The sequence below is a fragment of the Manihot esculenta genome, chromosome 1 (assembly GCF_001659605.2).
Source record: "Manihot esculenta cultivar AM560-2 chromosome 1, M.esculenta_v8, whole genome shotgun sequence".
Classification (NCBI taxonomy): Eukaryota; Viridiplantae; Streptophyta; class Magnoliopsida; order Malpighiales; family Euphorbiaceae; genus Manihot; species Manihot esculenta.
Window position 1 is genome coordinate 12,710,070 of NC_035161.2, and position 144,179 is coordinate 12,854,248.

A 144,179-nucleotide genomic window follows, 5' to 3' on the forward strand; every position below is an offset into this window, starting at 1 on the left:
GCACTCCCGAAGTGCATGCATGTTCGGCGGCCGAACTAGGGGTTCGGCGGCCGAACCTGAGTTTTCCTCCAATGCTATTTTCATGCAAAAACTCATTTTCTTTCATGCTTAAAACATAAAATACATTAAAATATTTTATAAAAATATGGTTCTTACCCTTCTAGAGGCCTCCGACATCTAAGATTCCACCGGACGGTAGGAATCCCGATACCGGAGTCTAGCTGGGTATTACAATAATCAACACAATGATTTATACAGGTTCAGCTATTTCAAGCCTACGTCCTCACCTCAAGGCCCTCCTTGAGAGTTCAACTCCACTATCAAATCTTCTTTGTGTGAAGATTAAAACCCCTTACAATCTTAGAGCAAACCTTTGCTCTTAACAATTCTCTTTTTCACTCAATACCACACCCACTACAATAGAAACAATCAACAACCTTCACTCACTCTTAAAAAAACCAACCAATTACAACTCAAGACAGACTTTCAAGAAATTAATGCTTTGGCTCAAGGTTTTGAGAGAGAGAGTGAAAAATACTTTAATCTTAATAAGTATTTGCTTAGATAGTTGTTGTAACCTTTTAATATAAAAAACACATTATATTTATAGTTCAATCATAAATATGGCCATTGGGGATGCATTAAATGCAAATAGAACCATTTGTATACAAAAATAATTGTTATATCGTGCTTAGAAAAACTCAGGTTTGGCGGCCTAAAGCTTAAAGTTTGGCAGCCGAACCATTTGAGGTGAAGAACGTCCTCCTTATAAAAACACTTTCGGCAGCCGAAAGTTAATGTTCAGCGGCCGAACATATGAGACTTTCGTCTCTGTCCCTCACTTTTGGAAGCCAAAGTTTTGACTTGGAGAAATATTGAAAACTTACTTTCGAGGGCCAAAAGTCAATGTTCGGCGGCTGAACATATGGGACTTCCGTCTCTGTCCCTCACTTTCGGAAGCCAAACATTTAGCTTAGGGGGCATCTCACCTTCGGAGGCCGAACACGTGGGACTTTGGCCTCTGCCCTTCACTTTCGGAAGCTGAAAGTTTGACTTTAGGGGGCACAAAAATAATTCTTAAAATTTTGAAAAATCATAACTTAGGTTATAAAACTCCAATTTTCAATCTGTTTGAATTTTTGCAACCTATATTTTTGGATCTTTTGTTTTGATAAAAAATAATTTTGAAATCACTCCTTTTGGAAAATTTCATTTTGGTCCCTCAAAGACAATTACTTAAGACTTGGCCATATTTTTGAAACTTTTAGAAGTGAAAGAAACCTTGAGCCATCACAATTAATTAATTGAAATTCACAATGCATAAAATGACAATGCATAAACAAAAAATATTTTCTGATCCCTTTCTTGTGGTATGCTTCCAAAATTGGCGTTTTCACTTTTGAGACTGAAGCAATTTCATTCATTTTAGTAAAGGACCTACAAGCTCAACACAAATAATTTTGAAGATAATTAGTAGCACACCATTTATTTATTAATCATCAAAATAAGGATTAGAATATTTAGGTCCAACAGAACTAAATAAATCAAAACTTAAAATTTTAGTATCTGTGAAAATCAAAACGAACTATTTTTGGGCAAAAATTAATTTGAATTGAACTGGTCTAATTCAGTTCGATTCAATTCAATTCGGTTCAATTTGATCGGTTGGACTTTTTAATAGATTTTTTATTTTTACACCTTATTTTTAGCGTTCTAAAATTTAATTAAACTATTTCAATTTTGATTATGGTTTAATCTCTTTATATTATAAAAAATAATATATTTTTGTCACTAATTAGTTCAGTTCAATTTTATTGCTTTTTTTTATCAAAATCGAATCAAAATAACTAAAATTTTTAAAAATAAAAATCAAACCGAAAAGAATTAAAAACTGATCCAAAATTTTGAATTAATTTGATTTAATCAGTTTTTTTAGTTTAAACCGAATACTACTCACTTCTATATAATTCTATGGATATCTTTTATCATTAATTTTCATGTTTTTAAAAATTTTTTATGTATCGAAACTCATTTTCAAATTGATTTTTTAATATTTGATGGATACCTATCAATTTCAATAGATTAAAAAAATATTTAAAGAATAATAGTAAAAATAAAAAACACTACAAGATTTTTCCAGATTAGTAACGGATTTTTTCGTTACTAATCAATGAAAAATCCGTTACTAATCTCTTTAGTAACGGATTAGTAACGGATTTATATCCGTTACTATGAACCTCGTTGCTAATGCAATAGTAATGGATTAGCAATCCGTTACTAATTTTGTAACGGATTTAATAACGGATTTGTAATGAAATTTAATAACGGATTCAAAATCCGTTACTAATTTAATAAAAATTTTAAAAAAAATATATATATATATATATACATATAAATTAAATCCGTTACTAAATTTAGTAACGGACAGAAATCTGTTACTAATCCGTTACTAATCCGTTACTAATTTGATAAAATAAAAAATAAAAAAATATATTAAATTTATATTCCATTATTAAATTTGTGGTTAATTTTTAAAAAATTATATTAAATTATTAATTTATTCCATTATATTTTACATTAAATAATAATTTAATTATGGTAAACTATTAATTTTTCATTGTATTTTACATTAAATATTAACTTTAATATTTTAAATTTTATTAATTTTATAAGAAAATTCTTATAAAATTACATGAGAAAAATCTAAAAAATGAAAAAATAGAGAGAATGAAAAAAAAAAGAGATATAAAAGAAAAAATAAGAAAAAAGAGAAAATAGAAGAAAATAATGATAAAAATGAAGAGAAAATAAGGAAAAAGGGGAAATTAAAGAAAATGAGAAAAAAGGAAGAAAAAGGAGAAAAAAGAAAAGAAAATGAGAGAAAGATGAAGAAAAAATAAGAAAAATAAATAGAAAATGAAGATATAGAAAAGAATGAAAGAAAAAAAGGAATGGAAAATGATAGAATGTGGAAGAGAAAATTAAAAAAAAAATAGAAGAAAGAAAATAGAAGAAAATGAAAGAAAAAATATGAGAAAAAATAAAGAAAATGAAACAAAAATTAAGAGATAAAAGGAAGATTAAAAATGAAAGAAAATTGAAGAGAAAATGGAAGAAAATAATTGAGAGAAGAAAATAAAATAAGGGAAAAATGAAGGAATGAGGAGAGAAGAAATGAATAAAATGAAGGGAGATGAGAGAAGAAAATAAGATAAGGGGAAAATGAAAGAATGAGGAGAGAAAAGGAGAAAGAAAGTGAATGAAATAAAAGGAGATAACGGATTTTAAAAAGAAAACGCTGTATTATTCTCCAAATTTTAGTAACGGATTTCTTAATCCGTTACTAATTTTTAGATTAATAACGGATTCAGTAACAAATGTTTTCCGTTACTAAATTAGAAATAAAAAAGGCGGGATTTTAAAATAAAAGCGCTGTATTTTATTCTCTAAAATTTAGTAACAGATTATAAAATCCGTTACTAACTTAAAAAGAAAATATGAAATTTCAAAGAGTAAAAAATCGATTTTTTGTTAAAAAAATAGTAATGGATTTAATCTGTTATTAAATCTGTTACTAAATCTGTTACTAATTATATTATAGATTGCATTCCGTTATTAAATCCGTTACTATTTTATTCATTTAATTTATTTATTTAGTAACTGATTTAGTAACAAATTTAGTAACGGATTAAGATCCGTTATTAATTTTTATCAAATTTAGTAACGAATTTCAAAATCAGTTATTAAATTTATAAATAATTTTATTAAGTAACAGATTTTAGTAACAGATTTGTTAATCCGTTACTAAATAATAAAAATTAGTAACGGAATACAAAAGCCGTTACTAATCCGTTACAAATTTATAACGGATTTAAATCTGTTACTAATATCCGTTACTATTCCGACAGATTTTTGTAGTGAATTCACTTTATTCATTGTCCAACACCAGCTTCTGAGAGCAACAAATTTCTAAATTTCTTACTCTAGAATATACCTTTAATTACTTTTCAATAGTTCACCGCTTTATTTCTTTGGCTTCAATTTTTCATTCTTAGCTATTGTGTTCAATTCCAACAATAAAAAATAAATTAAATTAAATAATAAAATTTAAGTAACATTGGACACTGTTCTTAAGAATTTATTTTATACTCTTTTAGGATAAAGTAGGTCCTTCTGGAATTTTAAATTTCAGAATCAGAACAGGAAAAATTTATTTTTAATTTATAACCCAACAAAGAATATAAAAAATAAAAGGAATAAAGTATAAAAAAGAGTATCGTAGCAATTAGATTTAAAATTAGATTTAAATATCAAACATACAATAGCAAAAAAATTTCACAAATAAAATTTTCGGCAGTCATAAAATCTTACAAATTTGAAATAATTATATTTGAAATTTAAAATAATAAAAATATCAAAAATGAGTATTTACGTATAAGGAAAAACTTTTAAAATATACACTAGTTTTTTACAACAGTTAGTCATTTTATTAATTTTAACCGTTAAATATTTTATTAATTTTAAAGTGAATGAAATCCGTTACTAAATTAAAAAAAAAATGCAGGCAAATTAAAAGAAAACGTTGTATTATTCTCTAAATTTTAGTAACGGATTTCTTAATCCGTTACTAATTTTTAGATTAGTAACGGATTCAATAACAAATGTTTTCCGTTACTAAATTAGAAATAAAAAAGGCGGGATTTTAAAATAAAAGCGCTGTATTTTATTCTCTAAAATTTAGTAACAGATTATAAAATCCGTTACTAACTTAAAAAGAAAATATGAAATTTCAAAAAGTAAAAAGTCGATTTTTTGTTAAAAAAATAGTAACGGATTTAATCCGTTATTAAATCTGTTACTAAATCCGTTACTAATTATATTATAGATTGCATTCCGTTATTAAATCCGTTACTATTTTATTCATTTAATTTATTTATTTAGTAACTGATTTAGTAACAAATTTAGTAACGGATTAAGATCCGTTACTAATTTTTATCAAATTTAGTAACGAATTTCAAAATCAGTTATTAAATTTATAAATAATTTTATTAAGTAACAGATTTAGTAACAGATTTGTTAATCCGTTACAAATTTATAACGGATTTATATCCGTTACTAATATCCGTTACTATTCCGACAGATTTTTGTAGTGAAATTCACTTTATTCATTGTCCAACACCAGCTTCTGAGAGCAACAAATTTCTAAATTTTTTACTCTAGAATATACCTTTAATTACTTTTCAATAGTTCACCGCTTTATTTCTTTGGCTTCAATTTTTCATTCTTAGCTATTGTGTCCAATTCCAACAATAAAAAATAAATTAAATTAAATAATAAAATTTAAGTAACATTGGACACTGTTCTTAAGAATTTATTTTATACTCTTTTAGGATAAAGTAGGTCCTTCTGGAATTTTAAATTTCATAATCAAAACAGCAAAAATTTATTTTTAATTTATAACCCAACAAAGAATATAAAAAATAAAAGGAATAAAGTAGAAAAATGAGAGTTATTTTCTACTTGAAAGTGCATGCTATTATAAAAATTTTGATAATCTAATTAATTCTTCACAGTATCGTAGCAATTAGATTTAAATATCAAACATACAATAGCAAAAAAATTTTAAAATAATAAAAATGTCAAAAATGAGTATTTACGTATAAGGAAAAACTTTTAAAATATACACTAGTTTTTTACAACAGTTAGTCATTTTATTAATTTTAACCGTTAAATATTTTATTATTTAGTCTTTATATTTTGAAAAAACTAATTAGTTGATTCTCGAATTTTGTAAAATTCTTACTAATTAGCCTTTCTATATTGAGAGTATTTTAAACTCATTTATAATACTTAACAGTTAAAATTTATGAAGGGACTAATTAGTAGATTTTTTAAAATGTTAGAAAAATTTTAATATATTTTTTAAAATTGAGAGACCAATTAAATAATAAATTTTTTTAATTTAAATTTTAAAAAAAATAATTAATATTGGATATATGATGAAAAAAAATAGAGAAATTAGACATTTCAATAGAAACTGCAGCACTTAAATATTTAGATGAAGTAATGAAAATTGGAGATAGATAATGATAATTAATTTTATGTTTGAGGTAGAAAAACATGAGTCAGCTATATTTTAAAAATTAGAAGAAAGTGTTCCGATGTCAAGAGCTATACTGTAAGAGAGAATAATAAAAGAAAAGTAAGATTATAAATTTTTATCTTATTAAAATTTTTATAAATTATTTTATCTGATTAATGTTGATATCTTATAAAATGCAAATTTTACACTACAAAAATTTATCGGAATAGTAACGAAAAATAGTAATGGAAAATTTCTGTTACTGATTAGTAACGGATTAATAACGGATATCATGTAAAGAACAACAATAGTAACGGATTAGATAATCCGTTATTAATCCGTTACTAAATTCTGTAACGGATATGGATCCGTTACAAAATTGATTCAATTGGCCCAAAATTAGTAACAGATGAACACATCCGTTACTAAATTGTTTTCTATTCAGTTATTTAGTAACGGATATACTATCCATTACAAAAGTTAAATTTAGTAACAGATGTGTCCGTTACTAAATTTAAAATCCCTAATATATAAAATCCTAAATTTCCTTTTCTCAATTACACGAATTGAATTCTCCTTTTCCGGCATTTGGACAAAATTTTTCAAAACCTCTCCCGCTGTCAATGCCGTTGCTGCGTCCACTGGTGGTGGCTGCTTCTTCTCTTTCTGCCACCGCTCCCTCTGGTCTTCATCGCTGCATCCGCCGATTCAGTCCTTCTGCCGTTCGGTGCTGCTCCTCATCCTCAGTCACGCCGCTGCTGCGTCCGCTGGTCGTGGTTGCTTCTTCTCTTTCCTCCGCCGCTCCCTTTGGTCATCGTTGCTGCATCATCTAATTCTCATCCCTGCATCTACTGGTCCGTCCTTCTGCTGTTCGGTGCTGCTCCTCGTCCTCAATCACGCCTCTACTGCTTTTCGCCTCTATAGTCAACGTCCTCAGTCACTGCAGGTTTGAATTAATTTTAAGATTGTGATTTCAAACGCTGTCTTTTTTGTGTAAATCATTGAAATGGGTTGTTGAATTTTATTGATATGTTAATGTAAGATTATTGAAATGGGTTTTTGAATTTTTTTTTGTGATTATAATGTGTTGTTTTCTTGTTGTTTTCATTGTTCCTCGTTGTGCATTCTTGCTAAGAGAGGAGCTAATTATAATATATATTAGAAATTTTAACCATTAGGAGATCTCATGATGATATTGAATAATTTTGCTCAGCAGCTATTCAACAACATCATTCTTAGAATCTTCCTAGCTCTACTACCTCCTTTATCTGGTTTTCTTAAAATAAATGTGAAATTCAAGAGGAGAGCTGATTAAAGGATGTACAGCTCATTTCTTTTGTTCTTCTGCTATAGTTGCTAAAGGAGTGGGTCTTAGAGTAGCAATTCAATTTGCTGAAAATAGGAACATGAGTTTTTGTTCTGTTGAAGCAGATTCATTGCTTTTAAAGCATAAGATGACGATTCTCAATCTATTATCCCTTAGGATTTGACAAACAGTAGTTCAAGACATTAAAGAATTGTTATCAGCTCTTCCTATGATGTCCAACTAAAGTGACCTCTCAGAATGCACCAAGGAAAAATACTTTTGCCTGTGAACTAGTTTTCGTATCCCCTAAGAGATTTTGTATTTTGTTAGAAAAAGACATAATGACATTGGTTGAAAATTCTATTTAGATTAAAAGAAAATATTATACCATGAAATATTAAAGGTAATTAAAATATGTAAACCTCAATGAAAAAGAAATAAAAAATTTTCATCAAGTGAAATATATCTAGAAAGAAAAATAAAAAGGCGCATATTTTCATATAGCAAAAGAAACCCAAAATTATAATTAAAAATAGAAAAAGAAACTAATGTCTAGGCTTCTAAATAACCCAATTAAATCAATCCTACAAGCTTCTTGCTATATGTGTGAACTTTGCTCAAAGTTCAAAATGTTCAAGCTGGATATTGTAATACCCGGCTAGAGTTCGGCACCGGAATTCTTGTCGTCCGGTGGACTCCGGGATGTCGGAATCCTCTAGAGGGTAGGAGATATGAGTTTCTCATGAATATTGTGTGGTTTATTGTGTTATAGGTAAATGGAACCAAGTTTTGAGTTGAAATGAACCAAGGCAGAGGAGCCAAGTTCGGCCGCCGAAGATAAGTTCGGCCGCCGAAAGTGCCCAATATTCGGCTTCCGAATTCAAGTTCGGCCCCCGAAGGTTGTATGAGTTTGCATGCGATTGGGCAGCCGAAATTGAGTTGGCCAGCCAGCTTTTGGGCATCCTTAGGCAGCATTTTGGACAGGTGTTATGTCCAACTTGTTGCCAGAAGCTTGGCCATGTCTCCCACGAGTTATTTGCTGAGTTTGAGCAGATCATGTAGGAGTTTGCTAGTGTTCAAGAGATTGTGAGAGTGTGGAAGCAAAAGTTAAGCTTTTGAGAGTTAGTACGGTTGAAGACGAGTTGATCTGTTTTCCTTGGATTCAGAACGTTCATCTTCCTGTTTATAGAGGTAAGGGAAGATCTGGACCTTGTTATATGTTTTCTGACGGTTTTATGGGGATAAAGGAAGGAGATGCATGCTTAGGTTATTAATGAAAGTTTTGATGTTTTATGCATGTATACATGTTTCTGTGTTCTGTTTGATTTGTTGTTTGGGGTTATTAGATAGTTTTGGACCCCTGTGATCATATACGTGAGTATATGTGTGTTGAGGAGTTGGAGTATATATGGTTTGAGTGGTTGAAGGGAAGGAGAAGATGGTTTGCCGTTGAAGCTGAGTTCTGGATGAACTCAGGTTCGGCAGCCGAAGGTTCATTCGGCCGCCGAACCTCTTGCATGGTGGCTTGGCTGCCACAGCCTGTTTTGCATGTTCGGCTCTGTTTGGGGGATTCGGCCGCCGAAGGTGCCGCCGAAGGTGCTTGAGTTTCGTCTCTGGAGAGGACTTTCGGCCGCCGAACCTGCCGCCGAAAGTGTCCTGTCCAGCTTTCTTTTGCATGCTTTGCATGACTAATTGAGTGAGTTTAAGGGGATTCTTGGGGAAGTTTACGAGAGTTATTTCTACGCTTGTTTGGTCCCTCATTTGAGTCCATCTGTATAGGTACAGACCAGAGGAACCAAAGAGAGCAGCAGTGAGTACTGCTCCAGAGGTTCAGAGCCTGCAGAGTCAGTCAGTCCAGATAGCCAGAGGTGAGTGGAACTAAACTTATGACTTTTAATTGAACCACAAACTGCTTTTAGCATATCGCATGCATCATGTTTATGCCATAGGTTGATTGCATTAGTATTCACGAATATGTTGCATTGCATCGTTATTTGGTGATGTGAGTAAATGCTGAATGATCCAATAGTCTCAGACAGGAAGTCCAGGAGCCTTTGACTACGCCCTGGCAGGTATAGCGAAGTCCAGGAGCCTTTGACTACGCCCTGGCAGGTATAGCAAAGTCCAGGAGCCTTTGACTACGCCCTAGCAATGGTAAGTACAGAGGTGTTATATACACATATATATATATGACAGGAAGACCAGGTGCTCGATTCTACGCCCTGGCACAGAGTTACTGGGACTATGTGGTGACAGGTGTACTCTTGATGTGCCTTGTCTGTGATATGGTGCATTCCATGAGATCATATTTTACTGAGATGTTTTACTGTTCTACTCACTGGGCTATAGAGCTCATCCCACTCCCTTAACCCCAGTTTTGCAGGTTCAGTGTACATTGTACAGGGACAGTCCAGCAGAGTACAGGAAAAGTAAAGAGATCTGTAATAGCTTAGAATGGACATGTAATATTAAAGAGATGTAATAGTTGTTGCTTGACCTAGTGATGTATGTTTTGTACATGATCTGTATATGTATATATGTTTTCCTGTATGTGAAAACCAGGCTTAACAGGTATGAGTTCACCCATCTAGAGCAAGCTCTAGTCAGGGAGACAGGAGTACAGAGTACATGAGTACAGAGTACAGAGATAGTGCATGCACAGGTTAAGCCTTGGTTCAGAAAAGAGTTTTATTTTCACAGAAAATGTATGATCATGTATGAGGTTTACAGGTACACAGAGAGTATAGCAGGCTTGCTACGGGTTCTGGCGGCCTTAAGCCGACCTGAATCCTAGCGCCGGTGACGGTCCATTTTGGGGTCGTTACAGATTGGTATCAGAGCCCTAGGTTCACATGATCGGACCTATAGAGACAGTGTTGGGCTCAGACAGGTTAGAAGTGGTCAAGCACAATAGGAAATCATGTCCACTAGGATAGGGTTTTGAGTCCTATCTGCTATGATATGCCATGAGTGTTGTATGTGTATGATTGATATGTGATGTTTATGTGCTAAAATGGTCTGTGATATGTTGTGTTTCCAGAGTAAAGATGCGAGGAACTCGTCGATCAGCTCGATTGACTGGAGTCCCACCAGAGAATGAGAGACCAGCTACTCGTCCTCCTGCATTGCCAAGGGCAAGGTCTCAGAGATCTAGCAGGGAAGGTACGTCAATAGACCCTAGAAGGTCTGTCGACGAGAGCAGAAGAGGAACAGCTAGGGGAGGAAGATCAGAGGAAAGGAGGGAAGCTATGGAGATTGATCAGTCTAGAGATGACAGCATGGGTATAGGCAGTTTTGAGGAAGGTATGGGAGAGTCACAGGGAGGTGCTCAGACCTCAGGTTTTGGCTATCCAGAGTATCCGATGGGAGGTATGTCGGAGTACTCGAGTTTTGTGCCATATCCACCTTATATGCCTTATATGCCTTATTCTTACTATCCACCATATCCTATGTATCCCTCTTCCCCTACCCATCCAAGTGCAGCACACCTAGAGCCAAATGAACCAGTACTACCACCAGAACCAGTAGCCCCTGTTGTTGACAGACATGAACCTAGCTCATCTGGAGGTAAAGTCCAAATGACGGAGTACTTGAAATTGGATGCTCCTAAATACAACACGGGAGATGATCCATTTGATTACCTCAGAGCAGTTAGGATGATAACCAGTGAATTGGGAGCAGATGATAGGAGAGCCATTGAGATGGCGGGTTTTACATTAAAATGCAAGAAAGCCAGAGAATGGTTTAAGAATTATGTGGAGCCTAGAATGGACAGTATGTCATGGGGAGAGTTCGCCAATGAGTTTGCAGGGTGGGCTTTTCCTGACAGTTCGAGGGAGATGAAAGTAATTGAATTTGAACAGTTGAGACAGACAGATGAGATGAGTGTTGATGAATTCACAGATAAGTTCCTGGATCTGCTTCAGTACGTGGGTCAAGCCTATGATACTGATCAGAAGAAAGCAAGGAGATATACTATGAGACTGCATCCCAGGTATGCTTCCTTGATTCTTCCAGCAGAAAAGGAGAGTTTCCATACCATAGTAGACGCAGCCAGGAAAATGGAAGCTAGTGCCAAGATTCAGAACCAGTCAAAGGCACAGGCTTCGGGTTCTAAAGCCCCCACACCAAGCAGTAAAAGATGGGATAGAGTAAAAGGAACAAAGAGTAAATTCTGGAGTAAAGTCAAGTCAGGTCTGGGAATAGGTAGTGGCTCAAGCTCTGGCACAGCTCCAGTCTGCAGACGATGCGGAAAACCACATGGAGGAGTTTGTCGGTTGGGATCTACAGCTTGTTTTCGATGTGGACAGGAAGGGCATATTGCTCGGGATTGTCTGCAGATGACTTTTGCACCATCCCAGCAGATGAGTTCAGGCAGTGTGGTACAGCCAGTTGTACGGCCAGCAGCTCCAGTCATGCCTCAGACTAGTGGCAGAGGTAGAGGGAGAGGGGTAGCCTCTACTTCAGCAGCAGGTTCCCGAGGTGGAAATCCGGTAGCCCCAGCACGGATTTTCACAGTGACACAGGAGGAGGCTAACACGTCGAACACAGTGGTGTCAGGTAATCTCATCATTGGGTGTTCAGATGTGTATGCTTTGATGGACCCCGGTGCTTCTCATTCCTTTATTGCTTCGAGAGCCATAGAGTGATTGGGTTTGATCAGTTCTGAGTTAGAGTATCCTCTCTGGGTCAGTGGACCTAGATGTGACCCATCAGTGGCAGTGTCAGTCTGTCGTTTCAGTCCAGTGTTTATCGAGGGTAGATACCTTCCAGCTGACCTTGTGGTTCTAGATTTGACGGATTTTGATGTCATTCTAGGGATGGATTGGTTATCTACATATAGTGCTACGTTGGACTGTCGAGAGAAGCTAGTGAGTCTCAGAGACCAGGATGGGTCAGAGTGTGTCTTCAGAGGAGACAGGAGAGGTACACCCAGAGGTATGATATCAGCCCTTCAGGCTCGTCGTTTGCTTAGGAGGGGTTGTCAGGGGTTTCTAGCTCATGTGAGAGAGCTAGACAGTCAGGTGAGGGAACCAGCCATAGTACCAGTAGTCCGAGAGTTTCTCGATGTGTTCCCAGACGATTTGCCAGGACTACCACCTGATAGGGAGATAGGGTTTGAAATTGAATTACTGCCAGGTACCAGACCTATCTCTATTCCTCCCTACAGGATGGCGCCAGCTGAGTTAATAGAGTTGAAAGAACAGTTGCAGGACTTGGTAGATAAGGGTTTCATCCGCCCTAGTACCTCACCTTGGGGTGCTCCAGTGCTCTTTGTCAGAAAGAAGGATGGATCCCTCAGACTTTGTATCGACTACAGACAGTTGAACAAGGTCACTATCAAGAATAGGTATCCCTTACCTCGGATTGATGATCTATTTGACCAGCTAGCTGGAGCAGGTTGTTTCTCGAAAATAGATCTGAGATCTGGGTATCATCAGTTGAGAGTCAGAGAGGCAGATGTGCCTAAGACAGCTTTCCGGACCAGATATGGGCATTATGAGTTCTTAGTGATGCCGTTCGGGTTGACTAACGCCCCTGCAGCATTTATGGATCTCATGAACAGGGTATTCAGTGAGTTTCTGGATCACTTTGTCATTGTGTTTATAGATGATATCTTAGTGTATTCCAGAGATGCAGAGGAGCATGCCCAGCATCTGAGGATAGTTCTGCAGACACTGAGAGAGCATGGTTTATATGCCAAGTTCTCGAAGTGTGAGTTTTGGTTACGGAGCATTGCCTTTTTGGGACATGTGGTATCAGCAGAGGGTATTGAGGTAGACCCCAAAAAGATAGAGGCTGTAGCTAACTGGCCCAGACCCATGACAGTGACTGAGATTAAAAGCTTTCTGGGACTGGCAGGTTACTGCAGGAGGTTCGTTCAGAACTTCTCAAAGATAGCAGCTCCTATGACCAAATTGACTCAGAAGAACCAGAAGTTTATCTGGTCAGACCAGTGTGAAGAGAGCTTTGAGGAGCTCAAGAGGAGATTGACAACAGCACCAGTGTTAACTCTGCCTGTCAGTAATGAAGAGTTCACAGTGTTCTGTGATGCATCTCGAGTGGGATTGGGTTGTGTATTGATGCAGAGTGATAGAGTAATAGCTTATGCTTCTAGACAGTTGAAGAAGCACGAGTTGAATTACCCTACCCATGACCTAGAGATGGCAGCAGTTATCTTTGCACTTAAGATGTGGCGGCATTACCTCTACGGGGTTAAATGCGAAATCTTCACCGATCACAAGAGTTTACAGTACATCTTAAGTCAGAGAGAGCTGAATTTGCGGCAGAGAAGGTGGGTCGAATTGCTCAGTGATTATGATTGTAAAATCCAGTATCATCCGGGTAAGGCGAATGTTGTCGCAGACGCCCTAAGCCGGAAGTCACTAGGCAGTTTATCCCATATAGCAGCAGAGCGGAGACCAGTTGTGATGGAGCTTTATAAGCTCTTTGACGAGGGCTTACAGCTCGAGTTGTCTGGTACAGGTGCGTTGATAGCACAGATGAGAGTGACACCTGTGTTTCTGGAGCAGCTAGCTCAGAGACAGCATGAGGACCCTGAGTTGATGAAAATTGCCAGGACTGTTCAGTCAGGCAATAGTGTAGAGTTCAGATTTGACAGCAAAGGGATCCTTCGCTATGGGAGTCGACTTTGTGTACCAGATAGGGGCAGTGTGAAGGAAGACATTATGAGGGAAGCTCATAATGCGAGGTATAGTGTTCACCCAGGAGCCACCAAGATGTATCAGGATCTGAAAAGGGTCTATTGGTGGCCAGCCATGAAGAAAGAAGTGGCGCAGTTCGTGACAGCCTGTGAGGTTTGTCAGAGGGTGAAATTAGAGCATCAGAAACCAGCCGGAATGCTTAACCCATTACCGATTCCAGAGTGGAAATGGGAGAACATAGCCATGGATTTTGTAGTGGGTTTACCAGTAGCGTCCAACAGAATAGACTCGATATGGGTGATTGTGGACAGACTCACGAAATCTGCTCATTTTCTTCCAGTACGGAGTAACTATTCTGTGGATAAGTTGGCACAGGTCTATCTGGATGAGATAGTGAGATTACATGGAGTTCCAGTGTCTATAGTTTCAGACAGAGGACCTCAGTTTACCTCCCGCTTTTGGCGGAGTCTGCAAAGTGCGATGGGCACGAGATTGGATTTTAGTACTGCTTTCCACCCACAGACTGATGGACAGTCAGAAAGGACCATCCAGACTATAGAGGATATGCTTCGACTATGTGTGTTAGACTTTGGCGGTTCTTGGAGGCAGCATCTACCTTTGGTGGAGTTTGCCTACAATAACAGCCATCATGCGAGCATCGGGATGGCTCCTTATGAAGCTTTGTATGGGAGGAAGTGCAGATCCCCTGTTTGCTGGGAAGAGGTAGGAGAGAAGGCTCTTGCAGGGCCAGAGTTAGTAGACATTACCAGTAAAATGGTGCCCATGATCAGAAAGAGAAGCAGAACAGCTCAGAGTAGACAGAAAAGTTATGCAGACGTTCGCAGAAAGCAGTTAGAGTTTCAAGAGGGTAATTGGGTATTGCTGAAAGTGTCTCCAATGAAAGGAGTGGTTCGTTTTGGAAAGAAAGGTAAATTGGCTCCACGGTACATTGGACCCTTTGAGGTGTTGCAGAGGATCGGAAATGTGTCGTATAAGCTGGATTTACCTGCTTCTATGGAGAGAATTCACCCGGTATTTCATGTTTCTATGCTACGACAGTTTGTGTCAGATCCGAATCAGGTTCTGAGTGCGCCTGAAGTGGAGATTCATACGGATCTCACCTATATAGAGCAACCAGTGCGGATTCTGGACACGCAGATCAGACAGCTAAGGAACAAGGAGATTCCGATGGTGAAAGTTCTATGGAACCACCATAATCTAGAAGAGTGCACCTGGGAGACGCGGGAGTCTATGCTCCAGCAGTATCCATATTTGTTTTGAGGTTAGTTTTCTCCGTTTCATGTGTTAATTGTGTGTTTTAGGAACCTTCGAGGACGAATGTTCTTAAGGGGGGGAGAATGTAATACCCGGCTAGAGTTCGGCATCGGAATTCTTGTCGTTCGGTGGACTCCGGGATGTCGGAATCCTCTAGAGGGTAGGAGATATGAGTTTCTCATGAATATTGTGTGGTTTATTGTGTTATAGGTAAATGGAACCAAGTTTTGAGTTGAAATGAACCAAGGCAGAGGAGCCAAGTTCGGCCGCCGAAGATAAGTTCGGCTGCCGAAAGTGCCCAATATTCGGCTTCCGAATTCAAGTTCGGCCCCCGAAGGTTGCATGAGTTTGCATGCGATTGGGCAGCCGAAATTGAGTTGGCCAGCCAGCTTTTGGGCATCCTTAGGCAGCATTTTGGACAGGTGTTATGTCCAACTTGTTGCCAGAAGCTTGGCCACGTCTCCCACGAGTTATTTGCTGAGTTTGAGCAGATCATGTAGGAGTTTGCTAGTGTTCAAGAGATTGTGAGAGTGTGGAAGCAAAAGTTAAGCTTTTGAGAGTTAGTACGGTTGAAGACGAGTTGATCTGTTTTCCTTGGATTCAGAACGTTCATCTTCCTGTTTATAGAGGTAAGGGAAGATCTAGACCTTGTTATATGTTTTCTGACGGTTTTATGGGGATAAAGGAAGGAGATGCATGCTTAGGTTATTAATGAAAGTTTTGATGTTTTATGCATGTATACATGTTTCTGTGTTCTGTTTGATTTGTTGTTTGGGGTTATTAGATAGTTTTGGACCCCTGTGATCATATACGTGAGTATATGTGTGTTGAGGAGTTGGAGTATATATGGTTTGAGTGGTTGAAGGGAAGGAGAAGATGGTTTGCCGTTGAAGCTGAGTTCTGGATGAACTCAGGTTCGGCAGCCGAAGGTTCATTCGGCCGCCGAACCTCTTGCATGGTGGCTTGGCTGCCACAGCCTGTTTTGCATGTTCGGCTCTGTTTGGGGGATTCGGCCGCCGAAGGTGCCGCCGAAGGTGCTTGAGTTTCGTCTCTGGAGAGGACTTTCGGCCGCCGAACCTGCCGCCGAAAGTGTCCTGTCCAGCTTTCTTTTGCATGCTTTGCATGACTAATTGAGTGAGTTTAAGGGGATTCTTGGGGAAGTTTACGAGAGTTATTTCTACGCTTGTTTGGTCCCTCATTTGAGTCCATCTGTATAGGTACAGACCAGAGGAACCAAAGAGAGCAGCAGTGAGTACTGCTCCAGAGGTTCAGAGCCTGCAGAGTCAGTCAGTCCAGATAGCCAGAGGTGAGTGGAACTAAACTTATGACTTTTAATTGAACCACAAACTGCTTTTAGCATATCGCATGCATCATGTTTATGCCATAGGTTGATTGCATTAGTATTCACGAATATGTTGCATTGCATCGTTATTTGGTGATGTGAGTAAATGCTGAATGATCCAATAGTCTCAGACAGGAAGTCCAGGAGCCTTTGACTACGCCCTGGCAGGTATAGCGAAGTCCAGGAGCCTTTGACTACGCCCTGGCAGGTATAGCAAAGTCCAGGAGCCTTTGACTACGCCCTGGCAATGGTAAGTACAGAGGTGTTATATACACATATACATATATGACAGGAAGACCAGGTGCTCGATTCTACGCCCTGGCACAGAGTTACTGGGACTATGTGGTGACAGGTGTACTCTTGATGTGCCTTGTCTGTGATATGGTGCATTCCATGAGATCATATTTTACTGAGATGTTTTACTGTTCTACTCACTGGGCTATAGAGCTCATCCCACTCCCTTAACCCCAGTTTTGCAGGTTCAGTGTACATTGTACAGGGACAGTCCAGCAGAGTACAGGAAAAGTAAAGAGATCTGTAATAGCTTAGAATGGACATGTAATATTAAAGAGATGTAATAGTTGTTGCTTGACCTAGTGATGTATGTTTTGTACATGATCTGTATATGTATATATGTTTTTCTGTATGTGAAAACCAGGCTTAACAGGTATGAGTTCACCCATCTAGAGCAAGCTCTAGTCAGGGAGACAGGAGTACAGAGTACATGAGTACAGAGTACAGAGATAGTGCATGCACAGGTTAAGCCTTGGTTCAGAAAAGAGTTTTATTTTCACAGAAAATGTATGATCATGTATGAGGTTTACAGGTATACAGAGAGTATAGCAGGCTTGCTACGGGTTCTGGCGGCCTTAAGCCGACCTGAATCCTAGCGCCGGTGACGGTCCATTTTGGGGTCGTTACAGATATCCTTAGCCATCAAAGGAACATATTCTCCTAGAAAATATGTGATTAGTTGAATCTAAAATCATAACTAGGAAAATGTTCCGGCATTTGCAGGAACCTAAAATCATAACTAGGAAAATCAATAAATAAAAAAAATATCGTTATGTGATTAGTTGAACATATTAGTATAACATGGTAATTAAATGCCAAAATGACTTTTTGCTAATTGGAATTAGAGGAGACATAAATTATCTGCACATGACACAAAAATAAACCATATACAGTAGAACCAATACAGATCTCCCAACTAGATCAATAACTCTTAGCTTCTGTTTCACTCCTTTAAAAAAGGCTTCTCCTTTCTCATTTTCTTAGCAGATTTCCGGATGAAATTATTTTTTTCCAAATTATATTACTTAAACACAAGTACATATCAATTTAGTTCTTTTTAGATGAGGATGTCGTTCTAACTGTTATGACCAACTCTTTTCTAGGTACAATAGGTATAATATACATATTGATAGAGGTTGGATGTATGCAAGACTAAAAGATGGTCTACTAAATCCTTTATTCCTTGAAGGATTAAATGAATTCATATCAGCTGCCAAACAATTTCCAGACTGTTTGAATGGAGAACTAATTAGGTGTGCATGTAATCGATTTAAGTGCCAAAATCGCAGTTTTGAAGATGAGAATACAGTTAGGTTTCATATGATGAAATATGGGTTTGTCAGATACTATTATGTATGGTATTTGCATGGCGAAATTCAAAACTACAATGCGGTCCATAGAAGAAGTAATAATTCGACTGACAACACTTGCAATGTGGAATATCAACATGGTGAGTTCTCTAATGCTTATGAACAACTAGTTGCAGATGCAGCAGGACCTAGTTTCTCCCCATCAATAAGTAATGAGCATCCTAACGAATATACTCAGAGATTGTACGACATGTTGGCCGCTGCTAATCAGGAATTGTGGCCAGGTTGTGAAAATCATTCGCAATTGTCAGCTGTGGCAAGGATATTGAATATCAAATCTGAACATCATTTGTCTAAACGTTGCTTTGACAATAGTTGCCAATTTATCAAAGAAATTTTACCTACTGATAATTTATTTACTAATAATTTCTACTCTACAAAGAAATTACTTGAAGGCTTGGGATTACCAATTCAGAAGATTCATAGTTGCTTAAATGGTTGTATGATTTATTGGGGTGAGGATAATGAATTGCTCAGGTGCAAGGTGTGTGATCATCCGAGGTACAAATGATTGCGAGATAGCCAAAGCTCTAGTAAAACCCAAGTTGTTTATAGTAAAATGTATTACATGCCAATCACACCTAGACTACAAAGGTTGTACGCATCTAATGCTACAGCTAAGGATATGACTTGGCATGCCACTCATGGGACTGATGATGATTTGATGCATCATCAATCTGATTCGCATGCATGGAAGGCTTTTGATAACAATTGGCCTCATTTCAGTGCTGAGAAACATAATGTCCGTCTAGGACTGTGTACGGATGGTTTTCAACCCTTTGGACAATCTGGTCAGCAATATTCATCATGGCCCATTATATTGACACCGTACAACTTACCTCCATGGTTATGCATGAAAGGTGAGTATATGTTTCCCACTATACTTGTCCCAGGGCCTAGAAATCCAAAAGATAAGTTGGATGTTTATTTGCAATCCCTAGTAACTAAGCTGAAAGATTTATGGGAGAATGGAGTTGAAACATATGATGCATTCAATAAAGAAAATTTCAACTTGCGAGCTGCTTTAATGTGGACTATAAGTGATTTTCCTGCTTATGCAATGTTATCTGGATGGAGCACTGCAGGACGGACCGCTTGTCCTTATTGCATGGAAGATAGTGATGCGTTCACGTTGACAAGAAGAGGTAAGCAATCATGATTTGATAATCATCGCAAATTTTTACCTCCTAGCCATTCTTTTAGAAGAAACAAAACAACTTTTAGGAAGAATGTATATGTTACTAAGAAAGCTAAACCACCAATTTCCGGTGAAGAAGTACTGAAATAGATTTACGAATTGAGGTTTAAGAGGGTTATAGATGAAGATGCATTTGAAATAAATTTTCATCTATCAAAGCAATGCGGTTGGCGAAAAAAAACTATCTTTTGGGATTTACCATACTGGAAAAGTAATTTGATTCGGCACAATCTTGATGTAATGCATATTGAGAAAAATTTCTTTGAAAATATAATCAACACTGTAATGAGTGTTGAGGGAAAGACAAAAGATAATGCTAAGTCAAGGGCAGACCTCAATGTGATCTGCATTTGGCCAGAGTTGGAAATGGATCAAGTCACTGGGAGATATCCCAAAGCTTGTTATACTTAAGATAAGCAAAGTATGCAAGTGTTATGTGATTGGCTGAAAAATCTCAAGTTTTTCGATGGATATGTTTACAATATGGGGCGATGTATTGATATGAAGAAGCTGAAAATGTTTGGGATGAAGAGTCATGATTGTCATGTTTTCATGTAGCGGATTATGCCAATTGCATTTCGTGAGTTGCTTCCTTCGAATGTTTGGCAGCCCTTAACAGAGTTGAGCAATTTTTTTAGGGAATTAACATCTACCGCTATAAGTGAGAGTGATATGTTGCGGTTGCATGGTGAAATTCCTTTGATCATATGTAAGCCTGAGTGTATTTTCCCTCCAAGCTTCTTTGATTGTATGGAACACCTCCCCGTCCATCTAGCATATGAAGCATGGCTGGCAGGTCCAATGTGATATCGGTGGATGTATCCTTTTGAACGGTAAGTTCTTTTAATTTCACTTTAATTTAGTTATTTAATAATGTTTACTAATGCTGGTCATATATTTTATAGATATTTGCGACGACTTAAGAATAATGTCAAAAATAAAGCTAGAGTCGAGGGATCAATATGTAATGCGTACCTAGTAGAAGAAGCAACTTCATTTTGTGCGCATTACTTTGAGCCGTATGTCCAAACTAGACATCGAAAAGTGCCAAGGAATGTTGATATTTCAGAAAGTACTGAAAATTATGAAGGTAATCTATCAATTTTCATGCAGTTCGGTCGACCAATAGGAAAAGGGACAACCATATACCTTATGGAGGATGAGTATAAAGCAGCACAAACGTACATATTATTAAATTGTCTAGAAGTGAAACCCTACATTGAGTAAGTTATCGTAAATAAGTAATTTATATATTATTTTTTAAATTACTTTATCTAATTAAGTTGAGGTTTTTCCAGCATTTACATTGATCAACTGCACTCAAAAGATCCGTTAATCAATGATTCTCATATTGACATCAAATTGCAGAGTGAATTTGCTATATAGTTCAACAACTTTGCTCATGATTCGTGCAGTAATATATCCAACAAGTTTATCATATCACTTGCAAAGGGTCCATTATGAAGTGTGACATCATACAATGGATATATGGTGAATGGATATAAGTTTCAATCAAAGTCATACTGTGCAAGTAGAGCAACTATGAACAGTGGCGTGTGTATTAAGGGGTCAAACTACAGCAGCGAAGAGAGCAATTACTATGGACAATTGATTGAAGTTATACATTTGGAGTATCCAGGTCTTCCATTCAAGCGAGTTGTACTTTTAAATGTAATTGGTTTGACCGCACTCCAAATGTAGACACAAAGATCCATAGTAAATATAAACTTATCGATGTAAATCATAAACGATCATTTAATAGATACGAGCCTTTTGTGCTAGGAGTACAAGCAATACAAGTGATATACACACCATATCCTAGCCTAAAGCGAGATAAAATTGAATGGTGGGCTACTGTAAAAGTCAAATCACGTTCTGTAATTCAACTTCCAACACAAAAAAATACACAATCTGCTGAAGAACCATTTCAATAAGATGAAATGGAACACACTGCCATTATTAGAGAAATTGATGATTCAATACAACAATTAAATGATCCAACTGGGGATGTTATTGAAATTGATGATGTGAAGAAAATGATGAAGATGAAACTATAATAGCAACAGAAACAGATGATGATGATGATGATGATGATGATGATAATGATGACTTAGATGTAGATAGTGAATAGAAGGTATAACATAATTGATATCTATTTTTACTCTCAGTTATTAAATATGTTAACTATATGTGATTTGTTTAATGTAAATTTATGCAGGATGAGAGGACGATGACATGGATCTTCATCACGGGATTGAGGAGACCATGGCAGGGGGTAGTGTCCACACAAGTGAATCAGAAAATGTCAATCAAGATTTGGTACAAGACACTGCTTTGATTCCTAGACTAGCCTAGAGTGAGAGATCCACATAGGGTGCTGCATCATCCACTCCTGCTTTAGTGCACACATCTACTATTGCCTCAGCTCCCATAGGTTTGCCACCTATTGCATCTATTCCTACATTTGCATCTACTTCTGGTAGTTGTGGACCTATAGGACACAGACCATATATTTTACTTGGTAAACTCAATGTGAGTAAAATTTATAAGTATTTTTAACTATGCACATCATTTTTACGCTTATTTCAAAATAATTATTTTGTCAATTATTCCTTTACAGCATGCAGCCTTCTGATCTGATTGCTAGACGGATTACCTTGATCTTCAAGGAAAAGTTAGTAGCAGATGGCTTTTGTTGGAAAAATGTATCAGAAGAGGTTAAAGAATTCTATTGGCAAGAATTTAAGGTAATACAAATTTTACAGTACATGTGATTATTTTTACTGTGTATTATTTCTCACTAAATGTGAGTAATTACAGAAACACTTCTTATGGGAGGAGGCAATAGAGCGGCTTATGAAGATAGCTTGGAGGAAGAAAGCTGCCGACGGTATCGTAGCCTTATGTGTAGCGTAAGGAATGGGAAGGAGAAGAGGCTATCACTGACAGAAGGAGTAATGGATGCATGGCAATCCGCTTGGGGAGCAACTGAGTATAAAGACAAATGCAAAAAATTCTCAAATAACAGAAAGAGTGAAACAGGTGGGCAAGGCGCTGGCCAGTCAAGACATTATGGAGAATCCATATCTCAGTATAGGCATCAACAACAGATGGTATGTACTATTCATTTTCACTTAAATTTTTTCAAATACTTTAAATTTTATCCAATTTGTTGTGAATTTATATTCAAGCATGTTATTACTACTTATATTTTACTTGCAGTGCGAAAGACTAGGCAGAGATCCTTTACCTCATGAGTTATTTGAGGCTACTCATAAGAAGAAGGGTACCTCAGAGTTTGTTGATGCACGCTCAAAGGCCATTCCAGTGAGAAATTAAATAAATTTATAGTAAATTATTTGATTTGTAGTTTATACTGTTATATCATATGGTTTTTTTTTTTTGAATGACTGCTTTCTGACTTTGAAAGAGCAAGTATCACAGACAGATAATGACAGTAGTCAGGCATCTCGCATTGATGAGGCTCAGTTATACTTTGAGGCAGTAGGTGGAGAGAAAAAAAGAAGGGTGTACGGTCTTGGATCACAAGCTTCAGTTTTCTTCCCAAACAAGACTTCTGCTAGTATATCCTTCACATCATCTCAGCAAAATCATGATCTTCAAAATGAAATGGCTGATCTTAGACGCAAGCTACAGGAGCGTGAGAATAATGAATAAGTATTGCGTGAGCAAAACGTGCGGATTACCTCTGAGCTCTCACAGATGAATGATTTACTTATGCAGCTTGTGAGTCAAAGGCAAGTCAGCCAGCCTTCAGCTCCCGGTGAGGGAACTTCTGCACAGCCTCCTGATCAAGCAGATGAAGCTAATGATGAGGACGAGGACGAGAACACTACACATTTATAGTTTCTTTTTTCATTACACATGTACTAGGATAATAAATAATTTGTTAATTTTTTTAGTTTAAAATTGCACAACTTGATGCTTGGATATATGTTTGATTTGATTTACATAATATATGATATTGGATTTGAGTTCATTCATGATATGTATGACATTTGTTTTTTACATTTTGTTATTGAGATGAGTTGTAACAGGTGAATGTATTTACAGGTTAAATTGTTTGATTAGATTATATAATTTGTAATATTTTATTATAATTTTATAAATAGTAACGGATTAAGTTGTTACTGATCCGTTAAAAATAGTAACGGATTAAGTTGTTACTGATCCGTTAAAAATAGTAACGGATTAGTAACGGAATAGTAACGGAAAAATCTGTTATTACCTTTTCACAATTAGTAACGAATTTCTGTAATAGAAAAATTTGTTACTAAAGAAATCCGTTACTAAAACCAACAAAAAGGAAACCAAATTTAGTAACAGATTTTTCGTTACAAATCCGATAATAATTTAGTAACGAATTAGAAAATTCATTACTAATGCATTAGCAACGAGGTTCACTGTAATGGAAAATTTCCGTTACAAATCTGTTACAAAATAGTTTTAGTAACAGAAATTTCCGTTACCAATCCAATAAATTTTTGTAGTGTTAGTTTGCAAAAGTATATTATTAATTCATGGAAATATATATTTTGTAGATATTTATAAAATTTCAAGTAATTATAACAACAAACTAATAAAATTTCTATTTTGTGGCATCTACATAAATATTTTTATTTTTATTTGTAGATTAATAAAAATAATTAAGTTATCTCATCATAAAAATAAACTAATAATTAACTGCACTATAATAATGAAAGCTATATCAACAACCTAAATAAATACTATAACAAACTTGTACAATAAATTATTAATTAATAAATAACTATTACAAATTTTTTTTAAAAATAATCACATATTACAATTGTAAAACACATTATAAAATAAAATTTCATAATAATTACAAATATTAATAAAATTTTTTAATCTAATATATCAAATTAAAAATAACTAATCTCAAAACTTTTGCTAACAATAATTTAGGAGAAAAGTGAATATGAGATAATTGAGAAAGATACCCAGAGATAGAGACGAGAGAAGAGCATGGAGTTATATAGGATTTAATTCTATTGAAATCTATATTTAAATAAAATTAATAGTTTACAATAAATTAGAAATTATATTATTTATTAGAATTTTATTTAGAAAGTCTTTAATAAAATTTTTTATTAGAAAAAAAATTGTGTTCAAAAGAATTTCATTTGAATTTATATTAATGGTTAATTATAAAAGAGGAGAATCTCCGTGTGACATATAGTAATTTCAAATTGAGAGTGGTTGAATAATGTGAGTGTTTGTTGAGGGAGAAAATTTTTTTTTTTTTCTATCATTGTAGGGTAGGCTTGCATTGAAACACGTTAAATATTATATTTTTTTATTATTTCGAGTAATTATAATAACAAATTGATATGAGAGTTTGGTTTTTGATGTCAAAGATGATCAGAATAAAATTTGAAGTGGAGTTATTTGATGGAAAAAATAATTTTAGCCTATGGCAAAACACAATGAAGGATGTCCTTATATATTAAGGATTACTTAAAGTTTAGAATGAGAAACAACCAACTACAATTAAGGATAATTAAAAGAAATTTCAATAAAGTGCAGTAAGTATAATTATATTGATGTTAGCCCTTAATGTGAATATAACATTTTGGAGGAAACTTCACCAATTTTATTATGAAAGAAATTGAAGAGTTTGTCGGTAAAGTCACTCACAAATTATTTATACTTAAAAAAATAATTATAGTCATTCAGGATGGAGAAAGAATGTATGGATATTTAAGATCATTTTAATATTTTTAATAAATTAGTTACTTAATTGATTAGTGTAGGAATGAAGATTGATGATAAAAACAAATTTCTCTTGCTTCTACTTTTTCTCTCACAATCTTATAAAGGTTTGGTGATAGCTCAAATAGTTTGAAATAATACATTAAAAATGTAAAAAGTTACTGCAGTAATTTTAAATAATGAAAAATTCAAAAAAAGTAATGAAAATGGAGATTTTATTGCTAATTTAAATTTGTTGAATCCCACATTGATTGTGGAAAGGGGTAATGTGTCTTATATGGGCCATAGACACTCCTCCCCCTTGAGCTAGTTTTTGGGGTGAGTTAGGACTGATTCAAATTTAATAAAGTTATAATAAGAAAAATTTACTTGAAAATAATTCAAAAAATTGATAATCTTGAGACCACGAGTAAACCTTATAGATAAAAAATATTTTTATTTTCGTGAGATGGGTTAAGTTGAATACATATGTAAGAAATGAAAGAAAATTTTATAAAATTTAAACAATTTAATAAAAGTAGTGGAAAACAAGGAATCGTTGTAATTGTAATTAAGAATAATAAATATAATGTAATGAATGTAGATGACTCTAAGAAATTTAGTATCTTGCGATAAATTACCTTATAATGATATAGACTTTGTTATTAGAAAGTCACATATTTTAATGAAAATGATAAATTGTCATGAGAAATAACTTTTAGCATTACAATATAATTATGTCATCATAACATATTAGGTTGGTCACCTAATATATGTAATTAATAATAAATCATAAATATTGTCAAAAAAATATTTGAGATAAAATTTTTTATTAAAATTTTAACATTGAATGTTTTTATGATGAAATTAATTACTTTATTATGAAAAACATTTTATAATAAAATAAAAATTTATTGTGATATAAACAAATTTGAAATGAGGAGTTATAATAGCCATCATCAAATAATTTAAAGATGAATTTATTATTTATTTTTTATGATAGAAATATTTTAATGATAAATTAATTTTATTGTATAACAACATATAATGTGGTAAAATAAACAATATTAGTAGAATTGCAAATTATATATTCTTCTTTACAACAACCTCCATATATTTTGCTTTTCTATGATCAATGTGACATTGGGTCCACTTACATGGCTTCTTGAGTATAATTCATTCTTTACAAAAAAAATATAATTAATGCTAAGGATAAATTAAATTAATTGATAAAAATAAAGGTGAGGACTTAATTAATACAAGTTTTAACATCACTAATTTTTATTTAATTACTTTATTATAATTTTAATTATATTATTATAGTTATAATCACAGTTTATAAAATTAAAAGTAATTTTTTTTATATATTTTCATAAAATTAAATAGGTATAGATTTCTCCTCTCCCTTATCTTTTCTACTCTCAATAACTCCCCCTCTCTCTCTCTCTCTCAATCTCTGTCAATCTCTCCACTGCTTTTGTACCACCCTACACCCATCTGTCCCATCGTTTTGTCATTCAGCCTCATCCCGTCGATCAACCATCAGTAGGTCCAATTTATTTTAAGATTTCAGTTTCTTCTTGATTATTTTACTATGATTTAAGAATTTGTGAATTTAGGGATTTAGAGATTTAGGTAGAAGGTGCATATTGTTGTTGTATATGAATAAGCTTATGGACAAGTTTAATTTACATCCTTGTTAATGTTATTAGTAACAGAGATTTGCATCCCATTATCAAAATTAGCCTGTCAAATATCAGATTTTAGTGTTTATGATGATAATCATGGATTTGCAGTACCAAATGAGTAAAGAGATTGATAATAATATGGTTGTTGATTTATGTTTCCCTATCTTGATACTAGAAGATTAACATAGTTCCTTGCTAAATATTTGATGGTTGCTCCCAATGCAGCACATGAATATAATAACAAAACAACCACGAATATACTTTGGTAGATTATTAGTTGCTAATGGGATCATCATTCTAGGAACTTGAGGGCTGATGATTCCCCCAATTCTGATGGATAAATGAATGTCACTGGGACTAAATTTATGAAAGGGATTGAATTAAGGACAAAAAGTCCTATTTCCAAAGTTCCATTACTTCAGTATACATTCTTTTCAATATATCAAAAATTGGTGTAAATATATTCCGAACTCTAATATTTTTATGCGTAGAATGAGATGCAAACTTTCACTGCAAGATTGTGGACCTGCGCAAAGGTGCTAATCTCTTTGCAACAACCTATAATATTTGCTCATATTTTCATTGTTGCCTTTTTTCTTGTTCTTTCTATTTTTTCACATACCTTTATCTTTTTATAAAATGTGTTGGAATTTTATGTTCTTGTATAACAGATAGAGAACAAAATATAGAAATCCTATGGGCCATATGCAACGGTAGGGGAATTTTATATTGGCTGAGTCCTTTAACATTGGAATCCCTTGGGTCATGTGTCAGCAGTACAAAACTCCACAGCTCATAGTAATTTGTTTCTATTTCATTTACCATTTTTAGTCTGATTTCTTTACATGCTATTAGTAAGTCAATTTTTTCTTGGTATAGATCTAAACATGCAATGGATACTACTAGGACTAATTCTCCAAACAATCCCAGTAGCCCAAAATGTTGATTAAGAAATGGATTGGACGCTATATCTTATTGTCTTGAAGTTATTTTCATATCAATATCTTCATAGAGCTTATTAGCTAAGCAATCAAATGACTTGCTTCAAATTCAGGTTCAAAACTTGGGGTACTTAAGACCTACATAGAACTGCCAAATGTTAAGAACTTAGCATAGAGTGAAAAACTAAGAGAATTTATGTAAAAAACTGACTGTATTATTGAATGAGAAATAGCCTTTAAATAGGCAAACAAAACAACTAAATCAGAAAAATAAAAAGAGCACTACTAAGCACTACTGCATAATCAGATGTGCAGAAAATAAATGAATAAATCCCTACAAACTAGGACATATTCTAACTGAATTTTGACTCATTATTCAACAAACCCTCCCTTAAACTAATGTTTGCAAACATCCAGTTTAAGTGAAAGTTTGATCAACTGAACACACTCCTAGAAGTCCTCTCAACTTCACAAATGCTGCTTGCTTAAGTGGCTTTGTCATAATGTCAGCTACTTGATCTTCACTCCTGCAAAATAATAAATCAACTGTACCATCATTGCAGAGATTACACAAAAAATGGTAATGAACATCTATATGTTTGCTCCTGCCGTGCAGAACAGGGTTTTTTGAAATCTTGATAACTGAAACATTATCACAGAACACTTTTGTTGGACCTTGCTGCCGGCATTGAAGCATCTCTAGCAACCTTCTCAACCAAATGACTTGACAAGAACATGTTGCTGCTGAAATGAATTCAGCTTCTGTGGTGGACAAAGTAATAATTTGTTGTTTCTTTGAAGACCACGAAATAGCTCCTGAACTCATTATAAAAACAAAATCCGATGTACTTTTCCGATCATCAACATCTCCTGCATAATTGCTATCACAAAAGCCAAACAAATTTTCTTTTACTCCCCTTTTATAAAAAAATTCCAAAATCAACCGTTCCACTCAAATAACAGAGAATTCTTTTTGCCGCTAACAAATGTGATTCAGTCGGGTTCTCCATATAGCGACTTATCAGACTAACACCATGCATGATGTCAGGTCTTGTTGAGGTTAAATACATTAGACTCCCTACCATTTGCTAGTAAAGAGTTGCATTTATTTTTTTCCCTTTATCATTTCTCCTCAACTTCAAGCCACATTCAACAGGGGTAAAAATTGCGTTGCAATCCTTCATTTTGAACCTGTCCAAAATCTCAAGAGCATATTTTTTTTTGTGAAATAAAAATACCAACAGATGACTGCTTAACTTCAATACCAAGGAAAAAATGCATTAACCCCAAATCAGACATTTCAAATTCATTCATCATTTTCCGTTTAAAATCTTCAACCATTCCTTCATCATTCCCGGTATAAATAATGTAATACCCGGCTAGACTTCGGTATCGGAATTCCTACCGTCCGGTGGAATCTCGGATGTCGGAAGCCTCTAGTAGGGTAGAATCATGTTTTCATAAAATGTTTTAAGGTATTTCATGGTTTTAAGTAAAATGGAAATGTGTTTTTGCATGAAAACAACCTTGGAGGAAAACTCAGGTTCGGCCACCGAACCTCAGGTTCGGCCACCGAACCTCAGGTTCGGCCGCCGAACCTCAAGTTCGGCCGCTGAACATGCATGCCTTCGGGAGCGCCTTTAGGCCCCCGAAAGCATAAGTGAGGAAAGTCCAGGTTCGGCCGCCGAACATGGCATGCATGCGGAGGCACGTTCGAACCCCGAACGTGGCCTGGCCAGCCACTGTAAAAGGGTCCCTTAGCCGAAAACGGGCGAGCTTTTTCCCCATTTCTGGCCAAGGTGAGCTCTCCGCCGTTCCTCACCGATCTTGAGTTCTTTCCTTCCAATCCTACTCGATTTTCATGAGTTTTTACTTTGTTTTGAAGATTTTCAAGCTTTGAGCAAAGTTTTGGAGCTTTGAAGTTCAAGGGAACTCAACCCCTCCCATCTCCGAGTTTAGGTCGTCTCTCTCTCGATCTCCACGAGGTAAGAGCCGATCTTAAGCTCATTGCATGTTTTAAGTGAGTTTTAAGTAGATCTATGGGTTAGAATGCATGTTTAGCTCATGGTTAGGTTTATGGGTTTTATATGTGTTTATGAACAATGTGAGTTGCTGGATGTGTTGTAGTTGGGGTTTTGGATGGTTTGATGCCCCTAGGAACTTGTATGCTTGTTTGTGTATGTTTGGGAATGTTGTAGAATAGGTTTATGCATGATTGGGTAGTTTTGGAGGCAATGTGCATTGAAGAGCTGAGTTTCTGCCATTCTGGGAGAAACCAGGTTCGGCAGCCGAAGGAACTTTCGGCCGCCGAACCCTCTTGTGGAGGCAGCATTCGGCTGCCGAAGCTTGCCCCCGAAAGAGGACTTTCGCCTCTGTCTGGGAGTTTCGGCCGCCGACAGTGCCACCGAACATGCATGAGTTTCGCCTCTGTCTGGGAGTTTCGGCCGCCGAAGGTGCCGCCGAACCTGCCTGACTTTCGGCTCTGGAGGGACTTTCGGCCGCCAAACCTGCCGCCGAAAGTGCCCTGTCCAGCCCTCTTTTGCATGTTTTTCTATGATTGTTTCATGATGTTTTAGGGGGTTTTTGGGGAGTAGTTTAGAGTTATGTTCATGTTTGTTTGGTCCCTCATTTGAGTCCACCTGTGTAGGTTCGGACCCGAGGAACCGAGGACCCCAGCAGTGAGTCACCTGCTCCAGTGTCTGGTCAGAGCTACCCAGAGGTGAGTGGAATAACTTATTATGTTTTAAAGCAAATAATGGACTTTCAGCATGTTTCACGCATCATGAATGCCATGAGATGTACTAGGTTGTTGCATTAGAATTCACGAATATGTTGCATTGCATATTTTAATGTTGATGTGGATGAATGTTGGATGATCCATAGCCCTCGATCTACGATGTGACGATGTGATATGTACGGTACGGAATGTAAGACCAGTGGGACCCATTCTACGTTCGCTGGCACTATGTAAGAGAAAGACCAGGACCCATTCTACGTTCTGGCACAGTTGGACACTGTTATGTTATGCTATGTAAGGGAAAGACCAGGACCCATTCTACGTTCTGGCACAGTTGGACTATGTAGAGGGCTATTGGTGACAAGTTCATCCTTGATGTGATTAGCTGTGATGTGATGCATTCCATGATCCATATGATTTAAATGTTTTTATTATTCTGCTCATTGAGCTCTAGTAGCTCACCCCTCTCCCATTTTCCCCAGGATTGCAGGTTCAGGGTAGACCAGGAGGTTTACAAGAGTAAGGAAGTCATGTGAATGTAATAGATAGTGTGGACATGATAAATGTATTAATGTTATGTAAAATTACAGTTTTAGGTATGTAATGACTCTGAGGATTAGAGGTTGTGCTTGACTATATGTATAAGATATCCCTTTTAATACATGATCTTAAATATTTTATGATGCGTATGCAAACCAACTCAACGTATGATGTTTTGCCCATTGGGGCATTGATGAGATCCCACTGAGGGGTCATGATTATGTTTATGTTATGTACAGTGCATGCACAGGTTGAGTTTGGTTGAGGTATATGGAAAGAAAAGTTTTAATTTTTATGCATGTTGTTGATCATGTATGGGATTATACAGGTTTACAGGTTTCATGTCAGGCTTGCTACGGGTCCCGGCGGCCTTAAGCCGATCTGGACCCTAGCGCCGGTAGCGGTCCGATTCTCGGGTCGTTACAGAATGGTATCAGAGCCCTAGGTTCATAGGATCGGACCTAGAGTGTCGGGCTCATAAATATTATAGAAGGTCAAGCACAATAGGAAAGATCATGTCCACTAGGATAGGATGTGGAGTCCTGTCTTGTATGATGAGGTGAAATGCCATGATTATATACATGTGCATTGATGCTATGATATGAATGATGTGTATGTGATGAGGGTTCATGTGTGCCCACATGAACCATATGATGCTAATGTTTGTGTGATGTGTACTGTTTTTCAGAAAACAGGATGAGAGGAACTCGTCGATCTGCACGATTGACTGGAGTGCCACCTGAGGATGAGGGCACGAGCGCCCGTCCTCCTACATTGCCTAGGGCAATGTCTTGTAGAGCAAACAGAGAAAGAGTGTCAAGGGACCCTAGAAGGTCTTTTGATGCTAGCAGAAGGGGGACTGATAGAGGAGGAGTTCTTCATATGTGAGGGAGGTTATGGAAGAGGATCAGAGGAGGGATGGGAACCTGGATGTGAGCATGGAGGAAGAAGGGACAGGGGAGTCTCAGGGAGGCGTTCAAGCCTTGGGGTATGGTTTTCCACCCCATTATCCACCCTTCCCATAGGGTTCAGGGTATCCGATGGGAGGCACATCGGATTATTCCAGCTTTAACCCCTACCCTACCTACATGCCTTATCCACCTTTCTATCCACCTTACACACAGTACCCAGCTTATCCACCCTCACCCTTTTATCCAAACCCGGCAAACCCCACCTCGGGGAATGCTGCACCCCCACCTCCACCACCTACAGAACCAGCAGCCCTAGTTACTCAACCTTCTAGACCTAGCTCAGCCAGTGGGAGCAAAGTAAAGATGACAGATTACCTTAAGCTGGATGCTCCCAAATACAAATCAGGGGATGACCCCTTTGAGTATATGAGAGTAGTGAAGACAATAACTGATGAGCTAGGGGCGGATGATAGCAGGGCCATTCAGATGGCAGGGTTCACTTTAAAGTGCAAGAAGGCACGGGAATGGTTCAAGTGTTATGTGGACCCGAGACTAAACGGCATGACATGGGAAGAATTTGCAAATGAGTTCGCTGGATGGGCTTTTCCAGACAGTTCCAGAGAACTGAAGATGATTGAGTTTGAGCAACTGAGGTAGACAGAGCACATGAGTGTAGAGGAGTTCATAGATAAATTCTTGGAGCTATTGCCTTTTTCAGGGCAAGCTCTAGATACAGATACGAAGAAAGCCAAGAGATATGTTATGAAGCTGCATTCTAGGTACTCCTCGTTGATTCAGTCAGTTGAGAGGGAAAGTTTCCACACTGTGGTGGATATGGCTCGAAGGATGGAGGCGAGTGCTATAGTTGAGGGGTCAGTAAAGCAGTCAGTGACCCAGTCTTCAGGGGTTAAGACCCTAGGCAGAGGAGGGCCAGGTCTCTCTTCTCAGAGCTCAAGTAAGAAGAGGTGGGATAACACCACCAAGAAGCCGAAAAAGAATAAGTTTTGGAATAAGTTGAAATTCGGTCTGGGATTTGGCGGTGGCTCGAGCTTAGGTTCAGACGGTACAGAATGCCAGAGATGTGGAAGGCCGCACAGGGGAGTGTGTCGAGCTGGGACTAATACATGTTTCAGATGTGGACAGGAGGGACACATAGCTCGGGAGTGTCCTAGAGCACCTTTTATGGGCCAGCCCCAGCAGACAGCTTCTGGTAGTGTGGCACAGCCAGCAGCTCCAGCTACAACTCAGGGCAGTGGCAAAGGTAGAGGGAGAGGGGCAGCCTCTTCTTCTGGTTCCCGAGGTGAAGGTCCATCAGCTCCAGCCAGGATCTTCACCATGACTCAGCAGGAGGCTAACACATCCAACATCGTGGTGTCAGGTAATCTCGTCATTGGGTGTTCTGATGTGTATGCATTAATGGACCCGGGTGCATCTCATTCATTTATTGCTCCGAGAGTCGTCGAGAGGTTGGGTCTGATAGTCTCTGGGTTAGAGTGTCCCCTATGGGTCAATGGACCCAAGTGTGACCCGTCAGTGGCAGTGTCAGTCTGCCAGTACAATCCAGTTTTTATTGAGGGAAGATGTCTCTCCGCCGACCTTGTGGTTCTAGATTTGACAGACTTTGACGTCATTCTAGGGATGGATTGGCTACCTACCCATGGTGCTCCTTGGACTGCAGGGACAAGGTAGTCAGGTTCAGAGATCAGGACGGGTCAGAGGTCGTCTTTAGAGGAGACAAGAGTGGTACACCTAGAGGTCTGATATCAGCTCTTCAGGCTCGTAGGTTGCTTAGGAAGGGATGTCAGGGGTACTTAGCTCATGTGAGAGAGCTAGACAGTCAGGTCAGGGAGCCAGCCTCGGTGCCAGTTGTCAGAGAATTTCAGGATGTTTTTCCAGACGAGCTTCCAGGTTTACCACCTGCTAGAGAGATAGAGTTCGAGATAGAGTTGGTGCCTGGAGCTAGACCGATCTCTATCCCTCTCTACAGGATGGCCTCAGCCGAGTTGAAGGAGTTGAAAGAGCAGTTGCAAGAGCTGGTAGAAAAGGGCTTCATCCGACAAAGTACCTCACCTTGGGGGTGCTCCGGTCTTGTTTGTGAGGAAGAAGGATGGATCCCTTAGACTTTGTATCGACTACAGGCAGTTGAACAAAGTCACTACCAAAAATAGGTACCCTCTGCCAAGGATCGATGATCTATTCGACCAGCTAGCAGGAGCGGGTTGTTTCTCCAAAATAGATCTAAGATCGGGGTACCATCAGCTAAGGATAAGGGATGAAGATGTGCCAAAGACAGCTTTCCGGACCAGATATGGGCATTTTGAGTTCCTTGTGATGCCGTTCGGGTTAACCAACGCCCCTGCAGCATTCATGGATCTCATGAACAAAGTATTTAGCCAATACCTGGATCACTTTGTTATTGTCTTCATAGATGATATCTTAGTGTATTTCAGGAACGCAGAGGATCATGCCCATCATCTGAGGTTGGTTCTGCAGACCTTGAGGGAACATGGCTTGTATGCCAAGTTCTCTAAGTGTGAGTTCTGGCTGAGGAGCATTTCATTCTTGGGGCATGTGGTGTCAGAAAATGGTATAGAGGTAGACCCCAAGAAGGTAGAAGCTGTGGCTAACTGGCCTAGACCCACTTCAGTGTCAGAGATTAGAAGTTTCTTGGGTTTGGCAGGTTACTACAGGAGGTTCGTCCAGGACTTCTCGAAAATTGCAGCTCCTCTGACCAGGCTAACCAGGAAGAATCAGAAGTTTGTGTGGACCGACCAGTGCGAAGAAAGTTTTGAAGAGCTTAAGAGGAGGTTGACTTCGGCACCAGTGTTAGCTTTGCCAGCCAGCAGTGAAGACTTCACGGTCTTCTGTGATGCATCCCGAGTGGGTTTGGGTTGTGTGTTAATGCAAAATGAAAGGGTGATTGCTTATGCTTCTAGGCAGCTGAAGAAGCATGAGTTAAATTACCCCACACATGACCTGGAGATGGTAGCAGTAATCTTTGCACTCAAGATGTGGAGGCACTACCTCTATGGGGTTAAATGTGAGATCTTTACGGATCATAAGAGCCTACAGTACATCTTGAGTCAAAGAGATTTGAACTTGAGACAGAGAAGATGGGTGGAGCTGCTGAGTGACTATGATTGCAAGATTCAGTACCATCCGGGTAAGGCGAATGTTGTGGGGGAAGCCTTAAGCCGGAAATCACTCGGCAGTTTATCCCACATATCGGCAGAGAGGAGGCCAGTGGTGAAGGAGTTTTACAGGCTTGTTGAGGAGGGTCTACAAATGGAGTTATCTGGTACAGGTGCCTTGGTGGCCCAGATGAGAGTGGCACCCGTGTTTCTGGAGCAGGTGGCTCAGAAACAGCATGAGGACCCGGAGTTACTGAAGATTGCCAGGACTGTTCAGTCAGGCAATGATAGTGAGTTCAGATTCGACAGCAAGGGGATCCTCCGCTATGGGAGTCGACTATGTGTACCAGATGACATAGGGCTAAAAGGAGACATTATGAGAGAGGCTCATAATGCAAGATACAGCATTCACCCCGGAGCCACCAAGATGTATCAAGATCTAAAGAAGGTTTATTGGTGGCCAGCTATGAAGAAAGAAGTGGAACAGTTTGTGTCAGCCTGCGAAGTGTGTCAGAGGGTGAAGCTGGAACATCAGAAGCCAGCTGGAATGCTTAACCCGCTACCTATTCCAGAATGGAAATGGGAAAATATAGCTATGGACTTCGTAGTGGGGTTACCGGCGACGTCCAACAGATTGGACTCCATATGGGTGATTGTGGACAGACTCACCAAATCTGCTCACTTCATCCCTGTCAGGAGTGGCTATTCTGTGGATAAGTTGGCGCAGGTGTATGTCGATGAGATCGTAAGGCTGCATGGGGTTCCTGTTTCAATAGTGTCCGATAGAGGGCCTTAGTCCACCTCCAGATTTTGGCGGAGTCTGCAGAACGCCATGGGTACTAGGTTGGATTTTAGCACTGCTTTCCATCCACAGACGGACGGGCAATCAGAAAGGACCATCCAGACCATAGAGGATATGCTCAGAATGTGTGTGCTGGACTTTGGCGGTTCTTGGAGGCAGCATCTACCTTTGGTGGAGTTTGCCTACAATAACAGCCATCATACGAGCATCGGGATGGCTCCATATGAAGCTTTATATGGAAGGAAGTGCAGATCACCTGTTTGCTGGGAAGAGGTTGGAGAAAAGGCCTTGGCAGGGCCTGAGCTAGTAGAGATTACCAGTAGGGTAGTACCCATAATCAGAGAAAGAATCAAGACTGCTGCAAGCAGACAGAAGAGTTATGCAGACATCCGCAGAAGACAGGTCGAGTTTCAGGAGGGGGATCTGGTATTGCTCAAGGTGTCTCCTATGAAAGGAGTGGTTCGCTTCGGAAAGAAAGGTAAACTAGCCCCACGATACATCGGACCCTTTGAAATCTTGCAAAAGATTGGGAATGTGTCGTACAAGCTGGATTTACCTGCTTCAATGGAAAGAATCCATCCTGTTTTCCATGTTTCAATGTTGAAGAAGTTTGTGTCAGATCCGAGCAAGGTTCTCTGTGAGCCTGATGTGGAGGTCCAAGAGGATCTCACCTATGTTGAACAGCCAGTACGGATCATAGACACCCAGATCAGGAAGTTAAGGAACAAGGAAATCCCGATGGTGAAAGTCCTATGGAACCACCACAATTTGGAGGAATGCACTTGGGAGACACGGGAGTCTATGTTCCAGCAGTACCCTCATCTCTTTTAAGGTTAGATCTCTATGTGTTTATGTGCTATGTATGTATGTTATGTTTTTGCCATGCTATGTGCTAGTTGAGAAACATTCGGGGACAAATGTTCTTAAGGGGGGGAGAATGTAATACCCGGCTAGACTCCGGTATCAGAATTCCTACCGTCCGGTGGAATCTCGGATGTCGGAAGCCTCTAGTAGGGTAGAATCATGTTTTCATAAAATGTTTTAAGGTATTTCATGGTTTGAAGTAAAATGGAAATGTGTTTTTGCATGAAAACAACCTTGGAGGAAAACTCAGGTTCGGCCGCCGAAAGTGCCCTGTCCAGCCCTCTTTTGCATGTTTTTCTATGATTGTTTCATGATGTTTTAGGGGGTTTTTGGGGAGTAGTTTAGAGTTATGTTCATGTTTGTTTGGTCCCTCATTTGAGTCCACCTGTGTAGGTTCGGACCCGAGGAACCGAGGACCCCAGCAGTGAGTCAGCTGCTCCAGTGTCTGGTCAGAGCTACCCAGAGGTGAGTGGAATAACTTATTATGTTTTAAAGCAAATAATGGACTTTCAGCATGTTTCACGCATCATGAATGCCATGAGATGTACTAGGTTGTTGCATTAGAATTCACGAATATGTTGCATTGCATATTTTAATGTTGATGTGGATGAATGTTGGATGATCCATAGCCCTCGATCTACGATGTGACGATGTGATATGTACGGTACGGAATGTAAGACCAGTGGGACCCATTCTACGTTCGCTGGCACTATGTAAGAGAAAGACCAGGACCCATTCTACGTTCTGGCACAGTTGGACACTGTTATGTTATGCTATGTAAGGGAAAGACCAGGACCCATTCTACGTTCTGGCACAGTTGGACTATGTAGAGGGATATTGGTGACAAGTTCATCCTTGATGTGATTAGCTGTGATGTGATGCATTCCATGATCCATATGATTTAAATGTTTTTATTATTCTGCTCACTGGGCTCTTGTAGCTCACCCCTCTCCCATTTTCCCCAGGATTGCAGGTTCAGGGTAGACCAGGAGGTTTACAAGAGTAAGGAAGTCATGTGAATGTAATAGATAGTGTGGACATGATAAATGTATTAATGTTATGTAAAATTACAGTTTTAGGTATGTAATGACTCTGAGGATTAGAGGTTGTGCTTGACTATATGTATAAGATATCCCTTTTAATACATGATCTTAAATATTTTATGATGCGTATGCAAACCAACGCAACATATGATGTTTTGCCCATTGAGGCATTGATGAGATCCCACTGAGGGGCCATGATTATGTTTATGTTATGTACAGTGCATGCACAGGTTGAGTTTGGTTGAGGTATATGGAAAGAAAAGTTTTAATTTTTATGCATGTTGTTGATCATGTATGGGATTATACAGGTTTACAGGTTTCATGTCAGGCTTGCTACGGGTCCTGGCGGCCTTAAGCCGATCTGGACCCTAGCGCCGGTAGCGGTCCGATTCTCGGGTCGTTACAAATAAGGTCATCAACATAAAGACACAAAATGAGCATTTTTCCATTTTCTAGCTTTAAAAATAGAGTGTGTTCATGAGGACATTTATGAAAACCTTCTTTCGCCAAATAAGAGTCTATACGGCTATACCAGGCTCTAGGTGCCTGCTTTAGACCGTATAAAGCCTTTTTGAGTTTATATATCTTGTCCTCCTCGCCTTTCCGCACATACTCAAGAGGTTGATCGACATATACCTCTTCTTTCAATTCGCCGTATAAGAAAGCAGACTTCACATCTAATTGATAAATGAACCAAAAGTTTTGAGCAGCCATGGCTAAGACTAGCCGAATTGTGTCAAGCCTTGCAACAGGAGCAAACACCTCCTTGTAATCAACTCCAAATTCTTGATTGTATCCCTTCACGACAAGGCGAGCTTTATATTTGTCAACTCCACCATCTTTGTTCAACTTTGTTTTATAAATCCATTTCATCCCAATGGACTTTTGCCCTTTCGGAAGCTCTACCAAATCCTAAGTGTTGTTTTTCTCTATTGATTTTATCTCCTCATCCATAGCATGTTGTCATTTTGAATCTTTAATAGCATCATGAAATGTGAGGGGATCACAATCTGCAAAAAAAACAAAATGAGCAAGTGAATCGTCATCTGATAGTTCACCTCCACTTACATAATCTTCCATCCAGGTTGGTCTCCTTCTAGTACGGGGCTGGTCAACAATTACAGCAGTGGAAGTGTCAACGGAATGCTGTAATTGTTGCTCCATTGAAGAAATTTCTTGCTGCACCGAATTTTCTTCAATTTCATCAAAGCTTATAGGTGTAGGTGTGAGTTGCTGCTTTTTATCACTCCAATTCCAAGCATTCTCCTCATCAAATACTACATCTCTGCTAATCACAATTTTATTAGTGAGAGGATTAAACAATTTATATGCTTTGGAATTTTCACTTACACCCATAAAAATACATTTTTCACTTTTATCATCCAGCTTCTTTCTTTTCTCATCTGGAACATGTGCATATGCAATGCATCCGAAAACTCTAAAGTGATCAACAGATGGCTTTCGCCCATTGAAAGCTTCCTCCGGTGTCATGTTCCGAACAACAAAAGTTGGACTTCTATTCAACACATGAACAGCCCAATTTATAGCTTCTGGCCAAAAAGTTTTTGGAACATTCCCCTTTGTTAGTAAGCTTCTCACCACATTAAGAACTGTTTTGTTCTTGCGTTCGGATACACCATTCTGCTGACGTGTAAATGCTGCTGTGAGTTCCCTTCGAATGCCATTTTCAACACAAAAACTTTCAAATTCTTTGGAGCAATACTCTCCACCACGGTCCGTTCGAAGCGTTTTGATTGACTTCTCTGTTTCATTTTCAACTCGTTCTTTGAAATTTTTGAACACATCAAGAGCTTCGGATTTTTTTTGCAAAAAATAAACCCAGATTTTCCGGGTGAAATCATCAATAAAGGTTATCAAGTACCTTTTACCTCCATTTGAAGTGGGTTTAATTGGACCGCAAATGTCTGAATGCAGCAGCTCTAGCACTTTCTTTGCTCTCCATGACTGGCCTTTTGGAAATTGTGAGCGAGGTTGTTTGCTAACAATACACTCTTCACAAACTTCAACAGGAATATTAATTTGAGGAAGGCCTGTCACCATATTTCTGTTTTGCAGAGTTTTTAAGCCACCGAAATTCAAATGACCATAACGAAAATGCCATAGCCATGAAGGATCTTTTATTCTAGCAATTAAGCATGTTTCAACATCTTGAATCTTAAATGGAAATATTCTATTTGAACTCATCTTAATGCTAGCAATTGCTCCCCTTTTTGGGTCATATATCTCACAAATTTTATTACGAAAGGTTAATTCATAACCCGTTTCCTGTAACTGTCCAACACTCAACAAGTTACACTTCAAGTTAGGAGCATAATAAACATCCGAAATTATCTCAGTAAAGCCATTCAACATTTTGATAGAGATATCACCTTTACCCATCACATTTACAATGGACTTATCACCAAAACTCACAGTAGTAAAAAAAATCTTCATTTAAATTTAAAAAGGAAGACTTACTACCGCTCATGTGATTACTGCAAGCTGAATCCACATACCAAACATCAGATGGTGTTCCTTGGTCCGCTTGATAAGCCATCAACAGCATTTCGGTTTCAGTTTCAGCAACAAAATTTGACTTGTCTTCTGTTCTTTTGTCTTCTAGCAATTTTGTGCGACACTCGGAACGATAATGCCCATATTTATGACACCTGAAGCATTCAATATTAGACTTATCACGGGGCTCACCTCTGCTTTGCGCTTGATCGGATTGGAAATTCTACCGATTTCCTCTCCCTCTGCCTCTCCCTCTTCCTCTCCCTCTGCCTCTCCCCCTTGAATTCAAGAAAGAAGAGGGAAGAGTTGAGGCCTTCAAAGCTAACTCTTCAATATTTGAACTTCTGTTCATCTTTTGCTCATGCACCAATAACGAGCTCTGCAATTCATCAATAGATAAAGAATCTATGTCCTTTGATTCTTCAATTGAGCAAACAACATAGTCGAATTTGGGCGTCAGAGAACGTAATATCTTCTCCACAATAGTTACATCTTCTATTTTATCACCAATAAATCGCATCTTGTTGCATATTTCCATGGTTCTAGCAAAATAGCTGGTAACGGATTCACCGTCTCTCATCTGCAGAGTTTCAAAATCTCTCCTCAAAGTTTGAAGCTATGCTCGCTTAACTCTGGCTGAGCCTGCATATTTTTTCTTCATAGAATCCCATATATCCTTGGAAGTATCTTTGCAAAGAATTGTTTCCAGGATAGAACGCTCAAGATATTGAAAAAGGTAATTTTTTGCCTTCAAATCTTTGAGCTTTGTAGCTTCAAAATCTGTCTTTTGAGCATCTGTTAATGTTTCTCCTGCTGCTGGAGCACCGACTCCATTTTCGACTATCGCCCAGTAATCTTTGGAACGCAAGAAGTTCTCTATTAACATGCTCCAATGGTCATAGTGACCAACAAAACGTGGGATTGCTGCCTGCACAAAATTTGACTCTGTAGCCATGGAAATAATAGCTGCTGCTCTCTCTCTTTTTTTTTCACGTATTTAACTCTCTACAACTATTTTAGCTCTGATACCACTGTTAAGAACTTAGCATAGAGTGAAAAACTAAGAGAATTGATGTAAAAAACTGACTGTATTATTGAATGATAAATAGCCTTTAAATAGGCAAACAAAACAACTAAATCAGAGAAATAAAAGGAGCACTACTAAGCACTACTGCATAATCAGATGTGCAGAAAATAAATGAATAAATCCCTACAAACTAGGACATATTCTAACTGAATTTTTACTCATTATTCAACACCAAAAACATATCATTTGCAAGCACTTTTTCCAATACAATGGGATCTTCCAAAGTTATTATATGGTTAGTCCAAACATTTAATGACTTGTCTTTTTTTTTTTTTTGTGAAAATAGTATTCTTGTTTCCCTTCAATAATAGCATATCATGGAGGAACTAAATTAATTTTGACTCACATGTAGAGTCCTATATTAGGGAGATATCACACTGATATTTCATGTTTTCACTCTTATAAAATAATTGGAAACTACAAAGAACTGCAAACTGCAATTCTTTTTCAATCTCATTTTCTCACAATCTCACTTTAGCGAGAAAGCAACTGTAAAGCTAACATCTAGGGTATAGATGTGCACATGATCAAAGGTAACATTATGATCCTCTACCACTATGTTTCTACTGAATATGTTTTTTTTTTCTTTCAGAACCAATTGTATACCTTCTCAAATAGATTCATGATATCATTATTTACATATTTTTAAGGTTGTTGTAAATATGATGCAAACTACTTCCTGTTTTCAGATATATTTGATGTTGTTTCTTCCTTCATAGCGGCAAGTTGGTGAGTTTCAAGGTCAGTAGTAAATTTTATTGTTTGTATTGGTATTATTAGTCTAAGAAATTAAATATCATTGGTTCCCTCTTTGTAAATATATATTCAGTTAGCTAGATAATTATATATTCAGATTCAGAATATATGTATGGTATATATATTCATCTAATGCCATATATAAGGTATAGTATTATAAAGTCTGAAATTAAGTTTGCAGTCTGGATTATGAAGACATGCATATTCATTATAAGCTTCATCTTGTCGAACTCACCAATGCGTTACACACTTGCTCATGTGTGCTAATGAAAAATTAGGGAGTGCTTGCCTTGAAATATTTTTGGGCAACATATTGAGTATTTCCAAAGACTTTATTTATTAGGTTCAACATATATTCCCTTGCACTATAAAAAAAAAGACTATCAGTGACGGAAAATATTTTTTGTCGATGTTAGTCCAAAATCCGTCGCTGATACATTCAGCAACGGGTTTCCAACAGACTAATTAAGATCCGTCGATTAAGTCATGCTGCTTATTTTTTGATGAATCTGAAATTCGTCAGAAATATTTGTGATGGATTTTCGATGAATCATTCCATAAAAAAAATTAATCAGAAATAATTAGCAACTGAAAATAGCCGTTCAAAATCTATCAAAAATGTTAAGACCATTTTAACAAAAGTCGTTGCAAATCTATTGGAAATATTAAGATTGTTTTATCGAATCTATCACGAATCCATTGTAAAATTATTTATATTTTAATAATATTTATTATAGTTAATAAAATAATTTTTTTATTTTTATTTAGACATTCCCTATATAATTTAAATAATTTACAATTAAGAAACATTCAAAATAAATTAAATGTCATTCATAATCATTATAATTCATGTTCATACACAAATACTTAGCAATATTTATAAAGTTGAAAGTTTAGAATAAATCCATAGTACTTAACGATATTCATAAAGATTAGAATAAATCCATCAATTTGCTGAATAAATTTATTTACAACAAGAAGAGAGAAGCCATCATCAAAAATAGTAAGTGAGATATACGACCAATTTTGGTTGTCAGGCTGGCTGCATTATAAGTCTCAAAGCTTCCTTCAGATGTGCTAGTATGGTGTCGTTGAGATTTCATAGAGTAGAGATTGTGTATGAAGTTCATGAGTACAAGACTGGAACACAACCGGGCATTACAGGTCTTCCTTTGTGTTGGAGAAATTGAAATGACATTTAGCTAAAAGACTTCCATAATTGGGGAACTGAGGTTTAGTGCCTGTCATTGTATTGAAGCCTGTAGAAGATGATAGCAAAATCAATATTTACAAATTACAAGAAAAAAAAAAAGCCACACAAATACTACAAGCTAACACAAATCCCATTTCTTTTGCATTCTAAACATGCAGAAAAGCTATCTTATCCTCTCAGAAGGTAAGGGAGCTCAAAGAATTCTTGATAAGAAAATGAACCTCGATGCCTGAATTCCTGCAAAGAAAATAATTTTCTCAAGTTTCAACATTCTAAATAAATAAATATACCAATAAAATAAACTAATCAGAAATTTGAGAAATAAATATACCTATACAAAGGAGAAGCATTTTGTCCATATATCATAGGATGACCATAGAGTAACCCCAAATCATCCATGATCGAATATCATCTGCAGATGCCACAATTATATTGACTCTAATAAACGTTCTCCAAATATGAATATATAATTCATTTTGCAAGCCATTTACAGATTAAGAACTAATTTGAGCATAGATTTATAATTAAAATTAAGTAAACCAACAACAAAAGCAATGTGTCACCTTTCTAAATATAGACATGGAGCGCACAATTTTCTCCGTGCAACTTGTAAAGCAACCTCAAGTTAGAGGAAATCAAAGCATAAACACTAACCTTAACCTTTGGAGGAAATTAAATCTTGCCGGTAAGAAGAGGGAGAAACAGTAGCGGAATGCGGTGGGGACAAATGATGGGTTGCTGTGGATGTCAGGTCTTTGCTACTAAAGTCCACGTCTTTGCTACTAAAGCCCGAATTACGTCGCAAAACTTGCTGTTGAAGATGTGAAGCATCGGCGACATCCTAGCTACCTTTGGTCGGAGCGGCATTAGTGTCAATAGCGAATAGAGGAGATGCTTCAATTGGCAACTTGCGTGGAGGAAGGGAGAATGGGATTGACGGCTGGAAATGAAAAAGTGGAAAAGAGATATTAGGGTTTCTTAAAGTGACATTTTAAAGTTTTCGATCGATTAGCGACAGAACAATTTGTGTTGCTAATTTTCACTTATTCCGTCGCTAATTTGTCAGAAATTCGTCAAAAATAGCATTAATATATTTTCGTCACAAATCCATCACCACTTTCGTCGCTAACATTTTTCCCAACGGAAAGGAAATCCGTCGCAAATATCGTTGATTCTTGATTTTTTTTTTCATTTGAATATATCAAATAAGTTAAAAAAAATATAGATTATATATATAATGATAAATTTAATTTAAAATGTATTATATTTTTTACCCTCACAAATATAAAACTATATCAATTATTTAAAAAAAATTACTTTAATAATATTGAAAATAAAATTATGATTATTATTAACAATTTTTCCTTTACTTGGATTTTTAAAGAAAATTCTCCATGAAAAATTGCAAATTTTAATATTGAAATATTATTTGTTTTCAAATTTAATAGTTTAAAATATTATATTTTATCGTTAGTAATTTTTAGTATCAGTTCTTTCTTGATATAATTTTATTATTATTTTTTATTTTTAATATTAAAATTAAATATTCTTGAACAGTTCAATTATATTATTTATAATGACAAGTAATTTAAATTTAAATTTTACTATTTTTAATATTTTATATGATAAAATAAAATATTATCAAATGGATATTTTAATACATGTCATTTAAAATACATAGATATTATGATAAATAATATAAACAGTAACAATTTATTATCCGGATCATAATTAAAAAGAACATGACATTTTTATTATTGCTATTAAATGTATAATATTTTATGATACAATAAATAATTTATAATTAAAAATATAAATTTTTAGTGGGTAAAAAAATAATTGATGACAAAAGTTAAACATAAAATATAACGATATGTATGTTATTAAAGAGGTTATATTATATGATAATTATTTTTTTGTCAAAAATGATTAATTATTTGGTGATGAAATTTCTATTTATAATTGATAATATAAATTTTAATAAAAAATAAATAATTAAATGACAAAATTTATGCTGAATTATAAAAAAAAATATACATCACTAAATATGCAATCTTTTATGATAATATTTTATATGAAATAAATAAATCGTAAGTAAAATATTATATTTTTAGTGGCGAATGAGAATAATAAATGACAAAAAATAGATATAATTTCTAACAAACTATATATCACTAAAGAAGTACAATTTCATGACAATTAATTAATTTTGTCATAAAAAGAATTTTTCGTGACGATAATCATATTTATCATAGTATATATTTTATTACGTGGTTATAATGATAGTCACTGTGACAATAATATTTCTCTATAATAAATTTTTGATGATAAAAATAGAATATTTTGTGACTATTTAAATTGTAATAATTTATTTAATTTCTTAGTAAAAGGCAAAGGATCCATTACAAGATGAATGAATAATGGATTCTGCTTATTCTTTCCAAATTTGTGTAAAGAAGAAAAGAAAGAAAATTAAGTAAAGCTAGCTGATTGGAGTAAGGTGAAAGTCGAAGGTATTAGTAGAGTTAAGATAAAATTGCATGATAATTATGTGAAGATATTTGATGAAGTAAGATTTTTACCTTCATAGAAGAGAAATTTAATTTATTTGAGTAAGTTAAATTCTATGAATTATGGATTTTCTATTCAATAAGGAGTCGTAAGAGTTAGTTCAGGTGCTTTAGTGACCATGAAAACTTTAAAACTTGAACCATAGAATCTCTATATATTAAATCAAATTACTTTAATTAGAGAATCTAGAATTCAAATAAGAGATAATATCATCAATCAAGAGTGCAGTGTGGTATTTAAGAAAAAATTGACTTTTACATAAATTGTGAACATTAATTCTATTTGAGTTGAAAGTAGATTTATTGAGGAGTATGTTTATATTAAAACATGTTAAATTTTTTGTTCATTTATTTTTCATGGGTGATTATCTCAATAAATTATATGTAGTATTGTCAAGTGCAAAACTACAAAAGGTGGGGTTATTGCCCACGGCTCAAAGATATGGTAGCCATAAAAAATTATGGATAATTTATAGGGACATCCCTGAGGTTTGACCAAACCCACAAACTAGTCCCTCACTAAATTTTGTATAATAACTTAGTTCCCAACTTTTATTTTTGTCTAACAAAATGGTCCCTCCGTGAAAAAAGGAACATCTTACGTGAGTTGACTATGGACCAACAATTATGTAATTTTTATTGGCGAAAATACCCTCCAACTCAATACCTCTTTACTAGATCAATGGGTTCAGACAGTACAATCGATATACTTTGTCTGCTCAGTCAATGAGCCTCGTGATGAATTTCGTCTGCTCCATCGATGAACCTGGCAATGAACTTCGTTGCTCAATCAGTGAATCTCGTGATAAACTTTCTACTCAATTGATGGAAGGCTCAATAAGGAGGCTGTTTAAAAAATGCTCAATAGAGCATCAGATTTGAGTTTGCTCAATCAATGAAATTTACAATGATTGTGCTCAATCGATGGAGGGCTCAACAGAGAGACTGCTTCGAAAATGCTCAATAGAGGGTCAGGTTCAGGTCTACTCAACAAAGGGTCTGCTCGACGGAGGGTGTGCTCAACGAAGGGTCCACTTAGTCGATAAAACTCGCGATGAATGCTCAATAGAGGGTCAGGTTCAGGTCTACTCAACAGAGGGTCTACTCGACGAAGGGTGTGCTCAACGAAGGGTCCACTTAGTCGATAAAACTCGTGATGAATTTATTTTCTACTCAATCAATGAAAGGCTCAACTGGAGGCTGCTTCAAAAATGCTCAATAAAGTGTCAGATTCGGGTATGCTTAACGGATGGTTTAGTCAATCAATACAATGAACAACGAAAACCGATGGAGGGTCATGACGAGAGAAATTAGAGGTTCACTATATTTAAATTAAGTTTTTTTTAGGTTTTATTTTTTAATCATTTATTAGATTACTCTGATAGTTTTTTTTTTTTATTAAAGAGAAATTCAATCATTTTATTTCATATTAACCGCATTTTAGCTCCGGATGAATCAATTAATTATATTATTTTTAAATATTAAATTAAAATATTACATAAAGTTTAATGAAATATTAATTTGTGGGTTTTTATCAAATTTTAGGAATGTTCCTGTAAATTACGAAAAAATTATTTCAAAAGCTATTGCATCTCAAAAATGCGGTAGCTTTTGATTTGATTATTATTATTATTTTTTAATCTTTTTAACTTGTCGCATCTTTAAGCTGCGGTGATTTGACAGTAAACGAAACAATTTAAAGTTGTCCCGCCTAATTTTTTAAAAAATTATAAAAGTTATTGAAACATATGAACAAATATATTAAAAAAATTTATCAAACCTTAGCGCAGATTACAGATGCAGTTAGGTTTTGTTTTAATTTTCTTCAACATAAAAAATTAACAAACGAGCTTGTTAGGTTACCGAGCGGTTTTCTCCCAAACCAGGAATCAGATAATTTTTATTTTTCTTTTAATTTTCCCTTACATGGCAAAAAGCTTTCTAATTTGGCTCCAATATCTCCATCTTCAAGTTCAACCCTGTTGCTGCAACACCTCTCTTCACAGTCCATCTAGGCATTTACCCTCAAGCCTTGAATGAAATGCAAAATATAGTGAAGAATTTCTTGTTATTTTGGACACCCTAAAAATCAGAAAAATATTTCCGGAGGTGAACATAACGACATTGTTGGCGTCGAGTTGATTTGGAAAATTCAGTGTTGAATTTCTCTCCTCCTTCTCTTCTTTTCCAAATCTTTTCGTTCCTCACCTTTTATCGGCAGTATCCGCTCTATCACTTCATTTTTTTTTGAAAATCGCTCTATCACTTCATAATTGCCCTAAGAATAGCAAAATGTAATTCCTCTCCTCTTACCCTCTCTCTCGTAAATCTACCCAACTCTAATCAAAGTATAGATCTCGCGAATCAAGCAAGACAAAGTCAAAGCAAAAATAGTGTGTTTAAAATGCCAGTATGTTGTTCTTGTGGCATGGGCAAAAGGGTAGACAAAAATGTGTAGTGAAAAACAATCTGACAACTGACTATGCATATGGGACAAAGGAAGTAGTGCAAAATAACTCCAGCTCCTTTGCTTATAGCAATGCAGATAGTATTTGTGCTGGCACTGTTTCACAAACTCACTATTATTAATATTAATGAACCAAGTTGATCTCATTAATTAAGATTACTGTGGGCTAAGGGAATTATGGTGAGGAACATTTTCCTTTTTCCTCTTTCGGTTCTTAGCTCTAACTCTATGGTTTCAGCAACTGCTCCCATCTTTTCTGTGTGGAGAATGGTTCTTCTATCCCTATCTTCAGGTTGGGTTATATATTTTGTATTTTGGGTTTGCAAATCTATGCTTATTTAATGAGGGAGACATTATCTAGATTTCCGAAAAGATCGGATTTGAAGCTACTTTTGGGTGGTGGCTGCTGTTGCATAGGTATAGTGATTCTCTTGTTTCTGCACAGTGGCATGGCACGGAAGAGTTGCTCTAGGTCTAGAGGTGATCAAGTGTTGTTTTCTCTTCTTAGGGCTATGTACTCTCGCTGACATGCAGTAGTTATATATTCATTTTTCTAATTTTATCATATAAAAAATAAAATAATATCTAAATTTATTAGTAATTGCCTTTATGTTTTATTTTTATATGGACTAATTTTCTACGTCAAGTTTTTAATGAAAATATCACAATACTATAAAAATAAAATAATATTATTAATAAAAATAAAATAATATTACAATACAAATACATATTTGAATAATTTAAAAATATCAAAAAACTTATATATGAAACTTCGACAAATTGAAGATGAATTTTTTGAATTAGCAATGTCTTCTAAACCTATTCAACAAAGCAGTCTTCCAAATCAGGTTAGTATTCTGATTGAGAAAAATTTTTAACCATGATCACTCAAATTAAATATTTTTTTCATTCTTTTTATTTAATTTTATTTTTTTTAATAAATTCATTCAACTTTAATTTTATTTCAGAATAAGTCACTCTAACATCCTATAATAAATTTCCAGATCAACTCCTCTATATATTCTCTCTTTTTTATATTTTTATTTAATTAATTGATAATTATTTATTGACAAGATTATTTTATTTTAATAAAACTATTATTAAAATTTATAATTAATTATATTATATATTTACTATTTAATTTATTATTTTTATTTGAATTTAAAATTTCAAAAAAAATTGTCTTTGTATAAAATAAGAGTTATAAAAAAATTGTACATTAGTTGTAATTAAGGAATTAATTATTAACCTGATTATTATGATGTTTAAATAAAAGTGAAAATCGATTGTAAAAATATAAATATAAAACTTAATTAATTAAAAATAAGTAATTAAATATTTAATAAAGATTTATGACTGTCGGGCTTCCTCTACCCTGGGCGAGGCCGAGCCCAAGACGAGAGCAATGACCCAAAGCCCATCGAGCTCTCTTTAGGCTGACCAACTTAGCATCTCAGGCCTCGACCCAGACACGCCGAGCCGGATGGGTTACCCGCGAGCCTAGACCCAGCAGGAAGAAGTCCAGCCCGGTGATGTGATGTGAGGGAGACGAGCTGATCCAGTCACTTCGCAGCCCTGCCCGCATGCGCGCCGGGGGAATTAAATGGCCGCTTGGTGTGGAGAGGGGGTCTGACACGTCCATACGTACGGGCCTGAGTGACATAGACAGATAACACAATAGCAGGGAGGAAAAAAACATAAAGGGCAGGTAAAAAGGGAAGTCTTCTCTTTCCTTCTTCTTCTTCTGACTTCTTCCTCAGCTCCATATATTATTTTTCTCTGCAACTCTTGCCTATCGATACTACACTAGTTCATAAACCTGACTTGAACGTCAGAGGGTCTCCACCGGGGCATCTCCGGTAGACCCATGACCATCTTTCCTTATTTTGCAGATCCTTTCGTCAAATCGAACATTGAGAGATCCATATGATGGAAGAAGAAAAAAACTAGATCTATCATGGAGTAAGAAGAAAATATGATGTATCAATTGCGCCGTCTGTGGGAACGAAAGATATTTTTACTATCTCTAAAGTTCCTAAATTCACCCATTGAGATCCACATGAAGGTATGAAAGTTTATACAAAAAGGAAATGGGAGGTTTACAATAATCCAGCTGAAAAGAAAGATTCATTATGTTCAGGAATATTTTGATAGTCTTTTAGATAGTTTATTTTAATATTTATTGAATTTTATTACTACTAACTTTTTCTTTGAAATCTAGTGAAGTGAAATTTCATATCGAAATACTTATCTATGAGTATAAAATTTTAATATTTTCTATAAATAAATAAATAAAATAAGTAATGTATATATTTGTTGAAATTGTGAGGTCGGCCGTATATATGTTGTAAAGGTTAGATGGGCAGGTCGGCTATAGAGTCCCAAATTAGTAAATTAGAGAGAAAATTAATAAATAAAAAATAGAATAAATTAAAAAAGAAGGATCTGCGAGAAAAAATGAAGCAGGTTGGGTATATTGGACAACTCTTTGATTGGACAACAAATATGCGAGGTCGGACTGCACAACAAAGGATGAAAAATAGATCGGCGAAAGAGCTCAGGTGAAAAGACTCCAACTGTTCAAAATTGCCTCTTGCTGTATATACTTATTATTTTGCTTTAGAATTTCAAGACTGCCTTTAGTTACTGGTAATTGTTTTTTATTAATTATTATTGAATACAAAGGATTTCATAGATTATTAAAAGATATGTTTTGCATATAAATAATAATGCTAAATTTAATTAAAGTATACTTATCTGAGTTTAAATATCTTGATAATTGCTTATATAACATTAAAATTCAAGTCTTGTCATGACAATTTTATTATTAATGTTAGCACAAACATTTTTAAGAAAAAGATCATGTGTTTTATAGATTGAAAAATCTTGGAGAAATTTACACATGCAAAATATTATTTATTGAATCTCTAAATTGCATGAGTTAATATTGTTAGTTAGAGCTAATATTTACATTCATCTGAAATATAAAACTAAGTGACATGTGCAACATATTATTTATTGATGAATGTAACGATCCGGAAATCGGACCGCTACCGGCGCTAGGATCCAGATCGGCTTAAGGCCTCTGGGACCCGTAGCAAGCCTCACATACAACCTGTATACCTGTTTAATCCCATACATGGTCAACATATACATAAAAATTTTGAACTTTAACATTCATTTATCAAACTTAACCTGCGCATGCACAACACATAAGCATAACCATCAACCCCACACTGGAGTCCTCATCAATACTCCAATGGGGTAACATAACATATAATAAGTTTGGTTTACATAAACAATGATAAAACATTTTATATACCATGTACAAAGGGATTAACCAACATACTAGGGTCAAGCACAACTATAAACCTCAATAGACATCATTACATTACATTACTGAACTATGCTTTACATTACATCATGTTCATGTCCACATCTAGCTATTACATAAAACATGACTTCTAACCCTGCTGACTTCCTGGACTAACCTGTACCTGCAAAACTGGGGGATTAAGGGAGTGGGGTGAGCTACAAGAGCCCAGTGAGCAGAATAATAAAACATTACATTTAAAATTCATGCTTTCATGGAATGCATCACATCACAAACAAATCACATCAAGGATGAACTTGTCACCATTTAGCCCTCTACACATTCCAATCACGCCAGGGGCGTAGTGCAGGCCACACCTGGTCTTTCTCTTACTCATAACATATCATACATATCCAATCGTGCCGGGGGCGTAGTGCAGGCCACACCCGAACTTTCTCTTACATTGTGCCAGGGGCGTAGTGCAGGCACGCCTGGACTTTCATATCATATCATCATTATATCGTGTCATAACATATGAGGGCTAATGGTTCATTCAACATTCATCCACATCAACAACGTAATATGCAATGCAACATATTCGTGAATTCTAATGCAAGCACCCTAATATATCTCATGGCATTCATGATGCGTGAATCATGCTAAAACTTTCAATATTTACTTTGAAACATAAAGAATCATTCTACTCACCTCTGGCTAGCTCTGACAAGACTCTGAAACAGCTAACTGCTGGGGTCCTCGGTTCCTCGGGTCCGAACCTACACAGGTGGACTCAAATGAGGGACCAAACATACAAGAACATGACTCTAAACTACTCCCCAAAAATCCCCTAAAACACCTTAAAACAATCATAGAAATCATGCAAAGGAAGGCTGGACAGGGCACTTTTGGTGATAGGTTCGGCGGACAGGGCACTTTCGGCGACAGGTTCGGCGGCCGAAAGTCCCTCCAGAGCCGAAAGTCATGCACCTTCGGCGGCACTTTCGACGGCCGAAGGTTCCTTCCAGAGACGAAACTCATGCATGTTCGGCAGCACCTTCGGCGACCGAAACTCCCTTCCAGAGCCGAAAGTCCACTTTCGGGGGCAGGGTTCGGCAGCCAAAGGCTGGCCTCCATAGGCAGGTTCGGCGGCCGAAAGTCCCTTCGGCTGTCGAACCTGAGTTCTTCCAAAGGGCAGAACTCAGCCTCCACAATGCACATTGCCTCCTAAACCATTCCAACTCAAAACCAACACTTCCAAAACATGCATACACTCAAATATAAGCTCATAGGTGTCTCAAACTAGCCTAAACCCCAATCAAAACACATCAAACATACATATACAACATACATTGTTCATATACTCAACACTAACCTAAACATGCATTTCTACCCCATAAACTTTCATAAAACTCGTTTAAAACATGAAATGAGCTAAGGATCTACTCTTACCTCTTGAAGATCGAGAGGAGAGGCGATCCAACTCGGAGATGGGGGAGATCTAGCTCCTTGGGTCTCCAAGCCCCAAAACTTGCTCAAAGTTCACAAATCTTCAAAAGCCAAGAAAACACTTGTTAAAACTTGAAAGATTGGAGGAAAAATCATCAAAAACAACCATGAGAGAGCATGGACTCACCGTTGGCCGAAAATAGGGAGAAAACTCGCCCGTTTCAGCCATGGAGCCCTTATATAGGGGCAGGCCCGACCACCTTCGGAAGCCTAAAGTGCCTCCAAAACTCATGCAAGTTCGGCGGCCGAACATGAAGTTCGGCGGCCGAACCTGAGCCACTTTCGGAAGCCTAACTTGCCCCCCTAAACTATCCCATATTCGGCGGCCGAACTTGAGATTCGGCGGCCGAACCCGAAAATGCCTCTATGGTCTTTTTCATTCAAAACTCAGCTTCTTTCTTACTTAAAATTATAAAACACATTAAAACATTTTATAAAAATATTATCTTATCCTTCTAGAGGTTTTCGACATCCGAGATTCTACCGGACGGTAGGAATTCCGATACCGGAGTCTAGCCGGATATTACATTCTCCCCCCTTAAGAACATTCGTCCCCGAATGTTCACCAAACAAACATGCATAGCATCAAACATAAACACACAACAAAAACACATAATACTAACCTTAGAAGGGATGAGGATATTGCTGGAGCATGGACTCCCGTGTCTCCCAGGTACACTCCTCTATGTTGTGGTGATTCCAAAGGACTTTCACCATCGGGATTTCCTTGTTCCTTAGCTTTCTGATTTGGGTGTCTAAGATCCGTACTGGCTGCTCAACATAGGTGAGATCTCCAAGGATCTCTACATCTGGCTCACTAAGAACCTTGCTCGGATCTGACACAAATTTCCTCAACATGGAAACATGGAAAACCGGATGGATTCTCTCCATTAAAGCAGGTAAGTCCAACTTATACGATACATTCCCAATCTTTTGCAAGATCTCAAAGGGTCCGATGTACCGCGGAGCTAGCTTACCTTTCTTCCCGAACCGAATCACCCCTTTCATAGGAGACACCTTGAGCAATACCAAATCCCCCTCCTGAAACTCTATTTGCCTTCTGCGGATATCTGCATAACTCTTTTGCCTGCTCGCAATAGTCTTGATCCTTTCTCTGATTATGGGCACCACTTTGCTAGTGATCTCTACTAGCTCAGGCCCTGCCAAGGCCCTTTCTCCAACTTCTTCCCAGCAAACAGGTGACCTGCACTTCCTTCCATACAAAGCTTCATATGGGGCCATCCCTATGCTAGTATGATGGCTGTTATTGTAGGCAAACTCCACCAAAGGTAGATGCTGCCTCCAAGAATCGCCAAAATCCAGCACACACATTCTGAGCATATCTTCTATAGTCTGAATGGTCCTCTCTGACTGTCCGTCAGTCTGTGGATGGAAAGCAGTGCTAAAATCCAACCTGGTACCCATAGCATTCTGCAGACTCCGCCAAAACCTGGAGGTGAACTGGGGTCCTCTATCAGATACTATTGAAACAGGAACCCCATGCAACCTGACAACTTCATCAACATACACCTGCGCCAACTTGTCCACAGAATAGCCACTCCTGACAGGGATGAAGTGAGCAGATTTGGTCAGTCTGTCCACAATCACCCATATGGAGTCCAATCTGTTGGACGTCGCCGATAACCCCAGCACGAAGTCCATAGCTATATTCTCCCATTTCCACTCTAGAATAGGTAGTGGGTTAAGCATTCCAGCCGGCTTCTGATGTTCCAGCTTCACCCTCTGACATATTTCGCAGGCTGACATGAACTGTGCCACTTCTCTCTTCATAGCTGGCCACCAATAAACTCTTTTCAGATCTTGGTACATTTTGGTGGCTCTAGGGTGAACACTGTATCTGGCATTATGAGCCTCTCTCATAATATCTCCCTTCAGACCCACGTCATCTGGTACACACAATCTAGTCCCATAGCGGAGGATCCCTTTATCATCGAATCTGAACTCTTCATTTTTGCCTGACTGAACAGTCCTGGCAATCTTCACTAACTCTGGGTCCTCATGCTGTTTCTGAGCCACCTGCTCCAGAAACACAGGTGTTACTCTCATCTGGGCTATCAAAGCACCTGTACCAGACAACTCCAACTGCAAACCTTCATTGATGAGCTCGAAGAACTGCCTTACCACTGGTCTTCTCTCTGCCGAAATATGAGATAGGCTGCCAAGTGATTTCTGGCTTAGGGCGTCTGCCACAACATTCGCTTTACCTGGATGGTACTGAATCTTGCAATCGTAGTCACTAAGCAGTTCTACACATCTTCTCTGCCTCAAGTTCAACTCTCTCTGACTCAAGATGTACTACAAGCTTTTATGATCTGTAAAGATCTCACATTTTACCCCATAAAGGTAATGTTTCCACATCTTGAGTGCAAAGATCACTACTGCCATCTCTAGGTCATGTGTAGGGTAATTCAACTCGTGCTTCTTTAGCTGCCTAGAAGCATAAGCAATCACCCTTTCATTCTGCATTAGAACACAACCCAGTCCCACACGGGACACATCACAATACACTGTGAAATCTTCATTACTAGTTGGCAGAGCTAACACCGGTGCCGACATCAACCTCTTCTTTAGCTCTTCAAAGCTCTCTTCACACTGGTCGGTCCACACAAACCTCTGGTTCTTCTTAGTCAGCCTGGTCATAGGAGCTGCAATCTTAGAGAAGTCCTGAACGAACCTCCTGTAGTAACCTGCCAAACCCAAGAAGCTCTTGATCTCTGTCACTGTAGTGGGTCTAGGCCAGTTAGCTACAACTTCCACTTTCTTGGGATCCACCTCGATTCCATTTTCTGACACAACATGCCCCAAGAAAGAGATGCTCCTCAACCAGAACTCACACTTGGAGAACTTGGCATACAAGCCGTGTTCCCTCAAGGTCTACAAGATTATCCTCAGATGATGGGCATGCTCCTCTGCATTCCTGGAATACACTAAGATATCATCTATGAAGATAATAACGAAGTGATCCAGATACTGACTGAAAACTCTGTTCATGAGATCCATGAATGCTGTAGGGGTATTGGTTAACCCGAACGACATTACAAGGAACTCATAGTGTAATACCCGGCTCGAGTCCGACATCGGAATTCTACTTTTTGATGGAGTTTCGGATGTCGGAAGTCTCTAGAAGGGTTAGAGTGATGTTTTTTTAACATGTTTTGGTATGTTTCATAGTTTTAAAGCATAAGGAAATGAGTTTTTGAGTGAAATGAACCAAGTCAGAAAAGCCAGGTTCGACCGCCGAAGTTGAGGTTCGGCCGCCGAATATGCATGGCTTTCAGTTTCACGTATGGCCGTCGAAGGTGGTCTGGCCAGCCACCTATAAATGGCCCTCAGTCGGTTGAAGCGGTAAGAGCACCGTTTCTTTTGTCTTCTGAGGTGAGACCCTGTCCTTAGTAGCGTTTTCTTCATGTTTTTATTAAATCATGCTAAGATTTGATTGAGTTTTGTGTTATTTTGAAGGTTTTGAGCTTAAAACACAAAGTTGTGCATTTTGGAGAGTTTGAAGGAGAGTTGCTTCAAAACTCCACGTTAGGATCATTCATCTACTTGTTTTCAAAAGGTAAGTGAAGATCCTGAACTTGTTTTTATGATTTTTGATGGTTTTATGGGGTTTATGGAGAGAGTTGCATGAATAGGTAAAAAAGAGTGTTTTTGATGATTTTGTGAGAAGAGCTTATTTGTGTGTTATATGTTTTGTGTTGTTGGGGTTTTTAGGTAGTTTTTGACCCCTTTGAGCATATACTGAGGTGTATGCAAGTTGAGGAATTGAGGTGTTTGTGTTTGAATGTGTTTTGGTGCTTTGGGTGAGAGGCAGAGCAAGTTTCTGCCTTGCAGATGAATTCAGGTTCGGCCGCCGAACCCATGAGGAGGTAGCTTCGGCTGCCCAAGCTTGCCCCCGAGCTTTTGGACTTTCGGCTCTGGAGGGGAGTTCGGCCGCCGAAGGTGCCTCCGAAGGTTAGAGACTTTCGTCTCTGGAGTGCCTTTCAGCCTCCGAAACTTGCCCCCGAAAGGGTTCGGCTGCCGAAAGTAGAGATTCGGCCGCCGAAGGTGCTTGAGTTTCGTCTCTGGAGAGGACTTTCGGCCGCCGAACCTGCCGTCGAAAGTGTCCTGTCCAGCCTTCTTTTGCATGCTTTGCATGGATGTTTGAGTGAGTTTAAGGGGATTCTTGGGGAGTTTAATAGAGTTGTTCATAAGCTAGTTTGGTCCCTCATTTGAGTCTATCTGTATAGGTATAGACCAGAGGAACCAGAGAGAGCAGCAGTGAGTACTGCTCCAGAGTGTTCAGAGCCTGCAGAGTCAGTCCAGTTAGCCAGAGGTGAGTGGAACTAAACTTAAAGCTTTTAATTGAGAAACTAAATAAACTGCTTTTAGCATCATTCATGCATCATGAGTATACAGTAGGTTGTTTGCATTAGCATTCACGAATATGTTGCATTGCATAGTTATTTGTTAATGTGGGTGAATGCTGAATGATCCAATAGTCTCTGAGAGAAGTCCAGGAGCCTTTGATTACGCCCTGGCAGGTATAGAGAAGTCCAGGAGCCTTTGACTACGCCCTGGCAGGTATAGCAAAGTCCAGGAGCCTTTGACTACGCCCTGGCCATGGTAAGTACAGAGGTGTTATATACACATATATCTATATGACAGGAAGACCAGGTGCTCGATTCTACGCCCTGGCACAGAGTTGTCGGGACTATGTGGTGACAGGTTTACCTTTGATGTGGATTGCCTATGATATGATGCATTCCATTCGAGCATGTGTTAATGACTATTTTACTGTTCTACTCACTGGGCTATAGAGCTCATCCCACTCCCTTAACCCCAGTTTTGCAGGTTCATTGTACAGTATACAGAGGAGATCCACAGAGTACAAGAAGAGTAAAGAGATGTGTAATAGCTTAGAGTGGACATGTAATATTAAAGAGTTGTAATAGTTGTGTATAAAGTTAGAAATGTGCTTGACTTAGTGATGTATGTTATGTACATGATCTGTATATATATATATGTGTTACTATATGTGAAAAACCAGGCTTAACAGGTATGAGTTAACCCATCTAGAGCAAGCTCTAGTCAGGGATACAGAGTACAGAGTACAGAGTACAGAGTATAGAGTACAGAGTACAGAGTACAGAGTACAGAAATAGTGCATGCACAGGTTAAGCCTTGGTTTAGTAAAGAGTTTTTATTTTCACAGAAAATGTATGATCATGTATGAGTTTTACAGGTACACAGAGAGTATAGCAGGCTTGCTATGGGTTCTGGCGGCCTTAAGCCGACCTGAATCCTAGCGCCAGTGACGGTCCATTTTGGGGTCGTTACAAATTGGTATCAGAGCCCTAGGTTCACATGATCGGACCTATAAAGACAGTGTTGGGCTCATAAAAGTTAGAAGTGGTCAAGCACAATAGGAAATCATGTCCACTAGGATAGGGTGTTGAGTCCTATCTGTTTCATGTTATGACATGCCATGAATATGCATGTGCCTTCTTGATGTTTATGTGCTATGTGCTAAAGTGCTATATTATATGCTTTGTTTTCCAGAGTTAAGATGCGAGGAACTCGTCGATCAGCTCGATTGACTGGAGTCCCACCAGAGAGTGAGAGACCAGTTGCTCGTCCGCCTGCATTGCCGAGGGCAAGGTCTCAGAGATCCAGCAGGGAAGGTATGTCAATAGACCCGAGAAGGTCTGTCGACGAGAGCAGAAGGGGAAAAACTAGGGGAGGAAGATCAGAGGAAAGGAGGGAGGCTATGGAGATTGATCAGTCTAGAGATGATAGTATGGCTGTAGGCAGATTTGAGGAAGGTATGGGAGAGTCGCAGGGAGGCGCTCAGGCCTCAGGTTTTGGCTATCCAGCCTTTCCGCAGGACCCAGAGTATCCGATGGGAGGTATGTCGGAGTACTCTAGTTTTGTCCCATATCCTCCTTACATGCCATATATGCCTTATCCTCCTTATTACCCACCATATCCTATGTATCCACCTTTCCCTACTCAGCCAAGTGCAGCACACCCAGAGCCAAATGACCCAGTACCACCCCACCAGAACCAGTAGCCCCTGTTGTTAACAGACATCAACCTAGTTCATCTGGAGGTAAAGTGCAAATGACGGAGTATTTGAAATTGGATGCTCCTAAATATAACACGGGAGATGATCCATTTGAATACCTCAGATCAGTTAGGATGATAACCAGTGAGTTGGGAGCTGATGATAGTAGGGCCATTGAGATGGCGGGGTTCACACTCAAATGCAAGAAAGCCAGAGAATGGTTCAAGAATTATGTGGAACCCAGGATGAACAGCATGTCTTGGGGAGAGTTCGCCAATGAGTTTGCAGGGTGGGCTTTTCCTGACAGTTCTAGGGAGATGAAAGTAATAGAGTTTGAACAGTTGCAACAAACAGATGAAATGAGTGTTGATGAATTCACAGATAAGTTCCTGGATTTGCTTCAGTATGTGGGTCAAGCCTATGATACTGATCAGAAGAAGGCAAGGAGATATACTATGAGACTGCATCCCAGGTATTCTTCCTTGATTCTTCCAGCAGAAAAGGAGAGTTTCCAAACTATAGTGGACGCAGCCAGGAAAATGGAAGCTAGTGCCAATATTCAGAAACAGTCAAAGGCACAGGCTTCGGGTTCTAAAGCCCCCAGTTCAGGCAGCAAGAGATGGGATGGAGCAAAAGGAACAAAGAGTAAGTTCTGGAGTAAAGTCAAGTAAGGTCTGGGAATAGGTAGTGGCTCAAGCTCTGGCACAGCTCCAGTATGCAGAAGATGTGGAAGACCACAAGGAGGAGCTTGTCGGTTGGGATCTACAGCTTGTTTTAGATGTGGACAGGAAGGGCATATTGATCGGGATTGTCCTCAGGTGACTTTTGCACCATCCCAGCAGATGAGTTTAGGCAGTGTGGTACAGCCAGTTGTACAGCCAGTAGCTCCAGTCATGCCTCAGAGTAGTGGCAGAGATAGAGGGAGAGGGGCAGCCTCTACTTCAGCAGCAGGTTCTCGAGGTGGAAATCCGGTAGCCCCAGCACGGATTTTCACTGTGACACAGGAGGAGGCTAACACATCAAACACAGTGGTGTCAGGTAATCTCATCATTGGGTGTTCAGATGTGTATGTTTTGATGGACCCCGGTGCTTTTCATTCCTTTATTGCTTCGAGAGCCATAGAGAGATTGGGTTTGATCAGTTCTGAGTTAGAGTATCCTCTCTGGGTCAGTGGACCCAAATGTGACCCATCAGTGGCAGCATTAGTCTGTCATTTCAGTCCAGTGTTTTGGACTGTAGAGAGAAGATAGTTAGTCTCAGAGACCAGGATGGGTCAGAGTGTGTCTTCAGAGGAGACAGGAGAGGTACACCCAGAGGTATGATTTCAGCCCTTCAGGCTCGTCGTTTGCTTCGGAGGGGTTGTCAGGGGTTTCTAGCTCATGTGAGAGAGCTAGACAGTCAGGTTAGGGAACCAGCCACAGTACCAGTAGTCCGAGAGTTTCTCGATGTGTTCCCAGACGATTTACCAAGACTACCACCTGGTAGGGAGATAGAGTTTGAAATAGAATTGCTGCCTGATACCAGACCTATCTCTATTCCTCCCTACAGGATGGCGCCAGCAGAGTTAAAAGAGTTAAAAGAGCAGTTGCAGGACTTGGTAGATAAGGGTTTCATCCGCCCTAGTACCTCACCTTGGGGTGCTCCAGTGCTCTTTGTCCGAAAGAAGGATGGATCCCTCAGACTTTGTATCGACTACAGACAGTTGAACAAGGTCACTACCAAGAATAGGTATCCTCTACCTCGGATTGATGATCTATTTGACCAGCTAGCTGGAGCAGGTTGTTTCTCTAAAATAGATCTGAGATCCGGATATCATCAGTTGAGAGTCAGAGAGGCAGATGTGCCAAAGACAACTTTCAGAACTAGATATGGGCATTATGAGTTCTTAGTGATGCCGTTCGGGTTGACTAACGCCCCTGCAACATTTATGGATCTCATGAACAGAGTTTTCAATGAGTTTCTGGATCACTTTGTCATTGTTTTCATCGATGATATTTTAGTGTATTCCAGAGATGCAGAGGAGCATGCCCAGCATTTGAGGATAGTTCTGCAGATACTGAGAGAGCATGGTTTGTATGCCAAGTTCTCGAAGTGTGAGTTTTGGTTGAGGAGCATTTCCTTCTTGGGAAATGTGGTATCAGCAGAGGGTATTGAGGTAGATCCCAAGAAGATAGAGGCTGTAGCTAACTGGCCCAGACCCACTACAGTGACTGAGATTAAAAGCTTTCTGGGACTGGCAGGTTACTACAGGAGGTTCGTTCAGAACTTCTCAAAGATAGCAGCTCCTATGACCAAACTGACTCAGAAAAACCAGAAGTTTGTCTGGTCAGACCAGTGTGAAGAGAGCTTTGAGGAGCTCAAGAGGAGATTGACAACAGCACCAGTGTTAGCTCTGCCTGTCAGTCATGAGGATTTCACAGTGTTCTGTGATGCATCTCGAGTGGGATTGGGTTGTGTTTTGATGCAGAGGGATAGGGTGATAGGTTATACTTCTAGACAGTTGAAGAAGCACGAGTTGAATTACCCCCCCCCATGACCTAGAGATGGCAGCAGTTATTTTTGCACTCAAGATGTGGCGGCATTACCTCTATGGGGTTAAATGCGAGATCTTCACCGATCATAAGAGTTTACAGTACATCTTGAGTCGGAGAGAACTGAATTTGAGGCAGAGACGATGGGTCGAATTGCTCAGTGATTATGATTGTAAGATCCAGTATCATCCGGGTAAGGCGAATGTTGTGGCAGACGCCCTAAGCCGGAAGTCGCTAGGCAGTTTATCCCATAAAGCAGCAGAACGGAGACCAGTCGTGATGGAGTTTTACAAGCTCTTAGAAGAGGGATTACAGCTAGAGTTGTCTGGTACAGGTGCATTGATAGCATAGATGAGAGTGACACCTGTGTTTCTGGAGCAGATAGCTCAGAAACAACATGAGGACCCAAAGTTGATGAAAATTGCCAGGACTGTTCAGTCAGGCCACAGTGCAGAGTTTAGATTTGATAGCAAAGGGATCCTTCGCTATGGGAGTCGCCTTTGTGTACCAGAGAGTAGCAGTCTGAAGGAAGACATTATGAGGGAAGCTCATAATGCAAGGTATAGTGTTCACCCAGGAGCCACCAAGATGTATCAGGATCTGAAAAAGGTTTATTGGTGGCCAGCCATGAAGAAAGAAGTAGCGCAGTTTGTGACAGCCTGTGAGGTTTGCCAGAGGGTGAAACTAGAGCATCAGAAACCAGCCGGAATGCTTAACCCACTGCCGATTCCAGAGTGGAAATGGGAGAACATCGCTATGGATTTTGTCGTGGGTTTACCAGCAACGTCCACCAGGATAGACTCTATATGGGTGATTGTGGACAGACTCACGAAATCTGCTCATTTTCTTCCAGTAAGGAGTAACTATTCTGTGGATAAGTTAGCACAGGTATATCTGGATGAGATAGTGAGATTACATGGAGTTCCAGTGTCTATAATCTCAGACAGAGGACCTCAGTTTACCTCCAGATTTTGGCGAAGTCTGCAGAGTGCGATGGGCACGAGATTAGATTTTAGCACTGCTTTCCACCCACAGACTGATGGACAATCAGAGAGGACCATCCAGACCATAGAAGATATGCTTCGACTATGTGTGTTAGACTTTGCCGGTTCTTGAAGGCAGCATCTACCTTTGGTGGAGTTTGCCTACAATAACAGCCATCATGCTAGCATAGGGATGGCTCCTTATGAAGCTTTGTATGGGCGAAAGTGCAGATCCCCTGTTTGCTAGGAAGAGGTAGGAGAGAAGGCTCTTGCAAGACCAGAGTTAGTAGAGATTACCAGTAGAGTAGTGCCCCTGATCAGAGAGAGAATCAGAACAGCGCAGAGCAGACATAAAAGTTATGCAGACGTTCGCAGAAAGCAAGTAGAGTTCCAGGAGGGTAATTGGGTATTGCTAAAAGTGTCTCCAATGAAAGGAGTGGTTCATTTTGGAAAGAAAGGTAAGTTAGCTCCACAATACATTGGACCCTTTGAGATTTTGCAGAGGATCGGAAATGTGTCGTATAAGCTGGATTTACCTGCTTCTATGGAGAGAATTCACCCGGTATTTCATGTTTCTATGCTACGGCAGTTTGTGTCAGATCCGAATCAGGTTCTGAGTGAGCCTGAGGTAGAGATTCTTACAGATCTCACCTATATAGAGCAGCCAGTGCAGATTCTGGACACACAGATCAGACAACTCAGAAACAAAGAGATCCCAATGGTGAAAGTGCTGTGGAACCACCATAATCTCGAAGAATGCACCTGGGAGACACGAGAGTCGATGCTCCAGCAGTATCCATATTTGTTTTGAGGTTAGTTTCCTCCTTTTTATGTGTTCATTGTTTGTTTTAGGCACATTCGAGGACAAATGTTCTTAGGGGGGGAGAATGTAATACCCGGCTCGAGTCCGACATCGGAATTCTACTTTTCGATGGAGTTTCGGATGTCGGAAGTCTCTAGAAGGGTTAGAGTGATGTTTTTTTAACATGTTTTGGTATGTTTCATAGTTTTAAAGCATAAGGAAATGAGTTTTTGAGTGAAATGAACCAAGGCAGAAAAGCCAGGTTCGGCCGCCGAAGTTGAGGTTCGGCCGCCGAACATGCATGGCTTTCGGTTTCACGTATGGCCGCCGAAGGTGGTCTGGCCAGCCACCTATAAATGGCCCTCAGTCGGTTGAAGCGGTAAGAGCACCGTTTCTTTTGTCTTCTGAGGTGAGACCCTGTCCTTAGTAGCGTTTTCTTCATGTTTTTATTAAATCATGCAAAGATTTGATTGAGTTTTGTGTTATTTTGAAGGTTTTGAGCTTAAAACACAAAGTTGTGCATTTTGGAGAGTTTGAAGGAGAGTTGCTTCAAAACTCCATGTTAGGATCATTCATCTACTTGTTTTCAAAAGGTAAGTGAAGATCCTGAACTTGTTTTTATGATTTTTGATGGTTTTATGGGGTTTATGGAGAGAGTTGCATGAATAGGTAAAAAAGAGAGTTTTTGATGATTTTGTGAGAAGAGCTTGTTTGTGTGTTATATGTTTTGTGTTGTTGGGGTTTTTAGGTAGTTTTTGACCCCTTTGAGCATATACTGAGGTGTATGCAAGTTGAGGAATTGAGGTGTTTGTGTTTGAATGTGTTTTGGTGCTTTGGGTGAGAGGCAAAGCAAGTTTCTGCCTTGCGGATGAACTCAGGTTCGGCCGCCGAAGGTACATTTGGCCGCCGAACCCATGAGGAGGTAGCTTCGGCTGCCCAAGCTTGCCCCCGAGCTTTTGGACTTTCGGCTCTGGAGGGGAGTTCGGCCGCCGAAGGTGCCTTCGAAGGTTAGAGACTTTCGTTTATGGAGTGCCTTTCAGCCTCCGAAACTTGCCCCCGAAAGGGTTCGGCTGCCGAAAGTAGAGATTCGGCTGCCGAAGGTGCTTGAGTTTCGTCTCTGGAGAGGACTTTCGGCCGCCGAACCTGCCGCCGAAAGTGTCCTGTCCAGCCTTCTTTTGCATGCTTTGCATGGATGTTTGAGTGAGTTTAAGGGGATTCTTGGGGAGTTTAATAGAGTTGTTCATAAGCTAGTTTGGTCCCTCATTTGAGTCTATCTGTATAGGTACAGACCAGAGGAACCAGAGAGAGCAGCAGTGAGTACTGCTCCAGAGTGTTCAGAGCCTGCAGAGTCAGTCCAGTTAGCCAGAGGTGAGTGGAACTAAACTTAAAGCTTTTAATTGAGAAACTAAATAAACTGCTTTTAGCATCATTCATGCATCATGAGTATACAGTAGGTTGTTTGCATTAGCATTCACAAATATGTTGCATTGCATAGTTATTTGTTAATGTGGGTGAATGCTGAATGATCCAATAGTCTCTGAGAGAAGTCCAGGAGCCTTTGACTACGCCCTGGCAGGTATAGAGAAGTCTAGGAGCCTTTGACTACGCCCTGGCAGGTATAGCAAAGTCCAGGAGCCTTTGACTATACCCTGGCCATGGTAAGTACAGAGCTGTTATATACACATATATCTATATGACAGGAAGACCAGGTGCTCGATTCTACGCCCTGGCACAGAGTTGTCGGGACTATGTGGTGACAGGTTTACCTTTGATGTGGATTGTCTATGATATGATGCATTCCATTCGAGCATGTGTTAATGACTATTTTACTGTTCTACTCACTGGGCTATAGAGCTCATCCCACTCCCTTAACCCCAGTTTTGCAGGTTCAGTGTACAGTATACAGAGGAGATCCACAGAGTACAGGAAGAGTAAAGAGATGTGTAATAGCTTAGAGTGGACATGTAATATTAAAGAGATGTAATAGTTGTGTATAAAGTTAGAAATGTGCTTGACTTAGTGATGTATGTTATGTACATGATCTGTATATATATATATATGTGTTACTATATGTGAAAATTCAGGCTTAACAGATATGAGTTAACCTATCTAGAGCAAGCTCTAGTCAGGGATACAGAGTACAGAGTACAGAGTACAGAGTATAGAGTACAGAGTACAGAAATAGTGCATGCACAGGTTAAGCCTTGGTTCAGTAAAGAGTTTTTATTTTCACAGAAAATGTATGATCATGTATGAGTTTTACAGGTACATAGAGAGTATAGCAGGCTTGCTACGGGTTCTGGCGGCCTTAAGCCGACCTGAATCCTAGCGCCGGTGACGGTCCATTTTGGGGTCGTTACACATAGTGCCTATATCTGGTCCTGAATGCTGTCTTCGGCACATCCTCTTCTCTTATCCTCAGCTGATGGTACCTGGATATTAGATCTATCTTGGAGAAACAACCTGCTCCTGCTAGCTGGTCGAATAGATCGTCGATCCTTGGCAACGGGTACTTATCCTTGGTAGTGACTTTGTTCAACTGCCTGTAGTCGATACAAAGTCTAAGGAATCCATCTTTCTTTTTCACAAACAGCACTGGAGCACCTCAAGGTGAGGTACTCGGTCGGATGAAGCCCTTATCTACCAGCTCTTGCAACTGCTCCTTAAGCTCCTTCAATTCTGCTGGTGCCATCCTGTAGGGAGGGATAGAGATCGGTTTGGTTTCCGGCATCAATTCAATTTCGAACTCCATCTCCCTAGCAGGTGGTAAACCAGGCAGCTCGTTTGGGAAAACATCTATGAACTCTCTGACCACGGGCACTGAGGTGAGCTCTCTGACATGACTGTCTAGCTCTCTCACATGAGCTAGAAAACCCTGACAACCCCTCCTGAGCAGCCTACGAGCCTATAGGGCTGATATCAAACCTCTAGGTGTACCCCTCCTATCTCCTCTGAAGACAACCTCTGACCCATCCTATCCTCTGAACCTGACTACCTTGTCTCTGCAGTCCAAGGTAGCACCATGGGTAGATAGCCAATCCATCCCTAGAATGACGTCAAAATCTGTCAAATCTAGAACCACAAGGTCGACCGAAAGGCATTTCCCCTCGACAAAAACTGGACTACACTGGCAGACTGACTCTGCCACTGACAGGTCACACTTGGGTCCACTAACCCATAGGGGACGCTCTAACCCAGAGACCATCAAACCCAACCTCTCGAAAGCCCTCGGAGCAATAAAAGAATGAGATGCACCAGGGTCCATTAAGGCATAAACATCTGAACAACCAATGATGAGATTACCTGACACCACGGTGTTTGATGCATTTGCCTCCTGCTGAGTCATCGTGAAGATCCGTGCTGGAGCTGATGGACCTTCACCCCTGAAACCTACTGAAGAAGAGGCTGCCCCTCTCCCTGTACCTCTGCCACTGGCCTGAGTCGCGGCTGGAGCTACTGGCTGAGCCACACTACTAGAAGCTGTTTACTGAGACTGTGCCACAAAAGCTGCTTTAGGACACTCCCAAGCCATGTGTCCCTCCTGCCCACATCTGAAGCAGGCTGTCGTCCCAAGCCGACATACTCCCTTGTGCGGCTTCCCACACTTCATGCATACTGCATTATCTGCACCTGAGCTCGAGCCACTCCCTAATCCCAAACCTGACTTGATCTTGTTCCAGAACTTATTTTTCTTGGACTTTCGGGAGCCTTTGTCCCACTTCTTACTGCCTGAAGCTCCTGAACTCAAGGAAGAAGGGTCCAAATTTCCCCCACCTGGGGTCTTGGAACCAGAAGACTGTGCCACTGATTGCTTAACTCTTCCCTCGATTATGGCACTAGCCTCCATCCTCCGGGCCATATCCACTATGGCATGGAAACTCTCCCTCTCTGCTGATTGGATCAAGGAGGAATACCTGGAATGAAGCTTCATGATATACCTCCTTGACTTCTTCTGGTCTGTGTCAAAATTTTGCCCAGCAAACGGGAGCAGCTCTAAAAATCTATCTCTGTACTCATCTACACTCATCTCCTCTGACTGCCTCAACTGCTCAAATTCAATCATTTTCAATTCCCTTGAACTATCAGGGAAAGCCCATCCAGCAAACTCATTAGCAAATTCCTCCCATGATAGGCTATCCAACCTCGGGCTCACATAGTTTTTAAACCACTCACGGGCCTTCTTACATTTCAGTGTGAACCCAGCCATCTGAATGGCTCTACAGTTATCAGCTCCTATCTCATCTGTAATCATCTTGACCCTCCCAAGGTACTCAAACGGGTCATCACCAGTTTCATTCTGGGGAGCACCCAGCTTCATGTAATCGGTCATCTTGACCTTGCTCCCTTCAGATGAGCTAGGCTTAGGTACTTGGGTTTCTGGGACCACGGGTTCTGCTGGTGGTGGAGGAGGTGCAGCATCCCCCGGGGTAGGGTTTGCTGTACCTGGGTAGAAAGATGGGGGTGGGTACATAGGGTACTGTGGGTATGGTGGGTAGAAAGGTGGGTATGGCATATGTGAGTGATAAGGGTTAAAGCTGGGGTAATCCGATGTACCTCCCATCGAATACCCGGGATTCTATGAAAATGATGGGTATTTGTAATACCCGGCTAGATTCAGACATCGGAATTCCTACCGTCCGGTGGAATTCGAGGATGTCAAAGGTATCTAGAAGGGTAAGAGAAAGGTTTTCTTAAATGTGTTAAGTGTTTTAAAGAGTTAGAATGGAAAAGGACTTGAGTTTTGAAGAGAAAAGACTAAGGGAACAAGTACGGGTTCGGCCGCCGAAAGTGCCTTAGGTTTGGCCTCCGAAACTCCAAGTTCGGCCGCCGAACGTTGCATGGTTTTGCATGCAGGTTTGGCCGCCGAAGCTGAGGCGGTCAATTGCCTATAAGGAACCCTCAGTCGGTGAAATGGATCAGATTAGCTTCCTTTTCACTTCTAGAGGTGAGTTCATGTTCCCCTTGGAAGGTTGTCATGGTTTTTCATCAAATCTTTCAAAGTTAGTAAGTTTTATGTTGTTTTTGGAAGGTTTTGTACTTTGAGCAAAGTTTGGGAAAGTTTGGAGCTTAGATCCTTCATAGCTTTACGTTTGGATCACACCAGCCTTTGTTCTATAAGAGGTAAGGGTTGATCCGTCGTTTTTATGATGTTTTACATGAGTTGTATGAAGGGAAAAGAGAGTTTATGGGTAGTTATGCATGTTTAGGGTTTTTGGTGTTTTCTTGGTAAAAGCATGTGTATGTGTTGTTTTGTAGTGTTTGTTGGGGTTTTAAGGTAGTTTTGGACCCCTTTGTGCATATACTAGAGTATATGTATGTTAAGGAGTTGAGCTTTGCATGTTGTGAGAGTTTGGAGGATTGAGAGGTGAGGTTGTGCACGAAGCTGAGTTCTGGATGAACTCAGGTTCGGCAGCCGAAGGAGGATTCGGCTGCCGAACGTGCTGATGAGGTGGCTTCGGCTGCCTAAGCTTGCTTGAGCTTGTCCCCAAAAGTTTGGACTTTCGACTCTGGAGGAGAGGTTCGGCCGCCGAACATGCCCGACTTTCGTCTCTGGAGGAGACATTCGGCCGCCGAAGGTGCCGCCGAAGGTGCTCTATTCTACCTTCTTTTGTATGCTTTATGTGATTGTTTTAGGATGTTTGAGAGGGGTTTTGGGAGTTGTTTAAAAGTTGTTTATCAGTTGTATAGAGTATGTTTGGTGCCTCATTTGCATCCTCCATTGTAGGATTGGACCCGAGGAACTGAGGTGTTTAGCAGTAGTAGCTGCTTCAGAGTTAGAGGTAGCCCAGAGTTAGCCAAGCAGTGGCTACAGGTGAGTGGAACTAAGCTTGATATGTTAACTGGAGAAATGACACGTTTCTAGCATGATCCATGCATCATAAAATGCCATGTTATGTATTAGGTTGTGTTGCATTAGAATTCACGAATATGATGCATTGCATAAGATGATATTTGTGTGGATGAATGTTGGATGATCCTTAGCCCTTGATATGAGCATAGATACTATGAGGTCAGATGAGATATGGCATGAGGTAGCCATACCAGGTCGCTCCTGAATAGTCCAGGTCGCTCCTGGTACTATGAGTTAGACAGTCAGCCTGTCAGATCAGATAGAGACGTCCAGGTGAGGCCTAATCACCCCTGGCACAGTTGGACAGGTCATGATATGAGCCAGTTAAGAGGAGTCCAGGTGAGGCCTAATCGCCCCTGGCGCAGTTGGACATACTACTATGTATGTAGAGGGCTGTGGTGACAAGTTCATCCTTGAGATGATATGTTTGTGATGTGATGCATTTCATGAAAACATGTAATTAATGAATTGTTTTACTGTTCCTCCTCACTGGGCTATAGTAGCTCATCCCACTCCCTAAACCCCAGTTTTGCAGGTTCTGAGATAGCTATGGGAAGTCGAAGTCAGCAAGAGTAAAGAAAGCCATGCATGAATGTATGTTTGTAATAGCATAGTGGACATGATGTAATTAATGTCTTAGTTGTAATGTACTGTAAAGATATGTACTCTCAGATCATGGATAGAATTGTGCTTTACCCTAGGGTCTTTGCCTTAGTATGGTGTATGATTTATCCCTTTGTACATGAATCCTGTTTTATGGTTCTTGATGAGAAATGTGTGTATCAGGCTTAATGTATGGCTTTGATGAGATACCAGTAGATTGTGTTACAGATTAAAAGGGTTTCAATCCCTTAACCCACAGCAGATAGTAGTCACTAGTATAGGCCCTGAGGGCCATTTCAGATTTGCATATCTGAGTAGCAGTAGTTAAGCCTGGTGAGTTTTACAGGATTGTTGAGTATTTTTGATCATGTATGGGATTTATCAGGTACACAGAGAGTATAGTCGGCTTGCTACGGGTCCCGGCGGCCTTAAGCCGATCTGGATCCTAGTGCCAGTGATGGTTCGGACCGTTACAGAGGGGTACCAGTTTTCGGGCTGTTACAGATTGGTATCAGAGCATAGGGCCTCAAGAGTATGGTGTGTTGAGCATCTTTGCTCAAGGACTAGAGATATCCCACATCGGAAAGAGGTGTTGTCTTGTATAGGAGGGTAAGCACAATAGGTAAAATCATATCCACTAGGATAAAGAAGTGGAGTCCTGTCTTGCATGATGATGTGGAATGCCATGATGAGATGCATGTGCATTATTGATATGTGTTGTGGATTCATGTGTTCTCACATGGATCATTTGATGTTTTGTATGATGTTGTGCTTTTCAGAAACAGGATGAGAGGAACTCGTCGATCTGCTAGATTGACCGGAGCTCCGCCGGAGAATGAGGACATGGATGCCCATCTCCTCGTTCTGCAAAGGGCAACATCAGATAGAGTAAGTAGAGAAGGTACATCAAGGGACCCTAGAAGGTCTGTTGATGAGAGTAGGAGGGGAGTCGTTCAGAGTGGTATGTCAGGGGATATGAGGGAAGTAGAGGAGGATGAGCAGAGCAGAGATGGTAGCTTTGGCACGAGTAGGTTAGGAGGAGATATGGGTGAGTCCCAAGGAGGCACTCAGGCCTCGAGATTTGTTCCACCTCAGTATCCGCCCTACCCGTGGGGGTCAGGGTATCCGATGGGTGGTACAGTGGGTTTCCCTAGGTATAACCCATATCCCACCTTTATGCCCTATCCTTTCTTTGACCCGCCATATCCACCGCCATATCCACAATATACCATGTTTCCACCCTTCTTTGGTTATCCAAGTTCAGTAAACCCTTGATAAGCGGTTGTCGAAGCCGTAAAAAATAAACCTATTAAACGATCAACAATAAACTTGCAGATAGTGGCAATAGGGTCGAATCCACAGGGAATTGATACTTACTTATTTTCCTTGTCAAGACCAAGTAAAGAAACAAACAATAAAAGTAAAATGGGGGTTTTGAGGTTTGATAAACTAAACTAATATTGAAAGCAATAGAGAAAAGCAAATAATTAAAGTAGAGAAATTCAATAATGAAAAAGGCTTAGTTGAAGAGTTGGATCCACTTTAGTTGTTGGGATTGATCATTGAAACTTATATTCTCTTATTTAACTCAATAAATTAGTTATGGAGGTGGAAGACGCTTCTCACCAACCATATCCCTCCTTAAGCATAGATTAATTAGGGAACGTCCTCTAATTAATCACTAATCAACAAGTTGCCAAGGAACGTCCTTGGGCCTTTGGCATCTAACAACTGTTAATTGCATTAAGAAATAGAGAGACCTAATTCTAGCTACCCAAATGTATGGTGATATTGCTAGATTATGCAATTTCCTAGGTTTTTACACCAAGGGTTACTTGTGTTTGAATAATTCCAGCAATTACGGACTAAAAATTATCCAAACTAACAAAGAATTACTTTGCAATCAAGAATCAAGTGGCCAATTTGATCAAAACAACAAAGCAACAATGAATTAAGCACAAAATTGCATAAATACTGATTAATAAAAGAATAACATAAAGGTTCAGATCTCCCAATCCATAAACAACCAAAGTTTCACCTTATTCTTCAACTAGAAAAAGGGTTTCAGCCACTCATGGCTGAAACTAACACAAAAATAAAAGAAAGAAAACAAGAAAAAGGGAGAAGAAGGGCTGGCAAAAGGGTGCAGCTGCTGTGGTGCTTCTGTCGCAGGTATTCTTGATCCCAGGATGATCCAAAGATACTTGATCTGCTGGTTTGCATGCCCTTTTATAGCTGAAGAGGCTGCCCTAGGTTTCCTTGTCGAGATGGGACTCCTTTTCCCAATTGGAGTTGAATTCTTGGAAGGTAATTGTATTTTGATGAGATTTGCCTTCCTAAATATGTGGGATTGAGTGCTGAGGTGTCTTTAGGGTTTGCTGAGCTGTCCACACGTGTTTGGGAGGGAAAACACTTCTTGAGCATTTGAATTTTGATTTTCCCGCAATTTACTGTCTGCTGGTTGCTGGTGCTGTTTGCCCGGGTTGTTTGGGAAAACAGCTCGGGCAAACAGTCTGTTTTCCCTGTTGCCTGCGCCCTGCTGGCCTGTTTGCCCAGTCTGTTTGGGCAAACAGTCTGATTTTTGTGCTCTGTTTCTGCCCTGCTGATCTGTTTGCCCAGTCTGTTTGGGCAAACAGTTTGGTCAAATAGCAGATTGTTCCTCTTCCATTTCAGCTTCAACTTTGATTTGGGCAAACCATGCTTGTGCAATTTTGCTCTCTTTTGGGCAGATTTAAGGCCATTTTTGCCAAATTACCATTTTACTCCATTTTCTGCAAAATAAGGTTAAAACCACAAAATTAGGTAGAAAATGTGTAAATTAACATAAATATCAATATGGAAAATGGGTCTAAATTTGGCTCTATCAACCCTAACCCAGGGAATGTTGCACCTCCTCCACCACCAGGAGAACCAGTAGCCCCAGTTGTCCAAACATCTAAGTCTAGCTCATCTAAAGAAAGTAAGGTAAAGATGACAGACTATTTGAGGTTAGATGTTCCCAAGTTTGAGACTGGTGATGACCCTTTTGAGTATCTTAGAACGGTCAAGATGATAACTGATGAGTTGGGAGCCAGTGAGAGTAGAGCCATTCAGATGGCAGGGGTCACATTGAAATGTAAGAAGGCAAGGGAATGGCTCACCCAGTATGTGGACCCAAGGGTAGAAAGCTTATCCTGGGAGCAGTTTGCTACAGAGTTTGCTGGATGGGCTTTTCCAGACAGGTCAAGGGAGAGTTTCCATGATATAGTAGATATGGCACAGAAGATGGAGGCTAGTGCCAAACTTGCAGGGACAAGTGATGTTAATCTCTCCCCTCTGCATGAGGCTGGTATCAAGAATAAGAAGGGAGGCAGAGGTCTCAGAAAAGCAAAGAAGAACAAGTTCTGGAACCAGATAAAGTCTGGTTTGGGAATAGGTGAGGGATCGAGCTCTGGTTTGAACAATGCCAAATGTCTGAGGTGCGGTAGGCCGCACAAGGGAGTCTGTCTAGTAGGGACAATAGCATGTTTCAGGTGCGGACAGGAGGGGCACATAGCACGTGAGTGTTCCACCGCGACTTTGATAACACAGTCCCAGCAGACAGCCTCAGACAGAGTGACTCAGCCAGGAGTGCTAGCTAGGGTACAGGGCAGAGGCAGAGGGAGCGAGATCACTCCTTCTTCCACAGGTTCCCCAGGTGAAGGTCCATTAGTTTCAACACGAATCTTCACTTTGACGCAGCAGGAGGCTCACACATCGAACATGGCAGTGACAGGTACTTTTCACTTCCATATGTTTTGATGTGTTTGCTATTAGAGGCTTTGCTGTTTCGCTTTCCTTAGTGCTTAAGAGCCATAGAGAGGAGGGGTTTGATAGTTTCTGGGATTAGAATGTCCTCTTTAGGTCACTAGAACCAAGTGTGATCCATCAGCGGCAGAGTCAGTCTGCCAGTTGAGTTCAATGCGAGTTATGAGTAGATGCCTTCCAGCTGACCTAGTGGTTCTAGAGTGATTGTTTGATGTCATTCTAGGGTTGGATGGGCTAGCTACTCATAGTACTGCCTTAGATAGCAAAGACAGAGTAGTCAGGCTTAGAGATCAAGGTGGATCACAGGTAGTTTGTTGAGGGGACAGTGTAGAGATGCCTGGAATTTGATATCAGCCCTATAGGCTCTTAAGCTGTTCAGGAGAGATTATCAGAGGTTTCTTGCTTGTGTCAGAGAGCATAGCAGTTAGTCAGATCAGGAGGGGAACCAGTTTTAGTGCCCGCAACCAGAGAAAAGTTTCAGATGTTGTTCCAAACAAGCCGTCTGGTTTACCACCTGTTAGGAGAATAGAATGGGATATAGGAATGGTGTCTAGACCCAGAACCATTCCTAGTTTTCTCTGCAGGAGGGCACCAGTAGAGTGAGAGAGATAGTAAAAGCCAAACGAGTAGTAGCTAGGAGCTAGAGGTGAACAGAGTAAGAAGTAGAAGAGTAAGAAAAGAATAAAAGTAAGTGAGATAGATCAGAATAAGAGGAAGAGAAAAGTAAATAAAATAGCAGAATAGAGAAAGGAAAGAGTAAGAATAATTGCCAATTGCATGAAGAACTAGAAAGATCCAAACCCTAGCTACTCAAACGCATGAGATGTTGCTAGATCATACAATTTCTTGGGTTTTTACACCAAGTGTTCTATGGACAGAATATTTCCAGCAATTACGGACTAACAAATATCCTAATCCAACAATTAATTACTTTTGCAATCAAGAATCAAGTGGCCAATTTGATCAAAACAACAAAGCAATCTTTAGAATTAAGCACAATTGCTTGAATATTGAATAAACCAAAAGCAAACACTTTATGTTCAGATCTCACAACCTTTTAAACAACCTTAGTTTCAACCAAACTTCAACTAGAATGAAGGGTTTCAGCCACTCATGGCTGAACCAAAACAGAAAATAAAAGAAAAGAAGAAGAAAAGATGAAGAACTAAGGGAGGAAGAGAGGCCTTGGAGCCTTGCCGAATTCTTGGAGATATGGTGGAACCAAATCTGCCTCTTCATGTCTTTTTGAGGCCTTTAAATAGATGTTGAGGGGCTGCCTAGTGTAATACCCGGCTAGAGTCCGACATCGGAATTCCTGTCGTCCGGTTGAATCCAGGATGTCGAAATTCTCTAGAAGGGTACGATTTATGGTTTTCTAAGTAAGATAGGATGTTTTAATGTTATAAAGCTAAAATGAAAAGAGTTTTTGAAAGAAAAGAACTAAGGCAGAAAAGCCAGGTTCAGCCGCCAAAGGTGACGTTCGGCCGCCGAACATGCATGGCTTTCAGTTTCACGATAGGCCGCCGAAGGTGGTCTGGCCAGCCACCTATAAAAGGCCCTCAGTTAGTTGAAAGGATAAGCTTTGCCGCTTTCTTTCACTTTCTAAGATGAGACTCTGTCTTCTTGACATTTTCTTCATGTGTTCATTAACTCTTGCAAAGATTTGATTGATTTTTATGTTATTTTGAAGGTTTTGGAGCTAAAAACACAAAGTTGGGAAGTGTGGAGAGTTTGAAGGAGAGTTGCTCCAAAACTCCACGTTAGGATCGTTCATCTTCTTGGTTTCAAGAGGTAAGTGAAGATCCTGAGCTTGTTTTCATGTTTTATGGAAGATTTTTGAAGTTTTGGGGGAGAGTTGCATGAATAGGGTAAAAGAGAGTTTTTTGATTTTTTTGTGAGAAAAGCTTGTATATGTGTTATATGTTTTGTGTTGTTGGGGTTTTAAGGTAGTTTCTGACCCTCTTGAGCATATACTTGGGTGTATGCATGTTGAGGAATGAAGGTGTTGGAGATTGGGAGAGTTTGGTGCATTTTGGCGAAAGGCAGAGCAAGTTTCTACCTTGCTGATGAACTCAGGTTCGGCAGCCGAAGGTACATTCGGCCGCCGAACCCATGAGGAGGTGGCTTCGGCTGCGCAAGCTTGCCCCCGAGCTTTTGGACTTTCGGCTCTGGAGGGGAGTTTCGGCCGCCGAAGGTGCCGCCGAAGGTTAGAGACTTTCATCTCTGGAGTGCCTTTCAGCCCCCGAAACTTGCCCCTGGAAGGGTTCGGCTGCCGAAAGTTGAGATTCGGCCGCCGAAGGTGCATGAGTTTCGACTCTGGAGAGGACTTTCGGCCGTCGAACCTGCCGCCGAAAGTGTCCTGTCCAGCCTTCCTTTGCATGCTTTCCATGAATGTTTGAGTGAGTTTAAGGGGATTCTTGGGGAGTTTAATAGAGTTGTTCATAAGCTAGTTTGGTCCCTCATTTGAGTCCATCTGTGTAGGCACAGACCAGAGGAACCAGAGAGAGCAGCAGTGAGTACTGCTCCAGAGTGTACAGCGCCTGCAGAGTCAGTCCAGATAGCCAAAGGTGAGTGAAACTAAACTTAATTCTTTACTTGAGAAATGGAATGTTTTTAGCATATTTCATGCATCATGGTTATGCAGTAGGTTGTTTGCATTAGAATCCACAAATATGTTGCATTGCATAGTTATTTGATGATGTGGGTGAATGCTGAATGATCCAATAGTCACTGAGATAAGTCCAGGAGCCTTTGACTACGCCCTGGCAGGTATAGAAGTCCAGGAGCCTTTGACTACGCCCTGGCAGGGAGTAAAGTCCAGGAGCCTTTGACTACGCCCTGGCACTGGTAAGTACAGGTGTTATATACACATATACATATATGAGACAGGAAATCCAGGTGCCTTTTGACTACGCCCTGGTATGAGATTCTGGGACTATTTGGTGACAGGTTTACCCTTGATATATATTGTCTGTGTTATGATGCATTCCATAAGGTCATGTTTTAATGATATGTTTTACTGTTCTACTCACTGGGCTATAGAGCTCATCCCACTCCCTTAACCCCAGTCTTGCAGGTTCAGTGTCCAGTGTACAGGGGAAATCAGCAGAGTATAGGGGAAATCAGCAGAGTACAGAAAGAGTAAAGAGATTTGTAATAGCTTAGAGTGGACATGTAATATTAAAGAGATGTACTAGTTGTGTATATAGTTAATGTTGTGCTTGACTTAGTTATGTTTGTGTTGTAAATCTTTGTATACATGGTTTGTTTATATAACTGTTTTACAGAGTATGTGAAAACACAAAACCAGACTTAACAGATATGAGTTAACCCGTCTAGAGCAAGCTCTAGTCAGGGGTACAGAGTACAGAGTGCAGAGATAGTGCATGCACAGGTTAAGCCTTGGTTCAGAAAAGAGTTGTTATTTTCACAGAAAATGTATGAGCATGTATGAGATTTACAGGTAGACAGAGAGTATAGCAGGCTTGCTACGGGTTCTGGCGGCCTTAAGCCGACCTGAATCCTAGCGCCGGTGACGGTCCATTTTGGGGTCGTTACAGATTGGTATCAGAGCCCTAGGTTCACATGATCGGACCTATAGAGAGAGTGTCGGGCTCATAGAGGTTAGAGGTGGTCAAGCACACTAGGGAATCATGTCCACTAGGCTAGGATGTTGAGTCCTGTCTATTTGATGCGATGAAATGCCATGATATGCATATGCATTCTTGAGATATATGTGTTCATTATATGCTGATATGCTATGTTATGTGTTGTTTTCCAGTGGTAAAGTGCGAGGAACTCGTCGATCAGCTCGATTGACTGGAGTCCTACCAGATAGTGAGAGAATAGATGCTCGTCCTCCTGCATTGCCAAGGGCAAGGTCTCAGAGATCTAGCAGGGAAGGTACATCAATAGACCCTAGAAGGTCTGTAGACGAGAGTAGAAGAGGTACAGTTAGAGGAGGAAGATCAGAGGAAGTGAGGGCGGCTATGGAGATTGACCAGTCTATAGATGAAAGCATGAGTGTAGGCAGATCTGAAGAAGGTATGGGAGAGTCGCAAGGAGGCGCTCAGGCCTCAGGTTTTGACTATCCATCCTTTCCTCAGGACTCAGGGTATCCGATGGGAGGTATGTCGGAGTACTCTAGTTTTGTCCCATATCCTACTTACATGCCATATATGCCTTATCCGCATTATTATCTACCATATCCTATGTATCCATCTTCCCCTACCCATCCAAGTGCAGCACACCCAGAGCTAAATAAACCAGTACCTCCACCACCACAATTAGAACCACTAGCTCCTGTTGCCCAAAGACACCAACCTAGCTCATGTGGAGGTAAGGTGCAAATGACAGAGTACTTGAAATTGGATGCTCCTAAATTCAATCTAGGAGATGATCCATTTGAATACCTTAGAACTGTGAAGATGATCACTGATGAGTTGGGAGCAGATGATAGCAGAGCCATAGAAATGGCGGGGTTTACACTTAAGTGTAAGAAGGCTCGAGAATGGTTCAAGAACTATATGGAGCCCAGGGTGGACAGTATGTCATGGGGAGAGTTCGCCAATGAGTTTGCAGGGTGGGCTTTTCCTGATAGCTCCAGGGAGATGAAAGTAATTGAATTTGAGCAGTTAAGACAGACAGATGAGATTAGTGTTGACGAATTTACAGATAAGTTCCTGGATTTGCTTCAGTATGTGGGTCAAGCCTATGATACTGATCAGAAGAAGGCAAGGAGATATACTATGAGACTTCATCCCAGGTATTCTTCCTTGATTCTTCCAGCAGAAAAGGAGAGTTTCCACTCTATTGTGGATGCAGCCAGGAAAATGGAAGCAAGTGCCAATATTCAGAGACAGTCAAAGGCACAGGCTTCGAGTTATAAGGCCCCCAGTTCAGGAACTGCAGGCAGCAAAAGATGGGATAGAGCAAAAGGAACAAAGAGTAAGTTATGGAATAAAGTCAAGTCTGGTCTGGGAATGGGTAGTGGCTCAAGCTCTGGCACAAGTAGTCCAGTATGTAGAAGATGTGGGAGACCACACAAGGGAGCTTGTCAGTTGGGATCTTCAGCCTGTTTTAGGTGTGGACAGGAAGGGCATTTTGCTCGGGATTGTCCTCAGGTGACTTTTGCACCATCCCAACAGATGAGTTCAGGCAGTGTAGTACAGCCAGCAGCTCCAGCCGTACCACAAAGTAGTGGCAGAGGTAGAGGAAGAGGGTCAGCCTCTACTTCAGCAGCAGGTTCTCGAGGTGGAAATCCGGTAGCCCCAGCACGGATTTTCACTGTGACACAGGAGGAGGCTAACACGTCGAACACAGTGGTGTCAAGTAATCTCATCATTGGGTGTTCAGATGTGTATGCTTTGATGGACCCCGGTGCTTTTCATTCCTTTATTGCTTCGAGAGCCATAGAGAGATTGGGTTTGATCATTTCTGAGTTAGAGTATCCTCTCTGGGTCAGTGGACCCAAGTGTGACCCATCAGTGGCAGCGTCAGTCTGTCGTTTCAGTCCAGTGTTCATAGAGGGTAGATACCTTCCAGCTGACCTTGTGGTTCTAGACTTGACAGATTTTGATGTCATTCTAGGGATGGATTGGTTATCTATATATGGTGCGACCTTGGACTGTAGAGAGAAGGTAGCTCGTCTCAGAGACCAGGATGGGTCAGAGTGTGTCTTTAGAGGAGACAAGAGGGGTACGCCCAGAGGTTTTATTTCAGCCTTTCAGGCTCGTCGTTTGCTTAGGAGGGGTTGTCAGGGGTTTCTAGCTCATGTGAGGGAGCTAGATAGTCAGGTTAGGGAACCAGCCACAGTACCAGTAGTCCGAGAATTTCCAGATGTTTTCCCAGACGAACTTCCAGGACTACCACCTAGTAGGGAGATAGAGTTTGAAATTGAATTGCTGCCTGATACCAGACCTATCTCTATTCCTCCCTACAGGATGGCGCCAGCAGAGTTAAAGGAGTTGAAAGAACAGTTGCAGGATTTGGTAGATAAGGGTTTCATCCGCCCTAGTACCTCACCTTGGGGTGCTCCAGTGCTCTTTGTCAGAAAGAAGGATGGATCCCTCAGACTTTGTATCGACTACAGACAGTTGAACAAGGTCACTACCAAGAACAGGTATCCTCTACCTCAGATTGATGATCTATTCGACCAGCTAGCTGGAGCAGGTTGTTTCTCTAAAATAGATCTGAGATTTGGGTATCATCAGTTGAGAGTTAGAGAGGCAGATGTACCAAAGACAGCTTTCAGGACCAGATATGGACATTATGAGTTCTTAGTGATGCCGTTCGGGTTGACTAACGCCCCTGCAGCATTCATGGATCTCATGAACCGAGTGTTCAGCGAGTTTCTGGATCACTTTGTTATTGTTTTTATCGATGACATCTTAGTGTATTCCAGAGATGCAGAGGAGCATGCCCAGCATCTGAGGATAGTTCTGCAGACACTAAGAGAGCATAGTTTGTATGCCAAGTTCTCTAAGTGTGAGTTTTGGTTAAGGAGCATTTCCTTCTTGGGACACGTGGTATCAGCAGAAGGGATTGAGGTAGACCCCAAGAAGATAGAGGCTGTAGCTAACTGGCCCAGACCCACGACAGTGACTGAGATTAAAAGCTTTCTGGGACTGGCAGGTTACTACAGGAGGTTCGTTCAGGATTTTTCGAAGATAGCTGCTCCTATGACCAAACTGACTCAGAAGAACCAGAAGTTTATCTGGTCAGACCAGTGCGAAGAGAGCTTTGAGGAGCTCAAGAGGAGATTGACTTCAGCACCAGTGTTAGCTCTGCCTGTTAGTAATGAGGATTTCACAGTGTTCTGTGATGCATCTCGAGTGGGATTGGGTTGTGTTTTGATGCAGAGTGATAGGGTGATTGCTTATGCTTTTAGACAGTTAAAGAAGCACGAGTTGAATTACCCCACCCATGACCTAGAGATGGCAGCAGTTATCTTTGCACTCAAGATGTGGAGGCATTACCTTTACGGGGTTAAATGCGAGATCTTCACTGATCACAAGAGTTTACAGTACATCTTGAGTCAGAGAGAGCTGAATTTGAGGCAGAGAAGATGGGTAGAATTGCTCAGTGATTATGATTGTAAGATCCAGTATCATCCGGGTAGGGCGAATGTTGTGGCAGACGCCCTAAGCCAGAAGTCACTAGGCAGTTTATCCCATATAGCAGCAGAGCGGAGACCAGTAGTGATGGAGCTTTACAAGCTCATCGAGGAAGGGTTACAGCTAGAGTTGTCTGGTACAGGTGCGTTGATAGCACAGATGAGAGTGACACCTGTGTTTCTAGAGCAGATAGCTCAGAAACAGCATGAAGACCCTGAGTTGATGAAAATTGCCAGGACTGTTCAGTCAGGCAATAGTGCAGAGTTCAGATTTGACAGCAAAGGGATCCTTCGCTATGGGAGTTGACTTTGTGTACCAGATGTTAGCAGTATGAAAGAAGACATTATGAGGGAAGCTCATAATGCGAGGTATAGTGTTCACCCAGGAGCCACCAAGATGTATCAGGATCTGAAGAGGGTCTATTGGTGGCCAGCCATGAAGAAAGAAGTAGCGCAGTTTGTGACAGCCTGTGAGGTTTGTCAAAGAGTGAAACTAGAACATCAGAAGCCGGCTGGAATGCTTAACCCACTGCCGATTCCAGAGTGGAAATGGGAGAACATAGCTATGGATTTTGTAGTAGGCTTACCGGCAGCATCCAACAGGATAGACTCTATATGGGTGATTGTGGACAGACTCACGAAATCTGCTCATTTCATTCCAGTTAGGAGTAACTATTCTGTGGATAAGTTGGCACAGGTATATCTGGATGAGATAGTGCAATTACATGGAGTTCCAGTGTCGATAGTCTCAGACAGAGGACCTCAGTTCACCTCTAGATTTTGGCAAAGTCTGTAGAGTGCAATGGGCACAAAGTTAGATTTTAGCACTGCTTTCCATCCGCAGACTGATGGACAGTCAGAGAGGACCATCCAGACCATAGAGGATATGCTCAGAATGTGTGTGTTAGACTTTGGCGATTTTTGGAGGCAACATCTACCTCTGGTGAAGTTTGCCTACAATAACAGTCATCATGCTAGCATCAGGATGGCTCCTTATGAAGCGTTATATGGAAGGAAGTGCAGATCACCTATTTGCTGGGAAGAGGTAGGAGAGAAGGCTCTTGCAGGGCCAGAGTTGGTAGAGATTACCAGTAGAACAGTGCTCGTGATCAGAGAAAGGATCAGAACAGCTCAGAGTAGACAGAAAAGCTATGCAGACATACGCAGGAAACTGTTAGAGTTCCAGGAGGGTGATTGGGTATTACTGAAAGTGTCGCCAATGAAAGGAGTGGTTCATTTTGGGAAGAAGGGTAATTTAGCTCCACGGTACATCGGTCCCTTTGAGATTTTGCAGAGGATCGGCAATGTGTCGTATAAGCTGGATTTACCTACTTCTATAGAGAGAATTCACCCGGTATTTCATGTTTCTATGCTACGGCAGTTTGTGTCAGATCCGAATCAGGTTCTGAGTGCACCTGGTGTGGAGGTCCTTGGAGATCTCACGTATATAGAGCAGCCAGTGCGGATTCTTGACACACAGATCAGACAGCTAAGGAACAAGGAGATTCCGATGGTGAAAGTCCTGTGGAACCACCACAATTTAGAAGAGTGCACCTGGGAGACGCGGGAGTCTATGCTCCAGCAGTATCCATATCTGTTTTGAGGTTAGTTTTCCTCCTTTTGATATGTTTAGATGTTTGTTTTAGGAACATCCGAGGACGAATGTTCTTAAGGGGGGGAGAATGTAATACCCGGCTAGAGTCCGGCATCGAAATTCCTGTCGTCCGGTGGAATCCAGGATGTCGAAATTCTCTAGAAGGGTACGATTTATGGTTTTCTAAGTAGGATAGGATGTTTTAATGTTATAAAGCTAAAATGAAAAGAGTTTTTGAAAGAAAAGAACCAAGGCAGAAAAGTCAGGTTCGGCCGCCGAAGGTGACGTTCGGCCGCCGAACATGCATGGCTTTCGGTTTCACGATAGGCCGCCGAAGGTGGTCTGGCCAGCCACCTATAAAAGGCCCTCAGTCGGTTGAAAGGATAAGCTTTGCCGCTTTCTTTCACTTTCTGAGGTGAGACTCTGTCTTCTTGACATTTTCTTCATGTGTTCATTAACTCTTGCAAAGATTTGATTGATTTTTATGTTATTTTGAAGGTTTTGGAGCTAAAAACACAAAGTTGGGAAGTGTGGAGAGTTTGAAGGAGAGTTGCTCCAAAACTCCACGTTAGGATCGTTCATCTTCTTGGTTTCAAGAGGTAAGTGAAGATCCTGAGCTTGTTTTCATGTTTTATGGAAGATTTTTGAAGTTTTGGAGGAGAGTTGCATGAATAGGGTAAAAGAGAGTTTTTTGATTTTTTTGTGAGAAAAGCTTGTATATGTGTTATATGTTTTGTGTTTTTGGGGTTTTAAGGTAGTTTTTGACCCCCTTGAGCATATACTTGGGTGTATGCATGTTGAGGAATGAAGGTGTTGGAGATTGGGAGAGTTTGGTGCATTTTGGCGAAAGGCAGAGCAAGTTTCTGCCTTGCTGATGAACTCAGGTTCGGCACCCGAAGGTACATTCGGCTGCCGAACCCATGAGGAGGTGGCTTCGGCTGCCCAAGCTTGCCCCCGAGCTTTTGGACTTTTGGCTCTGGAGGGGAGTTTCGGCCGCCGAAGGTGCCGCCGAAGGTTAGAGACTTTTGTCTCTGGAGTGCCTTTCAGCCCCCGAAACTTGCCCCCGAAAGGGTTCGGCTGCCGAAAGTTGAGATTCGGCCGCCGAAGGTGCATGAGTTTCGACTCTAGAGAGGACTTTCGGCCGCCGAACCTGCCGCCGAAAGTGTCCTGTCCAGCCTTCCTTTGCATGCTTTCCATGAATGTTTGAGTGAGTTTAAGGGGATTCTTGGGGAGTTTAATAGAGTTGTTCATAAGCTAGTTTGGTCCCTCATTTGAGTCCATCTGTGTAGGCACAGACCAGAGGAACCAGAGAGAGCAGCAGTGAGTACTGCTCCAGAGTGTACAGCGCCTGCAGAGTCAGTCCAGATAGCCAAAGGTGAGTGGAACTAAACTTAATTCTTTACTTGAGAAATGGAATGTTTTTAGCATATTTCACGCATCATGGTTATGCAGTAGGTTGTTTGCATTAGAATCCACGAATATGTTGCATTGCATAGTTATTTGATGATGTGGGTGAATGCTGAATGATCCAATAGTCACTGAGATAAGTCCAGGAGCCTTTGACTACGCCCTGGCAGGTATAGAAGTCCAAGAGCCTTTAACTACGCCCTGGCAGGGAGTAAAGTCCATGAGCCTTTGACTACGCCCTGGCACTGGTAAGTACAGGTGTTATATACACATATACATATATGAGACAAGAAATCCAGGTGCCTTTGACTATGCCCTGGTATGAGATTCTGGGACTATTTGGTGACAGGTTTACCCTTGATATGGATTGTCTGTGTTATGATGCATTCCATAAGGTCATGTTTTAATGATATGTTTTACTGTTCTACTCACTGGGCTATAGAGCTCATCCCACTCCCTTAACCCCAGTCTTGCAGGTTCAGTGTCCAGTGTACAGGGGAAATCAGCAGAGTACAGAAAGAGTAAAGAGATTTGTAATAGCTTAGAGTGGAAATGTAATATTAAAGAGATATACTAGTTGTGTATACAGTTAATGTTGTGCTTGACTTAGTTATGTTTGTGTTGTAAATCTTTGTATACATGGTTTGTTTATATAACTGTTTTACAAAGTATGTGAAAACACAAAACCAGGCTTAACAGATATGAGTTACCCATCTAAAGCAAGCTCTAGTCAGGGGTACAGAGTACAGAGTGCAGAGATAGTGCATGCACAGGTTAAGCCTTGGTTCAGAAAAGAGTTGTTATTTTCACAGAAAATGTATGAGCATATATGAGATTTACAGGTACACAGAGAGTATAGCAGGCTTGCTACAGGTTCTGGCGGCCTTAAGCCGACCTGAATCCTATCGTCGGTGATGGTCCATTTTGGGGTCGTTACACCTAGGGTTTCTTGAATGCCCATGCATCTTTGTAGAGATTGTCTAAAGTGCCTTGAGTCTTCTATGTGCACATGTGGAGTTGCAAGGTCCTTTTGGTCTTTTAATTGGTGTCCAAGGTGTGTTCAAGAAGATTCATGCACTAAAGAGGAAGGTGGAGCCTTGATTTGAATTTTGAATGAGCATGGCACTATGTAGGAAACATGTGATCTTCAAGATTTGGCTCATTGAATGAGGAGGAGACTGTTCGGGGGCAGATTCGGCCGCCTAAGTTAAGTTTCGGGGGCAGGACTTCATCTCTGGAGCCAAGGTTCGACGGCCGAAGGTGCCGCCGAAGGTGGTCGACTTTCGTCTCTGGAGTCCTCTTTCGGTCGCCGAAAGTGCCGCCGAAGGTGACTAGATTTTGGCTTCCGAAGGTGCTTCCGAAGTTTGCTGAATTTGGGTCCTTTTTGGCATTTTTAAGAGCATTTTCTCCAATTTGTTTCTTCACACCTAATATTTGCAAAACATGATTAAAACCATAAAATTAGGTAGAATAGGTGCAAATAAACATCAATAAGATCATGAAAATATGGACTAAAATATGCTCTATCAAATACCCCCACACTTAAGCTTTTGCTTGTCCTCAAGCAAACAAACATAGTCAATAAGTTTTCTTACTCTAGATCCTTATTACCACTTAAGCTCATACTCTAGACACTCATTTTGAAGTATTGAAGTGGAGAATATATGCATGAAGATTACTTACCTCTTTTCTTGTTTCCCTTTGCTTACCATGGCTAGGATTTGTTTTCCTCAAGAGAGACATGCACATTAGTTTGTTAAGACTTTTTCTAGCTTTTGGATTGGCTTGCCCTTACCTTGAAGTACTTTATTCAGGCTTTTACACTCTAGATCTTGCTTGGAAAGGTCACCAACCTATTTTTGATTTGAAGGTTTATATTTTTCAGTTGGTCACCTATCCAAGTGGCTACTTGCCTTGTTCATAGTCTTTTGACCATTGGAACAATTTTCAATTTGTGCTTTTGAGGTCTTTGCCTTTGCTGAATTTTCTTTCTCTCAATGATTTGGGCAAATCAACACCAATTGCTAAATCAAGTCACATTAAGTTCATTCACACAACTTTAATTTATTCTCAATCAATTGAGGGTCATCAATATATTTTTCACCATGGCAAACTCAAAGATTCAATTCAAAAGGCAATTCTCAAACATGAATACAACTCACTGCAATTGATTCAACATAAGTTTAAAGAGTTATCACATCAATGGGGTCATGGAAAGAAAAACTCATTCAACATAGTTCATTAGTTTGAGTAAAGCAAAAAGAAGAAGAAGGTTGTGGTTGTGTTTGTTTTATTGAAAGCATAAACAAATTAAAATTCAACTGTGGCTAATTAACTGAAAGAAACTTAAAACTGAAAGGAAAAAGAAAAAATTTTTGCAATCTGAAAGCATGAGAAATTGTAGAAGGAGAGAAGGGAAGAGGAAGAAAGAAAAGAAAAGGGAGAAGAAGAAGGGAAGAAGAAGAAAGAGAGAGATATGCACCCCCACACTTAAATCATGCATTGTCTTCAATGTAAAAGAAAAGAGAAAAAGAGAACAAAGGAATCTGAATACTCCCCTGGGGTGTGGTGTGCATGGCATGATCCTCTAGGCAGAGTGAGTGACGAACAGATGTTCGTCTAGGAACTCTTCTTTGACTGGGCATGGCGCAGAGCTATAGGAAAGTCGGCTGAGGTGGTCTGCCACAAGATTCTCTTTGCCTTTCTTGTCTCTTATCTCAAGATCAAATTCTTGTAGAAGTAGAATCCACCTAATGAGCCTTGGTTTTGCTTCTTTTTTCTTGATCAAGTATCGCAGGGCTGCATGGTCGGAATAGACAATGACCTTGGTTCCCAATAGATATGGTCTGAATTTCTCCAAAGCAAATACAACTGCCAAGAGTTCTTTTTCAGTTGTTGTGTAGTTGCTTTGTGTAGCATCTAATGTGCGAGAGGCATAGTGAATGACATGGGGTGAGTTTCTGACGCGGAACCCTATGGCACTTAATCCTCAAACCCCGTCGCACCTCTGATATAGATTCCAAGAACGTGGATAAACCACCCTCTATAGCACCCTAAGCTTAGCGAAGCTAGAACACTAATAACGGAAGGATTTTGTAGAACGGATCAGAAGAACGCCACAATCGAAATTGATAAGTTGGTCTGATTCGTGATGCAATCAATGAAAGAAGCAAACTCTCACTCTCTCAAAGAAGGCCGAAATTTGCATAAAGCAAATCTGAATTAAATTTGTCAAAACAAAAAAAAGTGTCTGATATAAGAATTTAAGGCCTTATTTATAGTGTAAGGCAAAAACCTAAACCTAGTTGGAAAAGGAAAACAAATACTAAGTCAGAATTCCTATCCCAACAGGGAAACAAGCTAAAATAACAAAAATAACTGCCAAGTCTTTAAAAACCAACCACATTCTCGTATGCCTCAATAGTTCCAGCAGAAACCACAACCTCAGGGACGAAACCACAACCTGCTTATGGTTCGGGCTGATTCTCCACTATCTTCCTCCATGATGTGCTCCAAAATTAACTTCCACAAAACACAAATCTTCAATTTGCTTCTGCTTCATCCATGCATACACCCAGCAACGTAATCAGCTTCGAATGACCTTCAAGTTCCTTCTCGCACTTATCCCTAGCAATTTCAGTCATCTCTCTTGTAATAAATTCTTGAATATGCAATCCAAGAGTAACGCCGTACTTCCTTGCTTTATTCCTTGTCAATGGTCCTTGTTGTAGCTCCAAGGGATCCTTGCCTTGCTTCCCATGCTGGTTCACATCATTCTCCCCTTCTTTAAAAAGATTTGTCCTCAAATCTGCATCGTCATAAGGAGACAAATCAGAAACATTAAAAGTGGCACTAACACCATACTCACCAGGCAAGTCAATCTTATAAGCATTGTCATTGATCTTCTCCAAGACTTGAAATGGACCATCACCACGCGCATCCAGCTTATTCTTCCTTTGATGTGGGAACCTCTCCTTGCGAAAATGCACCCAAACCCACTCTCCAGGAGCAAACACCATCTTCTTGCGACCCCTATTCGCAATATCAGCATACGTCTTGTTTTTTTTCTCCATGTTAGCTCGTGCTTTCTCATGCAAAGCTTTCACCAAGTCAGCTTTCTTCTCTCCATCTAAACTTACAAGTTCATTAGAAGGTAATGGCAAAAGATCAAGAACAGTTAGTGGATTAAAGCCATAAACTAGCTCAAATGGCGAATAACCTGTAGAAGAATGAATAGAACGATTATAAGCAAATTCAATAAAAGGTAAACAATCTTCCCAAGTAGCCAAATTCTTACCCACTATAGATCGCAATAACGTACCAAGAGTACGATTCACAACTTCAGTTTGCCCATCTGTTTGTGGATGACAAGTAGTAGAGAATAAAAGCTTAGTTCCTAGTCTACTCCACAAAACACGCCAAAAATGGGACAAGAACTTTGTATCCCTATCAGAAACAATAGTCCGAGGCACTCCATGTAAGCGCACAACATTGCGAAAGAACAAATCAGCAACAACTTTCGCATCATCAGCTTTATGACATGCAATGAAATGTGCCATCTTACTAAACCTATCAACCACCACAAAAATACTATCTCTACCTCTCTTAGTTCTAGGCAAACCAAGCACAAAATCCATGCTAATATCAATCCAAGGAGAACTAGGTACAGGCAATGGCATATAAAGACCATGAGGCATAGACTTAGATTTCGCCTGTCTACATGCAATACAAGCAGAACATAACTTCCCAACATCCTTACGCATAGATGGCCAATAAAAATGCTCAAACAGAATATCATAAGTCTTAGACACACCAAAATGCCCCATTAAACCACCACAATGAGATTCCAAAACAAGCAATTCACGCATGGAACATCTGGGCACACATAATTTATTTCCCTTAAATAAATATCCCTCATACCTATAAAATGAATTAAAAGCTCCTTGTTCACATGCAACATAAACATTGCCAAAATCAACATCACCAACATACAAGTTCTTAATATACTCAAATCCAAGCAACTTAGAACTCAAAACAGAAAGTAATGTATATCTCCTAGACAACGCATCAGCAACAACGTTATCTTTACCTTGCTTGTACTTAATCACATATGGAAATCTCTCAATTCGTTCGATCCACTTACCATGCCGTTTGTTCAACTTACCTTGGCCCTTCAAATGCTTGAGGGATTCATGGTCAGTATAAATCACGAACTCCTTTGGCAGCAAGTAATGCTCCCACACGTCCAACGCCCTCACCAAAGCATGTAACTCCTTGTCATATGTAGAATAACTCAGTTGTGCACCATTGAGTTTTTCACTAAAATATGCTATTGGCTTCTTCTCTTGCATCAGCACAGCCCCAATACCTACACCAGAAGCATCACATTCAATCTCAAAAATTGAATCAAAATTAGGCAAAGCTAAGACAGGTGCAGATGTCAACTTCCCTTTCAAATTCTCAAACGCCTTTTGCTGCTCTTCTCCCCACTGAAATCCAACCTCCTTTTTGATAATGCTAGTGAGTGGTGCTGCAATGGTAGAAAAATCCTTCACGAATCTTCTATAGAAACTTGCTAGCCCATGGAAGCTCCTCACTTCAGTCACATTCTTAGGAACAGGCCATTCCTTTATAGCTTTCACTTTCTCTTCATCAACTTCTAATCCCTGTGCACTCACAACAAAGCCAAGAAAAACAAGCCTATCCATGCAAAATGTGCATTTCTTAAGCTTGGCATATAAGTTTTCTGTTCTCAAAGCTTCCAACACTATCCTAACATGCTCTAAATGCTCATCTAATGTCTTACTATAGATCAGAATGTCATCAAAATAAACAACAACAAATCTGCCCAAATAAGCTCTCAAAACATGGTTCATTAATCTCATAAATGTACTCGGTGCATTAGACAACCCAAAAGGCATTACTAACCACTCATATAGGCCATATTTTGTTTTAAAAGCTGTTTTCCACTCATCCCCAGGTTTCATACGAATTTGATGATATCCACTCATAAGATCAATTTTAGTAAAATACCTTGCACCATGTAACTCGTCCAACATGTCGTCAAGTCGTGGAATGGGATGTCGATACTTCACCGTGATCTTATTTACAGCCCTACAATCGACACACATCCTCCACGTGCCATCTTTCTTTGGTACCAGCAAAACAGGAACGGCACAAGGGCTTAAGCTCTCTCTAATCAAGCCTTTCTCCAACAGCTCCTCCACTTGTCGTTGCATCTCCTTGGTCTCCATTGGGTTACTTCGATATGCTGGTCTATTTGGAATCGTCGAACCAGGTATGAAGTCGATTTGGTGTTCAACTCCCCTTAATGGCGGTAAACCACTAGGCAGCTCCTCTGGAAACACATCTTGAAAATCCTGCAACATAGACACAAAACTAGAAGGCAAATGGTCAAGTGAAACATCAACATTAGTAAACAAAGTTTCTTTATATCTAATGAGCAATAACGGCTGCTCGTTAGATATTGCAAATTTAAGCTCTCTTGGTTTCGCATAAAAAGTTTGTTTCACCTTTCCTTGGTTTTCTCTCACCAATGGGCCATTTATTTGATTATTTTCTTTTCTGGCCTCCTTTCCCAATTTCTTCTCACATTCACTCTCCTTATCATGTTCTCTCGCACTTCCCTTAATTTTTAAAGTAGCACCCCTTTTGGTCGAATCTTGCTTTGCTTTTTCATGCATCTTCCGATGATCTTCATACACCTCCAACGGTGATAATGGTACAAGAGTAACCAGCTTTCCTTCATAGGTAAATGTGTACCTATTTGAATACCCATCATGCTGCGCCTTCCTATCAAATTGCCATGGTCTTCCTAACAACATATGGCCAGCTTGCATAGGAACTACATCACACAACACTCCATCTTTATACCAGCCTATAGAGAATGGTATCTTCACTTGTTTAGTAACCTTCACCTCTCCACTATCATTAAACCATTGTAGTCTATATGGATGTGGATGTTTTAAACAAGTCAATTTCAGCTTCTCCACCATTGTCTCACTTGCAGCATTGGTGCAACTACCACTGTCAATGATGAGCATACAAACTTTACCCTCAACTAAACATCTAGTATAAAATATGTTATCTCGTTGCTCTAGACCTTCTTCTTTCACTTGCATATTCAAAGCACGCCTAGCAACTAACATATCACCACGTTCAGCAACCAACGCATTCTCAACTTCTTCTTCACACTCATCAACATCATCATGCATATCATTCATATCATTATTATCACCATCACTATGGTCAGAAATTGTGATTGTATCTATATTTCCGTACCTATCTCAATTGTGAGGATTTGCTTTCATCAATTGCACCAGGAATCTCGATTAACTTATCAACTATTTCTTGTGGCGTTTGTCAGATTCTCATCTAAATCCTTCAATCATTGGTGTTTCAGCTTCTCTAAGTGTGGGGTGCCATAGGAGGTGGGTTTATCAGATCTTTGGATTCCATATCTACTTGTGCGTGTGGGTTTGAGGCTTGTGCCATAGGGTTCCGCGTCAGTTGGTATCAGAGCCAAAGTGAGGTAAATTCTTATTTATCTTAGGATCTAGGGGTTTTTGAGTTTTCCTTGTCTTTCTTGTTCTTTTCGGTGAAAGCTTGTGTGTCCATGGCTGCACCTTCTTGATTATTAGTTATAAAAAAAAAAAAAAATCGAAATCCAAAAAAAAAAAAAAATCAAAAATCAAAAATCGCCTTTACCTTATTTATCTTGATCTGGCCGAAATTGTGGTATGTTTCCTTTTTCATCCATATTGCCTTACCTATCTCAATTGATTGCTGTAATTTATGGGAATCAATTTTGAATTTTGAATTTGGTTGAATCCAGATTAGGAGATAAAAGAATTTCTGCCTATTTCCTAAAGTGCACATTTAAGGAAATTGCATCTAAATTGATTTGATGTCAAATCCTTCTTTTAACACCAGAATTTTCGACCATGTTTCTGATCTGAGAGAAATTTATATTTTTTTTTTCTGATTCTATTTGTGGTGTGTTGATACTTGCCTTTTTGGGTAGATTTAATAGATCCATATTTAATTTGCTTTGAAGTGAATTAAATTCAAACTTTTGTCCAGATTCGTTTTTATTTGAATTCAAAGTTTCTTTTTGGTTTAAGCTTGCTTTTATTTCCTTGACATTGCTGGAGTATTATTTGCTTGTGTCTATACTCTAGGTGATATTTTCAAGTAGCACAAAACCTAGTTCATGTGTTACTTTCCAAATTGTCAGTGTCTTCTTTCTAGTTTTTGCGCGCTTCGTTCTTTCCTTAGGGTTTTTTTTTTTTTTGTTTCATTAAACGCACCTTGTGGTTAGTTGGTTGACCTTAGTTTCTGAAGTGCAATTGAAGAATCAGCAAAAGAGTGGTAAGTGTGCAAACACTTGAGTTCTTTCTTTTCTAACACAATATTTGCTAGTTCTCTTTGTTCTTTGTTGATTAAGGTAGGATGAGTAAAGATCAGAATGTCTCACCAGCGTCCACTTCTACAAGAATACCTCAAAGAACTCATAATTGCAATAATGACTGTGATGATTCGGATGTGTTTGTTAATAATGTGTTGCTTGCTGCACATTGTGAGATGCTTGTTGCTAGGCGTACTCTGAATATGCAGGTTAAGGAAGAAAGCCTGGAACAACGGGAAAACATATTTCACACTAGGTGTTTGGTTAATGGAAAAGTGTGTACTGTCATTATTGATGGAGGTAGTTGTGCAAATGTGGCTAGTGTGTATATGGTGGAGAAATTGGGCTTGGCTTCTATTAAACACCCTAAGCCATACAGATTGCAATGGTTGAACGATTGTGGTGAGGTCAGAGTTACACGCCAGGTGGTTATACCATTTTCTATTGGTAGGTGTAAGGATGAGATCTTGTGCGATGTGGTACCTATGCAGGCAAGCCATATATTGTTGGGTAGGCCGTGGCAATATGATAGAAAGGTGCAACATGATGGGCTCAATAACAAGTACTCCTTCACTCATGAAGGACAAAAGCTTATACTCGCTCCTTTATCACCTCAAGAGGTATATGCCGATCACATAAAAATGCTGGAGAGGGAGAGGGAGGCTTCGGCCTTGGCTACAAAGGTGAGTGAGAGCTTGAGTTCTGTGGAAAAAATGAGAGAAAAGAGTGAGTTTAAGGGTAACGAGGCTGGAAAAGAATCAAGACTAGTTCAAGGAGGGAAGATGGAGAAAGAAAAGGAGAAAGAAGAGGCTAAAGTTCCAATGTCAACTTCCATAGAGATTCAAATTGAAGAGGAAGTTGTAATGCATGCATCTAATGTAGTTGTTCTTGAAAATTCCATTAATGAGCTTATAGAAGAGGTTGTGAATGATGGTGGACATGGGGAGCACATGATTGATGAGGTGGAGGAGGTGAATAAGACTGTTTTGGAAGTTGTAGAGGAGAATGGGTCACATCCACATGATCTTTCTATGACTAATATTTTTATGTCTAGTTCATTTGTTCTTGATGTGCAGGTTGTTGATGAAAACATCCATGATGAAAGTTTTATACTATTTCCACCTATTCAAAAGGAGGTCTTTGAAGATACATGGGTGCCTAAAGCTTTCCTTCTTGACATAAATATCAGCATGATTCGAGGACGAATCTTTTCTAAAGAAAGAGGGAATGATACGGATCCAATAGGACAAATTTCTAACAATGGTGTGGAGCAAACTTATATCATTCCAATGGATCCAAGAGTAGTTCAAAATCATATTCATATAATCCATATATATTTAGGGCGTACTTTAACTCATATGGGACAGATTTGGTGCAACATTTGCAATCATAGGCTGAGGGAGCCTAATCAAACCTATGGGCTAAAACTACATAAAGGAAAGCCTAAAGTGAAGATCAAGTAAGGCTTTTGTGAACATTCAACTTTGTTATGATGGGCTTGCTAGTTTTATTATTTAAACACTTGTTTTATTTTAGTTTTGTTTGGGCTTGTATTCTGGCCATATTTTATCTTTTAAGTTTTAGAGTGTTGGGCCATGTTTTGGGCTTATGTTTTAATACTTATGTGTTATTTTAGTATGTGATTGGGCTTGGGCCTTATGTGTTTAAGTCAGGCCCAAGAAGAGTGTCTTAGGGTTTTAATTGTTTTTCTCCTTACTATATAAGGATAAGAAACAATTGTAAGAGACAGCTTTGAAATCAAATTATCAGAATTATTTTCATGCCTTTGGCGTGTATTGCTTTGAGTGAGAGTGAGGATTTGCTTTCATCAATTGCACCAGGAATCTCGATTAACTTATCAACTATTTCTTGTGGCGTTTGTCAGATTCTCATCTAAATCCTTCAATCATTGGTGTTTCAGCTTCTCTAAGTGTGGGGTGCCATAGGAGGTGGGTTTATCAGATCTTTGGATTCCATATCTACTTGTGCGTGTGGGTTTGAGGCTTGTGCCATAGGGTTCCGCGTCTGTACTGACGCGGAACCCTATGGCACAAGCCTCAAACCCACACGCACAAGTAGATAACGGAATCCAAAGATCTGATAAACCCACCTCCTATGGCACCCCAAACTTAGAGGAGCTGAAACACCAATGATCGAAGGATTTAGATGAGAATCTGACAAACGCCACAACGAATGGTTGATAAGTTAGCCAAGATTCCTGGTGCAATTGATGAAAGCAAATCCTCACTCTCACTCAAAGCAATACACGCCAAAGGCATGAAAGAAATTCTGAAAAGTTTGATTAAAAGCTCCTTTGGAAGGAATTCTTGAAATCTCCACCTTTTGAGGGCAAATCATTTGAAGATCCCTTAAAGGTTGAACTACTTCCTCCCACATTCTGGAACTTCCCATATTTGGTGGAGCTCTTATTCTTGATTTTCCTTTCAATCTTCATGGCCTTCTCAACTAACTCTTCCATGGAATTGTAATCATACATTTCCAGCTCACTTGCAATGTTGGAATTTAGACCTCCCAGAAATCTGGACATTAGCCTTTGTTCATCCTCCTCAATGTCAGCCCTGGCCATGGTCATCTCCATCTCCTTGTGGTATTCTTCAACACTCTTACCACCTTGGACCAGTCTTGCCAACCTATTATACAAATCCCTATAGTAATGAGAAGGAACAAACCTTATTCTCATTAAGTCTTTCAAGGCCTCCCACTCCGGCACGGGTCGCAATCCTTTTCCTCTTCTACTAGACTTGAGTTGATCCCACCAGAATGTAGCATATCCCCTAAATTCCACGGCTGCGATATGGGACTTCTTTTCTTCTGAGTAATTATGACACTCAAAAATTTGTTCCACCTTTCGCTCCCATTCAATGTATTCTTCCGCATTGTTATTCCCTTTAAATTCGGGTACCTTCATCTTGATGGAACTAAGGTCATTGTCAGTCACAATTTGGTAGTTTTCAGCCACCTCTTCCTGATCACCTCGACCTCCTCTTGCTGCTCTCCTAATGACCTCCTCTTCGCCTCCCCTTGGTAAGATTCGTTGTGGTAATCTCACTGGAGGTGCGGGCTGTTGTACCCTCTCCCTCATCATTAGATTCATGTTCTCTTGTAGGGTGGCCATCATTCTTGCCATCTCTTCCATCTTCTCATTACTTTGCTGCATATATGTCTCAAAATTGCTAGAAATTGAAGCAACATCTTTACCATTCCCACTAGTCATGACCACAACAGAGAAACTCACAAGAAACAATTAGTAACTGAAAGAAAGAATTTCACAAGTGTTTCGCTCTTACCTCACTATTGCTGATTCTTCGATTGCACTTCAGAACCAAGGTTCACTCACCAATCTGCCAAGTACGTTCAAAAAGGTAGGATCCTAATCCCTAGACACCTAGAAGACAACTTGACAAGTATCCGGAGGCAGCACAAGAACGTTTGCACTACACGATTGAAAACTAAGTATCGAAACAAACAAATGATACTCAGCAATGTAATGGAATTTCAACGCTAGCTCAAAAACAAAATAGAAACAAGAGGGCAATAAAATAGACAATTCTGGTCAGAATGTATCAAAACCAACTCGCTCTTGGTAAGCTGATTTATGGACCTAAATCTTCTACCCCAAACGCTGGTTTGAAGACACCCCAAGAATGCTACTATACTATGCAATTTGAAATAAAAGAACAGCAGCCCCTCAATGGTGGAAAAAAAATCTGAAGCAAAATTTTCACTTAATTGTAACCCACCTAGAACTGATCCTTAATACTTAAATAGCAAGACTAAAAAGAAAATTTTTTTGTTGGAGCAATTTTTTTTTTTTTTTTTTTTTTTTTTTTTTCACTATCCCCTTGCTTGGGTCTCAAACAACACCACACGAAATTCTTGAGTGTGTATCAAAAAAAATTCACTAACAGATTCAGTTCGAAGGGAAATAATGGCTGCTAAAAGAAACCGAATTGCCAAATAACAAAATAGCAAGCAACACAATGATTTTGGATGGACAATCCAGGACCTAACAATTGGAATCGAATTGAACAGAAACGAATTGAAGACAATGAACCCTAACGAAATTCGAAACTAAGATACCAAAAAAACGAAAATATAACACAGCCCTAGAAAGACAGATAGATAAAGATTTACCTGTTGTTGGCTCTGATACCAAATGACGCGGAACCCTATGGCACTTAATCCTCAAACCCCGTCGCACCTCTGATATAGATTCCAAGAACGTGGATAAACCACCCTCTATAGCACCCTAAGCTTAGCGAAGCTAGAACACTAATAACGGAAGGATTTTGTAGAACGGATCAGAAGAACGCCACAATCGAAATTGATAAGTTGGTCTGATTCGTGATGCAATCAATGAAAGAAGCAAACTCTCACTCTCTCAAAGAAGGCCGAAATTTGCATAAAGCAAATCTGAATTAAATTTGTCAAAACAAAAAAAAGTGTCTGATATAAGAATTTAAGGCCTTATTTATAGTGTAAGGCAAAAACCTAAACCTAGTTGGAAAAGGAAAACAAATACTAAGTCAGAATTCCTATCCCAACAGGGAAACAAGCTAAAATAACAAAAATAACTGCCAAGTCTTTAAAAACCAACCACATTCTCGTATGCCTCAATAGTTCCAGCAGAAACCACAACCTCAGGGACGAAACCACAACCTGCTTATGGTTCGGGCTGATTCTCCACTATCTTCCTCCATGATGTGCTCCAAAATTAACTTCCACAAAACACAAATCTTCAATTTGCTTCTGCTTCATCCATGCATACACCCAGCAACGTAATCAGCTTCGAATGACCTTCAAGTTCCTTCTCGCACTTATCCCTAGCAATTTCAGTCATCTCTCTTGTAATAAATTCTTGAATATGCAATCCAAGAGTAACGCCGTACTTCCTTGCTTTATTCCTTGTCAATGGTCCTTGTTGTAGCTCCAAGGGATCCTTGCCTTGCTTCCCATGCTGGTTCACATCAGTTTCCCACACGTTGCCCCAAAACTGCTCCCACTGCATAATTGGTTGCATCACACATGATTTCAAATGGTAAGTTCCAGTCAGGTCCTTGAATAATTGGGGCAGTCACAAGCAAATCTTTAATTAAATCAAATGCCTTTTTGCAATCTGCATCAAAATCAAATGTTACATCTTGTTGGAGTAATCTGCATAATGGCAAAGTGATTTTTGAGAAATCTTTGATGAATCTTCTATAGAATCTTGCATGGCCAAGGAATGAGCGGATGTCTCTAACATTTGTGGGGTATGGCAGATTTTTGATGGTATCCACCTTAGCCTTGTCCACTTCAATGCCATTAGCTGAAACAACATGACCTAAGACTATACCTTGATTAACCATAAAATGATATTTTTCATAATTAAGCACAAAGTTAGTCTCAATGCATCTTTGCAAGATCCTTTCTAAATTGGTAAGGCATTCATCAAAAGAATTTCCATGAACTGTAAAGTCATCCATAAATACCTCAATTGTCTTACCCACATAGTCAGAAAATATGCTCATCATGCATCGCTGAAAAGTGGCAGGTGCATTGCATAGTCCAAATGGCATTCTTCTAAAGGCAAAAGTTCCAAAAGGACAAGTGAAGGTAGTCTTCTCTTGATCTTCTGGAGCAACTGGAATTTGGTAAAAATCTGAATAACCATCAAGACAACAATAGTGAGATTTACATGCAAGCCTTTCCAGCATCTGATCAATGAAGGGAAGTGGGAAATGGTCCTTCCTTGTTGCAGCGTTGAGCTTTCTATAGTCCATGCATACTCTCCATCCATTTTGAACTCTTGTGGGAACAAGTTCTCCTTCAGTATTTGGAACAATGGTAATTCTAGTTTTCTTTGGAACTACATGTACAGGGCTCACCGATTTGCTATCAGAGATTGGGTATATGATGCCTGCATCAAGGAGTTTGACTATCTCTTTTTTCACTACTTCCATCATAGGTGGATTCAATCTTCTTTGAGCATCTCTGACTGGCTTGCATTCATCCTCCATGTGAATTCTATGCATGCAGGTGGAGGGAGAGATACCTTTGATGTCATCAATGGTCCATCCTATGGCTCTTTTGTGTTTCTGTAGTACCTTCAGGAGGCTTGCTTCTTCTTGTTGGCTCAATTCTTTGGACACTATTACTGGAAGTGTCTTGTTTGCTCCCAAGTACATGTATTTCAGATGGTCTGGAAGAGGCTTCAGATCAGAAGGTGGTTGCAAAGTTGGATGAGAAGAGCTTTCTTGTGATGGGGGCTGCTGTGCGAGGTTCGGCGGCCGAAACGGTTCTGAGTTCGACGGCCGAATTCCTTCAGTTTGCGGAATGAGCTGTGGCGATGGATTCGGCTTCTGCAAGTCAGTGGGGTTTAACGACCGAAAGATGTTCGGCGGCCGAAGTTCGTCTTCTTTCTGTGCAATGTTTTCCTGAAGTGGTGCAACAGAATCTGGTTCCTGAAGGGCAGTAGGGTTCGGCGGCCGAAGGTGGGCCATGTTCGGCGGCCGAATGTCTTCTGTCTGCGCAACCTCTATCTGCTGAATGCTGCAGATTGTTTCTTTGAGTTTCAGGTTTTCAATCCTGCAAAGATCATTATCTAAAATGCAATCTTGATTTTCATTAGACACATCTTGGCTTAAACAATCAATAATATCAAGACCATAAACTGGGGACATATCATGTGGATATTTCATGGCATCATAGACATTGTACTTAATGACTTCCCCTTCAAATTCCATGGTAAGAGTACCATCATGCACATCGATTTTAGTTCTGGCAGTACTTAAGAAAGGACGTCCAAGAAGAATATCAGAACTAGTATTGCAACTATCTTCCTTAGTATCAATCACATAAAAATCAGCAGGAAAGACAAGTTCATCTACTTGGACTAAGACATCTTCTAGAACACCTATGGGGTATACCACAGATCTATCAGCCAATTGTATCACAACTCTTGTTTCTTTGAGTGCACATGCATTGAGAGATTTATAGATGGAGAGAGGCATGACATTAATGGATGCACCAAGATCACACATGGCTTTCTTGATACCAACATTCCCAATTTTACAAGAGATAGCAAACATACCTTTGTCCTTGCATTTGGTAGGGAGTTCTGTTTTAATAACAGCAGTGACTACCTCACCTACACTTACTTTTTCTCTTTCAGCAAGCTTTCTTCTATTGGTGCAAAGCTCTTTCAGGAATTTTGCATACCTAGGAATTTGCTTGACAGCATCTAGCAGTGGTATGTTGATTTTTCACTTTTCTGAAAGTCTCAAGGATCTCCTTTTCTTCTTTTTCTTTTTATGTTCTTTCAAATCTTTTTGGAAAAGGAGGAGGAATGTGAAAACTCACTTTTGGATCAGTCTTGTGCGCAAGAGGTGGTTCAGATTGAGATGGAGAGGCTTCAGGTGGCCTTGGTTCTTGCGCAGGGGGTGTCTTTGGTTCAACTTCCTTCTCTTGCTCATGATTAGCATCTTGAAGTTCTTTGCCACTTCTTAAAGTGATGGCACTAACATTTTGCCTAGGGTTAGTTTCAGTTTGAGAAGGGAGCTTACCTTGGGATTCAAATCTGCCGATGGATGCAGCCAGTTGGCCTATCTCTTGTCGCACGCCTTGCATGGTGTTTACCATTGTTTCCATCATTGTTTGCATAATCTTTTTAAGGTTCTGATTTGGATTTAAAGGTGCTGGTTGGGCTTGGTTTCTTTGGTAATTTTGATAATTCTGATCATTGTTGGCCTTTCCATAGCTAAAATTGGGATGATCTCTCCAACCTGGATTGTATGTATTGGAATATGGATCATATCTAGGCTGGTTGTTGTACCTCCCAATCGCATTGACTTGCTGATTGTCTTCTTGGAGGGTAGGACATTGATCAGTGGGGTGTCCTTGATAGAGCATATTTTAGCCCATATTTTCATGATCTTATTGATGTTTATTTGCACCTATTCTACCTAATTTTGTGGTTTTAATCATGTTTTGCAAATATTAGGTGTGAAGAGACAAATTGGAGAAAATGCTCTTAAAAACACCAAAAAGTGCCAAAAATGCAAAGAAGACCTTCGGCAGCACTTTCGGCCGCCGAACCATGCGTCCAGAGACGAAAGTCCACTACTTTCGGCCGCCGAATCTCTACTTTCGGCCGCTGAACCTTCAGAACATAGCCGAAAGTCCAGCCTCCGAAACTCAACTTAGGCAGCCGAAAATGCGCTCTATTGCACTCTTTCCTTATTCAAGAAACCATATCCCAAGTTGCCATATTTGAGGAGCCAAATAAGGGAAGTATCTTGAGATCCAAATCTTCAAGATTCACATTCAATTATTGGATTTCAAGATCCCCCTTATTAAGGAAAGAAAATCCAAAGATCACATGTTTCCTACTTAGTGCCATGCACATTCAAAATTCAAAAGGAGTCTCCACCTTCCTTATTAGTGCATGGGCAATCTCTTAACTCTTAAGGCAACATCTTGAAGACCTTGGGCAGCAATTAAAAAGACGAAAGAGCCCCCACTTGCCTTCTATCACATGTGACTCGTTTTTGCCTTCACTCATGCACAAACAAGGCACATGCAACACCAAGGACACTTTGGACAACCTCTAAAAGTCTCCTGGACTTCCATGAAATCCTAGGCAGCCTCTCAAGACTTATTTAAAGGCTTCAAGAAGACAAGAAGGGCAGCTTTTCATCCTCCAAATTCGGCCAAGCAAGGGCAGCCCCTTCTCCACCTTAGTCTTCATCTTCTTGCTTTCTTTTCATCTATTTTCTGTTTTGGTTCAGCCATGAGTGGCCGAAACCTTTATTCTAGTTGAAGTTTTGTTGAAACTAAGGTTGTTTAAAGGGTTGTGAGATCTGAACAGAAACTTTTGTCTTTGATTTTATTCAATATTCATGCAATTGTGCTTTGATTCCAAGATTGCTTTGTTGTTTTGATCAAATTGGCCACTTGACTCTTAATTGCAAGGTTAATTGATTGTTGGATTAGGATATTTGTTAGTCCGTAATTGCTAGAAATATTCTGTCCATAGAACACTTGGTGTAAAAATCCAAGGAATTGCATGATCTAACATCATCTCATGCGTTTGAGTAGTTAGGGTTTGGATCTTTCTTGTTCTTCATGCAATTGGCAATTATTTTGATGCCTTTGGCCCAAGGACGTTCCTTGGCAATTTGTTAATTAGTAATTGATTAGAGGACATTCCCTAATCAGTTTGTTCATAAGGAAAGACATGGTGGTGAGAAGCGTCTTCCACCCCATAACCAACCTATTGAATAAATCAAGATAACCATGTTTCAATGATCAACCCAAACAACCAAAGTGGATCCATATCTTCAACTAGACTTTTCTCATATTGATTTCTTGTTTTATTTTGATTACTTGCTGTTTTAATTTTTTTCAATAGTTGTTAGACAAATCAATCTCAAAACCCCCCTTTTACTTTCCTTGCACTTGTTTCTATTTCTCTTTGATTACTTGCTTTCACTTGTGCTTTCAATTAGTTTTGTTGGTCTTGATTGAGATAAATAAATAGGTAATCAATTCTCTGTGGATACGATCCTTCACCACTATCTGCAGTTGTAAATTGTAGGTAACCAAGAAGGTTATTTTTGACCGGCTTCAACAACCGCTCCTGTCAAAAATTGGCGCCGTTGCCGGGGAATTGATTTCACTTGTTTGTTTATTTTTCTTTCATGACCAGATCTGAAAGTAGGGACACTCTACCCTTTGATCCAGAAATTGAACGCACCATCAGAAGGCTAAGAAAGCAAACCTCAAACGCAGAACCTTCTGTCCAACCTTCGGCCGCCGAAACTCATCAACATTCGGCCGCCGAAAGTCCTGCACTCTAGCAACCAAATCTTGTACCAATGGCAGAACCTCAAGCACCAGCTGCTGCCCATGATGGACATGCTGTCCAGAACAAAATGGTTCAAGAAAATCCAGCAAATAGGCCACAAGCACAAAGAGAAAGAACCATGAAGGAGTTAGCAACTCCTATAGGTGATTATGCTCCACTTTGCATCACCTATCCACCTCTTACAGTTCCCTTTGAACTCAAGACAGGTTTGATTCATATTCTTCCTAAATTTAGAGGTAGAGAGAATGAAAATCCACATAAGCACTTAAAAGAATTTAAGATTATTTGCTCATCCATGAGACCTCAAGGGATCTCTGAAGATCATGTTAAACTAAGAGCTTTCCCCTTTTCATTAGATGACCATGCTAAGGATTGGTTATTTTATTTGCCACCTGGATCTATAACTTCTTGGGATGATATGGTCCAAGCCTTTTTGGACAAATACTTCCCACCATCTAAATCAATTGGCATAATAAGAGAAATCACTAGCATAACGCAAAAACCAACTGAGGACTTATATGATTATTGGGAAAGGTTTGAAAGACTATGTACAGGTTGTCCACAACATGATATGTTAGACAAAGCCCTCATTCAGTTCTTCTATGGAGGATTGATCTCATCAGAATGGAAACTCATAAATGTAGCCTGTGGAGGATCTATCCTAGACAAGTCACCAAGGGAGATGAAAGAACTGATATCTACTCTTGCAGCCTCATCTAGGCAGTATGAAGAAGAAAGGCAACTACAAAGGGCCAATGAGGTAAGTTTTCCCACCATGTCTGAACTAACATCTGTTATGAAAAATATTGTGGTAGATGTTGTGCAACAGATTCAAGCACCCCAGCCTCCTAGGCCATGTGGGATCTGCTTATACGTAGGACACTCCACTGATCAATGTCCTACCCTCCAAGAAGACAATCAGCAAGTCAATGCAATTGGGAGATACAACAACCAACCTAGATATGATCCATATTCCAATGCATACAATCCAGCTTGGAGAGACCACCCCAATTTCAGCTATGGAAAGACCAACAATGATCAGAATTACCAAAATTACCAAAGAAACCAAGCCCAACCAGCACCTTCAAATCCAAATCAGAACCTTGAAAAGATTATGCAAACAATGATGGAAACAATGGTCAACACCATGCAAGGCATGCGACAAGAGATAGGCCAACTGGCTGCATCCATCGGCATATCTGAATCTCAAGGTAAGCTCCCTTCTCAAACTGAAACTAACCCCAGACAGAATGTTAGTGCTATTACTTTGAGAAGTGGCAAGGAGCTTCAAGATGCTAATCATGAGCAAGAGAAGGAAGTTGAACCAAAGACACCCCCTGCGCAAGAACCAAGGCCACCTGAAGCCTTTCCATCTCAATCTGAACCACCCCCTGCACACAAGACTGATCCAAAAGTAAGTTTTCACATCCCACCTCCTTTTCCAAAAAGATTTGAAAGAACACAAAAAGAAAAAGAGGAAAAGGAGATCCTTGAGACTTTCAGAAAAGTGGAAATCAACATACCACTACTAGACGTTGTCAAGCAAATTCCTAGGTATGCCAAATTTCTGAAGGAGCTTTGCATCAATAGAAGAAAGCTTGCTGAAAGAGAAAAAGTAAGTGTAGGTGAGGTAGTTACTGCTGTTATTAAAAGAGAACTCCCTACCAAATGCAAGGACAAAGGTATGTTTGCTATCTCTTGCAAAATTGGGAATGTTGGTATCAAGAAAGCCATGTGTGATCTTGGTGCATCTATCAATGTCATGCCTCTCTTCATCTATAAATCTCTCAATGCATGTGCACTCAAAGAAACAAGAGTTGTGATACAATTGGCTGATAGATCTGTAGTATATCCCATAGGTGTTTTAGAAGATGTGTTAGTCCAAGTAGATGAACTTGTCTTTCCTGCTGATTTTTATGTGATTGATACTAAGGAAGATAGTTGCAATACTAGTTCTGACATTCTTCTTGGACGTCCTTTCTTGAGTACTGCTAGAACTAAAATTGATGTGTATGATGGTACTCTTACCATGGAATTTGAAGGGGAAGTAATTAAGTGCAATGTCTATGATGCCATGAAATATCCACATGATATGTCCCCAGTTTATGGTCTAGATATTATTGATTGTTTGAGCCAAGATGTGTTTAATGAAAATCAAGATTCTGTTTTAGATAATGATCTTTGTAGGATTGAAAACCTGAAACTAAAAGAAACAATCTGCAGCATTCAGCAAGTTAAGGTAGCACAGACAGAAGACATTCGGCCGCCAAACATGGCCCACTTTCGGCCGCCGAACCCTGCTGACCTCCAGATGCCAGAGTCTGATGCACCACTTCAAGAACACATTGCGCAGGCGGAAAGCATTCTTCGGCAGCCAAACACTTTTCAGCCGCCGAACCCCACTGACTTGCTGAAGCCGAATCCATCGCCACAGCTCATTCCGCAAACTGAAGGAATTCGGCCGCCGAACTCAGAACCTTTTCGGCCGCCGAACCTCTCCCAGCAGCCCCCATCGCAAGCAAGCTCTTCTAATCCATCTTTGCAACAACCTTCAGATTTGAAGCTTCTTCCAGACCATCTGAAATACATGTATTTGGGAGCAAACAAGACACTACCAGTACTAGTGTCCAATGAATTGAGCCAACAAGAAGAATCAAGCCTCTTGAAGGTATTACAAAAACACAAAAGGGCCATAGGATGGACCATTGATGACATCAAAGGTATCTCTCCCTCCACCTGCATGCATAGAATTCACATGGAGGATGAGTGCAAGCCAGTCAAAGATGCTTAAAGAAGCCTGAACCCACCTATGATGGAGGTAGTAAAAAAGGAGATAGTCAAACTCCTTGATGCAGGCATCATATACCCAATCTCTGACAGCAAATGGGTGAGCCCTGTACATGTAGTACCAAAGAAAACTGGAATCACCATTGTTCCAAATGCTGAAGGAGAACTTGTTCCCAAAAGAGTTCAAAATGGATGGAGAGTATGCATGGACTATAGAAAGCTCAATGCTGCAATAAGGAAGGACCACTTCCCACTGCCTTTCATTGATCAGATGCTAGAAAGGCTTGCAGGTAAATCTCACTATTGTTGTCTTGATGGTTATTCAGGTTTCTATCAAATTCCAGTTGCCCCAAAGGACCAAGAGAAAACCACCTTCACTTGTCCTTTTGGCACTTTTGCCTTTAGAAGAATGCCATTTGGACTATGCAATGCACCTGCCACCTTCCAGCGCTGCATGATGAGCATATTTTCTGACTATGTGGGTAAGACAATTGAGGTATTTATGGATGACTTCACAGTTCATGGAAATTCTTTTGATGAATGCCTTACCAATTTAGAAAAGATCTTGCAAAGATGCATTGAGACTAACCTTGTGCTTAATTATGAAAAATGTCATTTTATGGTTAATCAAGGTATGGTCTTAGGTCATGTTGTTTCAGCTAAGGGCATTGAAGTGGACAAAGCTAAGGTGGATACCATCAAAAATTGCCTTACCCCATAAATGTTAGAGACATCCGCTCCTTCCTTGACCATGTAGGATTCTATAGAAGATTCATCAAAGACTTCTCAAAAATCACTTTGCCATTATGCAAATTGCTCCAACAGGATGTGACATTTGATTTTGATGAAGATTGCAAAAAGGCATTCAATTTAATTAAAGAATTGCTTGTGACTGCCCCAATTATTCAAGGACCTGATTGGAACTTACCATTTGAAATCATGTGTGATGCAAGCAATTACGCAGTAGGAGTAGTCTTGGGGCAACGTGTAGGACACTCACCCCATGTCATTCACTATGCTTCTCGCACACTAGATGCTACACAAAGCAACTACACAACAACTGAAAAAGAACTATTGGCAGTTGTATTTGCTTTGGAGAAGTTCAGACCATATCTTTTGGGAACCAAAGTCGTTGTCTATTCTGACCATGCAGCCTTGCGATATTTGATCAAGAAAAAAGAAGCAAAACCAAGGCTCATTAGGTGGATTCTACTTCTACAAGAATTTGATCTTGAGATAAGAGACAAGAAGGGCAAAGAAAACCTTGTGGCAGACCACCTCAGCCGACTTCCCTCCAGCTCTGCACCATGCCCAGTCAAAGAAGAGTTCCCAGACGAACATCTGTTCGTCACTCATTCTGCCTAGAGGATCATACCATGCACACCACACCCCAGGGGAGTATTCAGATTCCTTTGTTCTCTTTTTCTTTCTTTTACATTGAGGACAATGCATGATTTAAGTGTAGGGGTGCATATCTCTCCTCTTCTCCCTTTCTTCTTCTTTTTCTCTTCTCTTCTTCTACAAAATTTTTATGCCTTCAGATTGCAAAAAATTTTCTTTCTTCTTTCAGTTTTGCATTGCTTTCAGTTAATTAGCCACAGTTAAATTTTAATTTGTCTATACTTTCAATAAAACACACACAACCACAACCTTCTTCTTCTTCTTTTTATTTTGCTCTACTCAAACTGATGAATTATGTTGAATGAGTTTATCTTTCCATGACCCCATTGATGTGATAACTCTTTAAACTTATGTTGAATCAATTGCAGTGAGTTGTATTCATGTTTGAGAATTGCCTTTTAAATTGAATCTTTGAGTTTGCCAATGGTGAAAAATATATTGATGACCCTCAATTGATTGAGAATAAATTGAAATTGTATGAATGAACCTAATGTGACTTGATTTAGCAATTGGTGTTGATTTGCCCAAATCATTGAGAGAAAGAAAATTCAGCAAAGGCAAAGACCTCAAAAGCACAAATTGAAAATTGTTCCAATGGTCAAAAGACTATGAACAAGGCAAGTAGCCACTTGGATAGGTGACCAACTGAAAAATATAAACCTTCAAAACAAAAATAGGTTGGTGACCTTTCCAAGCAAGATCTAAAGTGCAAAAGCCTGAATAAAGTACTTCAAGGTAAGGGCAAGTCAATCCAAAAAGCTAGAAAAAGTCTTAACAAATTAATATGCATGTCTCTCTTGAGGAAAACAAATCCTAGCCATGGTAAGCAAAGGGAAACAAGGAAAGGGGGTAAGTAATCTTCATGCATATATTCTTCACTGCAATGCTTCAAAATAAGTGTCTAGAGTATGAGCTTAAGTGGTAATAAGGATCTAGAGGAAGAAAACTTATTTGACTATGTTTGTTTGCTTGAGGACAAGCAAAAGCTTAAGTGTGGGGGTATTTGATAGAGCATATTTTAGCCCATATTTTCATGATCTTATTGATGTTTATTTGCACCTATTCTACCTAATTTTGTGGTTTTAATCATATTTTGCAAATATTACGTGTGAAGAGACAAATTGGAGAAAATGCTCTTAAAAACACCAAAAAGTGCCAAAAATGCAAAGAAGACCTTCGGCAGCACTTTCGGCCGCCGAACCATGCGTCCAGAGACGAAAGTCCACTACTTTTGGCCGCCGAATCTCTACTTTCGGCCGCCGAATCTTCAAAATATAGCCGAAAGTCCAGCCTCCGAAACTCAACTTAGGCAGCCGAAAATGCGCTTTATTGCACTCTTTCCTTATTCAAGAAGCCATATCCCAAGTTGCCATATTTGAGGAGCCAAATAAGGGAAGTATCTTGAGATCCAAATCTTCAAGATTCACATTCAATTATTGGATTTCAAGATCCCCCTTATTAAGGAAAGAAAATCCAAAGATCACATGTTTCCTACTTAGTGCCATGCACATTCAAAATTCAAAAGGAGTCTCCACCTTCCTTATTAGTGCATGGGTAGCCTCTTAACTCTTAAGGCAACATCTTGAAGACCTTGGGCAGCAATTAAAAAGACCAAAGAGCCCCCACTTGCCTTCTATCACATGTGACTCGTTTTTGCCTTCACTCATGCACAAACAAGGCACATGCAACACCAAGGATACTTTGGACAGCCTCTAAAAGTCTCCTGGACTTCCATGAAACCCTAGGCAGCCTCTCAAGACTTATTTAAAGGCTTCAAGAAGACAAGAAGGGCAGCTTTTCATCCTCCAAATTCGGCCAAGCAAGGGCAGCCCCTTCTCCACCTTAGTCTTCATCTTCTTGCTTTCTTTTCATCTATTTTCTGTTTTGGTTCAGCCATGAGTGGCTGAAACCTTTATTCTAGTTGAAGTTTGGTTGAAACTAAGGTTGTTTAAAGGGTTGTGAGATCTGAACAGAAACTTTTGTCTTTGATTTTATTCAATATTCATGCAATTGTGCTTTGATTCCAAGATTGCTTTGTTGTTTTGATCAAATTGGCCACTTGACTCTTAATTGCAAGGTTAATTGATTGTTGGATTAGGATATTTGTTAGTCCGTAATTGCTGGAAATATTCTGTCCATAGAACACTTGGTGTAAAAATCCAAGGAATTGCATGATCTAACATCATCTCATGTGTTTGAGTAGTTAGGGTTTGGATCTTTCTTGTTCTTCATGCAATTGGCAATTGTTTTGATGCCTTTGGTCCAAGGACGTTCCTTGACAATTTGTTAATTAGTAATTGATTAGAGGACGTTCCCTAATCAGTTTGTTCATAAGGAAAGACATGGTGGTGAGAAGCGTCTTCCACCCCCATAACCAACCTATTGAATTAATCAAGATAACCATGTTTCTTCAATGATCAACCCAAACAACCAAAGTGGATCCATATCTTCAACTAGACTTTTCTCATATTGATTTCTTGTTTTATTTTGATTACTTGCTGTTTTAATTGTTTTCAATAGTTGTTAGACAAATCAATCTCAAAACCCCCCTTTTACTTTCCTTGCACTTGTTTCTATTTCTCTTTGATTACTTGCTTTCACTTGTGCTTTCAATTAGTTCTGTTGGTCTTGATTGAGATAAATAAATAGGTAATCAATTCTCTGTGGATACGATCCTTCACCACTATCTGCAGTTGTAAATTGTAGGTAACCAAGAAGGTTATTTTTGACCGGTTTCGACAACCGCTCCTGTCAGTCCTACATATGAGCAGATACCACATGGCCTAGGAGGCTGGGGTGCTAGAATCTGTTGCACTACTTCTATGGCAATATTTTTCATAACAGATGTTAGTTCAGAAATAGTGAGAAAACTTACCTCATTGGCCCTTTGTAGTTGCTTCTCTTCTCCATACTGCCTAGATGAGGCTGCAAGAGTAGATATCAACTCTTTCATCTCCCTTGGTGACTTGTCTAGGATAGATCCTCCACATGCTACATTTATGAGTTTCCTTTCTAATGGAATCAATCCTCCATAGAAGAATTGTATGAGGGTCTTGTCTGACATATCATGTTGTGGACAACCTGTACATAGTCTTTCAAACCTTTCCCAATAATCGTATAAGTCCTCAGTTGGTCTATGCCTTATGCTAGTGATTTCTCTTATTATGCCAATTGATTTAGATGGTGGGAAGTATTTGTTCAAAAAGGCTTGGACCATATCATCCCAAGAGGTTATAGATCCAGGTGGCAAATAAAATAATCAATCCTTAGCATGGTCATCTAATGAAAAGGGAAAAGCTCTTAGTTTAACATGATCTTCAGAGATCCCTTGAGGTCTCATAGACGAACAAATAATTTTAAATTCTTTTAAGTGCTTATGTGGATTTTCATTTTCTCTACCTCTAAACATAGGAAGGATATGTATCAAACCTGTCTTGAGTTCAAAGGGAACTGTAAGAGGTGGATAAGTGATGCAAAGTGGAGCATAATTATTTATGAAATCAACATCAAAATTAGGTTTCTCCATGAACCTACCATTTTCATATATTCTATTTGGTGAAAATATAAAATGACCTTCATAATGATACCTCATTGTCTTCTAACTAGTATTCCCTAAAAAAAAAAATTGAAGTTAGCCATATAATTATTTATGAAAACAACTTAAAATTTATAAATCACATAAATATTATTTACCTTGAAAATTTGAAGCCTGATTTTGGTATAACTCTTGAGTTTCTTGAAAGTTCTGGTTAACATTATTTTCAGTCTCATTTTCCAAGTTAATATTGATGGAATTCCCTTTCCGCAACTTGCATCGTTGAGCCATGATGTTTGCTTCTGCTTCATGGAAAAAATTGAATATTACACATAGAGGATAAATTAATATAAAAATAGTGAATCAAAGCTTTTTAACAGATGAAAAACGAATGAAAAGTAAATATCAGATGCCTTTCACGTGTTTAACCTAGAACAATTACAATGAAACATTAATTTTAAGGCTTTTGTAATTTTAAACATACCTGATTGGATTTGATAGTGGGAGCTTCTCCTTTTGATAGTGGACAGAAATTGAAAACTGAATGAATCATGAGTGAGAATGAATTAGTAGCGGCTGTAAGGAGGGAATTTTTAATTTTAAGGTTTTCATTCCCCCCAAGCCAAAAAGCTTATCATTATATTGCCGCCACTAATTGATAGGGTTCCCTTTATTAATTAATATAATATTATTTATTTTTATTTTTTTGTAATTAAAATATTTTATATTTTTAATTAAATAAGCAAAATAAAATAATTTTAATTTGCTTAAGCAGATTCAAAATCAACGCTATGAATTTTTTTTAAAAGAAAAAAAATCATGACCACACCTTCGTAGAGCTGTATTTTTAACATCAAAATAAATTTATTTTCAAAAAAAAAACTTTAAAATTAATTTATACGCAAAATACAAATATGTAGGTAAAAAAAAAATTCAAGTATGTAAAAAAAAAATTTTAAATGTGCCAAATTTGGCATAATTGTGTTTTTTGATGGAATAAGACCTAAAAGTGTTAAATCGTTGGTTAAAAATTTGAAATAATTTTGGTATAAATTTAATTTATATATTGTGGATAAAGAATTTTGGTTTTTTGGTTACCGATTAGTAATTATGTTTAGTAATTAGTAATTCTGTAAAAAAAATTCAATTACCATAATTTCCAAATTTGCTAATTGGTCATGGTGATGGTTATAAAATGCTCACCTTTAAGCATATGGTAGTGTAAAGTTCATGTTACTAAGGGTGTGTAGTACCGGTTCTCAAACTGATTCCTAGAAGAAAGCGGTACTATATAAAAAAAATGATTCCTGGAAATTAAAATAAAACTTTAATTCTTTACTTAAATTAATTTAAAGTCAAGAACATTAAAAAAAAAAGATGGGACGCAAAATAAACGATAGTTTCTTTCTTACTCCAAAATGTTATACTCATACATTATAAACAAAATTGTTATTTATTAGTAATCATTTATTCAAATATTCAATTAAAATAAAACTTTAATGGTTCACTTTAATTAGTTTAAAGTCAAGAACATTAAAAAAGAAACAATGTGGGCCAAAATAAATGACAGTGACTTGCTTACCCTAAAATATTATACTTATACATTATAAACAAAATATAATAATTATTAGTAATTATTTATTCAAATATTCATTTAAAATAAAACTTTAATTGTTCACTTTTGTAACGACCCGGAAACCCGGACCGCTACCGGCGCTAGGATCCAGATCGGCATAAGGCCGCCGGGACCCGTAGCAAGCCTAACATGTACCTGTAAACCTGTTTAATCCCATACATGATCAACCATCATACATAAAAATTAAAACTTTTCTTTTATACATGTGATCAATCACCAACTCAACCTGTGCATACTCTGAACATACACATAAATAAAGTCCCTCTGTGGGATCTCATCAAAGCCTCAAAGGGCTGTACAACATAAGGTGAGTTGGATTACTTAAACATCATAACATAAAGATCATGTAAAGATACAAATGGGATTAATAACATACTATGGTCAAGCACAACTCTATCCTCAATAACATTAATACATAAAGAGACTATTCAATTATACATCATTTTACAAATTTGTCATGTCCACAAACTCTAACTATCTATTACATCAACCTGACTTTATTCTTCTTTTCTTCTCTATCTATCCCGTACCTGCAAACCTGGGGGTTAGGGGAGAGGGGTGAGCTAGATGCCCAGTGAGTAGAACTATATAAAAAAAAATATTTAAAACATGCTATAATGGAATGCATCATTGCACAAACATTTCACATCATGGACGGACTGACTCAAAAATTCCTCAGCTCCATGCCCGGCCCTATTATGGGCACCACAGGACTTCGTATTGCCCGGCCCTATTATGGGCACCACAGGACTTCGTAACTCGGAGCTATTGCCCGGCCCTATTATGGGCACCACAGGACTTCGTACACAGGGCTAGTGAGTCGTGCAATGTCCATCCTCATCAACCACAATATAACAATGCAATGTAGCATATTCGTGATTCTAATGCAAACATCCTATATTATAGTCATGATGCATGAAACATGATAAAACATTCACTTTCTTAATTTAGAAAAAGGTTAAGTATAGTTCCACTCACCTCTGGCTGACTCTGTCAAACTCTCAGCAGCTAGCTCACTGCGGGGGTCCTTGGTTCCTCGGGTCCGAACCTACACAGGTGGACTCCAATGAGGGACCAAACACATATAAACATATCTCTAATATATCCCCCAAAAACCCCCTAAAACATCATGAAAACATCACAGAAAATATGCACGAAAAGGCTGAACAGGGCACCTTCGGCGGCACCTTCGGCGGCCGAAAGTCCTGGACAGAGACGAAACTCAGCTAGGTTCGGCGGCACCTTCGGCGGCCGAAAGTGCCAGACAGAGACGAAAGTCTCTTTTCGGGGGCACCTTCGGCAGCCGAAAGCTGCCTTCACAAGAGGGGTTCGGCGGCCGAAACTCCCTTCGGCTGCCGAACCTGGTTTCTGCCAAATGGCAGAAACTTGGTTCAAATGAACCTCCTGCCTCCCAAAACCACAGATCATGCATATTTCTCAACCAAAACATACATACAAGTTCTTAGGGGTCTCAAACATGCATATACCCCATCTACAACACTTCATTCATACACAATCAAGCTACATTGTTCATCAAAGCATCAAAACCATAAACTCATCAACAAACCTAAACATGCATCTCTGCTCCAAAGATCTTGCATAAAACTTGTTTAAAACATAATGTAAGCTAGAGATCGACTCTTACCTCTTGAAGATCGAGAGTGGAGGCGATCTAACTTGGAGTTGGGAGAGATCTAGCTCCTTGGGCCTCCAAGCTCAAAACTTGCTCAAAACTCGTTTCAAAAGCTTAAAAACTTCAAAGCAAGATGAAGACTTGTTAAAACCATGAAAGATCTAAAGGAAACACTCAAGATCGAGGGAGGAGCGGTGGAGACTCACCTTGGCCGACAATGGGAGAGAAAAAAAAAGCTCGCCCGTGCGGACCAAGGGGACCCTTTTATAGTGGCTGGCCAGGCCACGTTCGGGGGCCGAATGTGCCTCCGCATCCATGCAATGTTCGGCGGCCGAACATAAGGTTCGGCGGCCGAACCTGCACTTCCCTCACTTAGACTTTCGGGGGCCTAACGTGCCTCCCAAAGTCCATGCATGTTCGGCGGCCGAAAGTGAGTTTCGGCGGCCGAACCTGGGTTTTCCCTTAAAGAAATTTTCATGCAAAAACTCATTTAAAATCATACTTAAAACATTAAAAACATGAAAACATTTTATAAAAACATGCTTTTACCCTTCTAGAGGTTTCTGACACCCAAATTCCACCGGACGGTAGGAATTCCGGTACCGGAGTCTAGCCGGGTATTACATTCTACCCCCCTTAAGAACATTCGTCCCCGAATGTTCCTCAACTAGCACATGCATAGCAAAACAACATAACATACATATAAAACACATAGAGACTAACCTTAAAAGAGATGGGGATATTGCTGGAGCATGGACTCCCGTGTCTCCCAGGTACATTCTTCCATATTGTGGTGGTTCCAAAGGACTTTCACCATCGGGATTTCCTTGTTCCTTAGCTTTTTGATCTGAGTGTCTAGAATCCGCACTGGCTGTTCAACATAAGTGAGATCCTCTTGGATCTCCACATCAGGCTCACTAAGAACCTTGCCCGGATCTGACACGAACTTCCTCAACATGGAAACATGGAAAACCGGATGGATTCTCTCCATAGAAGCAGGCAAGTCCAGCTTGTACGATACATTCCCAACTTTTTGCAAGACCTCAAAGGGCCCGATGTACCGTGGAGCTAACTTACCTTTCTTTCCGAACCGAACCACCCCTTTCATTGGAGACACCTTGAGCAATACTAGATCCCCCTCCTGAAACTCTACCTGTCTCCTGCGGATGTCTGCATAACTCTTCTGCCTGCTTGTAGCAGTCTTGATTCTTTCTCTGATCATGGGTACCACTCTGCTGGTGATCTCTACAAGCTCAGGCCCTGCTAAGGACCTCTCCCCAACCTCTTCCCAGCAAACAGGTGACCTGCACTTCCTCCCATACAAAGCTTCATATGGAGCCATCCCGATGCTAGCATGATAGCTGTTATTGTAGGCGAACTCTACCAAGGGTAGATGTTGCCTCCAAGAACCGCCAAAATCTAGCACACACATCCTGAGCATATCCTCTATTGTCTGGATGGTCCTCTCTGATTGTCCATCAGTCTGGGGATGGAAGGCAGTACTGAAATCCAACCTGGTACCCATAGCATTCTGCAGACTCCGCCAAAACCTGGAGGTGAACTGGGGCCCTCTATCTGACACTATAGAAACTGGGACCCCATGCAGCCTGACAACTTCATCCACGTAAACCTGCGCTAACTTATCCACAGAGTAGTTGCTCCTAACAGGGATGAAGTGAGCAGATTTGGTGAGTCTGTCCACAATCACCCATATGGAGTCTAGTCTGTTGGATGTTGCCGGTAACCCCACTACAAAATCCATAGCGATATTCTCCCATTTCCACTCTGGAATCGGCAGTGGGTTAAGCATTCCAGCCGGCTTCTGATGTTCCAGCTTCACCCTCTGACATATTTCGCAGGCTGACACGAACTGTGCCACTTCCCTCTTCATAGCTGGCCACCAATACACCCTCTTCAGATCTTGATACATCTTGGTGGCTCCAGGGTGAACACTGTACCTTGCATTATGAGCCTCTCTCATAATGTCTCCTTTTAGCCCGATGTCATCTGGTACACATAGTCTATTCCCATAGCGGAGGATCCCCTTACTATCGAACCTGAACTCACTATCTTTGCCTGACTGAACAGTCCTGGCAATCTTCACTAACTCTGGGTCCTCGTGCTGTTTCTGAGCCACCTGCTCCAGAAACACGGGGGTTACTTTCATCTGTGCAATCAAAGCACCTGTACCAGACAACTCCATCTGTAGACCCTCCTCAATGAGCTTGTAAAATTCCTTCACCACCGGTCTCCTCTCTGCCGTGATGTGGGATAGACTGCCAAGTGATTTCCGGCTTAAGGCATCAGCTACTACATTAGCCTTACCCGGATGGTACTGGATCTTGCAATCATAGTCACTCAACAGTTCTACCCATCTCCTCTGCCTCAAGTTCAGCTCTCTCTGGTTCAAGATGTGCTGCAGGCTCTTATGATCTGTGAAGATCTCACATTTTACCCCATAGAGGTAATGCCTCCACATCTTGAGGGCAAAGATAACTGCTGCCATTTCCAGGTCGTGTGTGGGGTAATTCAACTCATGCCTCTTCAGCTGTCTAGAAGCATAAGCGATCACCTTACCATTCTGCATCAACACACAACCCAGGCCTACTCTGGATGCATCACAGAACACTGTGAAATCCTCATTGCTGTTTGGCAGAGCTAACACTGGTGCTGAAGTCAACCTCTTCTTGAGCTCCTCAAAGCTTTCTTCACACTGATCGGTCCACTCGAATCTCTGATTCTTTCTGGTTAATCTGGTTAAAGGAGCTGCAATCTTAGAGAAGTCCTGAACGAACCTCCTGTAGTAGCCAGCCAAACCCAAGAAGCTTCTGATCTCTGTCACTGAGGTGGGTCTTGGCCAGTTAGTCACAGCTTCAACCTTCTTGGGGTCCACTTCTATCCCATTCTCTGACACTATATGCCCCAAGAATGATATGCTCCTTAACCAGAACTCACACTTGGAGAACTTGGCATACAAGCCATGTTCCCTCAAGGTCTGTAATACAATCCTCAGATGATGGGCATGCTCCTCTGCATTTCTGGAATACACTAGGATATCGTCAATGAAGACAATAACGAAGTGATCCAGGTATGGTCTGAATACTCTATTCATGAGGTCCATGAATGCTGCAGGGGCGTTGGTCAACCCGAACGGCATTACAAGGAACTCATAGTGCCCATATCTGGTCCTGAAAGCTGTCTTCGGTATGTCTTCTTCCCTTATCCTCAGCTGATGGTACCCTGATCTCAGATCTATCTTGGAGAAACAACCCGCTCCTGCTAGCTGGTCGAATAGATCATCGATCCTTGGCAATGGGTACTTGTTCTTGGTAGTGACCTTGTTCAACTGCCTGTAGTCGATACAAAGTCTGAGGGATCCATCCTTCTTTCTCACAAAAAGCACTGGAGCACCCCAAGGTGAGGTACTCGGTCGGATGAAGCCCTTATCTACCAGATCTTGCAACTGTTCTTTCAGTTCCTTCAATTCTGCTGGTGCCATCCTGTAGGGAGGGATAGAGATCGGTCTAATTCCAGGCATCAATTCAATCTCGAACTCTATCTCCCTAGCAGGTGGTAGTCCTGGAAGCTCTTCTGGAAAGACATCCAGAAATTCTCTGACAACTGGCACTGAGGCTGGCTCCCTGACCTGACTATCTAGCTCTCTCACGTGAGCTACATACCCCTGACATCCCTTCCTAAGCAGCCTACGAGCCTGTAGGGCCGATATCAGACCTCTAGGCGTACCCCTCTTGTCTCCTCTGAAGACAACCTCCGACCCGTCCTGATCTCTGAACCTGACTACCTTGTCCCTGCAGTCCAAGGTAGCACCATGGGTAGATAGCCAATCCATCCCTAGAATGACGTCAAAATCTGTCAAGTCTAGAACCACAAGGTCGGCGGAAAGGCATCTTCCCTCAACAAACACTGGACAGTACCGGCAGACTGACTCTGCCGCCGTCGGGTCACACTTGGGTCCACTGACCCATAGGGGACACTCTAACCCAGAGACCATCAACCCTAGCCTCTCAACTGCCCTCGGAGAAATAAAGGAATGAGATGCACCCGGGTCCATTAATGCATACACATCAAAACACCCAATGATGAGATTACCTGACACCACGGTGTTGGATGTGTTCGCCTCCTGCTGAGTCATTGTGAAGATCCTGGCTGGAGCTGATGGACCTTCACCTCGGGAACCAGAAGAAGAGGCTGCCCCTCTCCCTCTACCTCTGCCACTGCCCTGTGTTGTGGCTGGAGCTGCTGGTTGTGCCACACTACCTGAAGCTGTCTGTTGGGGCTGGCCCATGAAAGGTGCTCTAGGACAATCCCGAGCTATGTGTCCCTCCTGGCCACATCTGAAACATGCATTGGTCCCCCATCGACACGCTCCCTTGTGTGGCCTCCCACACCTTTGGCATTCTGCACCATCTGAGCCTGAACTTGAGCCACCGCCAAAACCCAAACCGGATTTCAGCTTATTCCAGAACTTATTCTTCTTGGGCTTCTTAGTGCTACTCCATCTCTTACTACCTGAACTCTGAGTAGAGGGTCCTGGCCCTCCTCTGCCTGGGGTCTTAACCCCAGAAGACTGGGTCACCGACTGCTTCACTGACCCCTCAACTATGGCACTGGCCTCCATTCTTCGAGCCATATCTACCACCGTGTGAAAACTTTCCCTCTCAGCTGATTGAATCAATGAGGAGTACCTGGACTGTAATTTCATAACATATCTCCTGGCCTTCTTCACATCTGTATCTAGAGCTTGCCCTGAGAAGGGTAATAGCTCCAGAAATTTATCTGTGTACTCCTCTATGCTCATGTCTTCTGTCTGTCTCAGTTGCTCAAACTCAATCATCTTTAGCTCTCTGGAGCTATCTGGAAATGCCCATCCAGCAAACTCATTAGCAAATTCCTCCCATGTCATACTGTCTAGTCTCGGGTCTACATAGCACTTGAACCATTCCCTTGCCTTCTTGCACTTCAGAGTGAATCCTGCCATCTCAATGGCTCTTCTATCATCTGCCCCTAGCTCATCAGTGATCGTCTTCACTGCTCTCAGGTATTCAAAGGGATCATCCCCTGACTTATATTTAGGAGCATCCAGCTTAAGGTAAGCTGTCATTTTCACCTTACTCCCACTGGCTGAGCTAGGTCTAGGAGGTTGAGTAACTGGGGCTACTGGTTCTGTAGGTGGTGGAGGTGGGGATGCAGCATTCCCCGAGGTGGGGTTTGCTGGGTGAGGATGGAAGGATGAGGGTGGATAGGCTGGATACTGTGGGTACGGTGGATAGAAAGGTGGATAAGGCATGTGAGTAGGGTAGGGATTAAAGCTGGAGTAATCCGACGTACTTCCCATCGGATACCCGGGACTCTGTGCATAGGGTGGGTAATAGGGTGGAAAACCATACCCCGAGGCCTGAGTGCCTCCTTGTGACTCCCCTGTCCCTTCTTCTGACATGCCAACATCCAGATTCCCATCCCTTCTCTGATCTTCTTCCATAACCTCCCTCACATCTGAAGAACTTCCTCCTCTTTCTGTCCCCCTTCTGCTAGTATCAAAAGACCTTCTAGGGTCCCTTGATACTCTTTCTCTGTTTGTTCTGCATGACATTGCCCTAGGCAATGTGGGAGGACGGGCGCTCGTGCCCTCATCCTCTGGTGGGACTCCTGTCAATCGTGCAGATCGACGAGTTCCTCTCATTCTGTTCTCTGAAAAACAGCTCAGAACAAGTAAACATTAGCATCATATGGTTCATGTGGGCACACATGAACCCTCATCACATACATGGCAAACATAGCATATCATTTATGCGCATGCATATAGTCATGGCATATCACATCATCATAGCAAGACAGGACTCTACATCCTATCCTAGTGGACATGACCTTTCCTATTGTGCTTGACCCTCTAATACTTCTATGAGCCCGACACGCTAGGTCCGACCATGTGAACCTAGGGCTCCGATACCACTCTGTAACGACCCGGAAACCCGGACCGCTACCGGCGCTAGGATCCAGATCGGCATAAGGCCGCCGGGACCCGTAGCAAGCCTAACATGTACCTGTAAACCTGTTTAATCCCATACATGATCAACCATCATACATAAAAATTAAAACTTTTCTTTTATACATGTGATCAATCACCAACTCAACCTGTGCATACTCTGAACATACACATAAATAAAGTCCCTCTGTGGGATCTCATCAAAGCCTCAAAGGGCTGTACAACATAAGGTGAGTTGGATTACTTAAACATCATAACATAAAGATCATGTAAAGATACAAATGGGATTAATAACATACTATGGTCAAGCACAACTCTATCCTCAATAACATTAATACATAAAGAGACTATTCAATTATACATCATTTTACAAATTTGTCATGTCCACAAACTCTAACTATCTATTACATCAACCTGACTTTATTCTTCTTTTCTTCTCTATCTATCCCGTACCTGCAAACCTGGGGGTTAGGGGAGAGGGGTGAGCTAGATGCCCAGTGAGTAGAACTATATAAAAAAAAATATTTAAAACATGCTATAATGGAATGCATCATTGCACAAACATTTCACATCATGGACGGACTGACTCAAAAATTCCTCAGCTCCATGCCCGGCCCTATTATGGGCACCACAGGACTTCGTATTGCCCGGCCCTATTATGGGCACCACAGGACTTCGTAACTCGGAGCTATTGCCCGGCCCTATTATGGGCACCACAGGACTTCGTACACAGGGCTAGTGAGTCGTGCAATGTCCATCCTCATCAACCACAATATAACAATGCAATGTAGCATATTCGTGATTCTAATGCAAACATCCTATATTATAGTCATGATGCATGAAACATGATAAAACATTCACTTTCTTAATTTAGAAAAAGGTTAAGTATAGTTCCACTCACCTCTGGCTGACTCTGTCAAACTCTCAGCAGCTGGCTCACTGCGGGGGTCCTTGGTTCCTCGGGTCCGAACCTACACAGGTGGACTCCAATGAGGGACCAAACACATATAAACATATCTCTAATATATCCCCCAAAAACCCCCTAAAACATCATGAAAACATCACAGAAAATATGCACGAAAAGGCTGAACAGGGCACCTTCGGCGGCACCTTCGGCGGCCGAAAGTCCTGGACAGAGACGAAACTCAGCTAGGTTCGGCGGCACCTTCGGCGGCCGAAAGTGCCAGACAGAGACGAAAGTCTCTTTTCGGGGGCACCTTCGGCAGCCGAAAGCTGCCTTCACAAGAGGGGTTCGGCGGCCGAAACTCCCTTCGGCTGCCGAACCTGGTTTCTGCCAAATGGCAGAAACTTGGTTCAAATGAACCTCCTGCCTCCCAAAACCACAGATCATGCATATTTCTCAACCAAAACATACATACAAGTTCCTAGGGGTCTCAAACATGCATATACCCCATCTACAACACTTCATTCATACACAATCAAGCTACATTGTTCATCAAAGCATCAAAACCATAAACTCATCAACAAACCTAAACATGCATCTCTGCTCCAAAGATCTTGCATAAAACTTGTTTAAAACATAATGTAAGCTAGAGATCGACTCTTACCTCTTGAAGATCGAGAGTGGAGGCGATCTAACTTGGAGTTGGGAGAGATCTAGCTCCTTGGGCCTCCAAGCTCAAAACTTGCTCAAAACTCGTTTCAAAAGCTTAAAAACTTTAAAGCAAGATGAAGACTTGTTAAAACCATGAAAGATCTAAAGGAAACACTCAAGATCGAGGGAGGAGCGGTGGAGACTCACCTTGGCCGACAATGGGAGAGAAAAAAAAAGCTCGCCCGTGCGGACCAAGGGGACCCTTTTATAGTGGCTGGCCAGGCCACGTTCGGGGGCCGAATGTGCCTCCGCATCCATGCAATGTTCGGCGGCCGAACATAAGGTTCGGCGGCCGAACCTGCACTTCCCTCACTTAGACTTTCGGGGGCCTAACGTGCCTCCCAAAGTCCATGCATGTTCGGCGGCCGAAAGTGAGTTTCGGCGGCCGAACCTGGGTTTTCCCTTAAAGAAATTTTCATGCAAAAACTCATTTAAAATCATACTTAAAACATTAAAAACATGAAAACATTTTATAAAAACATGCTTTTACCCTTCTAGAGGTTTCCGACACCCAAATTCCACCGGACGGTAGGAATTCCGGTACAGGAGTCTAGCCGGGTATTACAACTTTAATTAGTTTAAAGTCAATAATATTAAAAAAGAAATAACGTGGCGCACAATAAACAGCAGTGCATTTCTTACCCCAAAATATTATATTGTTAATCATTAGTAATCATTTATTCAAATATTCAATTAAAATAAAACTTTAATTCTTTACTTAAATTAGTTTAAAGTCAAGAACATTAAAAAAAAAGATGGAACGCACAATATAAACGACAGTGCCTTTCATACCCCAAAATATTATACTTATACATTATAAACAAACTTGTTATTTATTAGTAATCATTTATTCAAATATTCAATTAAAATAAAACTTTAATTATTCACTTTAATTAGTTTAAAGACAAGAACAATAAAAAAAGAAACAATCGGGTGCAAAATAAACGACAGTGTCTAAACATTAAAAAAGAAATGATGGGTGTAAAATAAATAACAATACTTTTTTTACCCCAAAGTATTATACTTATATATTATAAACAAACTTGTTATCTATTAGAAATTATTTATTCAAATTTTCAATTAAAATAAAACTAAAATTGATAATTATAACTAAAATTGATTTATTAATATGTAACTTTTTAAGTTAGAAAATAATTCTCAATAACTTTTCTATCTAAACAAATGGACAATAGGAGAAAAATTGATTGAGAGATAAAAAAAAAACATATTATATGAAATTTTTTAGAACCTCTAAGCATATTTTTTGAACTTGATAAACCAATATATAATACTTAGAGGACCTCAGAGTAATTCTCCAAATTATTTTATTAGTTATAGTATTCTATCATAGTTATATAATTGTGGCTAATTTGATAGCTAATTCAATGACTCTTTGATAATTATAACTAAAGTATCATAGTACTCATATAATTCATTTAGCTACGATATTGTGGCTAATGATTTAGTAATAGTTATGACAAACATAATTACATGACTAATATTTTTATGTTTCTGCCACAAATTTTTTGTAATGACTAATAAATTGTAGCTAATAAAATAATTATTACTACAATCATATTAGTTTCGTGGCTATTAAAAGTATTATCTATAATATTAATGTGTTGTGACTATAATGGTAGTAATTGTTACAAAAAAATTAAATTTATAGCTATTATATCTATTAGCTATGATATTACTTTGTAGCTAAAATTAATTGTGGCAAATAGTCAACAAATAGTTACATTATATATAAAATAAAACAAAAAATACATATTAGTTATAATTATTGCATTTTTGTTACTAAATAGTTTAAATTAGCCACAATAGGTTTTTAGCCGTAATAAAATAAATATATTAGCCACAATAATTTTTTTTGTAGCTACGTATCGTAACTAGAGATGTAATATGTTGTAGTGGGAGTTGCTAACTCCCTCATGGCTCTTTCTCTTTGTGCTTGTGGCCTATTTGCTGGATTTTCTTGGACTATTTGGCCCTGGACAGCATGTCCATCATGGGCAGTAGCTGGTGCTTGAGGTTCTGCCATTGGTGCAAGATCTGGTTGCTGGAGTGTAGGACTTTCGGCGGCCGAATGTTGGGATGGTTTGGCGGCCGAAGGTTGGGCAGAAGGTTCTTCAGGCGTAGAGGCTTGCTTTCCTAGCCTTCTGAGGGTGTGTTCAATTTCTGGATCAAAGGGCAGAGTGTCCCTATGTTCAGACCTGGTCATGAAAGAAAAATAAACAAACAAGTAAAATCAACTCCCCGGTAACGGCGCCAATTTTTGACAGTGCGGTTGTCGAAGCCGGTCAAAAATAACCTTCTTGGTTACCTACAATTTACAACTGCAGATAGTGGTGAAGGATCGAATCCACAGAGAATTGATTACCTATTTATTTGTCTTAATCAAGACCAAGAGAATTAATTGAAAACACAATTGAAAGCAAGTAATCAGAGAGAAATAGAAACAAGTGCAATAAAAGTAAAAAGGGGGGTTTTGAGATTTGATTTAACTAACAACTATTGTGAGCAATTAGAACAGTAAGTAATCAAAATAAAACAAGAAATCAATATGAGAAAAGTCTAGTTAAAGATATGGATCCACTTTGGTTGTTTGGGTTGATCATTGAAACACGGTTATCTTGATTGAATCAATAGGTTGGTTATGGGGGTGGAAGACACTTCTCACCACTATGTCTTTCCTTATGAACAAACTGATTAGGGAACGTCCTCTGACCAATTACTAATCAACAAATTACCAAGGAATGTCCTTGGGCTATAGGCATCAAAACAATTGCCAATTGCATGAAGAACTAGAAAGATCCAAACCCTAGCTACTCAAACGCATGAGATGTTGCTAGATCATACAATTTCTTGGGTTTTTACACCAAGTGTTCTATGGACAGAATATTTTCAGCAATTACGGACTAACAAATATCCTAATCCAACAATTAATTACTTTTGCAATCAAGAATCAAGTGGCCAATTTGATCAAAACAACAAAGCAATCTTTAGAATTAAGCACAATTGCATGAATATTGAATAAACCAAAAGCAAACACTTTATGTTCAGATCTCACAACCTTTTAAACAACCTTAGTTTCAACCAAACTTCAACTAGAATGAAGGGTTTCAGCCACTCATGGCTGAACCAAAACAGAAAATAAAAGAAAAGAAGAAGAAAAGATGAAGAACTAAGGGAGGAAGAGAGGCCTTGGAGCCTTTCCGAATTCTTGGAGAAGTGGTGGAACCAAAGCTGCCTCTTCATGTCTTTTTGAGGCCTTTAAATAGATGTTGAGGGGCTTCCTAGGGTTTCTTGAATGCCCATGCATCTTTGTAGAGATTGTCTAAAGTGCCCTTGAGTCTTCTATGTGCACATGTGGAGTTGCAAGGTCTTTTTGGTCTTTTAATTGGTGTCCAAGGTGTGTTCAAGAAGATTCATGCACTAAAGAGGAAGGTGGAGCCTTGATTTGAATTTTGAATGAGCATGGCACTATGTAGGAAACATGTGATCTTCAAGATTTGGCTCATTGAATGAGGAGGAGACTGTTCGGGGGCAGATTCGGCCGCCTAAGTTAAGTTTCGGGGGCAGGACTTTCGTCTCTGGAGTCAAGGTTCGGCGGCCGAAAGTGCCGCCGAAGGTGGTCGACTTTCGTCTTTGGAGTCTTCTTTCGGCTACCGAAAGTGCCTCCGAAGGTGACTGGATTTTGGCTTCCGAAGGTGCTTCCGAAGTTTGCTGAATTTGGGCCCTTTTTGGCATTTTTAAGAGCATTTTCTCCAATTTATTTCTTCACACCTAATATTTGCAAAGCATGATTAAAACCACAAAATTAGGTAGAATAGGTGCAAATAAACATCAATAAGATCATGAAAATATGGACTAAAATATGCTCTATCACTCTTGAAGATCGAGAGGAAAGATGATCCTAACTTGGAGATGGGAGAAATCTAGCTCCTTGAACCTCCAAGCTCCAAAACTTGCTCTAAGCTTCAAAAATCTTCAAAACCAAGTTAAAACTTGTTAAAACTCGAAAGATTTGAGGAAGAACACCAAAATCGACCATGGGAGAGCATGGACTCACCGTTGGCCGAAAATAGGGGAGAAAGCTCGCCCATTTTCGGCCATGGGTCCTTTTATAGGTGGCAAGCCAGGCCACCTTCGGAAGCCGAAGGAAACTCCAAAACGCATGCATGTTTGGTGGCCGAACATGAGGTTTGGCGGCCGAACATGAGGTTTGGCGGCCGAACATGAGCCATATTCGGAAGCCTAACGTGCCCCCCCTAAACTGTCCCACATTCGGCGGCCGAACTTGAGGTTCGGCGGCCGAACCTGGAAATGCCTCCATGGTCTTTTTTTCATTTAAAACTCAATTTCTTTCTTACTTAAACTTTAAAATACAATAAAACATTTTATGAAAACACGATTTTACCTTTCTAGAGGTTTTCGACATCCGAGATTCCACCGGACGGTAGGAATTCCGATACCGAAGTCTAGCCGGATATTACATTCGGCTCTGGAGGGACTTTCGGCCGCCAAACCTGCCGCCGAAAGTACCCTGTCCAGCCTTCCTTTGCATGTTTTCTATGAATGTTTTATGGTGTTTTAGGGGGTTTTGGGGAGTTGCTTAGAGTCTTTATAAAGTATGTTTGGTCCCTCATTTGAGTCCACCTGTGTAGGATCGGACCCGAGGAACCGAGGAGGCCAGCAGTGTTAGCTGCTTCAGAGTTAGTCTAGAGTCAGCCAGAGGTGAGTAGAACACAACTCTCTTTTATTTCAAAGCAACTAAAATTGTAAGCATGTTCATGCATCACGATTGCCATGTTCATAGGTTGTTGCATTAGAATTCACGAATATGACGTATTGCATTAATTATTATTGATGTGGATGGTTATTGGATGATCCATTAGTCCTCGATATGATATGATATGATATGATATGGTACGGAAAGACCAGGGTTGCCCATTCTATGCCCCTGGCACAGAGTAAGGGAAAGACCAGGGTTGCCCATTCTATGCCCCTGGCACAGTTGGACATGTTATGTTATGTTTAAGAGGAAGTCCTGAGGAGCTCTGTCGAGGGCCAGGAATTTATTGGATATGTAGAGGGCTATTGGTGACAATGCCATCTTAAGGTGATTTACTTGTGTTGTGATGCATTTCATGATGGCATATGTTTATAAACTGTTTTTATTGTACTGCTCACTGGGCTTTAGTAGCTCACCCCTCTCCCTAACCCCCAGGTTTGCAGGTTCAGGATAGATCGGAAAGTCGTCAAGATTGAAGGTTGTTTTAAGTGTAATAGATTAGTAGTGGACATGAAATGTAAAATGGTATGATGTAATGTAATGTAAAGAATGTTTCATGGTTTAGTATTGTGCTTGGCCCTAATGTATGGTAAATCCCTTTTTGTACATGATCTTATGTTAATGTTTTATGATGAGTTATGTTGAACCAGGCTTGACATATGATATGTTACCCCGCTAGAGCATTTGATGAGGGCTCTAGCGTGGGGTTTTATGTTTACAGTCATGGTGCATGCTCAGGTCAAGCTTGGTATATAAAAAGTGTAACGACCCGAAAATCGGACCGCTACCGGCGCTAGGATCCGGGTCGACTTAAGGCCGCCGGGACCCGTAGCAAGTCTAACATAAAACCTGTAAACCTGTAAAATCCCATACATGATCAACAACATACATAAAAATTAAAACTTTTCTTTCCATACTCATCAACCAAACTCAACCTATGCATAAACATAAACATAACTTTGATCCCTCTGTGGGATCTCATCTGTGCCCCCAAATGGGTGACATACATCCGTTGAGTTGGTTTACATAAACATCATCAAAATCTCTATGATCATGTATAAAAGGGATACAACAATCTATGGTCAAGCGCACACTAACATCCATAAACTTCATTACATAACTATACTGTACTTTTACATTACAATTTGATCATGCCCATTACTAGCTATTACATAAGCATGACTTCTTTACTCTATCCGGACTCCCGCACTATACTGTACCTGCAAGCCTGGGGGTAAAGGGAGAGGGGTGAGCTAAAAGCCCAGTGAGTAGAGCCAGTAAAACACATTAACACTATGCTCAAATGGAATGCATCATAACACAACCAATTCACATAAGGGTTGAGTGAACTCGTCACCAATTAGTCCAAGTTAACTCTGTGCCAGGCCTGTAGAATGGGGTCCTGGTCTTTCCTGTCAGAACATACATTACTTACCATTTCCCAGGGCCTCCTCTGGGCTCCTGGTCTTCAAGTCCCATAACCGTGCTAGACCATAGGATTGGATCCTGGTCTTTCCTTACTCTGTGCCAGGCCTGTAGACTGGGGCCTGGTCTTTCTTACTCTGTGCCAGGCCTGTAGCATGGGGCCTGGTCTTCCTGTCATGGACTAACTGGGTCATCCGACATTTACCCACAACAACAACAATTTATGCAATGCGGCATATTCGTGAAAACTAATGCAATCATCCTATTGCATAATCATGATGCATGAAATATGATAAAGCATTTAATTTAAAAGATTAAGTTTTAGTTCCACTCACTCTGGCTGACTCTGACAACACCGAAGCAGCTGAACTCACTGCTGGGGTCCTCGGTTCCTCGGGTCCGAACCTACACAGGTGGACTCAAATGAGGGACCAAACATACTTGAACACAACTCTAAAATATTTCCCAAAAACCCCCTAAAACAACCTGAAAATATCACATAGAGATATGCATGAAATGGCTGAACAGGGCACTTTCGGCGGCACCTTCGGTGGCCGAAAGTCCTGGACAGATCCGAAAGTCAGGCACTTTCAACGGCACCTTCGGCGGCCGAAAGTCCCAGACAGAGACGAAAGTCTCTTTCGGGGGCAAGCTTCGGCAGCCGAATGCTGCCTCCACAAAGGGGGTTCGGCGGCCGAAACTCTCTTCGGCGGCCGAACCTGGTTTCTGCCAAAGGGCAGAAACTTGGTTCAAACGAACCTCTTGCCTCCCAAAACCTCCAATCATGCATAATCTTATTCTACAACATGCATACTTCACATACATTACACCTAGGGGTCTCAAACTATCATATACCCCAACTACAACACTTCAAACACACAAAAATCGACATACATTGCTCAAATCATCAAAATGACCCATAAACTCAACATATAACCTAACATGCATTTCTACTCAAAGAACTCATAAAAACTTGCTTAAAACATTCAAGGAGCTTAAGATCGGCTCTTACCTCTTGAAGATCGAGAGGGAGACGACCTAAACTTGGAGATCCACGAAAATGAGCTCCTGAGTTCCCAAAGCTCCAAAACTTGGTTTAAATGCTCAAAACTTGCAATGTGAGTTTAAAACTCAAGAAAAATGGAAGAGATTTGGAGGAAGAACACAAGAGTTGCAAAAGGAAGGTCGGAAGCTTGCTGTGGCCGAAAATGGGAGAAAACTCGCCCATTTCGGCTAAGTGCCCCTTTTATAGATGGCTGGCCAGGCCACGTTCGGGGGCTGAATGTGCCTCCGCATCCATGCAATGTTCGGCGGCCGAACCTGACTTTCGGCGGCCGAACCTGGGTTTTCCTCCAAAGACTTTTCATGCAAAAACTCATTTAATTTAATGCTTAAAAATCATAAAACACATTAAAACATTTTTATAAAACATAGTTCTACCCTTCTAGAGGTCTCCGACATCCGAGATTCCACCGGACGGTAGGAATTCCGATACCGGAGTCTAGCCGGGTATTACATTCTCCCCCCCTTAAGAACATTCATCCCCGAATGTTCCTCAACTAGTACAAGCATATCATAAAACGTAACATACATACTAAACACATAGAACACATAGATGCTAACCTCTAAAAGAGATGGGGATACTATTGGAGCATGGTCTCCCGTGTCTCCCAGGTACACTCCTCAATATTGTGGTGGTTCCAAAGGACTTTCACCATCGGGATTTCCTTGTTCCTTAGCTTCCTGATCTGGGTGTCTAGGATCCGTACTGGCTGCTCAACATAGGTGAGATCCTCTTGGATCTCCACATCAGGCTCACTAAGAACCTTGCCCGGATCTGACACGAATTTTCTCAACATAGAAACATGGAAAACCGGATGGATTCTCTCCATTGAAGTAGGTAAATCCAGCTTGTACGATACATTCCCAATCCTTTGCAGGACTTCAAAGGGTCCGATGTACCGCGGAGCCAGTTTACCCTTCTTCCCGAACCGAACCACTCCTTTCATTGGAGACACCTTGAGCAATACCAGATCCCCCTCCTGGAACTCTACTTGCCATCTGCGGATGTCTGCATAACTCTTCTGTCTGCTTGCAGCTGTCTTGATTCTTTCTCTGATCATGGGCACCATCCTGCTGGTGATCTCTATTAGCTCAGGCCCTGCCAAGGCCTTTTCTCCAACTTCCTCCCAGCAAACAGGTGATCTGCACTTCCTTCCATATAAAGCTTCATATGGAGCCATCCCGATGCTAGCATGATGGCTGTTATTGTAGGCAAACTCCACCAAAGGTAGATGCTGCCTCCAAGAACCGCCAAAGTCCAGCACACACATTCTTAGCATATCTTCTATGGTCTGGATGGTCCTCTCTGACTGTCCGTCTGTCTGTGGGTGGAAGGCAGTGCTAAAATCCAATCTAGTACCCATGGCATCCTGCAGACTCTGCCAAAACCTGGAGGTGAACTGGGGCCCTCTATCTGACACTATAGAAACAGGAACCCCATGCAGTCTGACTATCTCATCTACATACACCTGCGCCAACTTGTCCACAGAATAGCCACTCCTGACGGGGATGAAGTGAGCAGATTTGGTGAGTCTGTCCACAATCACCCATATGGAGTCCAATCTGTTGGACGTCGCCGGTAACCCCACTACGAAGTCCATAGCTATATTCTCCCATTTCCACTCTGGAATAGGTAGCGGGTTAAGCATTCCAGCCGGCTTCTGATGTTCCAGCTTCACCCTCTGACACACTTCACAGGCTGACACAAACTGTGCCACTTCTCTCTTCATAGCTGGCCACCAGTAAACTTTCTTCAGATCTTGATACATTTTGGTGGCTCCGGGGTGAATGCTGTATCTTGCATTATGAGCCTCTCTCATAATGTCTCCTTTTATCCCTATGTCATCTGGTACACACAATCGACTCCCATAGCGGAGGATCCCCTTGTTGTCGAATCTGAACTCGCTGTCTTTGCCTGACTGAACAGTCCTGGCAATCTTTACTAACTCTGGGTCCTCATGCTGTTTCTGAGCCACCTGCTCCAGAAACACGGGTGTCACTTTCATCTGAGCAACCAAGGCACCTGTACCAGACAACTCCAACTGTAGACCTTCCTCAATGAGCTTGTAAAACTCCTTCACCACTGGTCTCCTCTCTGCCGTGATGTGGGATAGACTGCCTAGTGACTTCCGGCTTAGGGCGTCTGCCACGACATTCGCCTTACCCGGATGATACTGAATCTTGCAATCATAGTCACTCAGCAGCTCTACCCATCTCTTCTGTCTCAAATTCAAATCTCTTTGACTCAGGATGTACTGCAGGCTTTTATGATCGGTGAAGATCTCACATTTTACCCCATAGAGGTAGCGCCTCCACATCTTGAGTGCAAAGATTACTGCTGCCATCTCCAGGTCATGTGTGGGGTAATTCAACTCATGCTTCTTCAGCTGCCTAGAAGCATAAGCAATCACCCTCTCATTCTGCATAAGCACACAACCCAGTCCCACACGGGACACATCACAAAAGACTGTAAAGTCCTCACCACTAGATGGCAGAGCTAAAACTGGTGCTGAAGTCAACCTCTTCTTAAGCTCTTCAAAACTCTCCTCGCACTGGTCGGTCCACAGAAACTTCTGATTTTTCCTGGTTAGTCTGGTCAGAGGAGCTGCTATTTTTGAGAAGTCCTGCACGAACCTTCTGTAGTAACCCGCCAAACCCAAGAAACTTCTAATCTCTGTCACTGAAGTGGGTCTAGGCCAGTTAGCCACAGTCTCTGTCTTCTTGGGGTCTACCTCAATCCCATTCTCTGACACTACATGCCCCAAGAACGAAATGCTCCTCAGCCAGAACTCACATTTAGAGAACTTGGCATACAAGCCATGTTCCCTCAAGGTCTGTAGAACCAACCTCAGATGATGGGCATGCTCCTCTGCATTCCTGGAATACACTAAGATATCATCGATGAAGACAATAACAAAGTGGTCCAGGTACTGACTAAACACTCTATTCATGAGATCCATGAATGCTGCAGGGGCGTTAGTTAACCCGAACGGCATCACAAGGAACTCAAAATGCCCATATCTGGTCCTGAAAGCTGTCTTTGGCACGTCTTCTTCCCTGATACTCAACTGATGGTACCCCGATCTCAGATCTATCTTGGAGAAACAACCTGCTCCTGCTAGCTGGTCGAATAGATCGTCGATCCTTGGCAATGGGTACTTGTTCTTGGTAGTGACTTTGTTCAACTGCCTGTAGTCGATACAAAGTCTAAGGGATCTATCCTTCTTTTTCACAAACAACACTGGAGCACCCCAAGGTGAGGTACTTGGTCGGATGAAGCCCTTGTCTACCAACTCTTGTAACTGCTCCTTCAACTCTTTCAATTCTACTGGCGCCATCCTGTAGGGAGGGATAGAGATCGGTCGGGTTCCAGGCATCAATTCTATCTCGAACTCTATCTCCCTAGCAGGTGGTAAACCTGGCAGTTCGTCTGGGAACACATCTAAGAACTCTCTAACCACTGGCACCGAGGCGGGCTCTCTAACCTGACTATTAAGCTCTCTCACATGAGCCAAATACCCCTGACATCCCTTCCTAAGCAACCTACGAGCCTGAAGAGCTGAGATCATACCTCTAGGTGTACCCCTCATGTCTCCTCTGAAGACAACCTCTGATCCATCCTGACCTCTGAACCTGACTACCTTGTCCCTGCAGTCCAAGGTAGCACCATGGGTAGATAACCAGTCCATCCCTAGAATGACGTCAAAGTCTGTCAAATCTAGAACCACAAGGTCGGCGGACATGCATCTTCCCTCAACAAACACAGGACTACACTGGCAGACTGACTCTGCCACAGATGGATCACACTTGGGTCCACTGACCCAGAGAGGACACTCTAACTCAGAGATCATCAATCCCAACCTCTCTACGGCCCTCGGAGCAATAAAAGATTGAGATGCACCAGGGTCCATCAATGCATATACATCCGAACATCCAATGACGAGATTACCTGCCACCACGGTGTTGGATGCGTCTGCCTTCTGCTGTGTCATTGTGAAGATCCTTGCTGGGGCTGATGGACCTTCACCTCTGAAACCCGCTGAAGAAGAGGCTACTCCTCTCCCTCTGCCTCTGCCACTGGCCTGAGTCATGGCTGGAGCTGCTGGCTGCGCTACACTGCCTGAAGCTGTCTGCTGGGACTGAGCCATCGGGGCCGCTCTTGGACAGTCGCGAGCTATATGCCCCTCCTGACCACATCTGAAGCAGGCGTTCGTCCCAAACCGACATACTCCCTTGTGTGGTCTACCACACCTTGCACAAACTGCATTATCCGCACCAGAGCTTGAGCCACTTCCAAATCCCAGACTGGACTTGACCTTGTTCCAGAACTTATTCTTCTTACCCTTGGGTTTACTCCATCTCTTACTGCCCGAAGCTGCTGCACTCAGGGTAGAGGGATCTAACCTTCCCCCACCCGGAGTTTTAGAACCAGAAGCTTGTGCCACTGTCTGCTTAACTGTCCCCTGAATGATGGCACTAGCCTCCATTCTCCTAGCCATGTCTACTATGGCGTGAAAACTCTCTCTATCTGCTGACTGTATCAAGGAGGAATACCTGGAATGGAGCTTCATGATATACCTCCTTGACTTCTTTTGGTCTGTGCTAAGGTCCTGCCCAGCAAATGGCAGCAACTCCATAAACCTGTCAGTATATTCATCTACACTCATGTCATCAGTTTGCCTCAACTGCTCGAATTCTATCATCTTTAATTCCCTTGAACTATCAGGGAAAGCCCATCCTACAAACTTGTTTGCAAACTCTTCCCAAGTCATGCTGTCCACTCTCGGGTTCACATAATTTTTGAACCACTCTCGTGCCTTCTTGCACTTAAGCGTGAACCCGGCCATCTGAATGGCTCTACTGTCATCAGCCCCAATCTCATTGGTGATTACTTTAACCCTTTCAAGGTACACAAATGGGTCATCCCCTTTTTCATACTGAGGAGCACCCAATTTCATGTAATCGGTCATCTTAACCTTGCTCCCACTGGCTGAGCTAGGTCTAGATGGCTGCACAACTGGGGCTGCTGGTTCTGCAGGTGGTGGAGGTGGTACAACATTTTCTGAGGTAGGGTTTGCTGGATTTGGATAGTAGGGTGGAGGTGGATACATCGGGTACTGAGAGTACGATGGGTAGTATGGTGGGTATGGCATCTGTGTGGGATAAGGGGTGAAACTAGGGTAATCCGATGTACCTCCCATCGAATACCCGGGATGTTGTGAGAAATGTGGGTAGTGAGGTGGCTGTACAAATCCCGAGGCCTGAGTGCCTCCTTGGGACTCTCCCATTCCTTCTTCTGACATACTGACTCCCAAACTGCCATCCCTCCTCTGTTCTACGTCCATATCATCCCCCATATCCTCTGACGCTCCTCCCTAAACTGTTCCTCTGACTGATCTGCTTCTACCCAGATCCAAAGACCTTCTAGGGTCTCTTGCTACTCTGTCCCTGTTGGACCTGCTAGACATTGCCCTAGGCAATGCTGGAGGACGGGCGCTCATGCCCTCATCCTCAGGTGGTACTCCAGTCAATCTTGCTGATCGACGAGTTCCTCTCATCCTGTTTTCTGAAAAACAGTGTACATCACAAGCAACATTAGCATCATATGGTTCATGTGGGCACACATGAACCCGCATCACATACATCACATATCATAGCATATCATTAATGCGCATGCATATCATCATGGCATTTCACATCATCATGCAAGACAGGACTCCACATCCTATCCTAGTGGACATGATCTTTCCTATTGTGCTTGACCTTCTATAACATCTATGAGCCCGACACTCTAGGTCCGACCATATGAACCTAGGGCTCTGATACCATTCTGTAACGACCCGAAAATCGGACCACTACCGGCGCTAGGATCCGGGTCGACTTAAGGCCGCCGGGACCCGTAGCAAGCCTAACATAAAACCTGTAAACCTGTAAAATCCCATACATGATCAACAACATACATAAAAATTAAAACTTTTCTTTCCATACTCATCAACCAAACTCAACCTATGCATAAACATAAACATAACTTTGATCCCTCTGTGGGATCTCATCTGTGCCCCCAAATGGGTGACATACATCCGTTGAGTTGGTTTACATAAACATCATCAAAATCTCTATGATCATGTATAAAAGGGATACAACAATCTATGGTCAAGCGCACACTAACATCCATAAACTTCATTACATAACTATACTGTACTTTTACATTACAATTTGATCATGTCCATTACTAGCTATTACATAAGCATGACTTCTTTACTCTATCCGGACTCCCGCACTATACTGTACCTGCAAGCCTGGGGGTAAAGGGAGAGGGGTGAGCTAAAAGCCCAGTGAGTAGAGCCAGTAAAACACATTAACACTATGCTCAAATGGAATGCATCATAACGCAACCAATTCACATAAGGGTTGGGTGAACTCGTCACCAATTAGTCCAAGTTAACTCTGTGCCAGGCCTGTAGAATGGGGTCCTGGTCTTTCCTGTCAGAACATACATTACTTACCATTTCCCAGGGCCTCCTCTGGGCTCCTGGTCTTCAAGTCCCATAACCGTGCTAGACCATAGGATTGGATCCTGGTCTTTCCTTACTCTGTGCCAGGCCTGTAGACTGGGGCCTGGTCTTTCTTACTCTGTGCCAGGCCTGTAGCATGGGGCCTGGTCTTCCTGTCATGGACTAACTGGGTCATCCGACATTTACCCACAACAACAACAATTTATGCAATGCGGCATATTCGTGAAAACTAATGCAATCATCCTATTGCATAATCATGATGCATGAAATATGATAAAGCATTTAATTTAAAAGATTAAGTTTTAGTTCCACTCACTCTGGCTGACTCTGACAACACCGAAGCAGCTGAACTCACTGCTGGGGTCCTCGGTTCCTCGGGTCCGAACCTACACAGGTGGACTCAAATGAGGGACCAAACATACTTGAACACAACTCTAAAATATTTCCCAAAAACCCCCTAAAACAACCTGAAAATATCACATAGAGATATGCATGAAATGGCTGAACAGGGCACTTTCGGCGGCACCTTCGGCGGCCGAAAGTCCTGGACAGATCCGAAAGTCAGGCACTTTCGGCGGCACCTTCGGCGGCCGAAAGTCCCAGACAGAGACGAAAGTCTCTTTCGGGGGCAAGCTTCGGCAGCCGAATGCTGCCTCCACAAAGAGGGTTCGGCGGCCGAAACTCCCTTCGGCGGCCGAACCTGGTTTCTGCCAAAGGGCAGAAACTTGGTTCAAACGAACCTCTTGCCTCCCAAAACCTCCAATCATGCATAATCTTGTTCTACAACATGCATACTTCACATACATTACACCTAGGGGTCTCAAACTATCATATACCCCAACTACAACACTTCAAACACACAAAAATCGACATACATTGCTCAAATCATCAAAATGACCCATAAACTCAAGATATAACCTAACATGCATTTCTACTCAAAGAACTCATAAAAACTTGCTTAAAACATTCAAGGAGCTTAAGATCGGCTCTTACCTCTTGAAGATCGAGAGGGAGACGACCTAAACTTGGAGATCCAAGAAAATGAGCTCCTGAGTTCCCAAAGCTCCAAAACTTGGTTTAAATGCTCAAAACTTGCAATGTGAGTTTAAAACTCAAGAAAAATGGAAGAGATTTGGAGGAAGAACACAAGAGTTGCAAAAGGAAGGTCGGAAGCTTGCTGTGGCCGAAAATGGGAGAAAACTCGCCCATTTCGGCTAAGTGCCCCTTTTATAGATGGCTGGCCAGGCCACGTTCGGGGGCCGAATGTGCCTCCGCATCCATGCAATGTTCGGCGGCCGAACCTGACTTTCGGCGGCCGAACCTGGGTTTTCCTCCAAAGACTTTTCATGCAAAAACTCATTTAATTTAATGCTTAAAAATCATAAAACACATTAAAACATTTTTATAAAATATAGTTCTACCCTTCTAGAGGTCTCCGACATCCGAGATTCCACCGGACGGTAGGAATTCCGATACCGGAGTCTAGCCGGGTATTACAAAAAGTTTAAAGTTTTTTTGAAAATGTGTGATCATGTATGGGATTTTATCAGGTACACAGGATGCATAGTAGACTTGCTATGGGTCCCAGCGACCTTAAGTGTGGGGATTCCGGGTCGTTACATCGAGCTCTTAACCCGGGTCAGTTCGACTAGCAAAGTCCCAGTAGAGATAGCCTGGTCCATCAATTAAGTAAAATTAATAAAGCCAGAAGATAGTTTGAGTAAAAAATAATAATGAGGTACAGGCCGAGGTGAAAATATCATTCATCATCAAATATACATCTCCAAATCGCCATACATTCAAACATCAAAGTAAAGAGACAAAGAAATAAAAAGGCAAGGAAAGGACACTTTTCACAGGAGCAGTTCTCAGGCCACGCGGTCATAAATAGAGTTTAAGGATTTACCCCCTCGCCACTCATGTAATAACTGCCGAGGAGGTAAAGGGGCAATTGATGACCGCCGGGCTTCCTCTACCCTGGGCAAGGCCGGGCCCAAAAGGAGAGCAATGGCCCAAAGCCCATCGAGCCCTCCTTAGGCTGACCAACTCAGCATATCAGGCATCGACCCAGACACGCCGAGCTGGATGGATTACCCGCGAGTCCAGACCCAGCAGGAAGAAGCCCAGCCCGGTGATGTGATGTGAGGGAGAGGAGCTGGTCCAGTCACTTCGCAGCCCTGCCCGCACGCGTGCCGGGAGAATTAAATGGCCGCCTGGCGTGGAGAGGGGGTCTGACACGTCCATACGTACGGGCCTGAGTGACATAGACAGATAGCACAATAGCAGGGAGGAAAAAAACATGAGGGACAGGTAAAAAAGGGGTCTTCTCTTTCCTTCTTCTTCTTCTGGCTTCTTCCTCAGCTCCATATATTATTTTTCTCTGCAACTCTTGCCTATCGATACTGCACTAGTTCATGAACCTGACTTGAACGTCAGAGGGTCTCCACCGTGACATCTACCGTAGACCCATGACCATCTTTTCTTATTTTGCAGGTCCTTTTATCAAATCGAATATTGAGAGACTCATATGATGGAGTAAGAAGAAAATCAGATCTATCATGCAGTAAGAGGAAAATATGATGTATCAAAGATAAATAAAAATTTTTATTATTAACAATTAAATTTTATAAATAATGCTTATTTTTTAAAGCTATTATTTAATTACACAAATTATAACGTAAATTTTTTTTTTATTTTAATACTAATTAAATATTGTTATTTTCTAAAACAAAATTTTATCTTTAATTTGAATAATGAAAAGTTATATTTTCAAGATTAGTTATTAAGTATTTTAAATACAGATATGTCAAATTCTTTTTACTAATAAATTATGAAAATATTTCATACTTCGGTTTTGAGATATTTAATTTTTTTATTAAAAGTAATTCTTTAAAAATTAGAAAAATAATTAAAAACTTAAAATTATTTTTTATTTAAGTTTAATTTGCATTAATTAATTTAATAAATTTAAAATGATAATCGTGAAATAAATAAAAAGAAAAATAAAATAGTATCTAAATTATTAATAAATTTATTAAATTGAAATTTTATTTTAAGATAAAATAATTTTATTAATACTTAATTTTTAATTTCTTTAAATATAAGATGATATATCCAAATTTAATTAAAAATAATAGACGATTTTAAAAATAAAACTAAAGTTAAGTGTTTATTGAAACAAATTAAAGTTAAACAATAAAAATAAAACAAATATTAAAATTGAGCGACTATAAATAAAAATTACCCATTTTAATTATATTCAAATTAATTTATTTTGTGTTTCTAAGGTGATTTAATTGATTTCTTAATAATTGATTTTTGATATACAGTTCCAAAATAACTTTCATTTAAGACTATTTGTAACATCCTCAAACTCATAGTTAGAGTAGTGTCATCATTAGATATGTGTTAAACTATTTCACTACTAGAGCAAGTGGCATTAAGGGAGGTGTTAGCTTACCCTGAACTATTTAGGGGAGGTTTTAGCTTACCCTGAACTACTTAGGATAGGTGCTAGCATAATTTTAAACTGCTAATATTTGAATTATAGAAAACTCAAATAAAGAAACGGACATATCCAGAAATAAATTAGACAGTGTGATTAGCGAGTTGGGAATGAGTCACTTTCGAGAGGTGCTTAGGATTTCCCGACGTGCTTGCTTGAGATGCTTGTTTAAATTCGTCATGCTTACTCAAGTAAAAAGGTCTTCTAAAGGCTAAAAGCATAATTTAGTAGGTCAATCTATGAATATTGAAAGTTTAAAAACTAAATTGAAATATGGTAAAGAGTTTAGTAGGTTAAAGTGTGAATATGGAAAGTTTAAAGACAAAATTCAGTTTAGTCCTTCATATTTTCCACCTCTTCACCTAAACCCTCCATGTGTCACCTAGCTATGCATGGAAGAAATGACAAAGCAAAATAAAAAAAAGGGGTTGTCTTCTTCACCTAAACCCTCCATGTGTCACCTAGCTATGCATGGAAGAAATGACAAAGCAAAATGAAAAAAAGGGGTTGTCTTCTTCTTTCCTTCATGTTGCCGTAGGTCACTCCATTTTCAAGAAAAAAAAACATTATTTTTCTTTCTCCCACCAAAGCCAAGCCAAACTTTCACCCAATTAACTTTTTTTCTTTAACTAAAATTCATCCTAAGATCAATAACTAAAGAAAGAGTCATATATCGAAAGAATTGAAGAAGAAAATTTTAGGGTTCCATATACATCAAGCTTGAAAATCAAATGTGAGCTTAGAAATGTGTAGGAAATAGTATCTTCTCATTTGTTCAATTTATGGCTCTTTCTTCATGCATGAATTTGAATTATAAAGCTTTAATTTACAATTTATTCAGTCCTTCCCTAAGATATAAATTGACCTAGGTGAAGGAACATCAAAGGAAAAGGAGATAGCTAGAGAATAGAAGAGGAAAAGAAAGAGAAATTCAAGAAAGGTTTGGTGTTTGTATGATTTTTTATTTTTCTTTGATTTTATCATGAATATGTGAAATTAGGGATTGATTTTACTTGCTGAAAATGTTTCTTTGATTGTATAAATATGTTATATGAATGTTAAAATGATGTTTGAAAGGCTTAGAGTAAAAAAATTTAATATGAGAGCTAAAAGTACAAACCTAGCATGATAGGTTTTAACAGGACAGTATGTGTTAGTAACTTTATAACTTATTGTGTAGTAATTTAAATTAGGTCTAAGATATACCAAATGAAAGCTGAGATAAAGAGCTAAAACTTTTATGAATTGATTAAATTCTGAATCTATAGGTAAAATGATGAAAATTGCATGTGAACCTAAACTGGACACAGTGATAGTGCATCCAGAATAGAGTGTATTAATTATACCATAACTAATTATGTACTCAGTGAAATTTATTAAGACTAGAGCCAAATGAATCTTAAGACGTATATCTAAAATTTTGTAGAAGACACTTAAGCTTGAATTTATATAAAAATGCATGAATTTGATATGTTTTGTGATACTATAAATAAGTACCAATACTGGACTGATTAAGACCTTGTAGAGCAGTGTGTAAAAAAAAATTCATAACTTAAGCTAAGGTGATCAGATTTACATGAATTATACCTTTTTGAACTCTTATGGGAACAAGTTCTCCTTCAGTATTTGGAACAATGGTAATTCCAGTTTTCTTTGGAACTACATGTACAGGGCTCACCCATTTGCTATCAAAGATTGGGTATATGATGCCTGCATCAAGGAGTTTGACTATCTCTTTTTTACTACTTCCATCATAGGTGGATTCAATCTTCTTTGAGCATCTCTGACTGGCTTGCATTCATCCTCCATGTGAATTCTATGCATGCAGGTGGAGAGAGAGATACCTTTGATGTCATCAATGGTCCATCCTATGGCTCTTTTGTGTTTCTGTAGTACCTTTAAGAGGCTTGCTTCTTCTTGTTGGCTCAATTCATTGGACACTATTACTGGAAGTGTCTTGTTTGATCCCAAGTACATGTATTTCAGATGGTCTGGAAGAGGCTTCAGATCATAAGGTGGTTGCAGAGGTGGATTAGAAGAGCTTGCTTGTGATGGGGGCTGCTGTGCAAGGTTCGACGGCCGAAACAGTTCTGAGTTCGGCGGCCGAATTCCTTCAGTTTGCGGAATGAGCTGTGGCGATGGATTCGGCTTCCGCAAGTCAATGGGGTTCGGCGACCGAAAGATGTTCAGCGGCCGAAGTTCGTCTTCTTTTTGCGCAATGTTTTCCTGAAGTGGTGCGACAGAATCTGGTTCCTGAAGGGCAGTAGGGTTCGGCGGCCGAAGGTGGGCCATGTTCGGAGGCCGAATGTCTTCTGTCTGCGCGACCTCAACTTGCTGAATGTTGCCGATTGTTTCTTTTAGTTTTTGGGTTTCAATCCTGCAAAGATCATCATCTAAAATGCAATCTTGATTTTCATTAAACACATCTTGGCTCAAACAATCAATAATATCAAGACCATAAACTGGGGACATATCATGTGGATATTTCATGGCATCATAGACATTGTACTTAATGACTTCCCCTTCAAATTCCATGGTAAGAGTACCATCATGCACATCAATTTTAGTTCTGGCAGTACTTAAGAAAGGACGTCCAAGAAGAATATCAGAACTATTGCAACTATCTTCCTTAGTATCAATCACATAAAAATCAGCAGGAAAGACAAGTTCATCTACTTAGACTAAGACATCTTCTAAAACACCTATGGGGTATACCACAGATCTATCAGCCAATTGTATCACAACTCTTGTTTCTTTGAGTGAACATGCATTGAGAGATTTATAGATGGAGAGAGGCATGACATTAATGGATGCACCAAGATCACACATGGCTTTCTTGATACCAACATTCCCAATTTTACAAGAGATAGCAAACATACCTTTGTCCTTGCATTTGGTAGGGAGTTCTCTTTTAATAACAGCAGTGACTACCTCACCTACACTTACTTTTTCTCTTTCAGCAAGCTTTCTTCTATTGGTGCAAAGCTCCTTCAGGAATTTTGCATACCTAGGAATTTGCTTGACAGCATCTAGCAGTGGTATGTTGATTTCCACTTTTCTGAAAGTCTCAAGGATCTCCTTTTCCTCTTTTTCTTTTTATGTTCTTTCAAATATTTGTGGAAAAGGAGGTGGAATGTGAAAGTTCTCCTTCGGATCAATCTTGGGTGCAGGAGGTGGTTCAAATTAAGATGGAGAGGCTTTAGGTGGCCTTGGTTCTTGCGCAGGGGGTGTCTTTGGTTCAACTTCCTTCTCTTGCTCATGATTAGCATCTTGAAGCTCTTTGCCACTTCTTAAAGTGATGGCACTAACATTTTGTCTAGGGTTAGTTTTAGTTTGAGAAGGGAGCTTACCTTGGGATTCAGATCTGCCGATGGATGCAGCCAGTTGGCCTATCTCTTGTCGCATGCCTTGCATGGTGTTTACCATTGTTTCCATCATTGTTTGCATAACCTTTTCAAGGTTCTGATTTGGATTTGAAGGTGCTGGTTGGGCTTGATTTCTTTGGTAATTTTGGTAATTATGATCATTGTTGGCCTTTCCATAGCTAAAATTGGGGTGATCTCTCCAACCTGGATTGTATGTATTGGAATATGGATCATATCTAGGCTGGTTGTTGTACCTCCCAATCTCATTGACTTGTTGATTGTCTTCTTGGAGGATAGGACATTGATCAGTGGGGTGTCCTACATATGAGCAGATACCACATGGCCTAGGAGGCTGGGGTGCTTGAATCTGTTGCACAACATCTACCACAATATTTTTCATAACAGATATTAGTTCAGACATGGTGGGAAAACTTACCTCATTGGCCCTTTGTAGTTGCGTCTCTTCTCCATACTGCCTAGATGAGGCTGCAAGAGTAGATATCAACTCTTTCATCTCCCTTGGTGACTTGTCTAGGATAGATCCTCCACAGGCTACATTTATGAGTTTCCTTTTTGATGGAATCAATCCTCCATAGAAGAATTGTATGAGGGCCTTGTCTGACATATCATGTTGTGGACAACCTGTACATAGTCTTTCAAATCTTTCCCAATAATCGTATAAGTCCTCAGTTGGTCTTTGCCTTATGCTAGTGATTTCTCTTATTATGCCAATTGATTTAGATGGTGGGAAGTATTTGTCTAAAAAGGCTTGGACCATATCATCCCAAGAAGTTATAGATCCAGGTGGCAAATAAAATAACTAATCCTTAGCATGGTCATCTAATGAAAAGGGAAAAGCTCTTAGTTTAACATGATCTTCAGAGATCCCTTGAGGTCTTATAGATGAACAAATAATTTTAAATTCTTTTAAGTGCTTATGTGGATTTTCATTTTCTCTACCTCTAAACTTAGGAAGAATATGTATCAAACCTATCTTGAGTTCAAAGGGAACTGTAAGAGGTGGATAGGTGATGCAAAGTGGAGCATAATCATCTATAGGAGTTGCTAACTCCCTCATGGTTCTTTCTCTTTGTGCTTGTGGCCTATTTGCTGGATTTTCTTGGACTATCTGGCCTTGGACAGCATGTCCATCATGGGCAGCAGCTGGTGCTTGAGGTTCTGCCATTGGTGCAAGATTCGGTTGCTGGAGTGCAGGACTTTCGGCGGCCGAATGTTGGGATGGTTCAGCGGCCGAAGGTTGGGCAGAATGTTCTTCAGGCGCAGAGGCTTGCTTTTCTAGCCTTCTGAGGGTGCGTTCAATTTCTGGATCAAAGGGCAGTGTGTCCCTATGTTCAGATCTGGTCATGAAAGAAAAATAAACAAACAAGTAAGATCAACTCCTCGGCAACGGCGCCAATTTTTGACAGTGCGGTTGTCGAAGCCGGTTAAAAATAACCTTCTTGGTTACCTACAATTTACAACTGCAGATAGTGGTGAAGGATCGAATCCATAGGGAATTGATTACCTATTTATTTGTCTTAATCAAGACCAAGAGAATTAATTGAAAACACAATTGAAAGCAAGTAATCAAAGAGAAATAGAAACAAGTGCAATAAAAGTAAAAGGGGGGTTTTGAGATTTGTTTTAACTAACAACTATTGTGAGCAATTGAAACAATAAGTAATTAAAATAAAACAAAAAATCAATATGAGAAAAGTCTAGTTGAAGATATGGATCCACTTTGGTTGTTTGGGTTGATCATTGAAACATGGTTATCTTGATTGAATCAATAGGTTGGTTATGAGGGTGGAAGACGCTTCTCACCACCATGTCTTTCCTTATGAACAAACTGATTAGGGAACGTCCTCTAACCAATTACTAATCAACAAATTGCCAAGGAACGTCGTTGGGCCATAGGCATCAAAACAATTGCCAATTGCATGAAGAACAAGAAAGATCCAAACCCTAGCTACTCAAACGCATGAGATGTTGCTAGATCATACAATTTCTTGGGTTTTTACACCAAGTGTTCTATGGACAGAATATTTCCAGCAATTACGGACTAACAAATATCCTAATCCAACAATTAATTACTTTTGCAATCAAGAATCAAGTGGCCAATTTGATCAAAACAACAAAGCAATCTTTAGAATTAAGCACAATTGCATGAATATTGAATAAACCAAAATCAAACACTTTATGTTCAGATCTCACAACCTTTTAAACAACCTTAGTTTCAACCAAACTTCAACTAGAGAGAAGGGTTTCAGCTACTCATGGCTGAACCAAAATAGAAAATTAAAGAAAAGAAGAAGAAGATGAAGAACTAAAGGAAGAAGAGCCTTGGACGAATTCTTAGAGAAGTGGTGGAACCAAATCTGTCTTTCTTGTCTTCTTGAAGCCTTTAAATAGATCTTGAGAGGCTCCTTAGGGTTTGGTGGCAGTCCATGAGTCTTTTAGAGGCTGTCCAAAGTGTCCTTGGTCCCATATGTGCCTTCTTTGTGCATGGGTGAAGG